Source organism: Phacochoerus africanus, chromosome 16 (genome assembly GCF_016906955.1).
Source record: "Phacochoerus africanus isolate WHEZ1 chromosome 16, ROS_Pafr_v1, whole genome shotgun sequence".
Lineage (NCBI taxonomy): Eukaryota > Metazoa > Chordata > Mammalia > Artiodactyla > Suidae > Phacochoerus > Phacochoerus africanus.
Window position 1 is genome coordinate 4,657,460 of NC_062559.1, and position 144,179 is coordinate 4,801,638.

A 144,179-nucleotide genomic window follows, 5' to 3' on the forward strand; every position below is an offset into this window, starting at 1 on the left:
TCGCAGGAGAGCATTTTGGCCAAAACCAGAGCAACATGGGGTCACCAAGATGTCCTTGGAGAGAAAAGACATTACGTTACTTTCAGCGGGGTGGGGGCGGGGGGCACCCTGGCCGCTTCTTACAAACGCAGTTCTACGCAAATCACCCTGAAATATGGCTTGAAACCCAAACACCATCTGCATCTCTACACTGGAGGGTTTGGACAGGATTTAATTTGGAAAAACAGTTTAGATTACACTGGCAGATGGCTTCCAAGATGAAAAAAGAAAATCTGCAAACAGTTTCCTAAAGCCACCCCTCCGCCTTCCGCCTCCCCCCCAGCAGCCGCAGCCGCCGCTCTCCCTCCCGCAGGGGAAGTCGCCTGGGGGATCACCTGGGGGCTGCTTGGCCCTTGCCCAGTCCTTGCCCGGTCCTTGCCGGGCCAGCGGGGCACGCGGCCCCACGCGGACCCCCTGGAGAAAAGGGTGGGAAGTGCATCCATGCGGCCCGGCCCATGTCAGAAGCTCAGCCCTTGGACGTATTTGACTTTTTGCCCTCAGAAAGGACGTCATTGACTCCAGGCTTGAAAGAGAAGGTTCCTTTTGTTCAGGAAGGGACACGAAAGAGCAGCCTGAGTCGTGCTTAAGGGCTGGAGCGGGGTTGTAGAGTCCGGGGCCTTCAGCTCCCGATAGAAGTTAAAGGTCCAGGGGCCAGAGCATCCTTACGAGGGAGGCGCGTGTGTGCCAGGGGACAGAGACCCACTGCGTGCCCGCACCCGCCTCCCGTGTTCACAGGTCATGACCCTGACCTGTTACAGGAAGGAATTTCCACGCGCCACTCGCACGGTCTCGAGAAGCACCCTGCCACTGTTGCAAATTATTTGGATTTAGACAGAAGCGTAAATATAGACCAAGACACCCCCACACACGGGGAGAAGGATTAAGAGTGACTTCACCCACCCCCGCCAGTGGCTGGGGATGGAACTCTGGCCTCCCCAAAACGCATGTGCCGGAGCCCTGACCCCCAGGACCGAGATCTGATCTTATTTGGAAATAGGGTGGTGGCAGAGCCAATCGAGTTAAAATCAGGTCGCTAGGGGAGCCTGAATCCAATAGGGCTGGTGCCCTTTGCAAAGGGAGAAGACTGCACACAGAGACAGACGTGCAGACGAGACACCAGAGAGACGTCAGTGTGACGACGAAGACACACAAGCCTACAGGGGAGGAGACAGGCCCCCAAAGGCCCCAACCTGGCCCACACCTCGATCTGCAACTTCCAGCCTCCAGAGGCAGGAGCAGAGAAATCTGTCTTGTCGAAGCTGCCCCGGCCACGGCGGCCTTTTAATGGCAGGCCTAGGACATGGGGACGCCAGCATCTAAGTCGACACAATCTGCAAACAAGATAAACCGTATCATTGTGGCTACCGGGGACCCCCTCCCCGCCAGCACACACACAAGGGACAGAAGCCCTCAGGTGCTAGGTAATCCTTTTCGCTTCCCCTGGGAGCAGGCGGGGCCCGCAGAGCTGACCGCAGGGCCCACCACACTGCTCCTGGACGCTGGGCCTCATTCCCACCGGAAATGGGGGGGGGGGGTGCCTGGTCCTTGCCCGGTCCTTGCCAGGCCAGAGAGGGGCCCAGCCCCACGGGGACCCCCTGGAGGAAGGGCTGGAGGTGCACCCACGCGGCCAGTGTCAGCAGCTCAGCCCTTGAATGTATTTGACTTTTTTTTTTTGTCTTTTGTCTTTTGTTGTTGTTGTTGCTATTTCTTGGGCTGCTCCCGCGGCATATGGAGGTTCCCAGGCTACGGGTCGAATCGGAGCTGTAGCCACCGGCCTACGCCAGAGCCACAGCAACGCGGGATCCGAGCCGCGTCTGCAACCTACACCACAGCTCACGGCAACGCCGGATCGTTCACCCACTGAGCGAGGGCAGGGACCGAACCCGCAACCTCATGGTTCCTAGTCGGATTCGTTAACCACTGCGCCACGACGGGAACTCCTTTTTTTTTTTTTTTTTGTCTTTTGTCTTTTGTTGTGTATTTGACTTTTTGCCACTTGCTTATCTTCTGATTACGGGCCCTGAGGTGGGAAAGCCTGCTTGCTGGCTCTTGCCGATACGCAGAGACCGGAGAGAAGAAAGCGGTCACCGGACTTCTCCAAGGAGGACCAGCTCTGCGCAGAGAAAAGCCATAGATTAGGGAGGAAGGCCCCATGCGCAGTCTGAACAAGGCAGAGGGACGTGTGCTCTGTTCATCTCAAGTCTCGAATGCTGAAAACACGTCGGGAATGGAGAGAACCCCTATGGGGTGTTGCTGGAAGGGGCCGGGCTTCTGTCCTCCTGTCCCATGAGGAAGCCCGGTGTGCCTCTGTGCACCCCTGGGGTACAGTGCTGCTCCGACACCTCCACGTGCCCTCCTGGTTGCAGGGCCCAGGAGGGAAACAAGCCAGAAACCGAGCCCCGCCCTCGCCAGAGCACAGAGGGCCTTCGGCCACAGGAGCTGGTTCTTTATCTTGTCCTTTTCATTTAACTCTTCAACAAGAGTTGAGAGGCAAGAAATGTTCAGACAATGGGCTTTTTTTCTTTTAAAGAATCTTTATTTTTGGCCATGCCTGCAGCATGTGCAAGTTCCTGGGCTAGGGGTCCAACCTGTGCCACAGCAGAGACCCGGGCCACTGCAGTGACAATACTGGATCCTTAACTTGCTGAGCCACAGGGGAACTCCCAGGTTCTATATCTTGGTATCTTGACATTTTTTCCCCATTGTTATTAAAAGAAGTCAAAGGATGATCTGGTCCAGAGAAAGGAGGTAGCCCCAAATATGGCACATCCTGTGACCACTGGCAAACCCTATAATCACTGGCATGCTGTATGACTGCCAGCATGCCCTGTGACCACTGGCATATCCTATAATTCTTGGCATGCCCTATGACCACTAGCATGCCCTATGGCCATTGGCACTCCCTATTGCCATTGCCTTGGCAGACCCTATGACCACTGGCAAACCCTACAACCGTTGGCACTCCCTATTGCCATTGCCTTGGCAGACCCTATGACCATTGGCAGACCGCTTACCCCAGTCTCTCCAACAGACAATGAAGCCGCTCCAGCACCCCACCCAGGCTCCCCTCCAAAACTTTTTCACCTGACACTCCCAGCCCAGCCACACACCAAAATTTCACTCTGGTTTCTCCTCAGCAATCCTGCAGCACTTGTAGACAGACCAGAGTCCTAGCCTTGATTACATGCTAACACATAGACTTTCCCTAATAAGATACAAAAGCTTAAGGGTCAAGAACAGGCCCTAATATTTCCTCCCATGTCCCACGGGGCCCGCTTGATGCTGGGCGGGCTGGTTGGCGGAGACGCAGCTCCAGCCGGTCAGTGCGGAGCCAGGCGCCTGTGAGCAAGCGGGTGGCTAGGACCACGAGCGCGGCTAACACCCCACAGGACAAAGCAGATGTCCCAGACGCAGGATGGGACAGAGAAGCGAGGGGAGAGGGAGGCATTGTGGGCAGTGGAGGGGGCAGAAGGACCCCCCTGGGCCGCAGCATGGGAGTGGATGGTCCCCCCACCCTCTGCTCCCCCAGCACCCACAGCCCACCACCCAGGCATCCCCCCCGCCCTGAGCCTCCTGTGCTGGGGCGTCAGCAGCGCCCTGGGGAAGCCATCCCGGGGCGCAGCCCAGGGGAGAGAAACGAGAAGCCCAGCCAAGAGGGCTCACATCCAGGAAGAACCACGGTTCCCCTCCCACCAGCCAAGGCCACATCCTTGCATAGGCTGCCTCTGCCATTTGGATCCGTGCCCACGTGTCCCACACACCAGGACAGCCTGTCCCCAAGCATCACAGCAAATGGCAGAGCTGCCCGGGGGGGTTCCCAGGTGCTCTTCAGCCCCCAGGCCTCTGCCCCCTCACCTGAGGAGTCCCAGCGACAAAGACCTCCATCACCTGAAAGGGGGCGGGGCGCCGCCCTCACCCCAGCCTCACCATCTGCCCACTCTCCCTGCCCACCAGGCACACGCACCCTTACCAATAACCGGATGCGCTGGGGAAATGCTTCAACCACTACCAGCCGTTAAATGTGCAAAGTACGAGAACCTCGTCTTTACATATAGACAGCATCTCAGAGATGGCACCTTACATAAAATTTCCATGGACTGTCCGTCATGGCTTAGTGGAAATGAACCCAACGAGGGTCCAGGATGCAGGTTCGATCCCTGGCCCCGCTCAGTGGGTTAAGGATCTGGCACTGCCATGAGCTGTGGTGCAGGTCGAAGACGCGGCTCGGATCTGGCGTTGCTGTGGCTGTGGTGTTGGCCAGGAGCTGTAGCTCCAATTCGACCCCTAACCTGGGAACTTCCATGTGCCACAGGAGCAGCCTTACAAAGCAAAAAACAAACAAACAAAAAATAATCCAAATGACTCAATTAGCTCTACTTATTCATTACCAAGTCCTTACTGTAACCATTTTAAGCTAAAATACAACTTCATGCCCCTTAAATGGTGAGAAGCAACCACATTGCTTCCTCCTTCAGAAGCATCCACGGGTGCACACTAACCGTTGGGCTGAGCTGACCTCTTTCTCGGCTCCGGGGTCGTTCCTACAGTGCGGGTGCAGCCCCTTCCTCCCCTCTGATTGGACTGTCCGAGGGGCGTGTGTATGAGTGACAGACAGACCGACACTGCAGCTCTGAGAGAGGAGGGCTCCCAGCACGGGGTCTGGCGAGGGTCACACGAGCCGTCCTGGGTCCCGGCGTCCGACCCACTTCCCTGGCAAACCCCGCACAGAGAGGCTGCTGGGTGTACAATCAGCAGAGGTGGAGGCCCTTGGACTTGCCCTTGGCTCTGAATTCTTATTTCCAAAGGGCTGGGAGGGCTTTACCAGCATGTTCTCTCTGAAGGTAAAGTCGCAAAATAGTTTGCTCTCTGTCACCCAAATAATCCCTTCTTGTTCATTATCACTCTGCGCTGTGATAAGGGTTTTGAGTAACCTGGAAGGGTTAATGCGTGTAATTTGTCCTCGGTTCCTTCAGATCTCAACTCAGAAGCGCCCTCTGAGGGTCGGTAGTGATCTCAGCGCTTTGTAACCGGAGCGGTCGGCGGTGCCGGGGCGCCCTCTGCCGTCCGCCTCTGGGACCGGCAGCCCGGGAACCTGCTTCCAAGGGTCAGAAGGAACTGACCGCAGGGCCTGGGGAATCAAGCACCTTGCGGGCGGGGGAACACGCTCCCATCCCTGGAAACCTAAGGAGTCGCACAGCGAAGTCAAGGAAGAGAGCGGAGGACTGGGTCCCCAGAGAACGGCCGTCTAGCACCCTTCATCCCTATCAGCGTCCCAACAACCCCGACAGCTCCAGCTACATCCTCCGAGTGGGGACCACAAAACTGAGGGTCAGAGGATAAGAAACACACTGAGGTTCACATAACTCATAAGTGAGGACCCAGGGTTAAAGTCCTGGCTCCACATTTTCAGCTCAGGGCTTTTAAACGCCAGTATGTACTAATTAATGGAAGACACAAGTTGAACCCAGTGAAAGCTTCCTGTGGTTTGGAGAAGCAGAAGGTGGGGGGAAAGGCCCTTGGCCTTCCTGGGTGCTCACTAACAGAGGAAAGTCGGGCCTCATAAGCACCGTGAAAGGCCGCATGATGTGGCAGGACAGGATTCTGTACCATGGGTTAGTTACCATCCAGGGTCTTGTCTTCACTAACGAAAGAGGTGATTTTGTTAAATTACACACCAACGACTGACCTGCCTGGAGTTGCCGTTCTGGCTCAGCAGTTTACAGACCGGACTAGTATCCATGAGGATGCGAGTTCGATCCCTGGCCTCGCTCAGTGGATTAAGGATCCGGCATTGCCATGAGCTGTGGTGTAGGTTGCAGATGCAGCTCGGATCTGGCGATGCTGTGGCTGTGGCGTAGGCCAGCAGCTGCAGCTCCAATTTGACCCCTAGCCTAGGAACTTTCATATGCTGCAGGTGCGGCTATAAAATAACTTACAGATAGATAGATAAATGATAGATAATTTTTTAGCCTAAATATGTCCCATGCAATATTTGGGGCATATTCCAAATATTGCATGGGACATATTTAGGCTAAATAATTATTTGTTGTTCATCAGGAATGTCCGTTTAACTGAGTGTCCTGTCTTATCTGACAACCCTATTTGAAAACTGGCTGCGACCATCTTCAGGGCCACAAAAACAGCTTTAGGAAGTCAAGTATGAGAGGAATAGAGATGGGCGGGGGGGGGAGGCAGAATGGGAGGGGTGTACAGAAAGGGGTAAGAGGGAGCATGGACAGAGACACAGCAGGGCCGGCCCAGGTCATCCCGAAACAGCCAGGCAGAGAGATGAGGTTATGCCAGGAAAATCAGGTGCCTCTTCAGAGCAAGTCTTCAATATTCAACCAGTGTATATTTAGCAAAGATGGAAAGAAACGCCTTTTTTTATTATTTTGCTTTTTTAGGGCTGCACCTGCAGCATATGGAAACTCCCTATGGAGTCGAATTGGAGCTACAGCTGCCGGCCTACACCACAGCCACGGCAATGTGGGATCCAAGCTGTGTCTGCGACCCACACCACAACTCAGGGTAATGCCGGATGCTTAACCCACTGAGCGAGGCCAGGGATCAAACTCACATCCTCATGGATCCTAGTCGGGTTCATTAACTGCTGAGCCACAATGGGAACTCCCAAAATGTCTTTTTTTAAATGGGAGAAAAGCATACAAATTTTATTTGATGATAATATTTCTATGTGCTCAGTGGGGCTTTCTGGAAAAGAAGTGAAACCCCCCAAAGAAATGAGCAGATATGGAGTTCCCGTCGTGGCGCAGTGGTTCACGAATCCGACTAGGAACCATGAGGTTGCGGGTTCGGGCCCTGCCCTTGCTCAGTGGGTTAAGGATCCGGCGTTGCCGTGAGCTGTGGTGTGGGTTGCAGACACAGCTCGGATCCTGTGTTGCTGTGGCTGTGGTGTAGGCCGGTGGCTACAGCTCCGATTGGACCCCTAGCCTGGGAACCTCCATATGCCAAGGGAGCGGCCCAAGAAATAGCAACAACAACAACAAAAAAAAAAAAAGAAATGAGCAGACGTGGGGCTTATATACCATTTTAACAAAGGGAAAAAAACTGGCAAAATGATGAAGCAAAAAAGAAAAAGGGGAATTGGCATTGTAGGGGCGGTAGGTTTCGGGGAAATGACTGGAGACACACGGGGAAGGGACGGGAGATCAGGGTCATCTCAGCGAGGCTTGTTGTGCAGACTCGTCTCGGCAGAAACGACTTTCCCGTCGGCGAATACTTTCTCTCTCTCTGTGCAAAATAAAACACTCATTAAATGCCTTGAGTGTAATATAACATTTCACCCTCGTTGGAATTGAGGGCAGTGAATTTTTTTTATGAATCTAATTTGGCATGAATGGGGCTAATCATTTACATTTGTTCATTATGTCATGATACAGGCAAACAGGTACTGTGTTCCTGGGTTATTTAAATTTTTTCTCAATACATATTCTAGATCAGCTTTCTGGCAAACCCATCCCTTCATCCAAGTATGAGCAATATTTCATGACGGAGGGCACCGCTGTTATTTCTGCTGGGGCAAGATATTGAAGAATATAAATACGGCAGATTATTCAAGCTGGCCTGCCAAGTTCCTAACTGAGTCATTCCATCCGGCGTCCTTTCTATCACCATATCAAATTTAAAAATAAGTAAGAGTTTTCAGCTTCCATGCATGGACAAATGTGAGCATGTAACCCCCCTCTGCCCACAAAATCATCAAAGTTTCAATCAGATGCTAGTCCTCCACAAATATTGGAAATGAAAGCCAGAACTGTTTTTGCCACACCTGAGGCATGCAGGTGTTCCCAGCCCAGGGACCAAACCCACACCACAGCAGTGACAACAACAAATCCTGAACCGCTAGGCTGCCAGGAAATTCCCAGAATTATTTTATTTGGATTGTGAAAAGAAAAACAAAAAACAAAATGCTGGGAGTTCCTGCTGTGTTGCAGCAGGTTAAGGATTGGGGGTTGTCTCTAACTGCTCAAGTCGTATCTCTGGGCTCAGATTCAGTCCCTGGCCTGGGAACTTCCATATGTTTCAGGTGTGTCCAAAAAAAAAAAAAAAAAAAAAGCTAATCCTTAGGGATTCTGCTAAAGATAAAATCAGCATTGTTTATTAAGGATATGCTAGTCAGTACTATTCACAAGAGCCAAAACATGGAAACAAGCTAAATGTCCTTCAACAGAGAAATGGACAGGAAGATGTGGTGTGTATGGAATATTACTCGGCCATAAAAAAGGATGAAAGAATGTCATTTGCAGCAACAGGGATGGACCTAGAGCTTATCTCATATGAAGTGAAATAAGTCAGAGAAAGACAAATATTTTATCACTTGTATGTGGAATCTAAAATAGGACTCAAATGAACTCATCTACAAAACTGAAACAGACTCACAGACACAGAGAACAGACTTGTGGTTGCCAAGGGGGAGGGAAGGCTGGACTGGGCGTTTGGGGTTAGCAGATGCCAACGTGTTATATGTGGGAGGGATAAACAAGGCCCTACCGCAGAGCACAGGGAACTAAGCAGGTTCAATATCCTGTGACTCGGGGGGAGTGCCCCGTGTGGGTCAGCGGTAACGAACCCGACTAGTATCCATGAGCATGTGGATTCCATCCCTGGCATCCCTTAGTGGGTTAAGCATCCGGCATTACCATGAGCTATGGTGTAGGTCGCAGATGCGGCTCGATTTGGCGTTGCTGTGGCTGTGTGGTGTAGGCCGGAGCTGTAGCTCCGATTCGACCCCTAGCCTGGGAACCTCCATATGCCGCAGGTGTGGTCCTAGAAGAGGCAATAGGACAAAAAAAAAAAGCGAGCAAGCCGATTCCCTTGGTGCCTGGAGACGCCTGTGTCTGCGCCCGCGGATGTGCACCCCCACAGCCCTTACCTGCCTCTGGCGATGAGCTGCTCGTGCAAGGTCTTCATTATTTCCTCATCATTGGAACTTATTTGCTTCATTTTTCTTGTTAGAAAACATTAAAAAAATTAATCTCTGATCTTGGGCTGCTGTTCATGCAAAAGCTTCTCCTCGCGTATTAACGGCATCATTGGTTATTTCAACCACACCCCACACGCCAGAGCCTCGCCCATCACTGCTACTGCATCTGCCTTGGTTCGCCTTCCTTTCTGCTTAAAAACTCGACTCTGGAGTTCCCACTGTGGTGCAAGAGGATCAGCGGTGTCTCTGCAGCACCAAGGACGCAGGTTGGATCTCCGGGTTGGCACAGTGGGTTGAAGGATCCAGCCCTGCCCCAGTTAGGGTGTAGCTCACAACTGCAGGTCTGATCATGTAACAGCCAGTTGACTTGAAGAGGCTGGGGGTGAACAGTAGTGTTAAAAACCCAGGATGGGGTGAGCACTGCTTTTACTCCATGAGCCCAGGCTGCTCTGGCTTCAAGCTCCCAGGGGCCCGTGTGCTCCGCTCCCTCTGGCCCATCAGCTCAGGCTGCCCTGCCTCCCTCCCGTCTCTGCGGCTTATCAAGAGTAGCAGGTGGTGCAGGTCACGGGAACTCGCGATGCCCTTCCTGCCTCTACCACTTCCTTGCCTCTGCCCCCAGCCAGCTCCCAGGCAGGTGGGTGAAAAGAAGCGCTGGGCTCAGATCGTTTCCTTCCCTGTGCCTTATCCATCTCTGACCCCCGGAATGTTAAACCCAGGACTTGGGCATCAGAGCCCACGCACATTAGCTGAAAAATGAATTCCACGCTCCTTCCTATGAGAACAGTTGTTTCGATGAGCCAACGTCCACAAAGGCTGTCCCCTGGCATCGGAACAGCAAACAGGTTCCCTCTCCAGCACTGACTTGTAACGACCAGAGTCTCGGCCTCCTCCAGGTGCATCGGAGGCCAGGCCGCATCCGGCTCGGGAGGAAAGAGCATCGCCAGCAAGTACCCAGGAGGCCCTGCGCCTGAGGCGTGATGTGTCAGTCAGGGCTCCCAGAGAAGCAGGCCCAACAGGAGAGGTACAGGTGCCTGAGGACGTGAGGAGATGGAACCCGTACCCCGCAGAGACCACGCGGGACCCTGAAACGGCAGCCACAGCGCAGCTCCCAGGGAGGGATTCATTTAAAGGAATCCACTCGTGTGGTTGGTGTTTCTTGGCACATCTGAAGCTCGCAGGGTTACTGAACCTGCTAGCAAGTCAGGTAAGAGCTGGTGCTGCTGTCTTGGGTCTGAAATCGGCAGCACAGCCGAGCAAGCTGGAAGCTCAGGCAGTTCTTCTATGTTTCAGTCTAAAGGCAGAGTTCCTTCTTCCCCAGAAAACTCGGGTTGTGGCTCTTGAAGCCTTCAACTGATGAGGCCCGCCCACATTATGGAAGGTCTCCTTCCCGTCAATGGAGCCAAGCTGTCAATCACAGCTACAAAACCCCTCATGGCAACATCTAGACTAGTGTTTGACCACACCCCTTGGCACCAGAGCCCAGCCAAGGGGACACAAAACAGAACCTCACAGGCACCATGAACTGCCTTCCCTGTTTTAGAAAGTGCCGTTCATCTGATCTGCCAATGCCTTCGGGGCCTCTTACAGCAGGGCTATTGCCATTGAGTTCTCGGTGGGATCAGTTCTTTTGGGTCAGAGGTCTTTGCTTATTTATTTTTTTTCTTGAAATATAGTTGATTTACAGAGTTGCATTAGTTTCCGGTGCACAGCAAGCAAGTTGACCCAGTTATACATACATATACATTCTTTTTTATATTCTTTTCCATTCTCATTTATCGCAGGATATTGAATATAGTCCCCTGTGCTGTACAGGAGGGCTCTGTTGTTTATCCGTCCTGTCTGTTATAGCTTGCACATGCGAATCCCGAACTCCCCATCCATCTCTCCCCCACATCCCTCCCCCTTCCCACCACAAGTCTGTCCTCTATGTCTGTGGGTCTGTTTCTGTTTCGTGGAAAAGTTCATTTGAGTCCTATTTTAGATTCCACCTCTAAGTGATATCATATGGGATTTGTCTTTCTCTGTCTGACTTGCTTCACTTAGTATGACCATCTCTAGGTCCACCCATATAGCTGCAAATGGCATGATTTCATTCTTTTTTATGGCTGAGTGATATTCCTCAATGTACTACTTCTTAACAGGCTAATAAAGAATTAATAAAGCTGATGCTAGATCATAGAAATTAGAAGCCTCAAAGAATTTAATAATTCAATCAGAAAGTTCTTGCAGGAGTTCCCAGTGTGGCACAATGGGTTAAGGATCTGGTGTTGTCTCTGTGGCATTGCCGGTTCCATCCCCCTGGCCTGTCACATTGGGTTAAGGATCCAATGTCACCATAACTGTGGCATAGGTCACAGATGTGGCTCAAACTTGGATTCCGTCTCTGGCCCAGGAACATCCATATGCCATAGGTGCAGCCAAAAAAAATGTAAGTTAATTAATTAATTAAAATATTTTGAAGTTCCTGCTGTGGTTCATCAGGTTAAGGACCCGATGTTGTCTCTGTGAGGATACAGGTTCGATCCCTGGCTTCCCTCAGTGAGGTAAGGATCCTGCATTGCTGTAAGCTGTGGTGTAACTCACAGAGGCAGCTCAGATCCCATGTTGCTGTGGCTGTGGTGTCGGCCAGCAGCTGCAGCTCCAATGCAATCCCTCACCTGGGAACTTCCATGTGCTGCAGATGTGGCCCTACAAAGAAAAAAAAAGAAAGTTCTTGGAAGGTCCAAGAAATGTCTAGCGAGCATCTGGTTTATTCCTCTGCCTCCTAGAGGACCTGCATTCACCATTTTTAAAGCCACAAGAGACTCCTCAAAAAGGGGAAGTAGGAGAGGGTTTGAAAGAAAAATAGAGGTTAATATCCAACATGCACTAATAGCTTAATAAGAGTCAATAAACTGATTTTGCATTAAAAGCCCAAAGGCAAAAAACTAAATAGGCCTTCTGCTTATTGCCAGTATACGTGGTGATGTGTAGACGCAATAACACTTCATTGGTTTGCAGAGACAGCACAGAAGAGAAAAATCGCAGACTCCACAGCTCCCCCTCATTAGAATTTCAGAGAAACAGATCACCCATTCGCTCCATTGAATTCTGATCTTCTCGATCAAGTCTGTGCGCCCAGCCTTCCTCCGATACCCCTGCCACCAATCAGGTCGCCCTGGAAGACAGCCAGAGATGCTCAGCCGCCGCCTGGTCCTTGGGAGCCCATCCTGATGCCTCCGTTTGCTTAGCTTTGTCTCACAGAAGCTGCCTTGAGTCTCAGTTACTCCATAGAGGCCTCCCCAACCATCGGCGCCCCCATGACCTCATGCTGTGTTGACCCTTGGAGCCCTGACGCACAGCATCCCCTGGCGTGCCCTCGCCGCCCTGTAGTCGTTAGGATGGCCTGCAGATAGACGCCCTGCCTCTGCATCAGCACATGCTGAGAACAGCAGCCGTGTCTCACAGCCCGATGCGCTGGTCAACAGGTGCTCCAAGAACGAGGCTCCTTCACACAGACACCTGCTAGGTTCTTGCACTTGCGGCACATGGAAGCTCCCAGGCTAGGGGGTGAATCGGAGCTACAGCTGGGCCTACCCCACAGCCACAGCAATGCAGGATCTGAGCCCTATCTGTGACCTACACAGCAGCGCACGGCAAAGCTGGATCCTTAATGCACTGAGCGAGGCCAGGGATCGAACCTCATGGATACTAGTCAGGTGCGTTACTGCTCAGCCCCAACAGAAACTCCCATCTGCCAGGTTCTAAACACCATCCGAGCAACAGTGACTGTGCAGATGCCAGCAGAGGCAGTTCCAGGGGGTCTGAGTCTCCCAACAGCACGAAACGTAAGTGATCTGATTTCTCGCCTTGTCAGCAGGAAACTGGGTCTCGTGCCTTCAGTTACATAGACTGTGAATGTCCACATGGGGCTTGTCCTTCTGGATCCAGCCTCTGCTCTTTCACACAAAGCAGTGAGGGCACAACTCCCTTGGAGCTCCACCAGGGGGTGGCAGGGGGGGGCAGTCAACATGCAAACCCCTAAGTGGCAGCTTCCATCCTATTTCATAGAACCGGATGGAGCCAGATGTTGGCCAAGACCTGTCCCCCAATCCCGCTCTCCTCATCCTTCTTTTTTCTGTCTTTTTGCCATTTCTTGGGCAGCTCCCGCGGCATATGGTGGTTCCCAGGCTAGGGGTCGAATAGGAGCTATAGCTGCCAGCCTACACCAGAGCCACAGCAACGCGGGATCTGAGCCACATGTGCAACCTACACCACAGCTCATGGCAACGCCGGATCCTTAACCCACTGAGCAAGGGCAGGGATCAAACCCAAAATCTCATGGTTCCTCATTGGATTCGTTAACCACTGCGCCACGACGGGAACTCCCTCTCCTCGTCCTTCCGGGGAAAAGACAGCTGTCATTTGTGACTCCAGTATTTCAAGAAGCTAACTGCCTCAACAGGACATGTGCATTTTAAGGAAGTTATTTCTAGTTGTAAACTTTAAAACTTTGATCTATCAAACATTCATTCAAAAGTAGGTAGTGTGGGAGTTCCCTCTGTGGTGCAGCAGAAACGAATCTAACTGGTATCCATGAGGATGCGGGTTCAATCCCTGGCCTCGATCAGTGGGTTGGGGATCCAGCATTGTCGTGAGCTGTGGTATAGGTCGAAGTCGGCGCTCAGATCCCGCATGGCTGTGGCTGTGGCAGTGGTGTAGGACGGCAGCTGTAGCTCTGATTCGACCCCTAGTATGGGAACTTCCATATGCCCAGGGTGTGGCCCTAAAAAGACACAAATAAATAAAGTAGGTATGGTTGTATACCTTAAGCTCACACAACGTTGTGTGTCAACTATATCTCAATAAAGCTGGGCAAAAAGCAACAAAAAAGTAGCAAATGTGGGGGTGTCAACAGTGCCCCTCTGGGCTTCTCCTTGACTCGCTGGCCCTCTCCCAGTGCACCCCATCTGTAGGTCCCCCCTCACTGGGACGCAAGGGGCCACCCACAACTGCATCTGCACGTCTTGGCACAGCCACACCTGGGTCAGGCCAGCGGGAGCAAGTGCCCTGCCACTCATGCCCTGCTGGGGGTCCGCCTTCTTCCAGGCGATTCTCAGCCATTAAACCCACAGCCTTCCGGATTTAATCCAGGCTCGGACTCCACTGGAACCATCAGATCATGTTAGCATTGACCCCTCGGAACCGTGGCACTCGCCCTTCCAGGCCAGAGTTCCTCAAATTTGGATGTGCACACGATCAGCCTGGAGCCTGTTAAAATGCGGAGTCGGATTCAGTAGGTGGGGCCGGGCCGGAGCCTTGAGCAGGCCGTGTGCGGTTTGGGGATGACCTATGTCCCCCCAAAGACGTTCAAGTCCCAACTCTGGATACCTGAAAAGGTGAAATTTGGAAATAGGGTCTTTGCAGCTGAAATTAAAATGTAAGTTAATAGAATTCCCTGGCGTGACAGCAGGTTAGGGATCTGGCATTGTCACTGCTGTGGCGTGGGTTTGATCCCTGGCCTGGAAATTTCTGCATGCCACGGGCACAGTCAAAAGGAGAAAAAAAAAATGTCAGTTAAGATGAGGTCAGTAAAAATCATTTTAAAAAAGTAGAAAGTGACAGAACACTGTAAGTCAACTATAATAGAAAAGATAAAAATCATTTAAAAAAAAAAAAAAGCTTAGGTCATACTGGAGTAGAGCAGCCCTTGCGCCCATATGACAGATGTTCCTACAAGAAGAGATAGATGGGAGAAAGGCACCCAAAGACAGATGCCAGGGGGCAGGCGGCCATGGGGGTCGGAGGCAGAGGCTGGACCCAAGGAAGGCCAAGGAGAAGTTCCTGCTGGGGTCAGCAGGTTAAGAACCTGACTAGCACCCATGAGGATGAGGGCTCGATCCCTGGCCTCACTCAATGGGTTAAGGATTCAGCATTGCCACAGCTGTGGCATAGATCACAGCTCCAGCTTGGATGTGATCCCTGGCCCGGGGAACTTCCATATGCCATGGGGGCAGCCGCAAAAGAAAAAAGAAAAGACACCCTGAAACCCAATGGTGCACCTTTGAGCTACAGGACCGACTCCTGGAAAAAGGAGCCTAATGTCAGCACGTGTGAAACTGCAGAGCAGGGACTCTGAAGCACTCGGGCCAGGAAAGGGGGCCCTACTGTCCCCTAAGGTCATCAACCAACCCCTTTAAAAAGAAATCTATAAAAACGGATCCTTCAGCTCATCACTGCCCGACACCCCCTCTCCTGTTCTTTAATAATGAGATACTGGGTCTTAGCTAAGCCCGTTGCCTCCCCAGCCAAATGACTACAGGCACTGCCACCCCTGGTAGCTGGCTGTTGCCATGCGACCAAATCCTAGAAAATACTGGATGGGGCTTCTGACAAGGGAGGAGGCACTGCCTTCTTTGTCACATTCTTCTTTTTTTTTTTAAAGGGTTGCACCTGAGGCACATGGACGTTCCCAGACTAAGGGTCACACTGGAGCTATAGCTGCCGGCCTACACCACCGCCACAGCAACGCCAGATCCAAGCCACATCTTTGACCTACACCACCGCTCACAGCAATGTTGGATCCTTTAACCCACTGAGCAAGTCCTCGTGGATGCTAGTCAGCTTTGTTATCGCTGAGCCACGGCAGGAACTCTTTTTGTCACGTTCTTCACCGCTGGGTGGAAAGCAGATGTGTAGGCTGGAGCTCCAGGCACTACTTTGGGCTATGAGGCTAGCGCCACAATCTAGGGAGCATAGGAAGGAACACTGGAAGGAGCATGTCCCGAGGCCTTCATGGAACTGGCGATGCCAGCCGCGGACAGCAGATCCACTACAGGAAAACAATAAAACCTTATGTATCGAAATTACCGTCGATACCGGTTTTTTGTCACAAGCATTCAACATAAGTAGATCCTTTTATTTACAGATAAAAATCCACCCAGGAGGACACATCCACCCAGGAGGGCCATGGGTCTGCCTGGCAGAAGTCAGCCGTGGGAAGGAGCAGCCCCATGCTGAGAAGTATCTTGCAGCACAGGATGCAGCCTTGGGTTTCTTTAGGCGGGAGCCGTAACAGGGGGGTTGGCCAGCGGTTCTGCATTGCTGGCTGGATTCCAGGCACTTGGTGCTTGTGCTCTGGCCCCCCCTGGGTATCCTTATTTTCTTAAAACCTAAACTCAGTACAGCCATCATTTTCTAATAATTTTAAATGGAGTATAATCTATAAAAATACTGAATCACTATGCTGTACACCTAAAACTAAGGCAATATTGCAAGTCGACTTACTTCAATAAAGCACTAATTAAAATAATAAAATGAATTAAAACTACCTGGTGCTCTGTGGTCTGGAACTAAAACTCTGATACACGGTAAGATGGAACATGAATGAGGAGACGGTATTTTGTTGGCAAACCCCTGCCCCACTTCAGGAATCCTATACTAAACCTATATATACACATACACACTGAACTGCATACGCAAACCCTTCAAGCTCTCTGCTGCTGGAGCCTACTTAAATTTGAAAATATCAAGGGGGAAGCAAGCCTTGATGCAGGTATTTCTTAAAATGCCCTGCCAACCTAACTTTGTGGCAATCACATCGAGTTTTCAGAGTGTTCTGTCCATGGATAACCAGCATGCTTTGCAAACAGAAGATGAGAATGGTCTGTTCCGATGGACAACCTCAACTGAGCCAAACGCTTAACACTTTTCTCTTGTCTTTTTAGGGCCACACCCATGGCACATGGAGGTTCCCAGGCTAGGGGTCCAATTGGAGCTGTAGCCACCGGCCTACACCACAGCCACAGCAACACGGGATCCGAGCCGCATCTGCAACCTACACCACAGCTCACAGCAATGCTGGATCGTTAACCCACAGAGCAAGGCCAGGGATCGAACCCGCAACCTCATGGTTCCTAGTCGGATACGTTAACCACTGAGCCAGGATGGGAACTCCAAACTCCTAACATTTATTAATAGTAGACTCTTTGGGGAAAATAAAGATAATCTTGAGAAAGTAAAGGGTAGAAAAATGTTATTTGAATTGATTAGTAGTTTATTTTTTTAAATTCCTGCTTGAAATCGGTGAACACGGCTATTCTTGAAACGCTGTCCTTCTCTATTTCACGGGGCTCAATCTCCAGTAGGAGAGGTGGGTGGGGAGCTCCCCGAGACCACCCGTACTCCTACCGCAGGGTAGGAGGGGTCAACTCAGGCCTGAGAATTCAATGAGGGACTCACAGAACTCATGACAATGCCTACATTCATGGCTACAGTTTACCACAGCGAAAGATACAGAGGAAATTGGGGCTGGGGGTGCAAGAGGCGCAGGGGGCAGGGTCCAGGAGCATCCATACGTGGGGGGCTTCCAGGGGTCCATAGACAGCGCTCCCTCTGCCCAGCGCGGCCGTGTGGCCTCCGCAGGAGCTCTGCCCAAGGCTGGTTCCCCAGGCTTTGTGGGGCTCAGGCAAGCAGGCCTGGCTGCCGCCCAGAACCTTCGGTCCCTGGCCACTCGGGCGGTCAGGCTGATCCCAGGTGACCCAAGGCCCCCACCTGAAATCCCACTGCCGGCAGAGGCCTGGGGGGTAGGACCCAAGGCCCAGACGGACAGACACCCCGTCAGGGGGGACACCCCAGGGGCTCAGCGAGCACTGGGCAGGCACCCCAGGCAGAGGCCAGACCTCTCTATGGGCAAGATCAACCCTCGATTGTACCCCAAGTAAACAAATAATTACGAGACAACGTGCGAAATGCCGCATTCAAGGGGGTGCGGCTGCATTTCTAATACCTATTCACAGTAGGACCCTTCTGTTCCAGAGACCGTGTTGAGCCCTTCCCACCAGAGAGAGAGGCCTCACTACCCGCCCTTACAGGTGAGACCCGGGGCCCAGGGACACCTGTCAGCTCCCAGGAATCCGAGGCCTGTGTGGTTGATGCAAAGGTGTGTTCAGGGGTCTGGTTATGTGCTGCGTCATAATGCGAACGCCCCGTTTTAATTTCTTATGGATCCATTAAACACTTAGACTGGATAGTAAATGAGGGCAGAGCGGGGCTGCCTGGAAGAGTGTCCTAGCGGGTGTCCGAAAGATCAGGGGTCTGCTGTCTCCCCTCAAACCCACATGTCCCATCCTATTACGGCTCAGCAGGTTCAGGACCCAACGCTGTCTCCCTGAGGATGTGGTTTGATTCCTCGCCCCACTCCGTGGGTTAAGGATCCGTGTTTTTCCACATGTTCGTTTTCCCCTCCAACTCACAAGTGAACTTTGGCTTAAGACCAAGCAATTGCTTCTGGATGCGCTTGTTACAGCAGAGACAGGAAAAACAAGCTCCAGGCTCAAATATATTTAGGAAAACTTGTGTTAAAGAAATTGCCACAGAAGTGACACCACCAGATCCTTGGCCTGCTGAGCCACCAGGGAAATCTGAAAATATATTTCTTTACTCACTCTGCTTGCCCTAATTTGGTTCTTTATCTCCACACATCTTTTTTTTTTTTTTTTTAATGGCCATACCTGTAGCATATGGAATTTCCCATGCCAGGGGTCAAATTTGAGCTGCAGCTGAGGCCTATGCCACAGCCATAGCCACACTGGATCACAGCCTCATCTGCAAACTACACTGCAGCATGAGGCAACGCAGGATCCTGAACCCACTGAGCGAGGCCAGAGTTCAAACCCGAGTCCGCGTGGATACTAGTCAGGTTCGTTACCACTGAGCCACAACGGGAACTTCCAAAATGCAATTTCTTTAACACAAGGATTCCTAAACATATTTGAAGCTGGTACTTGTTTTCCTGTCTCTGCTGTAACAAGCACATCCAGAAGCAATTGTTTGGCCTTAAGCCGAAGTTCACTTGTAAGCGGAACTGAGTAATATCTGCTGGTCTCCACAGGGTCACTGGTTTGAGTCCTGTGTAATCCAGCAAGCTTGACACTGTGCCCCGGACACAGGCTGGAGTTCTGACCACTATCAGTCACTTCTCAACCCATGTCATCAAGAGGACCCGGTCAAGGGGAGGGCGAGGAGAGGTGAACTGCTGTGTCTAAAGGTCTGTAACCTTGTCATCCCCACAAACCCACCTCTAACATTGGGTTTGCAAGGACCACCAAGTCCATTTCCCCTCTATTCCCACTGGGTAAGGGACTGAACAGCCGGAACTCCAGCATTTACAGCCCAGGCTTTCAGAGCGACCCACTGGAATGGTAGTTTAAGAGTCAAGAAAAAGGAGTTTCCCTCGTGGCTCAGTGACTAGTGTCCGTGAGGACGCAGGTTTGATCTCTGGCCTTGTTCAGTTAAGGATCCGGCATTGCTATGGCTGTGGCGTAGGCCGGCGGCTACAGCTCCAATTCGACCCCTAGCCTGAGAACGTCCATATGCTGCAGGTGTGGCCCTAAAAAGCCAAAAAAAAAAAAAAGCCAGGGCACAGTATGATGCGATTTTAAAAATTTTTTTTTAAATAAAAGGATTTAATGGGGAAAAAAATATATATCCACTTGAGTGAATTTATCAGCGATTTCTTTTTTAAGAAAATGGGGGTGGGGTGGGGGAGGGTTGAATTGGGAGTTTGGGATTAGCAGATGCAAACCAGTCTATCCAGGGTAGATAAAGCAGGTCCCACCATATAGCACAGGGGGCTGGATTCAACATCCTGTTGGAAAAGAATCTGAATCCCTCTGCTATATGCCGGCAACTCACACCACACTGTAAACCAAAGAAAGAAAAAACAAAAAACCTAAAAAACAGTGCTGGGGGTGGCTATTAAACCCTATTGACATCGTCATTCCATTGCCATGTGGCTCATTTCCTAATGTGTCCTTATCACACCAGGCACCGACTTCCCTATGTCATGAATAAACGACTGCTCAGGACGCCGGCAGGACAGACTCAGCACACGCCTTGTCACGAGTGGTGGAGTGATTACGGCCAAATCACAGAGGAAGCTCCCTCCCGAGTTCATAAAGGCTCAGCACAAGGGTTGTCAGCTCTTGAAACGTTTCTCAGCTGCCCATCAACTCGGACGTGAATGGCACGTTCCCGCAAAGGCCGTAATGCTTTTCACCTTTGCCACGAGGGGGCGTTTAAGTTCCATATACTGATGCCACGAGTCTTCGAGGCCAACTCAGAGCTGTCACATCGCTCAATGATGCTTTGATTACCTCTAAAGTTTATCACAGCCATACGATCGAATGAATAAATGTGAAAACATACTAATGTAGCTCAAGGAAATGACTGCATAATCAGAAAAGCAAGTTCAGTCAACTACCCTAATTAAGATGAGGCATGGCAGTGAAAGCACCCGTCATTTGTAACTCTACAGCTCACCCGCTTGTTTCTCTTGATCGCTTATTTCTAATTACCATTTAGAAGACTTTCTCTGGCGTGTGTTGTACCATAACTTTTTTTTTTTTTAATTTTATCGGAGTATAGTTGACTTATGGGGTGGTGTTAGTTTCGGGTCTACAGCAAAGGGAACCGGTTACACGTCTACACACAGCCATTCTTTTTCAGATTCTCCTCCCACAGTGGTTAGTACAAATGATAGAGGAGAGTTCCCTGTGCTCTACAGTAGGTCCTTGGGACTCACCTGTGTTGCACGGAGTGACGTGAATATGTTAACTCCAACCTCCTAATTTATCCCCCCCCCCATTTCCCCTTCAGTAAGCATTTAAATTTGGTTTGGGAAATCTTTAAGTCTGCTTCTGCTGTTTTGAATAAGGTCTTTTGCATCATTTTGATTAGATTCCACATAGTAGTGGTTACATGTGATATTTAAGCTATTGTTCAACAGCTCTCAAATTCTACTGGCGATGGACAACTCATAGGAGCTTTTTCTATAAAACAAAGAAAGAACGGTGCTAAGAAGAGTGAAAAACGCCTACCGCTCCTCAATTCAGTAGGAGAAAGTGTCTTTCAGTTTGAAACAAACCTAACTGCACCCCCGGCCATACAGTCTACCACACCAAGCCCCCCAAACTCGACTTTCCACCTTCAACTAAAGAGCGTCTGGCCTCTGATTTTTTTGCCCGCTATTCTGCAGGGCGAGGCGCTCCCCTGGCAACTTCTGCAGACTGCCTGGTCCCACGGGGCAGCTTTCCCCAGAGAAAGCTCTGGGGCAGCCCTGGGGTCCAGCGGCTTCCCTCCTCCTCTTCCACGCCTGCTCAGACCCCGGAGGAAAGCTGCAGTTCTTGACCGAAACTTCCAGGCACGGCTGCGCAAACCGCCTCATCCACTTGCACTGAAAACCTTTTTAACCTGCCCGAGGGCTCGGTTCTCAAGAGAGAGACCGAAGCTCTGCCCCCTCCCCATCTCAGACGTCCTTACTCCAGGCTCCCCTCCACAGCCGGCACGCGTGTTAGAGAAGCACGCACTTGCCGTGTTAACCCCTTCTGGGCTGCTCCCCTACACCCTCCACCTGCCTGCTGTCCACGTGCTCCTGAGGTCTCAGCTGACGGTCACTTACAGGGGAAGCCTCAGCCCCTTGCCCCCTCCTCATCCACATGCCCATCCAGGGCCCCTGTTGTGTGTCTCAGCTGCAACCCGCGCTTCCTTCTCTCGTGGCCCTCCCCCAATCCCCATCTGCAATTACCTGTGATAATGTGCTTTAATTCCCAGCTCGCCCACTGGAAAGGAAACTCCACCTCCCGCAGGCAGCTCACGGCTCAGAGGCGCTCAGCAAATGTGGGCTGACGGAATGAGGACTCAGCACAGCACCCAGGACCCAGCAAGCACTCCACAAACGAGGGCTTTTCCCAGCTAAAAAAAACACCGCCCTCCAATCACAGGCAAACCCAGGGCGTGTGGTTCTATAGACCGCAGTCTGGCAGGTGCAGTGAGAGCAGGACACAGCCTGCTGTGTGTCCTGCACGACACCCCCAACTCCTGACTCATCCTTCTAGAAACACTAACCATCGGAGTCACCCAGACACGTGGGCTCCACGGCCACTGACTCTATCACCACCTCAGCAAGTGGGGAGGAGGGAGAAATGAGCTGACGGCACCAAGGACCAGCCACAGACCACCAGCAATGCCAGGGTCTGGAGGCAGGATTTCAGACACCCCATCTCGGTCACCCCCAGACTCAGCCACAAAGGGACACAAAGCGCCCCCCTCAGAACCCAGTCTCCTTGGGTCACCACGGCCAAGCAAGCCAGAAGCTCGAGGAACGTTTACTCAAGGCCAACGTGTGTCTGATGGGAAACCATTAAAAGTTTATCCGCAGTAAGTTCTACAGCCAAGAGTGAATTAAATGGAGCTTTGAGCAATTACTAGAGCTGATGTGACCCCTTAATATTGAAAATACAGCCAATGCCATATCATTTAAGTTTTATTGGTCATCATAAATACTTAGGTTTGTAATTAGTTTTTTTTTAATAATGTATAGCTAGATTCCATTTTATCAATTAAAATGTTTTAAAATTCTTAGCATTTTACAACTTTAAATGGAATTTAATCTATAAAATATTGAATCACTATGCTGTACTCCTAAAACTAACATAATATTGTAAGCCAACTAAACTTCAATAAAAAATAAATTCCTAAAAAAAAATTCTTAGCAAATACTACCTATATATACGTATATAATATATACACATACATATGATTATATACAGAGAGACATAACCAAAAATAATCTGTAGCATCCCAGGCTAAAAACAAAAGGGTAAAACCTGAGATGTCAACCTAGAGAGAATAAACAGTTACTTAGCTAGGACACAGGTTCAATCCCCAGCCCAGCACAGTGGGTTAAGGATCGGGTGTTGCCACAGCTGCGCTGTCGGTCACAACTGCAGCACAGATATGAAACCTGGCCAGGAAGTCCATATGCTGTCGGACAGCCAAAAAAAGAAAGAAAGAAAAGAAGAGAAAAGAAAAGAACCAAGCTGCTTACTTTTGAGAAATACAGGGTAGAAAGAACTAATATTTTAATATTAGAAAGATCCCTCCATGATGCCAATATCAAACTACAGGTTTCCTCTCCCTTTCTTTTGTCTGTTTTTGCCTTTTTTGCCATTTTTTGGGGCCGCTCCCGCGGCATATGGAAGTTCCCAGGCTAGGGGTCGAATCGGAGCTGTAGCCGCCGGCCTCTGCCACAGCCACAACAACCCTGGGTCTGAGCCATGTCTGCAACTCAGACCACAGCTCACGGCAATGCCGGATCCTTAACCCACTGAGCAAGGCCAGGGATCAAACCCAAGACCTCATGGTTCCTAGTCAGATTCGTTAACCACTGCGCCACGACGGGAACTCCTCCTCTCCCTTTCTAACAAGGTTTATTTCCATCCAACCAAGTGAAATTGAGGTAATTGCCAATTAGATCCCACACCATTATTTTGCCCATCAATTTATAGTTCTCTTTCATAAGCCTGACAGTGACTTTTAAAAGAAACATTATGAAATATTCTTCAATTAAGTAAAGAATTATTTAACAGATAAATATTCTGAATGGGGCTCTCGCGGTTTTAAATAAGCTGAACACTTGATTAACCTCGCCAGCTTGTTTGGCACCATCGTACTTCTTACAAATGAGATAAATTGGAGGAGCCGCAAAGAGGAATTCATCCCCAGCTACGGGCACTTTAGTCACACACAGCTCTCGTGATTCACATCAGTTAAGCCGGGCAATGAACTGGCCGTTGCTGCCATAAAACACTTAGGCCTTCAAGACTTCTGCGGGGGAACTGCTGCGGACGGTGACGCAAGTGGGCCAGAGCGCCACACACCCACCTCTCCGCCACACGGAACACCTACTGGGGTCACAACTGAAGGAACCCCCCCCCCTTTTTTACAGAAACCCACTAAGTTTTTTTTGTTTGTTTTTTGAGGTTTTTTGTTTTGTTTTGTTGCTTTTTTAGGGCCACACCTGTGGCATATGGAGGTTCCCAGGCTAGAGGCTGAATCGGAGCTACAGCTGCCAGCCTACGCCACAGTCACAGCATCATCAGATCTGAGCCGTGTCTGCGACCTACACCACAGCTCATGGCAACGCCAGATCCTTAACCCACTGAGCAAGGCCAGGGATCGAACCCGCAACTTCACGGTTCCTAGTCAGATTCATTTTCGCTGCGCCACGACCGGAACGCCTGGAAACCAACTAAGTTTTTCACAGCTTTTATTGAGATACACTTCACCCATTTAGTGTATGTAATTCAATGGCCTTCAATGTATTCAGAGTTGTGCGAGCCTCACCACAACCCATTCTGGACACTTCAGTCACCCGGAAAGACACCCTGTGCCCACTGGTAGTTACCCCTCACCCTCTCCCATCCTCCCCTGGCCCCCAAACCTCTCCCAGGCAATCACTGACCTACTTAATATAACAGCTAGGTTTTATATCATTAAAGCCTTAAAGGGAATTCCCAGGTGGCCTAGTGGGTTAAGGCTCTGGCGTTGTCACTGCAGCAGCTCGGGTTACTGATGTGGCACAGGTTTGATCCCTGGCCCAGAAACTTCAGTATGCCATGGGCTCGGCCAAAGGAGAAAGTCTTAAGGAAATGGACAGCTACCATCCCAGACACCCCAAGCCCAGCTTTCATTTAAGGTTAATCCAAAACCACGATGCTTCTCAGTACACACAGCCGGGAAAAACCAGAGATGGAGTCTTCATGAGAATAGAAATTTAATTCAGTATTTATGGGCACCCACCATGTGCCAGGCTGTGCAAAGGTCCTTGGGGCACAAATGCCAGTCCTTGATTTCAAGAACCTCAGTCTGGTGAGAGACAGGGCCTAACAGTGCCTGGGTTAGGAGAGGCCGGCTCAGTGTGGAAAGACAAAGACAGCTTCACCCACAGAAGATGCTGGAGACAAGGGTGAACGCCTCCCAAAATGCAAGAACAAGCAGGAAAAGAAACCCTTCTGGGGCCCTGACCTCTTCAGGATGCTGTGCGCCAGCCTGCTGCCAAAATAACACTATGATATGCAAGAGTAACTTTCAAACCCATGCCTTTAACTAAAGCACGTCTATGCAACGTGCATGACCGAAACTGCAGCTGGCCTCATAAAGGGTCACAAGCGGGACCTGCCAGCCCAGAGCCAGGTGGGGAGACAGCTGCTGCGCAGCAACAGCGTGGCTTTTTATTACAGGGATGATGAAAGTGATCCAATTATATCAGCAACGTAATCATAAGAGAGCGCCTAGTCATTTTAGATGCTGCAACTTAAATACCAATATCATTTAAACAAATATTTCTTGGCGTTCCCATTGTGGCTCAGCAGGTTAAGAACCTGGCCAGTACCCATGAGGATGCAGGTGCAATCCCTGGTCTCGCTCAGTGGGTTAAGGATCCAGCATTACGGTGAGCTGTGGTGTAGGTCGCAGACGCAGCTCGATTTGGCATTGCTGTGGCTGTGGCGTAGGCCAGCAGCTGTAGCTCTGATTCAACCCTTGGCCTGGGAACCTCCATATGTGGCGGGTGCAGCAAAGTGATTCAGTGACACATATGTAATTTTCCATCTTCTTTTCCATTATATGTTAATATAAGACAGTAAACACAGTGCCATACAGAGCGACCTTGCTGTTTATACATAGCAGCGTGTATCTGCTAATCCCAAACTCCTAACTGATCCCTCCCCTTCCCTGCCTTCCCCTTTGGAAAACTTTCTATGCCTGTGAGCCTGTTTTGTAACTATGTTCATTTGCGTCATATTTTATTTTCTAATTTTTTGGTTTCTTTGTCTTTTTAGGGCCGCACCTGTGGCATATGGAAGCTCCCAGGCTAGGGGTCCAAACGGAGCTGTAGCCACCAGCCCACGCCATAGCCACAGCCACGTGGGATCTGAGCTGCATCTGTGACCTGCACCACAGCTCACGGCATGCTGGATCCTTAACCCGCTAATCGAAGCCAGGGATCGAACCTGCCTCTTCATGGATGCCAGTCAGGTTCGTTAACTGCTGAGGCACAACGGGAACTCCCCACCTGAATCATATTTCAGATTCCACGTGCAAGTGACATCACGTGGTATTTGTCTTCCTCTGTCTTCACTTAGTGTGGTCATCTCCACGTCCACCCGTGTTACTGCAGATGACAGTATTTCAAGGAATGCACAATTTAGAGCAAATAACGATTTCTCTGCCTCCTAGCGGCGTGGTCCTGAGCGTGCGATTACATTTCTTTGAGCCATAGCTTCCCATCTGGAAAATGGGGGGCTAACAGCAAGGCCGCCTTCCCAGCCGGCTGAGCTTACATCAGGTCACGTGGTGAGCACCCGGCCAAGTTCCCACACACTCAGCTCAGCTTGCGGCCACTCCCACACGGACGCGGGACTCTGACAACTGGGTCACAGTCTTGATCTCATCGCCAAGGCCCTGTGCCCACCCGGCCGATGCCAGCACCTCCCAGACAATCTAACACCCGCATCTCAAAATTCCCCAAACTCTCCCCTATCCAATGAATTCAGCCTCCACGCAGCGACGTCACTGACCTCATTCCCACAGAGAAGGGTCGCACCTGTGACACATCTCCCTGTCACCACAATCTCCCGACCTTGAAGCTCAGGCCCTCCGGTCCTCCCTTCACTCCGACCCTGCCCAGACTTCATTCAAGGACAGAAGACCCCCAGCACACCTGCCCTGCCACCATACTTGCCCAGCAAAGCCCCAACCCCAAGAGGTCAACTTGCTGCCTTCTTCCCTCTTCCATTCGGTTACAGGGAAGCCCCGTGGAGGGCGCCCAGCCACATGGGTTTGTTCCACTAGAAGCACCTGGGGCTTCCTGGGCTCCTCCTCCAGCTCGACTCTGGACCTGTCATCCCCCACCTCTGAGAGGACCTGGATCAAAGAGCTACCCACTCCTCCCCCAGGGATTTTCTTTCTTTTCTTTCCTTTCTTTCTTTCTTTCTCAGGCCACACCCGTGGCATATGGAAATTTCCAGGCTAGAGGTTGAATTGGAGCTACAGTTGCTGGCCTACACCACAGCCACGGCAACAGAGGATCTGAGCCTTGTCTGCGACCTACACCACAGCTCATGGCAACGCCAGATCCTTAACCCACTGAGTGGGGCCAGGGATCGAACTTGCATCCTCATGGATACTAGTGGGGTTCTTAAGCCACTGAGCCACAGCAAGAACTCCATCTCCCAGGATTTTCAACCTCCCTCTCTGGTGTTTTTTCCCTACCCTGTCACATGCGCAGGAAAACAATCCTAAGCCTCATGTTCTTTAATCCAGACTTGGCTAGAAAATTAATAAACACAGAAATGGAAGCCCTTAGGAGCTGGTATGTTGTAATGAACAAGCCAGGGACAGCATAACTTCTCGTTAGAAAAATAACTGGCAAATATTCACATATTCACCAGTTACTAGATTTTCTTTAAGTAAAGCATTCCTATAATATTCTTATCATCACAAAGCTGAGCTCATGTCTGTATCCATTAAATAGGGTGAAGCAACTTCCTACACTAGTTAAAAGTTTAATAGTTGTAAAAACTCTTGACTTAAGATTTTAGAATATGCTTCATTAAAGTGTGCATTTGTTGAAATGTTTTACAGAAAACTGTCCACTGAGAGTTAGAAGGCATTGTCATCACAGGTTGATTGTACCCATAAGCCCCAGTGACACTTAACTCCCCACTACATCATGATCTAGTGCTAATTCAATCTGAAGAAAAAGTACATGCAGATTTTCTTAAAATTACTAACTTTAAGCATTTTTCCTCCTTACAGAATGACCAATGCTCACTGCATAATCATATCCCATTTCTACATGCAATATCTGGCAGGCTTATGGAAAAAACAAAAAATTATAACAACTCTGCAATAGGGCCACTGCAATTCTCAGATAAGGAGACAGGATCAAAAGTCATTTGCTTAAGGAACAGCCAGAATTCAGACTCAGATCCTTCAGATTCAAAAGCCCTCGCTTCTGCTCACCAGGATTTTGGGCTCTGTCTACAGACTGGCATCACCTGTGGGGCTTCAAAACAGAAAGCATAACACAAATGTCTTCCCTGTTCCCGCCCACCCTGACACTCTAATTCAGCGGAGACCCCTGAATCACACCAGTCGAGATCTAATGTAGCATCCCGGCCCCTTCAATTTTCTGTTAAAAGAAAACGCTCTGATGAACGCCTGTAAGATGAGAAACAGAAGTACAGAACAGAAAGAGACTCACAGACACGGACAGCAGACTTGTGGCTGCCAAGGGGCGAGAGGTGGGGGAAGGAGTTCAGGGTTAATAGATGCAAACTATTCCATTTAGAATGCATAGACAATGAGGTCCTGCTGCACAGCACAGGGAACTAGGTCCATTCACTTGGGATGGAAGATGACTGGAAGACAATATGAGAAAGAGAGTGTGTATAGATGTATGACTGGGTCACTTTGCTGCACAGCAGTAATTGACACAACAATGTAAATCATAATAATAAAAATTTTTTTAATACAAAAAAAAAAAAAAACCAGAAGTACAGCCTCAAAGATAATCCTGTCCCCAACAAGGACAAGAGAAGCTTTAGGAATTCTGCGCCTGAAGAACAGGTGACATTAGTTCTAGTTTAGCCTATGCTGGCAGTACTAGACTCCTGACACAGCGTCATCTGAGGAGCCACCCCAAAAAGAAAGCGTGTGTGACTGCTCTGACGCCCAGGACCGGTGCCGACACACAGGAGCGCATCACCTAGGAGTCTGGGGGAGGGAGATGCACCTGCCCACAAAGCACCTGGCCAAGCAAAAACAGGTAGGAACGCAGGTGGAGAGGTAGAAACGGCACTTCACTGTAAGAAGCGCAGGGACAGTGAGGCTGATGAGGCCAAGGCCCGAGTGGGAAGACACCCACCACCCTTGGAGACGGGAGGGACCCTGCAGGTGCCATGGTTCCTGAACAGAAGGCGGTGTTAGAGGAAGCGATCCTGCTGACATGTGTAGTGCACGGGGCGCTCGCAGGAGACAGATGGACCCCAGCTCCTTGCAATAAAGCGGCTGGAAGACTCAGAGAAGGCAGAACGGTCCTGGAGCCCTGCGCAGGGCACACCCCAGGGGAAAGGCGGAGAAGCAGCCTGTTGGACAAGGGAAGAACCGAGGGGTCTGAGACCCTCCACCAAGAAGCCCGAGGGCCCAGGGTTGCTGAGCATCAGGAGCGAGCAGCAGGGACCGTCTACAGCGCGGGAGATCCAGAGGTTACCATCCTGAACCTAAAGATTATGGCAGTGCTCCCCAACTTCTTCTTAACCTTACAGAATAAAACCCAATGTCTCTTTACAAAGGCAAATTTTCAGAGAACACAACATCTTTCATGACCTAGAAGAAATAGCATAGTTAACAGTTTAAAAAAGTAATTTAAGTATTATGACGAATGAATAAAATGAAATCTCTTAATTGAGCAAATTACCTTTCAAACCAGCAGTCTGCTCAGCCAATGTCAGAGTACTTACTGGAAGCTCAAAGCCATGAATCACGAATTCCCAGGAAGGACGGTGGGCGTCACCAGGAGGGTCGCCGCTTCCCCCCCCCCAGGACTCTCCAGGCTCACCCACATCACTCCAATGACCAGGTGAAGGGCAGGCAGTTCACCGCATTTTAGGAAACTCCCCCCAAAACTTGGGTGGCAGTCATCAGATCCGTCACTGATGTCAAAGAAATTCAAGTCTTTAGACGAAGTAGACGCAGAAAGGGAGAAAGTAAAAGACCACCACAGCGCAGGAGGAAATCTTTATAAAGAGCCTAACTGCTTTTATTACAACGGTGCAAGGTAGTCGTTCATCCAGAGCTCACCAACAGCAAACCAGCATCTTCTGTAAAACAGCTCCTCTCCGGAAAGTTCAAACAAAAAAAAACAAGATAACGTTGTCCGTAATAATTCTCATACAATACTGCTTAGTGTTTAAACCTCCTATCACTCCAATAAAGTGTCATCATTTTCTAGCAAACATGTGGCAAAAAAGTTTGCCCTGTGTCCTTTTGTTTGCCTGCAAACATATCGGAACATGCCTCACAATTAGAAACGTGTCGCTACAACACTGCAGGACGCCAGGATCGATTCGTGCTCAGGATCAGCCAGTGGTACCAAATACCATAAAATACAAAATGATAGGAAATATAAACATCAATTTGTATTTCAAGTTTACAACATTTTATTTACAAAAATAGTCTGGAAGGGAAGGGGTGTGCGCCCCTCACTGTCCTGCGGGAACTGTTCTGTGCCGTATTCTAGGGTTTTCCCTACGGTTGTCGAGCCGCGGCTGAATCCCTTCAGCATCGCACCAGTGGACTAGAAGCTCGGGTGGGCGGGCGGCGGGCGGCGGGGCGGCGAGCGAGGGAGGAGGGAGGCGGGCGCCGGTGCTCCGCGGAGCTGCCGGGAGGCGCCCCATGCACTGGGCAGCGAGCAGGCCTCCCCGGGCCGCCGCCGCCGCCGCAGCAGCGCTGCCTGCGGGAGAGGTGTGCACGTGACACTAAGACATGACGCCGAAGACTGGGTTGTGGCGGCAGATGCTGGGGCCGTACTCCTCGTAGTCCTTCTTGGTGTGACAGACCTGGAAGAACTCCGGCTGCGAGGCAAGGTCGGAGGAACACAAAAAATGGTCCAGAAGGAAATACAATTACAGTCGCTAGTAAGCAAATGAGAAAAGCCTCCCCGCAACCTCCACTCCTCCCCCACCGGCACAGGTTCTGACCGCATTTTTAAAACAGCAATTCGTTAGCTAATCACATATTTGAGGAGGAAAAGCCATCGCTGCTTGGAAAAGTCACTGGAAGAAATGACTGATGCCAGATGTCTCGAGTACTTTTCAGATGCCTCCACACTGAGGGTCTGGCCCGGATGCTCGAGAATTAGCCGCGCAATTTAAACGGCAGTCAAAACATTCTTTCTAGCCCACAGAATTAAATGTACAGCCGTTTAGAGCTACACAATAAGAACACACACAATTTAACCTCCGTAAGACAGTATTTATTCAAACTCTGCAGAGGACACAGAAATGAACACATGGAACACTCTCGAAAAGGACTTACAGTTGAGGCGAGCATAGAACCCCCGAACCACACCGCGTAGCGCTGCATATGGTGCGTTATCACCTGAACCTCCACGGGCTTGGGCTGGAAAGCCAAGGGAGGTGTTTACTCCCCTGTTTACCCCGCCCCCGCCCGGCAGGCAGACGCGTGCACCCCACCGCCTTCCCGGAGACAGGACCTCCTCCCATCCTGCAGCCGCAGCTGGGGCCACACCCACCTGGCACACACCGGACCCCACCCCACCCCTCCCCCGGCCCAGCCGGAGAATCCCCAGAGCACACAGGTCAAGGGCACTACCTTTACCCAAAGCCACTCTAAAAAGTGAAACATGCAAGCAAATAACCCAATCGCTTTTTTCCTAACTAAACAAATGAGATGTTTTAGCACGTAGAGAGAATTCCAAATAAAGATAAGTGTCGCAGAAATACCGTAAGAAATTACATTTTGCCAGCAGTGCAATCCCACTAGGGATCCCAGTTTGCTCCCATGTACTCCACACGGAAGCCCAACCTCGCCAGATGGTGGAGTAAACTCCCCAGCTAGCTGAGAGTTATTAGCTTGGAGAAAAACACCTAACTCCCCGCTCACAGTAGTAACTTTGATTTAATGAGAATGTTTCCACCCTGTAAGCCGACAGCATCTCAGGACACTGCGACGCCACCTGCCTGACCGCTCAGGGTACAAAAGAAACGGCTGGCGGAGCGGGGACGCTGCGGTCTACATCACCCCAACTGCGCGCAAGGAGGGAGTTCAGGAAACAAACCTCTACAGATAATTTGTTTGCCTGAGAGAGCAATTCAAGCTTGTCTCACTCTGGGCTGCAGAGACGCAGAGGCCCCCAGCTCTCGGGCGGGGGTGGACCAGCCCCGCCCCCCGAGGCCCCGCCCCCGAGGCCCCGCCCCGCTCGGGCCGCTACCTTTATTCTGCCGCCGCTGAGCTCTTCGCTGAGTTTCAACCTGGCGTCCACCACCCTTTTTAAGTCTCTCTGCAGTCGACGTCCAAAATCCCTGAACATTGTCGAGCCTCCTGAAAGAACGACATTCTAAAAGACACAAAGCAGAGGTTTCCTTCCATGAGGACACCCACTCACGCTCTTCTCCACCGGTCACGGCGAAATCCCCCGTACCAAACTGATGGTCTGAATAGCACACACTTCAACCTACATGAAAAGATAACAGCTGAAGCAAAGGTAATGTGATCAAAAAAGTACCAATCGTATTTTTTTTCTGTGTCACAAATTCTGTTTGTCTGGTTTGGGTTTTTGTTTTTCTTTTTTGGGGCCGCGCCTCTACAGCATGTGGAAGTTCCCAGGCTAGGGGCTGAATCCATGCTACAGGCCTACACCACAGCCACAGCCACACAGGATCCAAGCCACATGTGCAACCTAAGCAGCTGGTGGCAACACTGGATCCTTAACCCACTGAGCAAAGTCTGGAGTGGAACCCGCATCCTCAAGGAGACTACGTCAGGTTCTTAACCAGCTGAGCCACAATGGGAACCCCAGAAATTCTTTCTCTCTGTGCTTTTTCTCCAATTATAACCAAGAGAAAACATAAAGCAATTCTCCCACGGGCTCCCTGTGGACACTACAAAGCTCTGCAAGGTCCAGGAGGCCAAAACAAGCTAAATCAACAGACAACTTGTCATAATAAACATCTAAAGCCAAAGTGACATTTGATCTTTAGCTACTTTGCCTTAACGATCATGGGGGGGGGGGCGTCCAATTAACACCTGAGCCCTTCCAGAAGGGTGCCGTGGGGGCCTTGCCGCTCCCTCCCCTCCATCACTCTAGGGCCCCTGAGCGGCTGCGACAGGAGCCTGCGTGCGTGGAAGAGGGACAGAAGGGAACCGCACTAAATCTCTTATCAACGGATAGAAAAGTCGGATCCTTTCAGGCTGCAGGATATTACCCAGGGTGATGAAAGTGGAATTAAGTGCATCCTGACCTTTCTTAGGGAAAGTAACCATTTGAGAAAACTGGAGAAGGAAAACCAAGCACCGCCTCACAGAGCCAGAAAGCCCGACTCCCAGACCTTGAGGTGGCCCTGAACCCGTCAGCAGAAGGCACAGGCGCCAGCGTGCGGGACACGCCTTCCCGTCTGGGGACCCGGGTGACAGGTCAGAGGAGATCAGATTCACCCATTCCTGCCTCCTGTTGCCCTCGGGCGAGGCAGCCAGCACTCCTTTCTTGTTAACCTCCACCCCCATTCAGCCTCCAGATCAGCAGGTGAAACCAGAAGAGCGGCCAGTGAGGCTGTGGTCCCCCTGGGAGTCTACGCCGACCCCCCCCCCACCCCCACCCCCACCCTGAGGGTCTGCAGGGAGAAGTTCCACCTTCAGGACCAACTGACTGCTGATCAGCTGGAACAAGCTACCCAGCTGCTGGAAGTCACAGCAGCCTCAGGACTCGTGGTGGCCACAGCCACAGCTGCTGCATTTAAATACAGTAGACAGCGTGTCACATGATGTTCTTCAGCCACACGTGGCCAGTGGCGACTCTACTAAACGCCACAGGAACTGAATACTCCCCCCCCCGCCCCGGTCACGCGGGACAGCACCGGCTGGCAGTGTCCCCGAGAGCCCGCAGGTCATACACTGCCCTCAGGGTCGGTCCCAGTGCCACACAAGGCCAGGCCCTCCAAGGGTGCTCGCTGCACATTTGTTCAAGGCAGTGACAACCGTGGGGTCAGCACCGAGCCCATCCTCGCTCTCGTTACGACAGGCCTCTCCTCCAGGCAGGGCGTGTGCGGCTGTGAGCATGGCTCCTCCCTCCTGGGGACACCGGGGTTGTGCCACTTCTGGACACCTGCGCAGGACGCATCGGCTAAGGATGATGGGGGTGCATGTGGAGCCGGGGCTGGACCTGCTCTGTCCACCACCACCCCAAACTGCCTTCCCACCTGCTCACTGATCAGACCGCATTCAGGATCTCACCTGACTAAAAGGCCTGTTTTGAGAAGGACTGGAAAAAACCAGTATCTTACAGTAAATATTTTTCTTTCAAGTATTAAAGACATTTTTACTCATTCAACATTATGAATAAAAAATTATATACATATATGTAGGGAGTTCCCGTTGTGGCGCAGTGGAAACGAATCTGACTAGGATCCATGAGGTTGCGGGTTCGATCCCTGGCCTCACTCAGTGGGTTAAGGATCCAGCGTTGCTGTGAGCTGTGGTGTAGGTGCAGATATGGCTTGGATCTGGCATTGACATGGCTGTGGTGTAGGCTGGTGGCTACAGCTCCAATTCAACCCCTAGCCTGGCAACCTCCATATGCTGCAGGTGTGGCTTTAAAAAGCTAAAATATATATATATATTTATATAAATATATATATACACACACACAACTGTACAATATGCTTCTCTGATTTAAAGGGTATTAACATCACTATAATATATAAACCCTATTTAAGCAATCTGCTGTGAAAATATCATTCCTTAAACTGTATCAAGATGCATTCACATCTGCTTGACAAACATAATGAAAAAGAATTTCTGTCAACTCCCAAGCCACTGATAAAGCAGGTTTAAAAATATTGTAGGAGGAGTTCCCGTCGTGGAGCAGTGGTTAACAAATCCAACTAGGAACCATGAGGTTGCGGGTTCCATCCCTGGCCTTGCTCAGTGGGTTAAGGATCCGGCGTTGCCGTGAGCTGTGGTGTAGGTCGCAGACACGGCTGGAATCCAGTGTTGCTGTGGTGTAGGCTGGTGGCTATAGCTGTGAATAGACGCCTAGCCTGGGAGCCTCCATATGCCGCAGGAGCGGCCCAAGAAATGGCAAAAAGACAAAAAAATAAATAAATTTTAAAAATATATATATTGTCTTGCCGGCCCCTCCCACTGCCCCGAGATTCCTCCCCACCACCTTCAACACCACTTCGGGCTCCGCTCAAGGCAGATTTCTGCAACCCTGCCCTGGCCCCACCTCCACCTCCGCCAAGTGCCCTCCACCTGGCCTGCCTCCTCCTCTCGGCTCTGCAGGCCACGCCCCAGACTCACCTCCACACCACCTTCTCCAAGCCTTTCTTGAACCCTTCTAATGATATGCAATCTGCCCTTCTCGCCATGCCCATAATTTCCATGAGTCACCTTAATGACGTGTAGCTTGGTGGTTCCCAGGAGAATTATTTCAGGGTTTTTTGGCTGTGCGTGTGGCACACAGAAGTTCCAGACAGGGAGAGAACCAATGCCACAGCAGTGACAACACCAGGTCCTTAACCAACTAGGCCACCAGGGAACTCCTGGGAATTATTTCAGTATTATATTTAGCTTTTTTATAAGCCCTTGAAGACAAGAACCCTCTCTCATACATACGCGAATCTTCTAATTTAACAAGAATAGTGTCTCGTATTTAGTGGAAACTCAGACATCTGATAAACAGAATTCAGGAAGAGAAGACACTCAGTTACATTACAAAGCCCTCAAACAAAGCATCCAAGGTACTAAACACTGGCTAACCCAGTGAGCTAATTGCTAAGAGTGGTTCTCCATCTGGCTACGCAGTAAAATCATGTGGGATGCTTTCAAAAGCCAGATGCCTGGCCCAGTTATATGAGACTCTGGGTGGGACCAGACACCTGTATATGCTGATGCTCCTCGGGTGGTGTCCAGGGACAGCCAGGCCGGAAAACTTCTTGTTTCAAGCAGCACCCGCTGCCTTCAACGGCCTGGCCCCTCGGAGGACTCACGGGTATCCAAGACTCACCTCTGACACACGGGTCCCCTGCAGACCCATCTCCCTCGAACAGAAACAGGCGGCGTGTGAATGCCCTTCTTACAGGCCAGACTGAAAGAAGCATTAGATTATGACTCCTTTTGTCTTAAAAAAAACTGTTTTGCTTTTTTAAAATAATCTAAATTATCAGGGAGTTCCCCGTGTGGCTCAGCAAGTTAGGAACCTGACTAGTATGCATGAGGATGTGAGTTCAATCCCCGGCCTCGCTCAGTGGGTTGTGGATCTAGTGTTGCCATGAGCTGTGGTGTAGGTCACAGACAGGACTCAGATCCCACATGGCTGTGGCTGTGGTGTAGGCCGGCAGCTGCAGCTCCAATTTGATCCCTAGCCTGGGAACCTCCATATGCCGCAGGTGTAGCTCTAAAAAGAAAAAAAGAATCTAAATTTTCAAGGCCGTATTTTTTTCTCCACCATCCTCTTCCTGTCTCTTAGCCTGAGTAAGTGCTAACTCAAAGGCCAAGCTCTCAGGTGGTCTCAGGAGGGCCTCTTCTTGCTTCACCTGAGAATCTCCACCCGCAGTTCCCGACTGAGCCTGGGAAACGGAAGGAGGCCTGGCCCGACCGTCCCCTGGGCGTCTTTGGGAGCAGCTCGGCCAAGGGGAGCGGCAGGCCTCGGGCACCAAGGAGCTGTCGGAGCTCTGCTTCGCTTCAGCCACCACAGCTGCCCTGAGGCCAGGGGGCTGGAGGCACAGTGCACGGGGCAGAGGTCAGGAAGCCGGCCTCCCAGAGGGCATCCTGCCCATCCAGGTAAACCGACAGAGCTCGGCAGGGGCTGCTTCCCCCTTCGGTGGTGGACGTCTTCGGGTACCAGCGGCAGCTTCCTGCTTCTTCAGTGGCTTCAGTGCTGAGAACTGTGTAAGCCCCGCGGCAGGACAAGCGTGGGCCCAGCAGGTAAGGGGGCAGCGATGGGGTAAGGGCAAGGCTGGAGACGCAGAATACTCGGCTCGCAGAGCAGCTGTGCAGAAGCACTCGTACCTACTACGCCTTCCAACTCCGAGAGGGTCTTGGAAGTACTTTCAAAATCCCACAGACAAACATCCGTGCATTTCATGAACATAGATGTCGTGGTGGAAGGTTCTTTCCACAGCAAGCGCACGTCCACACTCAGGAGGAGGGGTGGGGAAGGCAGGACTAAACACACAGAGTGAATCCCAACAAGGCCGCCCGCCCGTCGAGATGCCTGCCCGGAGCCCTCACCCCGGGCAGTGGCTTCAGGAGACGAGTGGGCAGAGCCGCTACAATGGAGCCACGGGGCCCTGCAGGGGGAGGAGCAGACGGCCACTCTCTCCGAAGTCCTCCCCAACAGCAGCAGCAGATGTGCTAAGTGACCGCGGCCTGACTGGCCTGTGAGGCCCAATCTGGAAAGTTCAACCACGTCCCCAACACCTGTTCTCCTGCATGAGCTCCTAGGAGCAAGCCCCTCCCGGTCACAAGGCTGCCTGGGCAGAAGAGAGCAGATGCGGTGTAGACCCGATGGCCCACAAAGCCAGAAATAGTCACCGTCCGGCCCTGTGCAGAACAAGCTGGCCAAGCCCTGGTCCGAGATCGCCAGGGGAAGAGAGCACGACCGAAGCCGGGACCCGGCCGGTTAAGGGACAGCAAAGCACATGCTTCGGCCTCGGTGTGAAACTTCCATTCGCTCATCAAGCCCTCTGTGTTGGGAACAGTCCCCTTGGCGGTGGCCGTGGCAGAGGTGGGGGTGCCAGCAGACAGTCCTCACCCTCCCTGAAGCCCCGTGACAGTGACAGGTGGGCGAGAGCGAGGTGGCCTGCCAGCTGGCTCCCTTGCAGGGTGACCACAGGGCTGCGGCCCCACCGGACAGCCTTGGGAGCAGGCGAAGAGGTGCTGGGGCTCACCCACCCATGCAGGGCCCCAGCCCGCGGGCAGCAGAGTGGGGTGGGCCCATGCGTGTCCCTCCACCCCCACAGGGAACAGAGCCCGACAGGAGAGAAACACGGTCAGCTCCCAGTCAGCTCCCTCCAGCCCCTCACAAGGCTGCAGTCACTCTGCCAAGGCCCTGAAAGCAGCACACAGCTGAGGGAGCACAGCCAGCAAACGGGGCGGGCGGAGACCCTGCTGCCACCACCCCCGGGAGGCAAGGCCGGTCCTGGTGGGGAAAGGGCCGGGAGCGGGTGTCCCTCTTTGGGGAATCACCTTCCTCCCACATTTTCCATGATCCTCAGGGTCACGTGGTGGGAAAAGCATGGGTTTTCAAAGATGTGGGAAATGGACTCGAAATCCAAAGGCTCTTGGAGTTCCCGTCGTGGCTCAGCAGTAACAAACTCGACTGGCATCCATGAGGACGCAGGTTCCATCCCTGACATAGAGAGTGGCAATGTTTTTCTGGACCTGTCTAAATCAGAGGAAATAAAGCAAAAAGAAACAAATGGGACCCAATTAAACTTAAAGCTTTTGAACAACAAAGGAAACTACGGACAAGATGAAAATAGTAGGTGATGAAAGGTAGAAAATATTTGCAAATGACATGGTCAATACGGGGTTATTAATACCCAAATATATAAACAGCCCGTACAACTCAACACAAAAAAACAGGGGTTATTAATACCCAAATATATAAACAGCCCACACAACTCAACATAAAAAACAGGGGTTATTAACACCCAAATATATAAACAGCCCGCACAACTCAACATAAAAAAAAACAATCAAGGAGTTCCCGTCGTGGCACAGTGGTTAACGAATCCGACTAGGAACCATGAGGTTGCGGGTTCAATCCCTGGCCTTGCTCAGCGGGTTAAGGATCCAGCATTGCCATGAGCTGTGGTGTAGGTTGCAGACTCGGCTTGGATCCCGAGTTGCTGTGGCTCTGGTGTAGGCCGGTGGCTACAGCTCCAATTCAACCCTGGAAATCTCCATATGCCGCAGGAGCGGCCCAAGAAATGGCAAAAAGACCAAAAAAAAAAAATCAAAAAATCAAAAAATGGGCAGACTATCTGAGCAGACATTTTTCCAAAGAAGACACAGAGATGGCCAACAGGCACATGAAAAGATGCTCGACATCATTAATCATTAGAGAAATGCAAATTAAAATCAAAATGAGACATCGCCTCACACCTGTCAGATGAACTATCATCCACAAGACCACACACACACACACAAATATCGGCCGGGATGTGGAGAAAACGGAACCCTTGTGCACTGCTGGAAGGAACGTAAATGGGTGCAGCCGCCATGGAAAACAGTATGGAGATTGCTCAGGAAACTAAAAATAGAACTACCATATGATCCAACAATCCCTCTGCTGGGTATTTATCCAAAGAAAGTGGAAACACTAACTCAAAAAGATGTGTATGTACCCCTAGTGTTCCTAGCAACAAACTCTATTTACAAAATCCAAGATACAGAAGCAACGCACATGTCCATCAACAGGGGAGCGGACAAAGACGTGGTACAGATACCCAAGGGAATATGACTCAGTCTTTAAAGAAAGAATGCAATGCTGCCATTTGCAACAACATGGATAGACTTGGAGAGTATTATACGAAGTGAAATAAGTCAGAGGAAGACAAATACTGGATGATGTGACATGCATGTGGAATCTAACAGAGAAAACAAACTACAAACATAACAAATAGGAAATACACTCACAAATAGAGAACAAACTCGTGGTTATTAATGGGGAGACAGCAAGATAAAGGGAGGGAATTAAGATATACAAACTACTTATGTCTAAAATAAATAAGCTATTGGGATATACTATAGAGCACAGAGAATACAGCCAACATTTTATAATGCTAGAGAAACGGAGCATAAATTTAAACATCGCGACTCACTAGGAAATTTATATACTACTGTACATTGACTACATCTCAAGTTTCTTTTTTAAGTGTCTCAGACCAATTGGCTCCATGTGAGCAGGGTCCATCTCAGGGGTCAAGGTCAATACCCACTAAGCAGGGAGCCCCGTCTACAAAGCCATCTCTGCCTTACGAACCCGTACATCCACTGAACGGGAGTGAAACTGTCTAATGAGAAATAGTCACCTTCTCATGAACCATCTGAACCACTGGCAGACATTTCACTTCCCCCACGACGAAATGAGGACTCAGCCGTTCCTTGTTTTCACGGACAAGACGACCCAGCTAAGGGTAAGGGAGATGTAGGAAGCAGGGAGACAAGGCACGGATTCTACCAAACTTGAACACCCCCATCTGTCTCTACTTTCCCTTTCTTGCACATTTTATTGAGAGAGAGAGAGGTGTTTAAGAGTATAGAATTATAATTTGTTTTCACCCATAAAAAATTGTCTCTATATAGAGGAAAATATTTTCCACTGCTAAAAGTAATGTTTATTAACTATACAACTTCAAACAATTTTAAGACAAAAAGTAGAAGTGATCCATCTCCCATCCCCAAAGACATTCTCAGAGTTCAGCATGTGTCATCCAAAGCCTTTTCTTATACATATACGCCAACTATATTTTTAAATAAAATGAAATACTACCAGGTGTAAATGTTGCAGCTTGTTTTTTCACTTAGCAATATGTATCATAGACATCTTTTCATCTGAATTTACATTGATTTACCTCATTCTTTTTTGGGGGGGGGGGGGCTGCACCCATGGCATGTGAAGGTTCCTAGGCCAAGGGCTGAACCCACACTACAGCAGTGACAACGCTGGATTCTTAACCTGCTGTGCCACACAGGAACTGCGATTTACCTCACTCTTTTCAAAGGCTGCACAGTACCCCACTGTGTAGAGGAAACAAAATTTATTACACCCTCACTACTGAGTCTGAACTCTCCCCTTTAAAATTCCGCTCCCCGAGCCTGAGGACGTAGGAGGAAGTTAGAAGCTGAGGGCAGAGGGAGGCTCCCAAGCAGAGGTAACTGCAGATGAGGGATTACCATCCCTCTCGATATCCAGCAAACTTCTCTTTTATCCTGTAATTACACAGCCTAGCTTTTCCTCACTGCAAGGTCAAAACTCCCTGTACTCAAAGAATTTTGGAAAAAAATATTACATAAGTATATTTTCTCCTAGATTGTTCCACTTCAGGCTTTGACTTCTTTCTGGAAACAGCATATCTGGCACAAACTTAAATGGACAGGAAGCAGGACCAGTAAGTTCACGCAAAGGGTGAGGGAAGGACCCATTTCTCTTTCCATCAAGACACAGGGCTGGAGTTCCCATGGTGGGGCAGTGGTTGACGAATCCGACTAGGAACCATGAGGTTGCGGGTTTGGTCCCTGCCCTTGCTCAGTGGGTTAACGATCCGGCGTTGCCATGAGCTGTGATGTAGGTTGCAGACGCAGCTTGGATCCCGCGTTGCTGTGGCTCTGGCGTAGGCTGGCGGCTACAGCTCCGATTCGACCCCTAGCCTGGGAACCTCCATGTGCCGCGAGAGCGGCCCAAGAAATGGCAAAAAGACCAAAAAAAAAGAAAAGAAAAAAAAAGACACAGGGTTAAAATTGTCCAATGTGAAATATAACTGGCCAGGTAAAAATAAAGATAAAAGAATATTTCAATTAAGTGCTTCCATTTAACTGAGTCTTATTTCCAAACATTTAAGTCATCTCTCTTCCAAGAAAAATATTTTACCAGTGCACTTGTCTTTGACAAATCCTATAAAACAGGAGTGGAACAGCAATGCTGCATATGATGGGAAGACCCTATTAGTCTGAGAACGCTGGGACTTGCTGAGAACTGCGGAATGAAACCCAAGCACCTTACCCAAGCAGCCTGTACCTTATACAGCGGACGGCGCACGTCGATGGGGCAGTTCTGAATCACTTCATCAACGACATCCGAGATGGATTCCATGAAGTCGGGGTTGGCAAACTAAGTTTTACATAAATAAATAAAAGAGACAGTACATATTTCTCTCAGTAACTTTTTTTAAGAAGGAACCTTAACAAATCCACGATTTCCTATAAAACCATCACACTGGAATGAGTATGAAGATGAATCCAAGCGACTATGTGTGTGCATGGAGGGACCGTGACAGGTCCCCTCCAGAGATGACACACGTGGGTGTAGTGACAGAAAGCCTCCAAAAGGACCAAGGATAGACCAGCCGTGTGTGAGAATCCACAGTACGAGACTGCGGCAAGCGCGCGCATCACGTGTGTGGTAGGTGATGAAAAACACGGGAGAATATAATGAGTTCATCAGTTATGAACACTGATATCATGAAAAACTTAGCTAAGGATACAGGAAGAAAAAGCAGACAATGAGGAGTTCCCGTCGTGGTGCAGTGGTTAACGAATCCGACTAGGAACCATGAGGTTACGGGTTCGATCCCTGCCCTTGCTCAGTGGGTTAAGGATCCACCGTGGCCAAGAGCTGTGGTGTAGGTTGCAGATGTGGCTCAGATCCCATGTGGCTGTGGCTGGGGTGTAGGCCGGTGGCTACAGCTCCAAACGGACCCCTAGCCTGGGAACCTCCATATGCCAAGGGAGCAGATCAAGAAAAAGGCAAAAAGACAAAAAAAAAAGGAAAAAGAAAAAGCAGTCAGTGAAAGACCACACTGCGAACCTGAGCTAGACGACTGGAGAGGCTCTAAGACGGTGGTTTTTCTTTTTTCTTTATTTTTTGTAAGTTTAAAGACGGTGTCTTTTAAATGAAATCGTCAATGTGACCAACCATGTTCCTGAGTAAACAGGCTTGGATTCAAGTCTGTTTAAATAAGTAAGCTAAAGTACAAGTAATCCAATAACAAAATTTTGCAACATGCTTTAAAACCCAAGGAAGGCGTTAATGTGCTCTGGGGAGGAAGGTAACACCCAGTCACGCACCAGCTGGACACTGTGGGTTTGACGTCTATTCTAAATCAACGCTATGAAAGGCATGAATGAATGAGCCTGACAGCGTGGGTTACAGCAAGGCATACATCGTGTGCCATACCCATCTAAAAACAAGGCAGCAGTTTGTAACCTACCCATCACATGGAAACTGAATGAGGTGGAAAAATACACCAAAAGACAAAATCCATTTAAGCCTTGAAATGCTGCCTCTTAATTACTGCTTCTGCTGCAAAAGTAATAATAATTCTTTGTGACTGCTAGTTAAAAGGATGCTATCCGTAATTCTTTTTTTTTTTTTTTTTGGTCTTTTTAGTTATTTCTTGGGCCGCTCCCGCAGCACATGCAGATTCCCAGGCTAGGGGTCGAACTGGAGCTGTAGCCACCGGCCTATGCCAGAGCCACAGCAACGCAGGATCTGAGCTGCGTTTGCAACCTACACCACAGCTCACGGCAACGCCGGACCGTCAACCCACTGAGCAAGGGCAGGAGCCAAACCCGCAACCTCATGGTTCCTAGTAGGATTCGTTAACCACTGCACCACGACGAGAACTCCGCTATCCGTAATTCTTAAACGCCATTTAACTAATGGAAAGGCTAGTCCTCAGAAGCCTTTGCTAAGGCAGGGAACACAGCAGGACCACCTGTTCTGGGTTAAAAACTCGAATTTGGATGGAGCAGCACCAAGGGAGAGGTGAGATGTCACCTCGTACAGAGGTAAATTTCATTCGGTCCCCGAGATTAACTGGTTTTCCTATGAGATGACTTTGGATTCCATTGTCTTCTATTGCTCTTAAAGCTTCTTCCTAACCACTCGGGGTTTAATGAACCATTATCTATTGAACAGACAATGGAGCTGAAGAGTCAACCAGTCAGGCAGGCACAGGGCCGGGGGGCGGTTCCCACTGCCGGGGCTCTGCCCGCACACCGGGGGGCAGCTGCGCTCAGAGCCCTCGGAGGGTGGACGCCTTACCTCCGGGTGAAAGAAAATCTCAGGGCCCAGGAACCGCTCGTAGCCGACGTCTACCACGAACTTCTTCTGGTTGATGGCGTTGATCCCCGTGTACTGCTTGATCCACCTGCGAGGATCCACGTCATACTTGGCAAACTCCTTGACTATATCCGGGCAGATGTAACAGTACTTCTCCTGCAGACACACCGAGAGGCCACCACGCGTTAACAGCTGCCCAGAGTCTGCCCTCAGACAAATGCCCAGTGACCCCGGAACACCCCTGAAGTGCGTCCTGCCCACAACCACACCTCCACGACGGACATGCTTTAAGCCTCTGAGACTTTTCACGACCACGCTCTGAACACGCCAATCTGTGCTCTCTGCAGCCTGGCTATCAATCTCAGCCTTACTCCAATTTTGCTGCAGACCATCTGAAATAATGTCTAACAGTGTCTGCTAAGGATCCCGTCTCCAACTTCTCCCTTCCTCATTCCTCTTGGGCCTCCATATGGCGCCCGCCTGGGCATCCACTGCCACCCAGCCTGGACCAGCGGCCCTGCGCTGCAGCCCAGGGCCCTGAAGGCAGAGGCTCCAGCCTGATGCCGGCCCGCAGGCTCTTCATCTGCTGTGCAGTCTGACGCCCGCGGTCAGCGCCTCCACGGCTAAGACGTGCCGAGGGCCCAGCACCTGGGACGCACAGGGAGTAAATGCCTGCCCGCTGGAGCCCACGCTCTGGCTGAGCGTCAGGGAGGAAGCAGCCGCGGTGAGAACACAGTCTAGGTACCAAGGACAAGAGAAAAGGCTGCTGGGGCAGGAGGAGCCCCGTGTGTCAGTGCACATGGCTTTCGCCCTACACCAGCCCCTCCTGAGATACGAAACGTGTCTCCTCAGCATCCAGGGATGCGCGACGGACCTTCGGGTTGACCATCTGTCCTTAGAGCTACCTCAGCAAAGCAGCAGGTGGCACTTGGGTACCAGATTCTGAAAGCAAGCGTCTTGTGGGCCAGATGGGCTTTGTTCAACACCAGGGCCACAGCTGGTGCTCACTACCCGTTTTAGAAGGACCTCGGAGAGCATTTTCACCATATTAAGTTTAAGGTTTCTTAGACTCCCTGGAACAGATCCTAATACCCTCTCGATGTGCTCTGCAGAATTATAAGCTACACCACCCTGTGTCCGTTGATAACGGAGAGCACGGGTCAGTCTGCAGAACCTTAAAGCTACAGACTGGAGACGGGAACGTGAAGCTGCCCTAAGAGGCCCAGCCAGTTTCTTAGGCCGTCTCAGCCGGCTTAGCAGACGGCATGAAATGCTGCGACAAAGGACGAGCGTGGCTGCGAGCGTGGCTGCGAGCGTGGCTGCGGTAGCCCTAAGCGCTGGGCTCTCGCTGCAGGGCGGGGTGTGCCAGCACCCACCCCGCTCGTGACCGGTGACCTCAGGAGGGGTAAGAGGCGGGGCAGCTCTGAGCCGCTCCCTCCAGGCCCTCCTCTGTCCCAGCAGGGCCAGTGCAGCTCACCTGGACAGAACACAAGGACTCTCTGATCCCAGCGCCCCCGTCACGGCCTGAGTGGGCCAGCCCCGGGTTCAAAGTCAGAACGGACCCCAAACAGCCAGCAATAAAGAAAATGCCACCGTGAGGACCAGGAGAGCAGCCTCACGGTCACACACACTCAGGGCTCGCTCGAGAGTTGAGAGTCGGGAGCAAGAGGTGTCAGTCACCTTTGTGACAGAGGTGGGTGGGGAGGGAACTGGGTCAAACGACCAGATTTCGTTTCTTGAAGAAAAGCAAGGGAAGGAGGGAAAATGTGTGAAGTATTCCGTCTAAAAAAGCCCACTGCTGCTTCCGTCAACTCCCCCCCACTGCCCCCGGGAAGGACCGACCTGCTCCTGCCCCACGCCAGCGCACTCTGTCCTCAAACTGCCTGTGTTCACCACGAGCACCGGCCAACGGTGGGGGTGGGGGGTTGCCCGGCTCCCTCCCCTTCAACCAGCCTTCAACTAAGCCTCTGGTGCTTCCTGGGAGGAAAGGGCCGGGGTGCAGGCGGAGGGCAGGCAGAGCTCCCCTGCAGCTCAGACAGAAACCGCGTGTTCTACGGGAAGGGAGGTGCTCCAGGCCACCTGTCACCCACATATAAATTCTTCTCCAAAAACAAAACTCTTGCTCTTCGACTATATAATAATAATAATCCCTGTAGTACTAAAAATCTCTTGCATTTTGACTTAAAAAAACCAATAATTTGTCCTAATTTTGCAACCTGAGAAGAAAATTCCTTAAAAAGGGTCTGTCAACAGAAAACAGACTCAGAGACTTTGAAAACAAACTTATGGTGACCAAAGGGGACAGGCTGGGGGAGGGATGGCCTGAGGCTGTGGGACCAGCACATGCACACTGAGGTCTATGGAATGACTGGCCAACACGGAGCCGCTGTACAGCACAGGCAACTCTACCCAATATCCTGTGACAGTCTACCTGGGAGAAGAATCTGAAAAAAATGGGTGTGTGTATGTGTGTAAGCGGATCACTGCGGCACAGCAAAAATGATCACAGCACTGAAAACCAACTCCACTTCATTGAAGCTTTGAAAAGGGGGGGGGGGTCTGTCAACTGCCACATACAGAGTAATACAGAGACCAAACTGATGGGTCAGGTCAGGCAGGCATTTTAAATAAGGACCAATCAGCCATCTTTCCTCTAATCTTCCTGATTTCATTTTAAAAATTCCTGTAACTTTCCCAGCATGTTAACGAGAGTCTAGGAAATACAGGTGGAGCCTGCCGAATGACTCCCTGGGCGCCGGGATACTCCAGGTGCTGCAAAGGCGCATGACTCCCTGCTCCCTATCCCAGAGATGAAGCACGCGGGGCGGGGGCGGGGGGTGGATGCAGACAGCTAACTGAAGGTCTGTCTAGTTAGGCTCCAATTAAAGGGCTGCTCACTCTGCACGGTGCTTCATACCACTTAACTAGCTGTTCTCATTCACCGCGGGAAGCTCCACAAGCACAAGTGGTAAACAGATCCAGGGGACGGGGGAGGTGGGAGCAGGGCGACGGCGCAGGGGAGGCACCCGACGCCAGCCCCCTTGAGACCGCCCATCCCCATGGTTTTACCTTGATGGCCTTTGCGGTCTCCAGGGACTGCTCGGGAGGGACGCCCACCTCCCTCTCCCTCAGCAGCTGCTGGATGAAATAGGTGATGTCTCGGCCCGCAATGGGAATGTGTTTGATGCAGCTTCCGATGACATACCCTTCTGCCTGGGGGGGAGGAGGAGGAAGGCCGGTGAGTGACCCTGGGGTGAGCGCCCTGCTCACCTGCCCCTCCGGGATCACAAGCATTTACTGACCCCCAGCCTGTGTGGAGCTCGGGCCTGGAGGCCTTCTCAAATGAGAGCACACGCAACTCCAGCTCCATCAGCAGAACCTGAGATGCCCCAAGAGCCACCCGAGTGATGCTTTCAAGAGGAATGTGAGGAGAAAACCACATGAAATAGTTCATTGCCAAAAAGTACTGCTGTCTGTCAGAACAAAGGGCCAATCATTTTCTTTGTTCCTCTAACAAAAAAGAAGTCGTGTCTATAAACTGTTGAGCCACCTATAAATCGTCCTGCATTGAAAAGTCAACCATTTGGCTTCAGGACTTGGATTCTAACCCCGGACTCAAACCCTGCCCCACATTTGGGGCTGAGTAGCCGTGGACACGTGTGTTAACATGTTTCAGCCTCAGCACCTTCATCCACAACGTGGGGCAGGGGGCGGCAACACAGTAATAAAATGCAGGGTCAAGTGCAGCCCTGCTGGACCTGCAGCCAGTGCTCAGTGAATGGTCCCTGGTCTGCAAGAGGAACGCCGGCAGGTTCGCCTACACCCTACGCCCTGTGACACCCGTGCGGCGGGAGCCAGGCTCCTCTGGTTTAGCCGCCCTCCGGGGCAGGGAAGCAGCAGCTGCTCAGCCCCAGGGCCCTCGCCAACCTCCCTGAGGGCTCAGCTTCCCACGGAAGCCTCAGGCTGGGAACTCCCACTGGCTCTACCGGGAGCTGATGGTCAGAGTGACAACCGCCACCCCAGCCTCACCAGGTAAAGAAGAGATGGCACCGCCTCTGTGCCACGTGCCCCTGAGACAGAGGAGGCGGAATGAACGAACCACTGGGAATGTACAGGTTTTCGTGACCACAAGCACAGACTCGGTCACCAGCTAAGCCGCAAGAACAAGTTGCAGGATTCCTCCCACGTTTTCTTCGGATTTACCCAACGTCCACAAGTGAGGAAAGGCAGGGCCTTTCCAGAACGTCCAAGCCATTTATAAAATATTTTAAGATCAAGATAAAATATAAGTAGAAATTATTAAAATAGCAAAGATCAACTTAAACTCATAATATTAGCTCTCTCACGGAAGCTATGCGTGATTTTTATATTCTATGCCTTATATAGAACATGTTCTAAAATTAATTCAACCAGCTGTAAATACGCGTCAGCTTCATCACAGCATTAACTATATCAAAACAACACACATATCCAAAAACAGGAGAGTACGTGCAGTACTTCATACCCACGCGATGGGCTATCATGCGGTGACGATTCTTGCACAGAATGCTTAACAACAGGAAAAAACATTAGGGATAAACCAACATGCAAAATACAGTTTCAGGATTATATTGTACAATTAGAATATAAAATCAGATACAGGATATTCCAATTTTGCTGAAAGTGTGTACACCTGTGTTTAAGAAAAAGTGCTTACACACACCAAAAAAAAAAGGAGTTCCCGTCGTGGCGCAGTGGTTAACGAATCCAACTAGGAACCATGAGGTTGCGGGTTCGATCCTTGGCCTTGCTCAGTGGGTTAACGATCCGGCATTGCCGTGAGCTGTGGTGTAGGTCGCAGACGCGGCTCGGATCCTGCGTTGCTGTGGCTCTGTGTAGGCCGGTGGCTACAGCTCCGATTCGACCCCTAGCCTGGGAACCTCCATATGCCGTGGGAATGGCCCAAGAAATAGCAAAAAGACCAAAAAAAAAAAAAAAAAAGCGCTTAGAAGGCCATACGACTGTATAACGCAGTTGTCCAGGTGGGTTTATGGGTCATTTTATTTCCTTCTTCACATTTCTCCATTTTATCCAAATTTTGTGCAACAAATGTAATTTTTAAAATCAGGAAAAAGACAGAACAAAGGAAGAGATAAAAACGTGAACAGCTTTCTCTGGGGGCCTGCTTGCTACGTGAACTTCTGCTCTCTTCTTCTGAGTCAGACGCACGAGGGAGGCAAAAGAGCAGGGCCCGGGAGACCCTCTGGCGACCTCGGCTGCACTGCCGTCTGAGGGCACAAGCTCAGAGAGACAGCCAGTCAGGTTCCCCCTCAGGGGCACTCACACTTCTCGTGACCCGAGGCAGCAAGTGTGCAGAGTGCGCCCCGCCCCCTCCCTCCTCGCCCCCACCGGCTGGGCCCCGGGGACAGGACGGGACAGGAGGGCAGGGGCCGGGCTTTCCTCCTCCTGACAGTGGACATGCCGACCTCCTTCAGTGATTTCTGGCTTCTGAGGAATTAAAGCCTTAGCACGTTAGTATTATCATTCCTCCAGCTTCCTGAAATAAAACAGTGGCCATTTCTTCAATTGAAGTCCATGAATTGTTTTTTAAAAAGCCCAAGGAGCATTTTTAAAAGGAGCTACACACACACACACACACACACACACACACACACAAAACATAACCTGGCTGTCTTTTGCAGTGGTGAGCTGTACCCATGGCTCGTGAAAGTTCCTGGGCCAGGTATCAAACCTGTGCCACAGCAGCAACCCCAGCTGCTGCAGTGATGATGCCAGATCCTGAACCTGCCATGCCACCAGGGAACTCCAACATAGTTGTAATATATATAAATAACAAGTAACTAGAAATAAGGTTCCCTCTAAGCAGGGAACCTGGAGGAGGAAGGCCAGGAATGAGGGGTCTATCCACTGTACACCCCCTTCAGGCAGCTTCAATTAATTTTCAAAAAACAAACTTCAAATAATTCACCTAAACAGTCCACTGGACTGAAAGAAAAATATAGGTACTGTCTCTTAAAGCCAGAATTAGGAACCACTTCTCTAATATTTTAAAAATTAAAACCAAAAAACACTGCAGAGCATTCTGTGAGTCAAATAAACAATCTCCCCTTCCTGGCTCTTAAATTTTAAAAAACAGGAGTTCCTGTCGTGGCTCAGTGGAAATGAACCTGACTAGTATTGAGGATGCAGGTTCGATCCCTGGCCTCATTCAGTGGGTAAAGGATCTGGTGTTGCTATGGCTGCGGTGTAGGCCAGCAGCTGTAGCTCTGATTCGACCCCTAGCCTGGGAACCTCCATATGCTGAGGATGCAGCCCTAAAAAAAGACAATAAATAAATAAATAAATTTTAAAAAACAAGCCCTTCCCTAAAGCATGAGCTGACTGAAGCCATCCCCGTCTTGTCAGAGCACAGGGCCCGTCCTTCAGCGGCTGCGCACCACACCTGCTGACGTCCAAGGTGACAGCTCAGAATGTAAGCCAGGACGAGCCTCCTAGTGACGCCCCCCCACCCCCCCGACCCCCGCTCAAGCAGAGCCCAGAGTCCCACCACCATGGATTGCTAAGCACCGGCAGCACAGATGCTGGGCGGCGTCTTCTCTCTCCAGTGCCTGGGTTCAGAACCTCTTGTTCCTTTGCCCAGCAGTGACAAGGGAGTCACTCCTTCCTTCGGGGAGGCCGCCGGAGACCGAGGCCCTGAGAGTCTGCTTACCACCGGGATAGCGTGGGTGACCCCGTCCCCGCTGTCAATGACGATCCCCGTCAACGTGCGTTCGCCAACTTGTCTCGACGTCCAAGACGCGGCCAAGGCCAGCACTGCCTGCACGAGACACGGGACCGTGAGCAGAAAGGCAACGCCTGCCAGGGAGTGCAAACGGTGCCTGACGGTTCTCAGGGTCAAGCAACACGCCCTTTCTTACTCCGTCAGTCTGAGGAGCTCTTTCCCTTCCTCAGCCTCCCTCTTCCCCCTAAAATTCAAATTCCAAATTGGACAACACGCACATTTTGCACACAATCGGATGGAGTCACGTTTTCGATAAAATAAATCAAAGTTTGGCAAAGGGAAGCCAGTGTGAATCAGCAGGTCATGGCATGTGGCACCTGCACATCAATTTCCTATGCAACTCCTCCTCCTCCTCAGAGGGACCAGGATGTGCAGAAGAGACTGTGGGAGACACCTCCTTAAACTGATTCCCCAAAACTTCAGTCAGTTCCCATCTACAGGGGGGCAGAGAGTGAACAACAAGCAAAACCAACAAAATCCCCACACTCCGGGCAAGTGGCTTCAGAGGAAGTTCTACCAGCTCATGGAACCCGCATCCCTAGGGGGACCCTCTAAAGGCATCTGTTTGGTCTTTAGCAGATGGCATTGTGCTTTGATGATCAGAAGTGAAAGAAGACACAAAAGAACCGTACTTACATCCCTACTGTGTCACTCAGAGATGAAAACAGTAGCATTTCGTGCATATACAAAGACAAACGCTGGACAAGTGCTGCACCAGCAGTGAAAACATAAGAACCTAAATCACAGGAGCTGTTCTGTACCGTGTGTACGTTCACACCTGAATGGTGGGTATGAGTGGGTGCTGAGGGTGACAACGGAGCCCGTGGGATCGCCGTTTCTTCCCGGTCAGCCAGCCGGGGTCGCGGGGGTCGTGGGGGTCGTGGACACGGCTGCTTTTACCTGGACTGCAATGTAGAGTCCCGGGACGTTAAATGATTCGAACAGGATTTCCGCCAGGTACTCTCTGTTTTCTGGGGTGTTCAGCGGAGGTTCTGTCTGCAAGACAACAGCCACTGTAGCTGGTGTTCACCCGGTTTCATGTAATTGCATCAGCACCACAAAACAGTGAACCTGAAAGCACGTTCGTTAGGATGCTGTACCACCTGCTAGACGTACAGACTGCGTCCGCCCAGAGGCTACGCTAAAGACATCTGCACCTCGAGAAAGGGACAGCGACTTGGCTGTGGGGCTTCCAAGCCTGGAGACCGCGGAGTAAAGACCTCTCTAAACCCGTCTGCTCTGCGTAACCGCCCCCCAACAAGAGCCAGTTACAGAAAAGGAAACCCTACCTGCACGAACGTCACACCCAAGCACCCTGAAACGCAAGAGCCCAGCAGGGAGCTGCCAAGAGCAGGAAGAACCCAGTCGAGACGGGTGAGGACCCGGCACACCAGATCCAGGTAAGCCATACAGCTTCAAAGAGGAGCAAACACAGGAGCCCTTGCCCGGAACAAGAGCAGTCTGAGCCGAAGAGCAGAGGCCTCCCTCCCGAAGCCCAGCAGCCATCAGAGCACAGGCGGCAAAGGTCAGAGGAAGCATCTTTGCCTTCGAGTGTGAGCGGGAAGACCAGGGGCCGAAGCAGCCACACCCGGCCGCTGGCCCCTGCCCAGCCTGGACTCACACACAGCGGGTCAGAAAGAAGCCCCTCACTCAAAGATGAGGAAAGGACACGAAGAAACCAGCCAAAGAGCATCTCAAAGTACTATGAGAAGAGAAGGAGAGAGAGAAAAAAGTAATAGGAAAAGCAAAGGCAGACAAAAAACACGTACCCAGAAAAATACAAAAATAAAGCAGATGAAAATCATGACAAAGATATTAAAAAATTCAAGTATCTATTTTAAAACAATAACCACTATGAATCAGGAGGAAATTAATGGGATTACAGAAAGATAAAAAGAATAAATAAACCTGCTTTTTGTCATTCAGCAATAGGTTGGGAACATTTTTCCATGTCAATAATATGGATACACATCACATATTTAAGCTGCAAAAAAGAAAAAGAAAGAAAAAAAAGAAAGAATAAATAAAAATTCTCTGGGCCTTTGGCCAAAATTTCCACATTACCGACTGTTACAGACTGAGCTGTGACTCCCCAAGTTCCTACAGTGAGGGCCCAGCCCCCAAGTGCCTAAATCTGGAGGTGACACATCAAGAAAGATAATTAAGGTTGAAGGAGCTCGTGAGAGGGGAGCCTAATTGGACAGAAATAACGTCACTTACAAAGAAGGAAGGGACACCAGAGAGCCCTCTGGGCACAGACAGAGGAAAGTCTGGAGAGGACACAGTGGGGAGGCGGCCGTCTGCCAGCCAGGAAGAGAGCCCACCAGAAACCCACCCTGCCAGCACCTTCGCCTCGGACCTCCGGCCCCAGGACCATGAGCCGCTCAGCCGGTGGAATGTGGCTGTGCCCAGTCTGAGCGGACTCAGAGCAGGAAGGCCCAGCCAGCCTCGGTCAATGGCACAGCCACGTGGGGCCAGGTCTCAGAGCAGGAGCGCGTGGCCTGAGATTCGACATCTGACCACACAGCCAATCAAGTACTTTACAAAAACAAACTATCTTCAAACATGTGAGAACTTGGGAGAATCTGGTTCCTACAAACCCTTCAGTAATCAACTATCAGAAGATAAGCTTTAGCCAAACAACAGGAAGGCAAAAAAGTACAGCCAGACTTAGAATGAACAATTAATCCGTTTAAGATGTGGGAATAAAGATTTTTCTTTTCTGAGCATTACAGCTATGGAACAGACGGGAAACATAAATTAAAACAGCAGGAAAAGTATCAAGAGGTACAGATGAACAGGAGGAAAGAACAGAGATACTGATATCCTATCACAGACTCAAAAGACATTGTTCTATGGATAGAATATCAGAAACATTAGTATACACAAAGTTAGAAATATAAATATTAGAAGTTTAGTGACACAGTAAGAAGCAGATGACAGAGGAGGTAAGAAAATGTGGAAATGTACCAACGTGGTCATTCAGCACAGGAGGAAGTAATCATCCCTAAACACACAAAGGTGTTTTTTGTATTTTATTTAATGATTTTTATTTTTTTTCCATTTTAGCTGGCTTACAGTGTTCTGTCAATTTTCTACTGTTCAGCAAGGTGATCCAGTCACACATACATACATACATTCTTTTTCTCACATTATGCTCCCGTATGTTCCATCACAAGTAATTAGATATAGTTCCCTGTGCCATACAGCAGGACCTCACTGCTTATCCAATTCAAAGGCAATAGTTTGCGTCTATTAACCCCAAACTCCCAGTGCCTCCCATTCCCTCCCCCTCGGCAACCACAAGTCTGTTCTCCATGTCCATGATTTTCTTTTTCTACAGAAACATTCCTTTGTGCTGTATATTAGATTCCAGATATAAGTGATACCATATGGTATTTGTTCTTTCTCTTTCTGACGTACTTCACTTAGTATGAGAGTCTCTAGTTCCAACCATGTTGCTGCAAATGGCATTATTTTGTTCTTGTTAATGGCTGAGTAGTATTCCACTGTATATATATATATATATATATACCTTCTTAATCCAGATAAAGATATTATACAAAATTTTGTTTCTTTTTCTTTTTACTGCCACACCCACAGCATATGGCAGTTCTCGGGCAAGAGACTGAATCCGAGTTGCAGCTGGGACCTATGCTGGCTCCTTTAACCCACTGCTCCAGGCCAGGGATCGAATCTGCACCTCCTTAGCGGCACAGTCAGATTCTTAACCCACTGTGCCACAGCAGGAACTTTCAATATTTTTTTCAAGTACCAAATTATCAGAAATAACACATATCTAACAGACATCAAACAAGGAAGCTCCCATGTGATGCTCTGAGTTAAGGATCCAGTGCTGCCACAGCGGCAATGCAACCTGGGTTCGATCTCTGGCCCAGGAACTTCCACGTGCCGTGGGCACAACCAAAAAATAATAAAAACAATCTCTCAAAAAAATGTTTTTAAAGAAATCAAAGAGAATACTAAGATTGGGTTTTAAAATATTAATACACAAATAAAACACATTAAACACAGAAGACATAGCTTACAGCTAAAACAGGTGAACTAAGGCCATATCCAGCAGCAGGCCACACCAGCATGGTTAACTGACAGCTCTGCGGTCCAATCGGCTGGGTCATCCCGCCTCTGATTTTGCTAGGCTTTAGAGTGATTTCCTCTGTCTGCCCTTAGGACTTCACAGGAGCCTAAGTAGGTGCACGTGGCAGCACCTGGCAGGGGGACAGGCTCCAGAAGGTGCATCATGATTGCTAAGATCACCAGCGAGTACCAAGGAGAAGTCTACCTACTAAGGAGGTCTCTTGGCTAAGATCACAGAACAACATCAAATCACATCCTCTAGGCAAGAGACCATCCACAACAAGGAGCCCTGAGGCTCCAAAGTCAACACTGCTCCTGAGATCAGAAACAAGCTAAGCGTCCATCACAGGGAACTGATGAAACAAATTCATCCAAAGTATTCATAAAATAATACTTCGCAGCACATAAAAAGGATGAGCTCTGTGTGTGCTGATACAATCTCTATGATAAACTGCTACACGAAAAGAGGCCTTTCCACACTGCATTCGTTCTTAAACACTTTGTAGCAACAACTCTCTTTAAACAAACAAGGTGCAAGGGAGAGAGGAACCAGGAGCTGTTCAATGGCAGATTTTGGTTTCCCAAGACAGGAAAGTTCTAGAGACCTGTCACACAACAATGTGAATATACGTTAACTACTGAACCGTACCTTAAAATGGTAAATACCATATAATGCTTTTAATCAGTTTTAAAAATTATTACATTTTTTAAAAATTTTTTTAAAAGGTATACAACAGTATGTCTGTTTCATACCCATTGCACAAAATAAGGTTACATATATAACCCTGCGCCTGCACACGGCTGTCTGGTTAAGAGCTGGTAAAGACGCTTTCCTCTAGGAAAGGGGCTCCGGCGGCAGCACGGAGGGAGGGAGGCAGACACACGTGCACCCGAAACCCTTCTAGGCCTTTTGAATTCTGTGCTGCAGCTGTTCTCAAACACTCGAGCACATCTGGCTATCAACACGCTGGGGGCTTTCGTTTAGACTCTGGTGTAGCAACTGATGCAAAGCTCCAACACTGTAATGAGAATCAACACAGTCCCTGGATGGGAGAGAGAAAGCCATCCTAAGACACATGCGAGAAGTGACCCTCATCAAAGGCAGACTGCAAACGCGGGATCTAAAAGTCACTCAACCACACATAACTTCGTAGACTGTGCCGACCTCAAGGGGTTGAGATGAAATGTGTTACTGCCTTGAAGTACCCAGCACAGAGTTATTAGCACTGTGTCAGCAAGTTCTACCTGAGATTTCTTTCACTTAAAGCACATGAATAATGGCTGCAGATTCCAACAATACTGGTTACAACTTACCTCCTTAAACTTCCTCCTGTCAATCCGAAAAACAGGCCTAATAACCTCCTACCTCAGGGTTGTTGGTGGGATTAAATAACTGAGTGACCGTGGATCTACCCGTGGGGGAGGGCCAGGCACATATAACAAGTGTGGAAGAAAACCAGCTGAACACTCAGTGGTGTCTCTCATACCAGAAGAAATCACATATACTAACTTCGGAAATCTATAAGCTCTTTTCGCACCTTGAAGAGGAAGCCAAGCACCTTAACAAGTCAATTTTTTTTTTCTTACATTTTTTGGCAAAACCCATGGCAAAGCGTAGTATGTGGACCAGGGACTGAATCCGAGCCACAGCAGCTGCAACGCCAGATCCTTTAACCCACTGCACTGGACCAGGGGTCGAGCTAGTGCCTCCACAGCCACCTGAGCCACCGCAGTCAGATTCTTAACCCACTGCACCACAGCGGGAACTCCAGTAAGTTAACTTGATAAACGAAGCATTTAAACTGAGTTGAGGGGGAAAAGGAACCAAGAGAGGAAGGCTAAGAAGGCAGCCGAGTGCAAACAGTGTTTCCTGCCTGCCAGCTGAGAGCTACCTATTTGGTTTGAAGCAAAACGTGAGCCTAGAGAAGACATTCCCAGCAAGAAGCAGATTAACCCTGCCTCCTGGATTCTTCCTGGCTTTAAGATCAGTGTCAAATGATGTATCAAATAAATCCCAAATAGATTTGTATAAATATCGAAGGAAAAAAGGTTTCCTACATAAAAATTTACAGTTATAGGAGTTCGTCGTGGCGCAGTGGAAACGAATCCAACTAGGAACCATGAACCAGCTGTGGGTTCGATCCCTGGCCTCGCTCAGGGGATTACGGATCTGGCATTGCTGTGGCTGTGGTGTAGGCCGGCAACTGTAGCTTCGACTGGACTCCTAGCCTGTGAACTCCATATGCTACAGGCGCAGCCCTAAAAAGCAAACAATAATAATAATAATAATAATTTAGTTATAGATGTTCCAAAAAAACCTACAAAGACAAAAAAAAAAAAATCAACCAAGAAAAAGTATCTGCTCCTGACAAAAGCTTCTTATTTATTACATGAAAGAGATCACAGTATAAACAAAATGTGGGACATACATACCACAGAATATTATTCAGCCTAAAAAAGGAAGGAAATTCTGACCCCTGTTACAATATGGCTGCACTGTGAAGACATCATACTAAGTGCAATAAGCCAGTCAGAAAAGACAAATACTGTGTGATGCCACTTACATGAGGACCTAGAATAGCTAGTCACAGAGAAAGAAAGCAGGATGTGGGTGCCAGGGACTGGGGAAAGGGGGAGGGGGGTTATTCTCTAAACAGGTCAGAGTTTCGGTTTGGAAGATGGGTGGCTGTAATGGATACAGAGCATGTGAAAGGGCTCAATTCACCAAACTGCCCACTCAAAAATGGCTAAAATGATGAGGTTTTTTTTTTTTTTTGTCTTTTTGCTATTTCTTGGGCTGCTCCCGCGGCATATGGAGGTTCCCAGGCTAGGGGTCGAATCGGAGCTGTAGCCACCGGCCTACGCCAGAGCCACAGCAACGCAGGATCCGAGCCGCGTCTGCAACCTACACCACAGCTCACGGCAACGCCGGACCGTCAACCCACTGAGCAAGGGCAGGGGCCAAACCCGCAACCTCATGGTTCCTAGTTGGATTCGTTAACCACTGCGCCACCATGGGAACTCCTAAAATGATGAGTTTTATGGTAGGTACATTTCATGCAAAAGAAAAATTGAGGGTAAAGAAAGTTCATAGAAATCATAGCAATAAGAAAAGCAAAAAAACACGGGTATGTACAACACACAGAACATGCACAGGCAACTTACAAAAGAGAAAACACAGCGAATAAACAGGTCCAAAAACGTATAAGGTCAAAGATATTAAAATGTAAATTTAGGAGTTCCCGTCGTGGCGCAGTGGTTCACGAATCTGACTAGGAACCATGAGGTTGTGGGTTCGATCCCTGCCCTTGCTCAGTGGGTTAACGATCCGGCGGTGCCATGAGCTGTGGCGTAGGTTGCAGACGCGGCTCGGATCCCGCGTTGCTGTGGCTCTGTGTAGGCCGGTGGCTACAGCTCCAATTCGACCCCTAGCCTGGGAACCTCCATATGCCAGGGGAGCGGCCCAAGAAATAGCAACAACAACAACAACAACAAAAAAGACAAAAGACAAAAAAAAAGTAAACTTAAAAAAATCAATCAAAAATGACATTCATTAATGCTGACAAGAGTTCAAATAATGTGGCCTCTTGTACAGTGAAGATTTCCGTGTGGAAGGGCATGTTGAAGATTCAAAATTATTAACACTTCTGGACCTTCAAGTTATATATAATACACATAATTTTATTAATATAAAAAATGCTCTAAATATAGGAAAACATGTGCAAAGATTAGTTCTTATCATTCATATTAGTTCTTATAAAACCAGGAAACTGGAAACAGGAACAAACACCTAGAAAGAGGGGCACTGCGACACAGGGAATGTCCCCTGGACAGATGACGACCTAGCCGTTAACACGAAGGTGACGAAAGCCATGTAAGAAAATGGGGAGAGAGGGGCGGAGGCCACAATGCTGGATGCAAACTCATCTAACACCTGGTGAAAAGACTAAGGGAAGATTTATACTAAATGTTAATATTTCTGTTAACAGGGTAGGAGCGCAAAAAGGCCCACAGATGTTCTAAATCACACTTATAGTTCTACATAATAAGAAAAAAATCTTTTCAAGAGCTGTGAAGCCCTGGGTTACTCCCGTGTGCAAAGACCACAGAAACCCCAGTACCACTTCCTGAGGAGACTGCCAGAGGCGAGGAGGTGGCACAGAGCAGGGGAGCAGCCGTGCATCACCCTGGCCGGTGGCTCTGTGACACAGATGACACTCCCATGTCCAGCCAGCCCTGCATGGACACCTGCATGAATTCTTAAATGCCACTGTCCTCATACCTGTGGTCACATCATCGTGGCAGGCACTGCAAGTGACCTACCCACCAGCTACTCTCCCTTCTGCCTAAATGCCAGAACCCTAAACAATCACAGGCCCAGAGGAAAAGCACTTCCCAGACTCCTTCGTGAACAGGGAAGGCTAAGAGAGAATGTTCTGGCCAATGAGAAGTAAATGCTGCTGGATGCGGCTTCTAGGAAATGGCTTTAACAAGGCTGAAGGTAGACTCAGCAGTAGATTCCCTTCTGCTCTTAATACCCTCTTTCCTGGAATGCAGAGGTGATGCCTGGAGCTGCAGTAGCCAACGTGTGATCATAAGGCAACCTTTGAATGGAAGCCATGCTAAAGATACTAGAGCCCAAAGATCCCTGATGACACCAGGTAGCTGCCATACCAGCCCTGGCCTCCGTGCTACACATGCACCTAAGAAAATAAAACCCTTAACTTGCCTAAACAACTGTCTACATTTAATTACCTGCTGCCAAACAATCCACCATCTGTGAAGAATTTTACACTAAAATCTACATTTTTCCATTTAAGAGAATGTTTATGATATAATTAGGTTTTCCTGGTTCCTGAATCAAATTCAGCATTATTAAAGGCATATTCTTATGGGTCCTGAGAACCATAATCATAAATCCATTTTTTCCTCAATCCTCCATTTCTTTCATGTTTATCACCAGTAATTATTCCTGTAGGAGACCAATTTAAAAACAACTTTCCAAACCATTATTTATGACAAGATCTAAACTGGAGTTATCAAGTTTTTCTTACTTTTTATTACTGAAATATATAATTAAAACTTCACAGGAATGCAAGTCACACAAACATTTTTATTCATAACAGTGGTAAAGTATCATCTGGTATTAATTCAAAAATGAATAATTAATCAGTGCCATAAAAACCAATCCCTATTTCTGCATAAAGACAGCAAATGAACACATGTAACCTAATACTGCCTCACCCCCAAACCTCTCTATATAATTTTAAAAAGTAAAGAAAGCTTTTTAAAAATATAAATCCCCAAGGGGCAGGGAGGACAGGAGAGGCGAAGATGATACAGCGGAGGTTGGCAGTACCGGACGAGCCACAGCCAGGGAGGTCGGCCTCTGCCCTGGCTGGTGGCCGCCAGGCTGGACGGAGCAGGTCCAAGTCATTCTCAAGGGCCAGGAAGGGAACCACCCCAGGAGTCGGGACGTACCTCGTGTCATGGTTCATTTTATGGGTCAGCTCATCTGGGCTAAGGGACACCTGGAGAGCTGGCAGGACACTATTCTGGGTGTGTCTGGAAGGGATAAGCGTTCCGCAGGCTGAGTAAAGATAGGAGACTCCCCACTGTGGGTGCCACCACCCGAGCTGCTGGGGACACGAAGGGGACAAAGGACGAAGGCAGGGCGAGGCTCGCTCACTCCTGCTCGCTCCCGGTTCTCGAGCGTTCTTGAGCAGCACCTGAGGCCCGCTCTTGCCTCCCGGGTTTCTATTTTAAACGTCTGCAAATCTCTTTTAAAGCCGAACTTTCGTTCCACCCAAGGGCAATCATAAAGTACATGAATCTGTTTGGAACACTGGGCAACTCAGTACTGGAGAAAAGTGTAGGCTTCCCGTCTGCTATGTGCTCAATGCACAGGACAACAGGAGCTGAGTTTCTGAAACGTCTTGAAAAATACGAGCCACAAGGAGCGCATTCTCACACTGTGTGTTCAGATGACCAGTCCCAGCAGCCAAAGAACAATTCTGCGGGCTTCTGAGGGACCTTTTACTTAAATCCTTTAGACTCTCTTGCATCACGAAGCCCTTACCTCATCCTAACACAGCATTTCAGTAACTGTCTTCAATTACCTTTTTTTTTTTAACTTCCTTAGACAAGTGGCCACACAGTAGGATGTGGACGTTCCCAAGGTAGGGACGGAGCCACGGCCACGCAGAAGCAACGCCGTGCAGCTCTGCTGTGAGCCACCAGGGGAGTCCCGTCTTCAATTAACTTTAAGACTTGGCCACAAACGTGCATCCCCGCTTCACTCCCCTCTAACTATTCCATCAGCTAAGGACGGTGCGCACAGACCCGAAAGAAACTGACCGTCTCAGCACTTCCACAGTCACACAGGCAATGCGCTCACCTGCAAAATTCAGAGCACGGTACATGGAACACAGTATTTTCTTACAGTGTCTAATAAACTTGGTGATTTCTGAACATTCACTGCGAGTACTCGTTTTGGCAAATGGACTCAAGCCTTTCCATTTTCACACCAAACACTTCCAACTCCTTCCCGGAAAGTGGTTTTATCTTACTAGACTATACATACACCAGCTAAAGCAAGAAAAACTTTCTTGCAGGGAAAATGTCCTCTGGGCCGGGTCCTGGTGATGTGCATTTGTGCCACAGACCTGAGACTAGCCGACCCCGCAGGGGGGCCGGGGGGGGGGGGTGTACTCCTGGACGGGAAGCTGAGGCAGACGGAAGGAAGCAGCCGGGAACAGCGCCAGGGCCCGGATCCCACCCAACAGGTAGTCACGAGACAGGCGAGAGAAGGGAAAGTGCCAAGCGGGACAGGTGGGATCTGAGATTTGTTTTGGCTATAAAGACAAAGCCGCTCAGACACACTGTCACTTTCCTGGCTCCATTTCTTTCTCATATACCACTGAAGCTGCACAGGAAAGAAAATACACAGTGGCCTGTAAAAACATGTACTCAAACTTGGCAATTCCTAGTTGTGAAGATACAGCCAGAGGAAAAGATCAGAGCACTTTCAAGGACTTGCTGTAATAGATACTCAATATATAGATTCCACTAACTACCATAAAAGCCTTGTAGTTAACATATTTTAAGCCAGGTAATTCTAAAGAACACTCCATATTTAACATCAGGAAGAATTACATATTGGATCAGGGACCATTTGACAATGTACTTGCATGGAAACGATCCAAACCTAAATTATGTAGGTTTTAATGTGCAGCTTATGCTACGTGCAATTGCGCTCTATAAAGCAAGTTATTTTCTACATGTAATCAATTTAAACTTAAAAAGAACATTTCATGGGAGGAAACACGTGATGCTGAGTGGAACAATTAGAACAGATTCTATAACCAAGAGATACTTCTTTTCATTTCTCTGTAATGTTTTATTTTGGCTGAATAAGATCAATTAAGTACCATAATATCAGGGCCCGTAACTCAGCTCAGTTTTTTTTTTTTTTAGAGTAAGATTTAAACCTTGGCAAAAAAACACTCAGTCTTCTCTGCAGTAGGAAGCAAAAGTTAGAGGCGTCCAGTTACATCACAAGCACATCTAAGTACACAGCAGGCTCCTGCCCAAATCCCTTCCTGCCCCGTCTTCCCCGTTGCTGAAGGCCTGCCAGGTACTCGCCCTGTGAGGCCAGGTGCTCAGACACGGTCCCCTCACCGGCCCTGGGGAGAGAGAGATCTAGGTCAACCTCCACCTGTCAAAGGAACTCCAGCCCCCCTGCAAGGGACCAGGTTAGGTACAGACAGATGGGGCAACTCTGCTGGGAAACTTCTGGGAAAGGGAGTCTTAATTCTTAAAAAGTGCTTCTACCTCTGAAAGCAAATACACCAAGAGCGGGTAAGGGAACTTGGGCAACCACCCCAGGGCTGCAGGAACCAACACAAGAGGCCGAACCAGTGACTCAGGCTGGATCCTCGCCTCTGCCTCTGAGCTGGTGAAACCACCAGCCCTGCTCCGCCTGGCTCCCACCTGCCTGCTTCACAAAAAAATAAGCATTTTTGTTGAGCGTCTGCTATTGGCCGAAAGGCCACCCCAATTCCCACAGGCAAAAATGCCCCAGGGAAGAATATCGTGGGTTTAAAACCTCAACAACTTAAAATGTACGACGAGACACTCCTCTTCGTTCCAGTTACTCACCATTAAAAAATAATGATCCTCAGGTTCAGCTCGAAGATATTTAAAAATCACTTGTTCCATGAACCTTTCCATTAGATCCCAGTCTTCAATTATTCCATGTCTTATCGGCCACTAAAGCAGGACAAACCAAACCTCGTCAAGCTTCAGTTCCAGCTGTAAGAGCAATAGTTTAACCACAGCCCCGGCCCGGAAGAGACGGAGTTATTAGAGAACACAGGTCCTTTGCTTGGAGTGAATGTTAATTTATGTAAAGAAACAACAGGCCCTTTACCAGGAAGATTCAGCCACGCTGTTGTTTATGCTCCAGTCCCCCTACTCCTGAGGGCAAAGAACCGTCTCAACAGCGCGGGAACAGACGGGGCAGCGCAGCTCCAGCGCCGCACCATTCAATCTGGAGTTTGGGGTTTTTCCACCACAAATGTCTAGTTAAATACTTGCAGTGCTTCTTTTACATTAATCAACCCGCCCCTTTCCCCATCGGACAGGTCAACTCGTCAACCCCCAATTTCCCGCAGGAGCAGACCTTGCTCACCGCGGCACGCAGCGTCCCCCGATCCATTCTGCCTGCTGGGCCGTGCAATAAATTCACCAGCGGCCCACGTCAAAGACAACGGCGACAAGACCTCTTTCCACCCCACGCCCACGTGCACTCCCTACACAAGCTGCTACCGCCCCGCATGATTCGCGCTGCTGCTGGGTTCTTGCCTGTCCCCCCAGGGACACGACTCCCGGCCAGGAGCTGACCTTTGTGGCGTACGTGGGTTTGTCTATGGCTTCGTCCCCGATGAAGAAGTCCAGGTCGTCGACCCCTCTGAGCACCCTCCTCTGGGCTTGGTCGACCACCTTTGCCGACTCTCTGATGGCGATGCCTGGGGGGAAAGGCACAGGTTTCCGTCACCGCCCACACTCATTTCAGCGACGGAGAAAGGGCAGTGTCCCCCCTGCGCAGGTACAAGCACACTGTCAATGCGAGGGTTCCATCTGGGGTGGAGGGTGCTCGCAGAAAAGACCCTGTCTATGAGCACATCAAGTTACCCAGAAGCAAGCTCTGATGCTCCAGTGTTATTTTCTGCGTGGCCCAAAGGAATCGAGTTGGTCTGCCTTTACTGCTGACAAGCCACATACTGAATTTCTCAGTTCCCTCTGAAAAAAATCCCTCACGATAGTAAGTGAAATGCCCACAGAGTGTATATGTATCAATAGATTCCAAATTTGAAAATGGAATACAGGCAACAAAAGTAATACAGAAAAAGAGAGTAAACTGATTGTTACCAAGAAATAAAAAATAAAACACTGCCACCCCATTAAAAGAAAAACTTAAGACTAACGTCGACAGAAGAAAATACTCGAACAACTGTTACGTAAGAATATTGCTTTTTTTTAATAATACATTATTTTAATAACCACATAGCCTTGATACTTAGGAATGAAGAATCAGTCCTAAAGTTCCATCTAACGTGGAGATGGGGAAAGCTTCACAAAATTCCTAAGCCTTGTATGTACACTTCCAATTCCATAAACTCACCTTCATCGAGTTTCTTCCAAAACAAATTAGTAAACATATACAATTACTTTTAAAAGAAGATTATGTGAAATCCCTTATTTATTACAAATGAAAAATAGCAACAAAGCTGTGGGGGTGATTTTAAATCCTTTTTTCGGGAAGGCGTGTGGAAGTAACAACCTGAAGAGGTGAAGGAACAAGAGGCACAGGACAGAAATCACTCTGCCCCCCTCCTTGGCCCACTCCAACTCGCTGCCATATTTAGTCTGGAAGCTTTCAAGTCACAAAAGGTGGCACAAACCTGAAGAACAGAGCTTCAGCAGGACTAAAGAAGCAGATGGGATGTGGAACACGGGGGCTGAGTCCAGGCAAAGTGTCCAGGTCAGAAGCAGGGAGCATGTCGGGGTCATGAGGCTGAGAAGGGGGCCAGACAAGTCTTCGGGGCCAAAACTTACGAAGGCAATCTGTAGAAATGACCACAACCCCCTGAACCCTGACCACACCACTCAACAGCACCCTGACAGGCCCCACACTGAAACACCTGATGCACCTGTTAGCATCTCAAAGGGCCCCTGGCCAGATGGCTTGCAGCAGACCTCAAAAACCCTGTGCAAACTGGCAGGTTCCACCCTCTGGGCAAGGGCACACTTAACTATGCATGAACTTAGAATTAAACTGCCAGGTCAATACAAAAGACTCTAAAGAGACAAAGGCAAAAAGATTCTTCAACTCATGACATCATTCACACTTACCAAGAATTTGAGGGCACTCTATCTAAGCAGAAGAAAATCACCACCTTAGAGAAAAAAACGCCCAACTTAGAATGAAACTATCACACTCAAAAATTTAAATGACAACAGAGTAAATCTTATCCCACCCAAAAGTACTCTGACCCCGAATCACAGCAGATCTGTTTCTAGTGGCCCTTAGAAAACAGCAACAGCAACAACAAAAAACCAAAGTGTTCTTTTTTAACTATTACACAGAAGCGACTGGATCCACGAAAGCGAGTGGAAGTATACAGCGCTTATACTCAAACTCGTTCCTTTATGCCCACAGAAAGCAAAACATGGTCCACACAGTCCCTGCGACTATGATGGAGAAACGAGTCTAGAGGCGTCGCTATCGGTGGGCGTCCGAGTATCCATGGAGCACACACGCCTCCTAGAACAGACTTCTAAGCCTCCTCCAGCAGCCCTCAGCTCACTACTGGACCCCGACTGGGTGTAAACACAGGAAACAAGAAATGGGCGGAGGACACTACGCTGGAAAGGGCAATAAATATGTACCAGGTAAGAGGATCAACGTCTCAGCACTCCGCCTGGTGACATACACGTGGCATCGCCAGGCAAGGCGAAGAGGCCATGGAGAAGAAGGAAGCTGTTCTTCACGTCCTCATCCAGAGGGTTCACTAAACCGGAGGTTAGGAGAAAAAAGCCAGGTGCAAGGTGCTGTGTGTGGCACATGCCACCACTTGCGTAAAAACCTGTCTGTGTGTATCTGCTGGAATGCGCAGAGTTACCTCTGAAAGGAACCACAGGAGACCAGAAACGGTGATGGCCATCTAAGAGGGGACGTGGGTGGGAGAAAGTTAACTTCCACTGCACATCTGTTTGTACCATTTAATTCGTATGCCACATGAATGTATTATTACTCAAACTGATTAAACTTGGGAAGACGGAGTAAGCACACTTTGCCCTACTTCTCTGAGCACAGCTAGAATCCCTGGACTTTGCATTTGAAAGAAACAGGAAGGTGCTGAGAGGTGAGGAGAAGGCAGCAGACTGGGAGAAGGCAGCAGTCCTGGGCAGTGGTGACTTCCTGGGTTTCTTGTCCCAGGTACCCCACACTGGCTGCCAGGGAAGCCAACAACCCAGAGATACCAGTGGGAACAAACAAAGAAGGTCTCCCTGAAAGCCTATCTCCAGCCAAAGGAGAGGAAAGGGTGGGAGAAAACAGAAAATTGTTAAACAATAACTACCTGACTCCAGTCAAACGACAGAAAAACAAGCCCCTACCAGCAGTGTAGACACACACAGGGAGCCAGGACTTCCATCCCACCCCTCTGCCTCCACACTGAGCTCTGTCAGAGGGCCCAGCAGGAAGTCAACAGGTCCACTGATGACAGCAGGGCACCCCTCGCCCTCCCAGTGGACGGCACCTGCGGAAGCCTAGTGGGGAGCCTGAACTCCTGCCCACACTCAGCAGTAACATGGAGCCTCGCCCCAATGGGGCATCAGCAAAGGCCGCAAGGAAAACCTGAACTTCAAGGCCAAGCTGGCACTAACAGGGGGTAGTCCCTGCCGCCCTAGCAGGTACAATATCAGAAAAGACTTGCTAAACATAAGATTTAAATAAGATCTAGAATCTCATGATATACTACCCAAACTGCTTAGGTGTCAATAGGAAAAAAATCTCTCACCACAGCAAGAATCAGGAACATCTCAACTGAAATGGGAAAAGATGAACAACAGATGCAAACAGTGAGATGACACAAATAACAGAATTATCAAACAAGGTTTTAGGAGCCATCATAAAATGCTTCAATGAGCAAAGACAAACACACTTGAAACAAATGAATAAAAGAAAGTCGGCAAAGAAACACAAAGTCACAGCAAAGACAAAACATAAAAGACAAAACCACGTGGAAATTTTAGAACCAAAAAACCCACAATATCTGAAATAAAAATCTCAGTGGATGGGCCCGGTGGCAGAAAAGGACAAGGGAAAGAATCACTGACTTGAAGACAGAATGACAGAAATTACCCAATCTGAACAACCAAGAGAAAACAAGCCTGAAAAGTAAGTAAACGGGGCCCCAGGGACACACAGGTTGTATGACAGCAGATTTAACATTCATGCATCTCGAATTTCAGACGAGAGAAAAAAGGAGGTAGGGCTGGAAAGGCATCCAAAGAAACTATGACTAAAACTTTGACAAATTTGATAAAAGGATGCGAGGAAGGAAGGGAGGGAGGGAGGGCCTACAGATTCAAGACTGAACAAACTCCAAACAGGACAAACTCAGAGAAATCCACAACAAGACACATTATAGTCAAACTTCTAAAAACTAAAGACCAAAGAAAAAATTCTGAATGCCTCTAGCAAATTTCTCATCAGAAATCAGAGAGCCCAAAAAGAAGTTGCATGCTGACAGAACTGCCCACTCTGAATTCTATATTCAGCAAAATTTCCTTCAAAACTGCAGAGCAAATCAAAACTTTCTCAAATAAACAAAACAGAACTTGTCACCAATATACCTACTCTAAAAGAATGGCTAAACAAAGTTCCCTAAACAGAAAAGAGATGATAAAAGAAGGGAGCCTGGAACATCCAAAAGGAAAGACGAACAATGAAAAGAGCACAAATAGGAGCAATTACAACTACTTTCCCTCTCCTCTTACGTTTGCTACATTATCTTTGGCAGTCGAAGCAAAAATTATAATCCCGATGTGCTTCTCATGGTACACAGAGGAAATATTTAGGACAATTATAACAGAAAGTAGGGGGGAAGGGACATCAAGGGAGGTGAGTTACTAAACCACTAAATGCTGACACCACTAAGAAACATCACGTACATATAAGGTAACAGCTAGAAGAACCGATTTAAAAGCTACACGGAGAGAAGCACTCAAAAACACGGCAGCTAGGGAGCTCCTGTCATGGCTCGTCAGAAACAAATCTGACTAGTATCCATGAGGTTGCAGGTTCGATCCCTGGCCTCGATCAGCGGGTCAAGGATCTGGCATTGCCCTGAACTGCGGTATAGGTCACAGATGTGGCTCGGATCCCGAGTTGCTGTGGCTGTGCTGTAGGCCAGCGGCTGCGGTTTCAACCCCTAGCCTGGGATCCTCCAAATGCCGTGGGTATGGCCCTAAAAAAAAAAAAAAAGAGAGAGAGAGAGAGAGAGAGAAAGCACTAATCAATAATTACAATAAATGTAAGTGGTCTAAACACACCAGTTAAGAGACAGGTTATTAGCAGAGTGGATTAAAAACACACGACTGAGGAGTTTCCTTGTGGCTCAGTGGGTTAAGGATCCAAGTTTTGTCACTACCGTGGCATGGGTTCAATCCCTGGCCCAAGAACTTCCACATGCTGCAAGTGCCGCCAAAAAGCAACAAAAAACACCATGACTGTGGGAGATCCCTGACAGCCTCGTGGTTAAAGATCCAGCATTGTCACTGCTCTGGTGTGGGGAGATCTCAGGAACTTCCACATGCTGTGGGCCAGCCAAAAACAAACAGACAGACAGACAAAACATGACTGAACTCTACACTGACCGCAGGAAACTCTCTTAGCACACCTTACTTTACTGTGCTTCGATTTACTGAGGTTTTTTTTTTTTAATTGAAGGTTTTTAGCAACCCTTAGGTTGAACAAATCTATCGGCACCACTTCCCCAACAGCATTTGCTCACTTCGAGTCATATCACATTTTGGTCATTCTCGCCGTATTTCAAACCTTTCATTATTATTATATTTGCCATGGGGACCTGTGATCAGTGATCACGGATGTTACTATGACTTGCTGAATTCTCAGATGATGGCGAGCAGTTTTTAACACTAGTTTTTAATTACGGTACACACATTTTTTGACACACACTAGGGCACACTTAGCAGACTACAGTCAGTGTAAACCTCACTGTCACATGGGCTGGAAAACCAACATTCCGTACGACTTGCTTTATGGTTATATTCGCTTTTACTGCAGCGGTCTGGAACCAAACCCACATCTCCAAGGGAGGCCTGTAGGTAGCTTAAAACTAGAAAGATTAAAAAAAAAAAAAAAAAATTCCAGGACACATTAACCAAATAAAGTATGAGAGGCCATACTGCTATCAGGAAAAGTAAACTTTACAGCAAAGAAAATTACCACTGATGGAGGGACATTAAACAATGATAAAAGGTCAATCCATAAAGAAAACATAGCAATCCTACATGTGTATGTACCAAAGAAGGGTGATGCAAAACATATGAGGCAAAAACTAAAAGGAGAAACAGACAAATCCACGACTGTAGACTCAGACTTCAACACCTCTCTCTCGACAATTGATGGAACAGGTAGAGAGAAAAGCAGCACGGATGCAGAAGAGAAACAACACGAGCAACCCTCAGGATCTAACCAACAGACACAGAAGACTCCACCCAGAGACAGCAGAGCACACACTGTTTTCAAGGGCACGTCGGCCCCCCAAAAGCCTTACGTGGGACCATAAAACAAATCCCAACACATTTAAAAGAATTAAAATCATACAGAGTGTGCTTTTGGACTACAATGGAATTAACCCAGAAATCAACAACAGAAAAATAACCAGAAAATCTCCCAAGCTCTTGGAAACTAAACAACATAGTTCTGAATAAGCCACACATCGAAGAAGAAGTCTCGGAGAAACTAAAAACTACACGAAGCAGCTGAAACTACAAAATATGAAAATGTGTGGGACATAGCTAGAGCAGTGCTAAGAGGAAAAATTTTAACAGTACATGCTCACGTTAGAAAAGAGAAAAAGTCTCAAATCAATAACCTAAGTTCCTGCCTTAAAAAGCTAGAAGAGCAAAATAAACCCAAAGCAAGAAAATGGAAGGAAATAAACATCAGAAATTAATGAAACTTGGAGTTCCCGCCCTGGCGCAGGGGTTAACGAATCCGACTAGGAACCATGAGGTTGCGGGTTCGATCCCTGGCCTTGCTCAGTGGGTTAAGGATTCAGCGTTGCCGTGAGCTGTGGTGTAGGTCACAGACGCGGCTCGGATCCCATGTTGCTGTGGCTCTGGCATAGGCTGGCAGCTACAGCTCCTGTTCGACCCCTAGCCTGGGAACCTCCATATGCCAGGGGGGCAGCCCAAGAAATGGCAAGAAGACCAAAAAAAAAAAAAAAAATTAATGAAACTTAAAAGACTGTTGGATCCAAAGACAACTTTTAACTCAGCAGCATTCCCACTATGCTGGCAATAAGTAATGAGAAATTTTAATTTAAAAAAAAATTCACAACAGCATCAAAAACATTAAAGGTACCTAAAAATAAATGTAGCAAAAGGTATGTATGAGCTTTTTGAAGAATACTGCAAAACATTACTAAAAACCATACAAAACATGAATAAATAATAAAACATATGTACCATATTCATGTGGGAAAATTCAATTCATAAAGATAAATGTTTTCCCCAAATTAATCTACAAATTTACTGTGTCTCTACTCAAAATCCCATTACAATTTTTCATGGACCGTAAAATGATTCTGAAATTGATGATAAAGAGTAAGGACCTACAAATAGCCAAAAGTATTCTAAGAAAAAAAAAAGGAAGAGGAACCAGACCTACTGAATATAAAGACACATGTCAAGGTGACAGAACTTAAGATAGTGTGAATGTGGAACAGAGATAAACAGATGCATGAATCAAACAAAATAAAAACACCAGAAATATTCTGAACCATATATGGTACCTCAATATGACTGAATAAATGGTGTTGAGAAAACTGGCCCTCCATTTGGAAAACAAATAAAACTATTTCTCTCATACCACATTAAAAAACAAACTTGGGAGTTCCCATTGTGGCTCAGTGGTAATGCACCCAACTAATATCCATGAGGATGCAGGTTTGATCCCAGGCGTCACTCAGCAGGTTCAGGATCCGGCGTTGCCATGAGCTGTGGTGTAGGTTGCAGATGTGGCTCAGATCCTGCGTTGCTGTGGCTGTGGTGCAGGCTGGCAGCTACGGCTCTGATTAGACCCCTGGCCTGGGAACCTCCATATGCCACAGGCACATCCCTAGAAAAGACAAATAAATAAATAAATAATAAACTTAAAATTTTCTTAGAAGAAAGCATAGAAAGTCTTTATATTATAAATGCATTTTTAATAAAAACAAATTATAAAAACATAAACCAAAAGACTGGACTATATGAAATTTTTAAACTTCTGTATTTAAAAAAGATATCATAGAATAGGGAAAGTATTTACAAGAAATTGGTATTCAAAGCATACAAGAGTTCCTGTAATTCCATAAAAAAGATAAAAAATGCAATAGAAAAATAGGCAAAGATAGAAACAGACAATTAAGCACATGTAGATAAGAAGACAGTCACCATTTAAAAGAAAACTGGAAAATGCCCAAATATTGCAGATTCACATATTAGAATTCTGATCCAGATCTGTATATATCAACACTAATACATCATAAAAACTAGTACTGAAGATTTTTTAAAATGCAGGAAGTGGAGCTCTCTTGTGGAGCAGCAGGGTAAGGATCTGGTATTGTTAGTACAATGGCTCGGGTCACTGCTGTGGCATGGGTTTGACCCCGGCCCAGGAACTTCCACATGCTGTGGGCACAGCCTCACACCCCGCCCCCTGCAAAAACAGAAAAAAAGTGCAGAAAATGATTTTTCCCTATTACTGTATGATATCATTTTGGAAATGTTTAAATTCACAAAACAATAGTACCTGCTGTCGTGGTACCTTGCGGCTGTCACACAAGGACGCACCATGGACTAGACTCAGCAAGCGTCCCAGAGGAAGGGGCGCGGGGAAGGACTGCAGGAGAACAGAGAGGGCCGGCTCTCCCTCGGATGCATGTCAGCACTTCTGTGTTTACAGGACCGTGGTAACATCTGCTCATTCTGGCTGGTGGGTACATGGGTTTTTATTACATTATCTTTGTCTTTTGCCCTTTTCTTTTCTTTTTTGACAGAAAAAGACTTTTCAAGACCCGTGAGCCTGTAGGCTCAATCTCTGTCTCCAGTCTAGACCTCTCCCCAGGCATCAGAGCGGCCACTGGTTGCCTAGGAGACGGAGACCTTTACACCTGAATTCCCCAAAAAGTCTCCTGACCCCTCCCTGCCCTGCACGTCCTCTTCTAGGGATGTGACCAACACACGTTCTCCTGTGCCTGAAACTTCCAACGACTCTCAACATTCCCCAACAACCTAAAGGGGGGAAAGAGGGTAAAGAAAACCTTTCTTAAAAACAAGCAAATTCTGCCCAGAAACTCAAACGAGATACAAGCAGGGCCGCCCTGGTGATGCAGGACCGGGTTCTGCTTCTCCCTAGTCTGGGACAAGGCCCCTGAGGGAGCCTCAGAAACAGCATGAAAATTCCTGGTATGCAAAATAAAATTAAAATTCCTTGGAATTCCTGTTGTGGCTCAACGGGTTAAGGACCCGACGTTGTCTCTGTGAGGTCACAGGTTCGATCCCTGGCCTTGCTCAGTGGGCTGAGGATCTGGTATTGCCATGGCTGTGGTGTTAAGTTGCAGATGAGGCTCTGGTTCAACCCCTGATATGCCGCAGGTATGGCTGCAAAAAGAAAAAAAATACCTTAAGACAACAGTTTAAAGTTCCCCAGCATCTGGCCCTTCTGCGGGGCCCAGCGCTCCCACCGCTCTCCGCAGGGGGTGTGCCTCCCCCTCCGCCTGGAGAGGCCTTGATCAACGCTCACCACACGCGTACACAAAACCCCTCTTTTCTCTTTGGAAGCCACTTTGCGTCTTTTTTTTTTTTCTTTTTTTAAATGGCTGCATCCATGGCATGTGCAAGTTCCCGGGCCAGGGATGGAATCTGAGCCACAGCTGCGACAAGGCTGGATCCTTTAACCCACTGTGCCGGGCCGGGGATTGAACACACACACACGACCTGAGCGGCTGCAGTCGGAGTCTCAACCCACCACACCACAGCAGGAACTCTGCCACTTGCATCTTGAACTTCACCTTGTGAAAGGAGCGTCTATAACCAGAAAATTGGTTCCGTTCCTGGACTGAAACGAGCAGCAGGCCAACTGGCCAAGGTACCCGAGGCCCTCTCTCTCCCTCTCCCAACAGACACTTCTGCCCGGACACCCAGACACCCGGCCTTGTCCCTGGGGCTCTTCTGTTTCCTGCAACAGGTTCCGCCAGCAACATAGCTCCTCCTCCCGCCGCCCTGACATCTCCTCCTAGCTTCTGCCCCTGCTAAGGTTCTGACAGCACCACGCCAAGAGCTGCTGTGCCTTCCGTCAGTGAAGGAAATTGTGCTATCAACTGCCCCCATTAATGACGACAGGTTAAATGGGGCCGCTAACTGAATGCTGCTGACAATTTTATTAAAGCAAAAGGGACAAGGTCAGCCTTTTAGAGCTGTCGCACTTAACAAGGCTAAAATCTAATCTGCTGTGAAAAAGCAGCAAGTCCGACTTATCAATTCAGCATGGAACGATCGAGTTATGTGGCGTTCACGATAAGGAAACTCACAAGACACGGCCCTACCCTGCACAATGCCAACTGCCACGGACTGAACTGCGTGCCCCCAACGTTCATGTGTTGGAGCCCTGTCCCCGTGTGACTGTATCCGGAGATGGGCCCTCTCGGGGAGTAACAAAGGTCCAATGAGGTCAGACAGGCAGGGCCTCCATCCCACAGGACCCATAGCCCTGGCATCCTTATGAGAAGGGGAGACGGCAGAGGTCTCTCAGCCACACACACAACAAGGGCCTTGTGAGGACACAAGGCACCACCTGCGAGCCAAGGCCTGGTGAGGCCTCAGAGAAACCAGTCCTGCGGGCACCTTGCCCTTGCAGCCTGTACCTGTGACGAAACTAACTTGTGCGGTTTACGATGTCCAGCCCGCGGTACTGTTAGACCAGCGCGAGCAACTCATGCACCAAATCATGAGCTCTCCCAGGGCGGAAACCAGGTCTGTAGACCCAGAAGTCAAATTCCCGAGCAGTTATCCAGCCAGCACGGAAATGGGACGGGGTGAAGTGTTCTCAAGGAATCCGGAGCCCACTCTCCAGGGAGCTGAGCGCCCGTACCCGCCTTGAATAAATACTACGAACTAAGCTCCTTCCCTCCAGCTCTGCGCAGCTGTCCCCGGCCCACACTGGTCACAGAGCCTGTTACTCAAACGCCCCTGACCCGTAACAGGCTACAGTTTCTACGGTCATAACTTGTCCTGCAAGGGCTGCACTTATCAGGCAGAATTTCACTTCACTCTTGATTGATACACTTACTCTTCAGTGAACTGTCTCCAAATAGTAACCCAGAATTTAAAAAGAGTTTCAGAGAAGGCTGTCTCCCTAAAGACAAGCAACCTGACCTTGAGGTCCTGTGAATAAAGAATGGGCAGGATGCACTCCTATCAGATCTGAGGATGTTCCTTCCTCCATCATGCTCTACCAACTAAAAGTTAAACAAAAACAGAACACTTCTGAGCACAGTAAAACAGTCACCAGGCCCCTCTCATTTAAAAAAAAAAAAAAAAAGCTCTTTCAATGGAGTCAGTAGTGCAATACAATAAATATCGAGTCCACCCCAGTCCCAAGCTGATACAACTGCACTTCCTGAAGATGGCAAATCAGCCTTAAGGAACCAGATATACTTGGTGTAAGCAGCTCAGATATTTATGACTGAATGAAGGCCCTGCCAGCCACCCAAGCTCAAACTCCCGAAACTGTGATGCAGGACTGTATCAGAAGAGAAGCAAAGGACTGGACAGGTGGTGGGTCTCAGGTGACAGCTGCAGCCAACAGCAATACTTGGCAACCAGATGTCAAATAAATAACTCCCCAGTAACCAGAACAATCTTCTAAAAGAAGAAGGTAAGTCAATTAGCACACCTTGAAAAACAGAATTAGAATGCTTAGGACAATTGAGAGAAACACAATCCTTTACAAACCAAGGGTGGAGCTTTACTTACATGAAGGAATAATGAACTGTGGCTCAGTGTTGCCTGCGTAGCCAAGCTTGGTGTACCTAAAAGCACAAAGTCATCAACACATGTTTAGACAGTAATACTCTCCTCGGTATCCCATTAATGTCTTTTATTATAAGCTCTCCAAGTCCTAAAATATCAAGACTCAAAATATTCCCTTGAAATTAAAGAAAAAAAAATGGTGATGATTAAGAAGCAAACACCAACTTCAGATAAGCAAGAACTTACAAAAACGTAAACTATTATGCTTGTTTCGACTGGAAAAATTCTTGCAAACATATATTAACAAATATATTACATTTGCGTATCACTATTAGTATTTAATTTTTAATCTTTATAAAAAGCCTACAAGGTAAATATTATCCCTGTTTTGCAGATGAGAAAATGGAGGCAATGCGTAGTTAATTAAGCTGCCCAAAGCCAAACAACTAGTGAACAGGAAAAGCACCCACATCTAAATATGCAGCCTCTGATTCCAGAGCTGGCTCTCAACAAAGTATAATTCCTTCCCAAACTTCATGAACCTTGGGGGGGGGTAGGGAATTATTATATAATTTTCTTAAAATGTCATGGCATATGTCTTGAAAAGCTACTGCCACCGCCTGAGAATATCTGACAGCAGCATCTCTTTATCATCTCATTTTAGAACGAGCCCATTTTCTGTCAAGATCTTCTGCATGATAGATTCCAACAGTCTGAACTAAAATGAATGCCAAAATTCTACTATCTGTTCCAAAAGCATTTGCTAATCTCCTAAATACATTAAAAAAAAAAAATGGGGGTGGGGAGCCCACCCCTCAGAACCATCTGCTGAAATGCAAACCTGGAGAGACTCCAGTGCGCCCCTAGCTCAGCAGGCCCTCTGCAGGGAGCAGGCAGATCTGGACAAGGCGCCAGGGTTCTGCAGCAGTGCGGACAAGGACTAAAAACACCCCCAAGCAGTGCTGAGAGTCATGTTATTAATTCATTCAGTCTTAAAATTTATTTCAAGATGGCTGGTATTAAATTTTCTGATGTGACTAATACACTCCAAATTCTCATAAATTAATTTTCTGATGTGTAAATGTATTTTACCATATGCTAATTTTCCTATTTTTGAACACAGTAAATAAAATTTAAGGAGCCAAAAAAAAAAGTCAGCTCAGCTGAAGTCATGTTTACTGCTCAGTCTCCAGGGACCTAAGATCTTAGCATCACAAGAGCCCCGGCAAGGTCAGGCCCTGAGATCCACGAGGCCCTACGAGGAGCTTCTGAAAGGCAAGCCCCACCCAAGGGCACGCCCACGTTCTACCAAAGTACAGAAACCAGAGGGACACACACATCCTCCACTGCAGGCTCCCCAGACCCTCAAAGAAGGTTCCAAGCCAACCCAGAGCCCAGGGGCTGGCCAGGAGAAAGACAATATACACTAAACTTTCAAAATTCCAGATCATCCCTAAGAGAACGACTTTTCTGGAGGTACATTCCAAATGACAAATACAAGCAAACTGAATTACTGACCAAGGCTATTAGAGAAGCTGGCAAGCTGGTGGGAAATCACCAAAATTGGGACCCCTAAGTCTACGCTTTTTTTTTTTTTTTTTGGTCTTTTAGGGCCACATTCGTGGCATATGGAAGTTCCCAGGCTAGGGTCAAATCCGAGCCGCAGCTGCTGGCCTACACCACAGCCAGAGCAATGCTGGAACCTTAACCCACTGAGCAGGCCAGGGATCAAACCCATGTCCTCATGGGTACTAGTCAGGTTCATTACTGCTGAGCCACAATGAGAACTCCCCTAAGTCTATGCTTTTAACAGGCCACACTGCCCACCAGCCCACCTCCAGCCCCCCCAAACTATAAACAGATCCATCTTCCCACATGGTCAAGTTATGAGTTGCAGGATGACCATAACAGGGCCCTTTTTCCTGACTGCATTTCCAGGCCTGGCACAGTCCTGGCATTTGGCAAACACTCCATAAAGATCTGCTGAATGAGTTTTTACCAAGTATAAGAAAAGGCATCACTGCCAAACTGCTGGGGAAGGAACCAGAGTTTAAGGGGGGGTGGGGGGACATCAACACTCAGAAAAACAATTTGAAGGAAACAGAAAAGACCAAAGTTGCTAACAATCTTTCACTTACACTTGTTTTTGTGTAATAGGGTTGTTTAAAAAAAAAAAAAAGTGACAAATACAACTCACCCTCCTGAACACAGGTGTGAACTGTGTAGGTCCACTGACATGTAGATTTTCTTCAATAAACACACAGAAATATGTGGGTACACAATCAGGTGCAAGACTTGTATTGAAGTGAAGAGCCTATTCTTACACAGGCATAAGCTGATACTTAATAGAGAGTTCATAATGTGTTAGTTCTCTGACTGTGCTTTCAGAGTCACGTAACTGTACACGCCCCCTCCCCCACCCCCGTAACTGGAGAAACTGCAGATGAGCCTATCATCCAAAGTAACTGGTGGTGTTTCCTGAGTTCCCTTTGTAGCTCAGTGGTAACGAACCCAACTAGCATCCACGAGGATGTGGGTTGGATCCCTGGCCTCACTCAGTGGGTTAAGGATCCAGTGTGGCCTTGAGCTGGGGCATAGTTCACAGATGTGGTTTGGATCCCGAGTTGCTGTGGTGTAGGTCGGCAGCTGCAGCTCTGATTCAGCCCCTAGCCTGGGAACGTCCACCTGCAGCAGGTGTGGCCTTACAAAGAAAAAGAAAAAGCGACAGTGTTTCCAATACTGTATTAGGAATGAGACTGTAATTTTTTGCATGCCATAAAAATTTTACAATGATTCATTCATTAGTGTACAGGCCAGGCTACCAAGAGGCAATCACACTGTTACACCAGGATGCCATCATGCTGCTGCTTTGTTATCAATGCCTGAATTACACTGTAAATAGATATAAATTTCTTTTTCACATTCATTTCTGATGTTTGTGTTAGTAACACACATAAGGTCTACGAGGTCTTGTATAATGAAATATTGACGTAGGTCCTGACAGGTGATTCATCCTGTAAACAGATGATATAAACTTATGGTATCATAAGAACAGTATAGGACTATAAACGTATTTTCTCTTTCTTATGATTTTCTTAATAAATGGCCTTTTCTCTAGCTTACTTTAAGAATACAGTATATAACATATATTCAAAATATGTATCATGAATTGACGGTTTATGTTACGCTAAGGCTTCCAATGAGCCGCGGACTATCAGCAGTTAAGTTTTAGCAGAGGCAAAAGGTATACATGAATTTTCAACTGTGCAGGTGTCAGTGTCCCTAACCCATTGTTGTTCAGGGTCAACTGTATGGTGAAATGTTAGCATTTATTAAGTTAAGTGCTAAGCAGCATTCGGGTCTGTGATGTCACTATTTGCATTTCTGAAAGGCAACAGAATCCACCGTACGTGTTCAGACCATGCACTTGGCACCAGACTACCTGAGTTCAAATCCCAGCTCTGTTATCTGCCGAATGTGTGACTTGGGGCAAGTTGCTTTACTTGCTGTATCTCAGCTTCTCCATCTATTAAAAAAGGATCCAACACAACCTACTTCCGGGGCTGAGAGAGTTACCACATTAAATGTATAAACAGAGACAAGAAAGGGCACTATGAGAGTGCCGTCTACACGTTTTTGTTATTTTTTAATATTATTTCTGTATGTTTGAAGTATTTCCTAATTTCACTTCCTGAAAAATTTTTAAACATATGTTCTGTGTCCCAAACCATACCGTTCCGTCCTTCTGCTGTGCCCACTCTAAACCTCAGAGACACATTAACTTGTGAAGTGGTGGAGATAAAATGCACCTGTGGTGAAAATAAAGCTACCGGGTATTCTGCAGCAACTGGGGCTCAACTTCTTCCCAAAGTTGTGTGCCCCGAAATCATCAACAAGGGTCCAGAGCAGCAACAGGCCAGCATGCAGAAATGGACTGGAGTACCTTTCAGGTCCACACTTCGGAAATTCAACTAGGTACCCAGGATGCCACTATCACATGCCACTCAGCAACAGTTGCTAGGGTGTCCAGACCCTGAAGTATCACGTTCTAAGACAGCACAGCCTTCCCTGGAGGCCTTCTATCACTGAGTCACACAGGTACCTCGCAGCAATAACATTAAGCAAACAATGGTTTTCATGACTGAGGCAAACTATCATTAAGATATTCATATTTGTATATATTAATAGCTCTTCCTTTCCCTTCTAGCAAAATCCAACCATTAAAAACACTAGCAGGAGTTCCCGTTGTGGCGCAGTAGTTAACGAATCCGACTAGGAACCATGAGGTTGTAGGTTCGATCCCTGGCCTTGCTCAGTGGGTTAAGGATTCAGCATTGCCGTGAACTGTGGTGTAGGTGGTAGACGTGGCTCGGATCCCGTGTTGCTGTGGCTCTGGCGTAGGCCGGTGGCTGCAGCTCCAATTCAACCCCTAGCCTGGGAACTTCCATATGCCTCGGGAGCGGCCCTAGAAAAGGCAAAAAGACAAAACAAAAAACAAAAAAACAAAAAAAACACTAGCAAAAGCACAAGCTACTCAGTCTCTTTACAGTAACTTAATGTCTTCAAATTTTTCTGTGCTTTTTTTTTTTTAATAGCATCAAATACACCTGGGGTTTTCTTAGTCTGAATAATTACAATGTAATGACCATCTAACAAACTTTTTTTTTTTTTCCTTTTACGGCCATGCCTGCAGCATATGGAAGTTCCCAGGTTAGGGGTCTAATCAGAGCTGCAGCCGCCGGCCTATGCCAGAGACACAGCAATGTGGGATCCGAGCCACGTCTGCGACCCACACCACAGCTCACGGCAACACTGGATCCTTAACCCACTGAGCCAGGCCAGGGATCGAACCGGCAACCTCATGGTTCCTAGTCGGATTTCGTTAACCACTGAGCCACGATGGAACTCCTAAACCTAAAATTTTAACAAAATCTTCATCAATACAGGTTCATAAGGCACCTCAATGAAAACCTATTAAATAGAACACTGTAAATGTCATTAACAAGCGCTTCTCTTAAAGTCCCTCTCTGGAGGAGAACCCAGTGCTAGACCAGCCCCAGTAGAGAGGATCTTACAACAGTTCAAGCACACAAAGAACAGAACTAAAAAAACCAGCAGGTAAAATGCAACTCTTAAATACGCAAAGTGTTCAAGACACCACTTAGGCAAAGACACATTCCAACCAATTAACTAGCTAGAATCTATGTAGGCAGGCACACAGGAGGAAGGTGGGGGGGGGACGACATAGCGCTAGCCCTCAAAGTGTTCACCTATTACAAACCTGATTTCAGGCTGATTTTTCCTTGTAGGATGACCTACCTTACCTGGCAGGCGAGTTTAAGATCACCTGGGTTGGCAACTACAAAGAATGTACCAAGCCTGGCTGATAAGATCACCTGGGCAGCTTCTGAACACGTAGATTCCCAGGGCCTGTCCCAGAATCCCAGAGAAGGAGCCTGGGTTTCTGCAGTTTAAACATCCTCTGCCCCTCCCCACCCACGGTTATGATAATCAGCCAGCCTAGAATCAATGATCAGACTACACCGCATGCAAATCATCTTTCCATGTTTATATAATGCAAGCTCCCAATCTTAGGCTCACGTTCTAACAAAACCATCTATCACCTACCACATTATCAAACGACATGGACCTGCAAGGCTGAAGTTGAATACTGGTTGGAGGCCCTGAAGAAAGGACTCAAATGTATGTATTCTGTCTTATTTAGAACACTATGTGTTTAAGGATTCTATGGGGAAAAAAAAAAAAAAAAGATGTAGGACATGCTTCACAATTCAAACTATGTAATTAAGACGTAATGGGGAAAAAAACACTTAATTCTGAGGAAGAGATAACATCTGGGGAGGGGGGGAATCCCTCAAACCAGAAGGTAATGAAAACCTAGAAGCTTATTGCTAGCGAAGGCTGAACTAAGCCAAGGAGATCCACCATCATTACTCTCACTTAATAGTGTTTTGGAAGAACTAGGTAATGCAAATCACAAAGAACTAAATAAAAGACTAGTGCTAGCAAAGAGGAGACAAAATGTATTTGTACATCATAATTATAAACCTGGAATAGCGAAGGTCATTAAGTGAAAAACTAAAAACCAGTTCCTCAGTGAAGAGACAAAACCCAACAACTTTCCTACCCAACGGTAACAAGGGAGACTCGGCCCTGGATGAAAAGATCCCTTTCCCAACAGCAACACCACAGAGTCTTACCCTGAGAATAAACCATGTGAGGCGAAGCACCCTCCATATACAAGGAGACATAAACTGAGACACACCTCACGTATACAGGAAGGGCCCCTACTTTTAAAAAGAAACATCACATATCCCTAAATTCGTCTATAAATTTAATGCAAAACCATCCAAACTCTGGGCCAGTACTGGAGGTGGTGGTAGATCACACACGGGTGGTACTCGGAGGCTAAAGCCTCATCCTCATTATGAAGGGGAAGCTCCAGACTCTCTCTCGAAAGGCCTTGTTATCCAAATAATTTTAAATGCATACACCCTACTGTCCGAACAGCACACTTTGAGGAATTCACCCCACAGAAGCACTTCTACATGTATAAAGATAGGCACAAAAAATGTTCTCTATAGCATGATAATAGGAAAAAAAAAAAAACTGGAAAAACTCAAATGCCATAGAGGATAAATTAATTCTAATCATTTAATAAAATGCTATACAACCATCAAAAATGAAGCTGACTTGTGTTACTGGTTATATATGTACATACATATATATTTATATGTATTTCAAAAATAGCTGCAAAACAGTATAACTCATCATGTGAGGGAGTTAATGGGGCCCACAAGGCTGTGCTCAAAACACAGCCCTAGTTCTGTGGCTTTAGGCAAGTAAACGAATCCTTCCCACTTCAGTTTCTTCATTGGTACAAGGGGAGGAATAATCATTCCCACGCTCATTGTCAAATATTACCATTTCTGGAAACAATATCCTAACTCAAAAGTAAAAGGATCTCCTTAGTCAACAATTACACTTCACTGCCAAGTGTCATCTGATGTATGGACATGAACCGCATTTCTTCCACGAATCGCCCTTCGTTTTCCTACTAGTTTTAGCATCTTCCCAACTGCTGTAAACTCTTACACGTATGGAGACTATTAAGGCTTGTTCACACATATCGCGAATTTTTCCCAGTTTGTTCTCTACCTTCACGTATACATTTTCTGAAATTATTTAAATATAATTTAGGTGATCAAATCCACCAATTACTTTCCTGAGTAATTTCCTTTGTAGTTTCTGCTGTGAAAATCCCTCCCTGTGCTAAGGTTTTGTATCATTTCTCTGCCAATTTTATGTATATCTGATACATCTGATACCTGAAGAGCTACATGGATCAAATTTTCCCAAACATATGTACATGAAGAATTAAGATCAGCAGCTTTTACATCAAAAGGCTTTGGGTTTTCGTTTATTTGAACTTTATCTTTCCAAAAGAGAGCCAGCATGGTGGAGGCAGGTCATCATTCTCAAAAATACACACACAGTACTTACAGCTCACCAGCCAGTCTCAAACCCCAAGGCACCTTCCCTGCGTCCCCTGACCTGAGAGCTTTCCTCATTCAGAAATCAGGACAGGAGTTCCTGTCTTGGCACAGTGGAAACGAATCCAACTAGGAACCATGAGGTTGTGGGTTCAATCCCTGGCCTCGCTCAGTGGGTTAAGGATCCAGCATTGCTGTGAGCTGTGGTGTAAGTTGCAGACGCAGCCTGGATCCTACGTTGCTGTGGCTGTGGTGTAGACTACAGCTCCGATTGGACCCCTAGCCTAGGAACCTCCATATGCCGTGGGTGTGGCCCTAAAAAGACCAAAAAAAAAAAAAAAAAATCAGGACAGACTTCCAAGACAGAAGACATGGAAATAGAACAGCAGCTTCATAAAGCATATCAAGAGTTACAACTCTGCCTTTTCACTAGGTTCTCACAGCTCAAACATGAACGTGCTACGGAAGGGTGTCTCTAAGAGGCCTCCACCTGCTTCGGCACCATCTACCCCATTTCCTTTTCTTTTGCTTTTTAAGGCCGAACCCAAGGCACATGGAAGTTTCCAGGTGAGGGACCAAATCAGAGCTACAGCCGCCGGCCTACGCCAGAGCTGCGTCTGCGACCCACACCACAGCTCACAGCAATGCTGGATCCTTAACCCACTGCGCAAGGCCAGGGATCGAAATTGCGTCCTCGTGCATCCTAGTCGGGCCCGTTAACCACTGAGCCACAAAGGGAACTCCTCATGTCTGCCTTCTGCCCGGTCTCAGGTACCCTTCCACGCCTCTTTCTGTAAATACAGTATATCCTCATTTGCCCCAAACGTCTGAAAAGGTCCTTGGGCAGAGCTCCTCTCCCTCGCCGCATAAAGGCCACTCTCTCCACAGCAGGAACTGCCTGCAGGGAGGAGGCTTCATCTGCCCACTGTCAACTTGACATACTTATATATAGTTGAAATTCCTCCTACAACCATGTGTCTGGAGCAGAAGGTGACAATGTAAGCGCAATTAATTTATGTTTGAAAGTGGAAATGTCACATCTTAAAACAGTGTTTTTCAAACTGTATCCTGTAGGAAAGTTGTTTTGATTGAGACCCCTTACAGGGTCCAGTCTCAAGAGCCAAACAGAACAGGTCGACTTCCTCCTAAGATTATCTCAGCTAAAAAAAGTGACTACACTGCCTTAGAATATGATTTTGATAAAACTAAAACTGTTTCCAGATCCTCATGATATACACTCCCTACACTGTACATGGACTGAGTGCTTCAAATACTCCCCAAATTGTCGTGCAGAAAAGGGCAGATCTCTGTTTATAGAACCCAGTTAAATACCTAGGTTCAAATTTATAATTATTTTAGCTAAATCCAAAATCCTTTTTCTTCTCCTTTTTCTCTATTTCATCTGTAAATTTTACATCACCCAATACACTTGCCCATGTCTGCATTTTTCGCTCTCTATCTGGTAAACCTAAGATCATGATGTGGCTTCTCTCTGGGTTTTGGGCATGTCAAGTGAACTCTGACAACCAGGTTAAAAAGGTGGACTGAACATATGATCTGTCCTGAAGCCCCACCACACCAAAGCAAAATGATATTTTTAAGATACATAAACCACAGCAACAGGGAGAAAAGAAGAGAAGGCAACAGCAAAAATTTGGCCCTGGATAGCAGTGGATCTGTGGGAGAATCTGGGAACCAGCCAGGCCCTGGACCAGTAGCTGCACAGGCACCTGCACAGGGCCAGGTAAGCCCATCCTCCCCAGCCCCCAAGTGCTCTTCCCTGACCCTAGCACCTTCCACAGGCAGACCCTGCAGAATGGAAAGCAAAGAGCCTCTGGACTCCGACTCACTTGCCTGGGGCGAGTCCATGAGCCACTCTAAAAAGAAAGGGGTTACTTGACTGAATACAGGAGAAAGCTGATGGCTGAGACACCCTCTCCACGCCTGCCCGCCCCCAACTCAGCTCTCAGAACCCTAGCATCCAGACTGCCCTCCGAGAAGACCCCCACTGGGGAAACTGACCAGCTCAAGAGGAAAAACGGAAGACCAGGAGGTTCCCCAACCGGTATAACTCCTGGGGAAGCACGAAGTCAATAAGCCAAACCTGCACATGCAGAGTCCATCTGCACAGGCCGAGTCCACCAGGCCCTGGAAGTCTCTGAGTTTTACTCATGAGCAGGGAGGCAGAAGTTACCAAGGTCTGAGGAAAGCCTCTACCATGAGATGGAGAGATGAGAACAGACAAATCAAAAAATCAGCTTGGAGGAAACAAAAACTATGTGGGGAGAAACCCCCAATAGCACCTCCAAGAAAACCAAACCCCACTGTCACCAGCATCCTATGAGAAGACCGCACATCCGGGAGACAAAAACGAGATGCTATAAATTAAAAAAAAAAAAAAAAAAAAAAAAAAATATATATATATATATATATATTCAAAAACAAAAAAGAGCTCTTGGAAATGAAAAATACAAAGCAAAAATTTTGAGCACTACTTGACTTCTGACACTAGAACATGATTATTTTGATAAAATCAAATTTTTTAACAAACCAAAAATTAATAATAAAATGAACCCCTTGCTTCATTGAAAGCCTTTTGCACTGCATTCAAATCATACGCCTGCTTTCTTTTAGTTTGCATTTGTCGGGCCTATTTTCACTTTTTGACAAGATAGAATTCAGACTGAAAACAAACAAACAAAAAACCCACTTCATAATGCTAAAGCAACAACTCCAGTGAAGATACAAGTTATTCATATGTGAGCACTCAATAAGGCAGCAGCAGCTTTCACAAAGAAGAAATAAATGAGAAAGGCGCTCCTGACAGGAGCACTAACACAGTTTTCAGCCAACGTCGGCCTAAGTGGTCAAAAAAACAGAAGAGCAAAATAGCATCATTAATAAGAGGACTCGTACAGATACACGCTGAACTTACAACACGTGGAGAACATGCCTCTCTGGAAGGACAGGAACCATCCCTGGTATCCGAGCGGGTGGGATTCAGAGCTCTCTCTCAAGCACATACAGAACGTTCACAAAACTGACCAAATATTGGACTCAGTGAAGCCAAAAGAATGGAATACAAACAGCCCTCTGACCATAATACAACTAGAAATCAAACACAAAATCAAAAAACAAAAAGGCCCTTCAACCTGAAAACTTCCAAGCATACCAGTACAGAAATACTGAGTTAAGAGGGAAGAAAAACACAGAAATTTTCTAGAAAACGATGAGAAACTATACACCCAAATCCCAGTATGTAAGGGATACATATAATAGCTAAAGGCATATCAACCAATACCGTGCAGTACCTTTTCAATATAAAGGAAAAAATTTAAACAAATTTAACATCCAACTCAAAAATAAAAAAGGAAGGAAGAATAAAGAGAAAAGCAGAAATAAATGAGTCAAAAGACAGAAAAAGAACAGAATAAGTAAACTCCAAGATAAACTCCAAGATAAACTCCAAAGATAAAAAGATCCACAAAATAGACAAGTCATTAGGTAAGCCATGAATAAAAAGGTGTGAAAACAAAATAGATAAATTTGGAGTTCCCGTCGTGGCCAGCGGAAACGAATCCGACTAGGAACCATGAGGTTGCGGGTTCGATCCCTGGCCTTGCTCAGTGGGTTAAGGATCTGGTGTTGCCATGAGCTGTGGTGTAGGTCACAGACGTGGCTCGGATCTGATGTTGCTGTGGCTGTGGTGTAGGCCAGCAGCTACAGCTCCGATTGGACCCCTAGCCTGGGAACCTCCATAAGCTGCTAGTGCAGCCCTAAAAAGCAAAATCCAAAAAAAAATTAAAAATGAGGTGGGCAGGGGAGCCCAGCCCCATCAATATTAAGTCATTCTAAAGCCTCAGTGATTAAAACCTGACAGTGCTGCCATAAGGACAGAATAACGCACACAAAACAAAATCCAGAAATAAACAACTGCATGGACAAATTTAGTACCCAATAAAGGCCGTATCTTCAAGCATTGGGGGTTTCTCATAAATGCTGTTGAGATAAATGAGATAGCCAAAAGCAAAAGAGAACTGGCTCCAACTGGGTCCATTCCTCATACCATATCCCAGGATAAGTTCCAAGTGGATTAGAGATTTAAATGAAAAAATTAATCTAAATGAAACAATTAGAGATATATAAAATCTGGGAATGGGGGAAAAAGCTGTCTTAATTATGATTCAAATTCCAAAAACAGTAAGGAAAAGATAAATTTGATTGCTTAAAAAAATTTTTTTGCATGGCAAAAGACAAATGAACATAGGGAAAATGTATTTGCAACTTACATCCCAAGGCTTAATACTTCCACATGCAGAAAAGAGCGAGCAGGCCTGAGATGATCTCCTCTGGCCTTTGGCATCTGGGAACTTGGATTTCGGGAGGGTTCCCACCATTCCCCAGATGATAAGAGTGGTGTGCTGTGTTTAAACGCTGCAGATACAGTTTATGCCAAACACGTGCTTTCCTTCTGAGACTTGCAATGCTGGTTTGTGCCTGGCAGAAGGTGCCATGACCAGCTCCCAAAAAACTTTGGGTGCTGAATCTCTAACCAGCTTCCCCAGTAAACAACGTTTCACACGTGCTGTCATAACTGGACAGTGACTGAGCTGGTCTGTGCAATGCCACTGAGAAAGGATTCTGGACACTTGCCCCTGGTTTCCCCCAGACTCTGCCCACAGGCCTCTGTCCTTGGCTGTTTTTGCAGTGTACCTTCTCCCCACAGCCCTGTGATTGTTTCTAGCAAATAGGTGAACCTGAGGGTGGGCTGTGGAAGCCTCAACACACCCTAATATGTAAAGAGCTTCTAAAAATAAAGAAGCAGAAGACCAAAAACCCACAGAAAAACAGGCTAGAGGAATGAAGACACAGAAAACAGAAATGCAAATGCCTCTTAACCATATGAAAAGATGTTCATCTTCCCACATAATAATAGAAGAAATTCAAATTAAAACTACAGTAAGATATCATTTCCTATCTTCTAGATTGGCTAAAAATTCTACAATTTGGCAATACATTCTGTTGGTGAGTCTGTGAGAAGATGTAGGCCCTCTTACACGTGGCTGGTGAAGACACACATGACCTAGTAGCATTAGATACTTTCTAGTAAAATCACACATAAACTTATCCTGTGATCCAGAAACCCCACTTCTAGAAACCTATCTCAGAGACAGTCCAGCAAAAACCACAAAAAGATGTATGCCTTGCACACGGCTACGCTGCAGCCTTTGACAATAACAAAATGCTCAAAAAAAGATGAGGACATGTCTTAAAAAAAACACCAGAAACAGATTGAATGGGCTTCTCTTGGCCAAATGGATAATTTAAGCATCAAAACAGACAACGGCAATAAGAAAGAATAATCTATATAGTAGGAATGACATAAACCAACTATTGGAATAAAACAATAACCCACACAGACAATAAATAAAGGAGAGCTGTTGGCAAGTGCACCCTTATACTAAAATGCTAATTGATAAATGTAGATAATACTAGAGTTTTAGGAAAAAATCATGATTTTGCAGCCATCACTGTAATAATTGATTAGAATGAAAACTACCAATGGATACTAAGCTAACGAGTCAAAGTTGAAGGAAGAACAGGGTATTTATATAACCTCCGACTACCTCTCCACAGATAACACTGATTACAAAGGGGAAAACAGTACAGGGACAGTGGGGAAATCCGGTGGACACCCCCGTAACCAAATAATTCAAGCGAACTGCATCAGCTATCTTAAGTCTTCTGATAAGATGTAATGGACAGGAGTTCCCATTGAGGCTCAGCAGCAAGGAATCTGACTAGCATCCATGAGGACGCAGGTTCGATCCCTGGCCTCGCTCAGTGGATTACGGATCCAGCGTTGCCGTGAGCTGTGGTGTATGTCACAGATGCAGCTTGGATCTGGCACAGCTGTGGCTGTGGCGGTGGTGGAGGCCAGCGGCTACAGTTCTGATTCCACCACTAACCTGGGAACGTCGATGTGCCACAGGCGTGGCCCTAAAAAGCCAAAAAAAAAAAACAAAAAAAAACAAAAAAAGATGTAATGGACAGCACAGTGATTACAGTTAATAATACTGTAATATCGAGTATCACCCCTCGGTAATACTCGAAAGTAACAGGACAGGTGGATCCTAAATGTTCTCACAGCAAAAAACAAAGGGTGGTTGGTGAGGGATGGAGATATGAGTAACGCATGTGATAATTATCCTGCGACACACGAATGTACCCAGTCAACACGCTGCAACCTTAAACGTACGCATATGTGTCAACTGCACCTCAATACAGCTGGGAGAAAAGCCTTCTAACATGAGGCACTGAGAAGCGTGGACATCACTTCTGCGGGACTCCTGACAAAAAGGCTACCCTCTGTCTATCATAAGCAAACACCAGACGAGGCCAAACTGAGGAACATTATCCATAACAACCGGCTGCCAGAAATGTCAACGTCTTGAAAGGCAGAAAAAGACCAAGGAACTGGTCCAGCGAAACGAGCCTGAAAAGACATGATGACAAGCAAACATAGGTGCCGGATGAGGGAGGAGGGCCGAGCGTCCCCGAGACATGATGTGACCCTTCCTGGGATCCAGGCTGCTTGTTAGAGAACATGAAATTTCCTGGTTTTGATCATCGGTCTGTGATTTTACGTCCTTGTTCTCATCAAGTCCCCAGTGCAGTATCCTGGTATAAAACAGCACGATGTCTGCAACTTACCAGCAGTTCAGAGACCGCATCATGTGTACAGTTTACAGAGAACAATAAAGTGTTAATTGTTGGTAAGCTGAATGGAGAAGACAGCAGGGGTTTTTCTGGTACTCTTGCAGCTTTTCAGTAGATTTGAAATCTTTTCGAAATGAGTTTAACAAATACAAAAGCCTTTAAAAAATACAAAAAGTTCAGTTATGAGAAGTGAGACTCATATTTGTGGGATCCTCTGAACGCTAGGCAGTCCAGTACTTCATTTAGAGAAACGAAGCTTTATCTTTGGCTCAGGCAGAGCTTTGATCCATGCTACACCTGTGCTCACTGAGCTGGTCTCAGGGTTTATTAGAGGATGCCAGGCTACCAGGATGAAACTGATTGGCTATTAAAAAACACTAGAAAAAATACTATAAATAGTACACTGTCTTCCTGATTATTAATGTCTACCGTGTATAATTCCATGTGAATTTTTCTTTCAAATTCCGTTCTAGAAAAAGACCTTTCGCCTGAGAAATAGGTATTCTCTTCCTTCCTGATGCCAGGAATTACATAACGGACGATGACTCTCCTAGAATTCTGTCACACAGAAAGACTATGTGAGGCTGGACAGCTGCACCACCCGCCTATAGTTCAGGGTGACTCCCCAGGCCCATTCTTTTCCTTGCTCCTAGTTATTTTTATCTGCTCTGTACCCCTTTCATCCTATTTTGAGGTGAAAGTCGATCCCAAAACCACTTTACCTCTGTGAGAAATAACAAGAACTACAGGTATGGTTAAATGTAGGCTCCTCCAGGCTGCTCCTTCTTGCCACATAAGGGACACTGGGAATTCACGATTAACCACCGTTGTTTCCATAACAGAATATTCCACGTGAAACCCACTGGGACTATTCTAAGTCCTGACATCAAAAGCTACAACATCCCAAAGATGATGCCTTTGGCCATAAAACAATGATATCCTGAAGCTTTATCTCCAAGTGGGACGCCACCTACCTCAAAAGGTCAAAACTGAGCACCACATTTTTTATATTTATAGCAAGAATGATGAGTAAGGTTCTCAGCTTGCTAATTTTAAAGGTATGACAAACTCTGTAGGCATATTTTATTGCTTCTACCAAGAAATGCTTTGTATTCCAATAGCTTCTACAAGACTAAAACCACAAAAACAAAAATCTCACATGCAAATCTGTGGAAATGAAAAATCCTTTTCCTTGTTGCCTTCACTCTTGACACAACCAGACCCGTGTGGGTGAACTTGAAATTGTGGGAGGAGAGGATCCTAAGGGAGGCTAAAGCTGGGGGCGGGGGTGTTAATATCAATACTGGTTTGGCCTTCAGTTCCGGGTAGCAAAACAACTTCTAAAATAAAGAGCCACAAAACTTCTGGTCCAATGTGTATTTCAAAAAGGAAAATGAGAACAGGCAAAGAGGCAGTTTTTTCCAGCCTGTAACCACTACCGGTGGCTTCAGCAGCAAAAGAAAAGAACATCAGTAGGAGATGGGCTGTAGCAAACTAAAGAAGACACCCCCACAAGGTTGTCAAGGAAACGAAACGAAGTGCCTTTCTCCACAGAAAAGAATCAAAGCTAAGGTGAACAGGCCATGGAATATTCGGTGTCACACATGACTACAAGCCTATCTTGAAAAACCTTTAAATAAGAGGCTAAATTTACTTTCAGGCTATTTTATTAAGTACTTCACCTAGAACGCAAGCAGGCAAGCTCGAATTTCTACACAACCAGCTAGATAAATTCGGTGAGCACCTTCCTCAAATCAGCTAAGCTTCTGCCACTGAAAGCACAGGAAATTTCCTAAGGTCTCTTTTGCACATCTTAACAACATCAAGAGAAGCAATCAATAGCACAAGGAACTATATTCAATATCCTGGGATAAACCACAATGGAGAAGAATATGAAAAAAAGAATATCTATATATACATGTATAACTGAATCACTTTGCTACACTGCAGAAATTAACACAACATTGTCAACCATACCTCAATTTTTTTTTAAAAAAAAGCAGCAATCACACCCAAAAAGTAAAGGGGGGGGGAACTACACCACAAAAAGGCTTTCCCAAATTTAGACTGTTTTTCAAAATGGAGTCTTTTTAACGTTTTTAAGTGAAAAACAACTCTGCTCAAATTAAAGCAAGCGCTTAGCCTGAGCGAGCCGTTCAATACACGAAGAGAGCAGAGTGGGCTGCAAAATGAAAAAAGGTGCCAACTTGGTAGGTGAACGCAAAAACCTCCACAAGTGATAAAGAATCCCAGCAAGGAGAAATGACAGCGCTTAGGAAGCCAAAACGAGGGCCAAGTTCAAGAAGGTGAGAAGGTAGGGGCACTGTTAGGTAGGCAGAAGGCAAGGAAGGGCGGCAGGGTCTGCAGCCACCTGCCTGAAAGCGGTCATCCCAGGGAGGCTGGAAATCCTGGGAGGCCCTGGCCGAAGCTGAGAGAAGGGATGCGAGGGGAGGTGAGCCCGGCCGGCTTCTCCCCTCGGTTCTCTCCCCATCAAGGTGAGCGAGCTTGGCAAGCCGCCCTCGCTGCGGGTGGAGCTGGGGGCCAGGGAAGGACGGGGCGGGACAGAGCGGGGCGCCGGGCCACGGTCTGCACCTGCACAGGTGTCGGCCGCGACCCGGGCCCGGGGCGGGGCGCCTCCAGGTGAGAGAGGGGGCGGACCGCGGACAGGTGCGGGGCCGCGCGGGGGCGGGGAGGGCGTCCGCGGGTCTTACCCGGTGCCGCAGTCCACCACGCAGGGAGGCAGGGAGCCCGCCATGCTAGGCACGCGTGCCGCTCGGCCCACGCGGGCGGCCCGGGAGGCCCGGCCGCCGTCCGCTCGCAGCACTGGCCCCACGCCGCCGGCTCCCGGGAGCCTCCGCAGCGCCGCTGCTGGGAGCCCGGATGCTCGCGGCCGCCCACGTGACGCATCTCCCGGCCGACCAATCACTGCGCAGGCATTCCCCCTGTCTCCGCCCCTTCCGCCATCTTTAGTGCTGGCAGCGGGCCTCATTGCCCTTACGTCCAACCTTGTTGCTGGAGAGGATTTCGGGCTATTTTTAACTGACTTAAGGTGAACGTGACCCCATTTCAGAAGCCTGACTCCTTCTCATCCTTTAGGTCTCCGCTCAAATGTCACCTTCTTTTTTTTGTCTTTTTTTTGTCTTTTCTAGGGCCGCACCTGTGGCACATGGAGGTTCCCCCGCTAGGGGTCTAATCAGAGCTGTAGCCACCAGTCTACACCACAGCCACAGCAACGCAGGATACGAGCAGCGTCTACGACCTACACCACGGCTCAGGGCAACTCGGAATCCCCAACCTACTGAGTGAGGCCAGGGATCGAACCCACATCCTCATGGTTCCTAGTCCGATTCGTTAACCACTGAGCCACACTGGGAACTCCAGATGTCACCTTAGGGCAGTTGTCTCTGGTCACCCACTGGTGCCCTCCCTGCACCTTACTCTCTAGCTCAACAATCTACTGCTTTCATTCACACCATTTGGAGCAAATTTATAAGGTATATATGTATTTGTAGTCTGTTGCCCCGTTGGGCTAGAGGCTCCACTAGGATAGAGCACCTGGATATCTTTCCATTGATGACCCGACGCTGAGCACAGTATTTGGTGCATTCTTGGGAAGCACTGTAACCAAGCTGGGCCCTGTGGGTTCCTGAGCACAAACGTCTCTCTCTGTCCCCCATCTCTTGCTTTTAGAAAATGGGCCTCATTCAGCTTCCATGGCCTTCCTTGAGTCCCAAGGGGCAGGTTCAGACAGTTGCTAATCAGGGAAGGGAGGGAGTGCAGAGGCCAGGGAGAACAGTCAAGAAACAGCAGCACAGCCTTGGGGCAGGATCCTGGTTGCCTCTGAAGGGATGCACATAATGACATAGGCATCTTACACACCTAAGGGAAAAGTTGCATTCCTTATGCTTCTTTTAGAAAGGAATACTTTAAAACTGAACCGCATAGAGTCCTTCTTTGTCCTTCTCCCTGACTTAATTGCACCCTAAACAGGATCACCTGATAGCTAAAGATTATGCTCGCTGAGCACAATTGCCTGTGCGTTAGGATTATTATTAGCACATGATGATTTTCAGGAACTTTCCGAGTTTGTCCCAATCTCTGATCAACACGCCCTTTTCCCAAGTTCTGTTATTCTAAACAGTAACCTAGAAGACCACCCCCATGATCAGGCTGAGATCTCTTGACTCCAGCTTTTTTTTTTTTTTTTTTGTCTTTGTTGTTGTTGCTATTTCTTGGGCCGCTGCTGGCTGCTGCCAAGGCATATGGAGGTTCCCAGGCTAGGGGTGGAATCGGAGCTGTAGCCACCGGCCTACGCCAGAGCCACAGCAACGCGGGATCCGAGCCGTGTCTGCAACCTACACCACAGCTCACGGCAACGCCGGATCGTTAACCCACTGAGCAAGGGCAGGGACCGAACCCGCAACCCCATGGTTCCTAGTCGGATTCGTTAACCACTGCGCCACGACAGGAACTCCTTGACTCCAGCTTTGATGACGAAGATTCCCCCAAAGAAGAACGCATGTCCGCCCCAATCCTGATTCCTATCTGAAAACCTGCTCTTCTCCCTTTTACTATAAAACTCCCCACAATTCTTCCCACTGGAGAGCGCCGTTTTTAAGGCGTTAGTCTGCTGTGGCCCCCTTTGTCTGGCAAAGCAATTAAAATCTTTTTCTCCTTCATCCAAAACTCTGTGTTTCTATTTGGCACCGGTGGACAGAGGCTGAGTTTTGGCAACAGCACCAAATGTTCTTTGAATGAATAAAGAAGAAATTACTGTTAGAATTCTTATACCTCCTAGAACACTGCATGACTTCCATAAAAAAAAAAAACCTATAAAACAAATGCATCATCAATCTTAAGAAATGAATGACTTTAGATTGGGTTAATGCCACAGCAAGATCATTATGGAAAATGTTTTCAAGTATCAAAGATGAAATAATGTCCAAAAGTTCTTACTGGGACCCAGGACCAAAGTAGGCAACCACTTAGCTATTATGAAGGTATTGAAATCCCACTTAATTTCTCCACCATTCCTATCATAAAATCTTGATATTATTTTTTAGGAGCTTTCTGGAGACATAGTTCCATGTAGTTTAACTGGTATCAAAAGCACTTTTAGGAGTTCCCACTGTGGTGCAGCAGGTTAAGGATCCAGTGTTGTCACTACTGTGGCTCAGGTTCAGATCCCTGGCCCAGGAACTACTATACACCATGGTGTGGCCTAAAGAAAAGCACTTTTACACTGTTTTGTTTTGTTTTGTTTTTCCCTAAAAGAAGTAGTAAGTTAGTTGGTCATGCTTGGTAACCCATGATCATTCTTTTATTTTTTTTAACCTATTCAGGTCAAATAAGGCCCAGGCCTAGAAATTTTTCAAGGCTACTGGAAAGAAAAGTAGTATCCTAGCATAGGCCCCCAAAGCTGGGAGGCAAAGGCTCACTTGCCTCCTTTGTGTTTTGCCAAAGCCCTGCCCCCTTCCCCTTTTTTCCTCATCAGAACGTTGTAGATAGGGAGTTCCCAGTGTGGCTCAGTGGGTTAAGAATCCGACTGGTATCCATGAGGATGCAGATTCGATCCCTGGCCTCACTTAGTGGGTTGAGGATCCAGTGTTGCCACAAGCTGTGGCAAAGGTCGCAGACGTGACTTGGGTCTGGCATTGCTGTGGCTGTGGCATAGGCTGGTGGCTACAGCTCTGGTTCAACCCTCAACCTAGGAACGTCCATATGCCACTGGTGAGGCTATAAAAAGAAAAAGAAGAATGTTGTAGATAAACTCTAGATTGCAGACGGGTCGGCACTGCCATGTCTTTTATTTTCGTTTGCTTAATACGTCTTTATCAAGTGCCTCCTGTGAGACAGGCCTTGTATTAGACTGGGCAGGAAATAGTAGACGGGGCATTCAGAGTCTCTGTCCCCGAGACTCCGGCATCTAGTGCGAGGTAGTGGCAATACAGGGAGAAATCCAGATGGGGGTGACTCCAGGGTGCCCAGAAGGCCATTCACAGGGCGCCTCGCCCATCTTAAGAGGCAGTAAGTCTTCTCAGACCAATGGTGTCTAGGCTGAAACCCCGAGGTGGGTGGAGTGAGGAGGGGACAGTGTTTCTGGTGTGGGAAACACATACAAAGACCAGGAGGCCCTGAAGACTCATGTACAGCCCTGTCTTCTTCACTGGGGAAGAAGCCTTATGGAATCTGGAACTCGCTGTTAATAAAGGCTATGCTTTCCCAGGGAGTGTCCCTTCAGCATAGGACTTACTGAAAGTGGTGACCATGGCCAGCCACTGGCAGAAAACAAAAGACTCCCTGACTTCAATTATTTCCTCTAGACACCCCTCGCCCTTGGCGATCAGTTAAGGCGCTTTCATGTGCAGGAAACAGAAAGCTTAAGGTGGCACAGGAATAAGCAAAAGTTAGTATTTCATATGATCGAAAAATCCAGAAATTCCAGGATAGTTCAACCATCCAATGACGTCCTTACAGGCTGCACACTGTTCTACCAGGCTTGGCGTATTGGCCTTTGCGCTCGGACTCACCCCGTTGCCAAGGTGTGATGATTTCAGCCACTCCATACAACGAAGGGCAGAGGAAGGAAGGCCCCATCCCAGTTCCTTTCCTTTTGGGGGGGCCACGCCTACAGCATGCAGAAGCTCCTGGGCCAGGGATCAAACCTACGCCACAGCTGTAACCAGAACCACAGCAGTGACCACGCCAGAGCCTGAAGCCACTGAGCCACAGGGGAACTCCTCGTTTCCCCTCTAGGGGGGAGGAGGGGAACACGTTCCCAAAAGCTGCTAGCTGCCCCTCCTACTCTCCAGCACTATGAGTTTTCCAGGGCTGCTGGGACAATGTGCTGCAAATCGAGCAGCTTAAATCAACAGCCATTTGTTATTTTGCAGAAGGGCAGAAAGCCAGAATCAAGATGTCAGCAGGACCTGCCCTCTCTGAAGGCTCTAGAAGGATATCTGGTGTTGCCAGAAACCCTTGATGTTCCTTCCAGTGGAGGCGGGTGGTGGGGAGAGGCTGGGCGGGGTGGGGGGAGGCTGGGGGGGGGTGCCAGGACCGAGGGGTTCCACCCGGTCTGGGCCTGGACGGATGGGCACTGGCCTCCCCCAGCCCACCCAGACCCCAAAACTTCTGGGAAACGAGCCAGCCCCTCCATCAGCCCCCAGGGCGCCCCCCTTCTCCAGGGGTGTCTGTAAAGGGCTGCAGCCCCCCAGTGCCCAGCCCTCCTTCCCAAGCCCCAGGCAGGGAGAAAGTAAATGTTTGTATGGTTTTAGAAGAGAAAAAAAGAAAGAAAAAAGGAGGGGAGGGAGGGAGAAGAAACAGTTTTTACCTTGGTCATAATTTTCCTAATTAAACCATATGTCCTCACTCATTCTAAGCCTTTTCACTGTCTAACCTCTGTGTGGATTTGTCACCTACGTAACTCATCCTTGCTGAACTGCCCCCTCTCTTACGCCTTCCCTCAGCTTCCAGAAAGAGTAACTCATTCTCCTCCGGGCTCCCAGACAGCCTCCTACCTCTTTCCACATTTTCCCTCATGCGAGGGCATCCTAGCGGTTCTACTTCCACAGGCCCCGGGGCACCAGAAGCTCCCCGAGAGTAAAATTGTCTAACGTCATTTTCTTGCTCCTGTTCGTCAGACACTGCTGGCCTTTTGCAGCCACTCAATGAATGGTTATTGAGTAAATGAAAGTCATCAGGCAATTTTCAAATCTCTCAATTGCACATAACATTTGCTTTTATTTGACTTCTTTGTTTTCATCCAAAGCAAAGAAAAGCAAATGTCCCGTATGATATCTCTGTTCCTGTTTTTACTGCTTTTTCTACATATGACCACCTATTCTTCTGTGATATTTTTAGATTATAAACTCCTATAGGTCAGAGACTGACTACATTTTTTTTTGTCTTTTGTCTTTTTAAGGCCACCCCTGCAGCACATGGAGGTTCCCAGGCTAGGGGTCAAATCAGAGCTGCAGCTGCCAGCCTACACCACAGCCACAGCAATGCAGGATCTGAGTTGTGTCTTCGACCTACACCACAGCTCACAGCAACACCTGATCCTTAACCCACTGTTTGAAGCCAGGGATCAAACCTGTATCCTCATGGATACTAGTCAGATTTGTTTCTGCTGCGCCATGATGGGAACTCCTGACTGTATCTCTTGTGACAAAGAGCAAAACACAGAGAAATAAGCCTCTCACTCTGTAGGAAGCACTTCAAGCACAACATCTATTCATCGTCCTGCTAAGGATGGCTCCCTCCAACATACTTTGCACAATTCCACGTCTCCTTGTAATGAGAGGAATGTTCTAGGAATTCCGTGGTGGCTCGGTGGGTTAAGAACCTGACTAGTATCCACGAGGATGCGGGTTGGATCCTTGGCCTCGCTCAGTGAGTTAAGGATCCAACATGGCCCTGAGCTGTGGTGTAGGTGGCAGACGCAGCTCGGATCCGGTGTTGCTGTGGCTGTGGTGTAGGCCAGCACCTCTGGCTCCAATTCGACCCCTGACCTAGGAACATCCATATGCTGCAGGTGTGGCCCTAAAAAGCAAAGAAATGGCTTAGTTGGCTTTCTGTGGCAGGAAGAGGCATCTCTCTCTCCAACAATGGCCTCCTACCCCCACCCCCAATAGGCATAAACACGGGAATCAGAGGGCTTCCAGTGCAGAATTCAGCCTCTCTTGGTGGCAAATGATGTGATTGTTTCTTTTTTTTTTTTTAACCTTTTGTTATTTTTTTTCTGACTGTACAGCGTGATGACCCAGGTACACATACTCGTACACATTCTTTTTTCTCACCTTACGTATTCCATCATAAATGACTTAGACAGAGTTCCCAGTGCTACCCAGCAGGATCCCATTGCTCATCCATCCCGAAGGCAAATGTGACTGCTTCATAACCACTCTCCTGAGTGTTGCATGACCCAGCACCACTCGCAAAGGAACTTTTCATAAACCCCTTTCGATGCTGGTCACAATGCATTTTTATGCATATGTCGACGACTTAAACACGAAATGATCCGGGCTTATAGAGATTGCCAATCTAATGAAATTTGGTCAGGGCAGACTAGGTGGTCTTTTTTTTTTTAATTGAAGTATAGTGGATTTATAATGTTGTGTTAGTTCCTGCTGTACAGCAAAGTGATTCAGTTATACATACATATTATATATATACATATATATATTCTTTGTCAGAAATAAAAATAAAAAATATATTCTTCTTCAGCTTCTTTTCCATTAGGGTTTATCACAGAATATCGATGTACAATGGGTCCTTCTTGTTTTGGACAATGCCATCTTAATTTCCTGCCTTTAACTACTTGTGCTGGGCCAAGAAGGAAGCAGAGTACAAAAACTAAAACAGACTGGAAAAACTGCCCACCCAGCAGCTCTGTGAATCTTAAGCTGCCGAGCTGCAGGCAGGAGCGAGCTGTGTGTTCTCTGTTGGCAGGAGGATGCAGATAGGAAAAGGAGGACCCCAAAAGTCGGGCCCGCTCCTTTGAAAGTAGCTGGCATTCTTCTTGGAGAGGAAGGGCCTGTCACTGCACTCAATGGGCCTCCCGGAGGTCCTGGCAATGGGAGGAGAGCATGGTCCAAGCTGGGGTTGATTGGCCGACTGGAGTGGGCCGAGGTGATAACAGACTCGCGGTGAGGACACTGCCCGGGGCTCTGACCTCATTCAGCCCAACTCCACTGTTGCTGCCTCCACCCGTGGCAGTCCCTCCACCCCCACGTCTCCCTCTCCTCCCGTCCTGCGCATTCAATCCCTCCACTTCCTTTGCACCTGTAGCCCTGCCCTTCATCCTGCAGGCACACCTGCCGAACCACTGCACCGCTTCCTGCCAGCCAGCCTACCTCCAAGTCTTGCCCATCCCCGACATCTTTGCGGTGAATTGTCCTGCCAGGAGAGGCCACGTGGCAAAACACAGAGCTTGTCCCACATCAGCTTCCTTTCCCCACAACCTTCGGTGGCTCCCTATTGCTATGGAATTTTATCCAAACCCTCCCTGTGGCAGTCAAGGCCCTCCGTGACCTGATCCTGACTCACCTTTCTGATCCCATCTCGCATGACGCCCTTGACACATCTGGGCACAGCAGACCACGGGCCAAATCCTCTGTATCGTCCGGGCTTTGGCAGCCTCCTCCATCTAGAACGTTCTTCTTTACCTACCCCATCCTCTTCATGCTCGAGATTTCATTCCAAGTGCGCTCATCCTTCCAATTTCATTTCAAATCCACCTCACCTCTTCTTTCAGTAGAACAGATGAGTACTTCCTGATGCCTCTAACCAGAATCAATCACCAATTCTGTGTCAGAGTCTACAGATGAACTCCAGACATGTGCATTTTAATAAGGTCTTTTGGAGTTCAGTGGGTTAAGAGCCTAGCATAGTGTCCGTGAGGATATGGGTTCCATGCCTGGCCTCGCTCAGTGGGTTAAGGATCTAGCATTGCCACAAACTGGTAGGTTGCAGACGCAGCTCCGATCTGACCCCTAGCCTGGGAACTTCCATATGCCTCAGGTGTGGCTGTGAAAAGAGAAAAAATAAGAATAAGGTCTTTTTGCTCTACCAAACAATATTACGGTTTTATTTGTAACTACTTCCTATCCAATTCTTACAGAGAACTGAAGTACAATAATATCTTAGTTCACAAAGCATTTTTACTCCATCACACATTTAATTGTCATAGCAATCGCATAAAGTAGATATTATAAGAACCTCTCTTTAGAGTTCCTGCTGTGGCGCAACAGGTTAAGGATCCTGCATTTTCTCTGCATCAGCATGGGTTCAATCCCTGACCTGGGAATTTCCAAATGCCAAGGGTGCAGTGAAAGAAAGAAAGAAAGGAAGGAAGGAAGGAAGGAAAGAACGAACGAAAGAAAGAAAGAAAGAAAGAAAGAAAGAAAGAAAGAAAGAAAGAAAGAAAGAAAAAGAAAGAAGGAAAAGAAAGAAACCAGGAGTTCCTGTTGTGGCTCAATGGTAGTAAACTTGACTAGTATCCGTAAGGATTAGGGTTTGATCCCTGGCCTCGATCAGTGGGTTAAGTATCCAGCATTGCCGTCAGCTGTGGTGTAGTTTACAAACGCAGCTTGGATGCTGCACTGCTGTGGCTGTGGCATAGGCCAGCAGCTGCCATTCTGATTCAGCCCCTAGCCTGGGAACTTCCATATGCCATGAGTGCAGCCCTAAAAAGCAAAAAACAAAACAAAACAAAAAACCCAAAAAAGTCTTTGTGTATGTGTGTGTGTGTGCTTTAAAATTTTATTTTGGGCATCATCTGTTTTTTTTACATTATGAGATATATCAAACATATAGAAAATAATTAACTGACCCCTATATATTTTTTATTTTTATTTTTATTTGTCTTTTTGCTATTTCTTTGGGCCGCTCCCGCGGCATATGGAGGTTCCCAGGCTAGGGGTCGAATCGGAGCTGTAGCCACCGGCCTACGCCAGGGCCACAGCAACACGGGATCCGAGCCGTGTCTGCAACCTACACCACAGCTCACGGCAACGCCGGATCCTTAACCCACTGAGCAGGGGCAGGGACCGAACCCGCAACCTCATGGTTCCTAGTCAGATTCGTTAACCACTGCGCCACTACGGGAACTCCTGACCACTATATATTACATTTACTGGGTAGCTTTTACCATATTTGCCTGCTTTTTTGTTTGTTTTGTTTTGTTTTGGCTGTACCCACAGCACATGAAGTTCCAAGGCCAGGGTTGGACTCCAAGCCACAGCTGTGACCTATACCACCGCTGTGGCAACACTGGGTCCTTTTAACCTAATACAAGGGCCAGGGATTAAACCCTTACTGCTGCAAAGACAACACTGGATCCTTAACCTACTGTGCCACAGCAGGAGCTCCTTGTTTTCATTTTTTTTTTTAAACACGCAAAGGTTCAAGGTAAGTTAAAACCCTACCCTTCATCTTATTCCCACTGTCCTTTTTTTCTCATAATAATCACTATCTTCAAGGTAGTGTCTTTTTCCCTAATTCTACTTTTATATGTATGTATTCATTAATGATGTTGTATTTTTATATTTTTAAGTTTTATACCACTGGCACAATATATGTCTTTTTGACATTTACTCTTTAACACAACATTATATATCAAAACCTCCCTTAATCAAATAAGAAAACTGAGGCTTGTACTCAAATCAGGATGAATTTTGTTCTGGGCACCTGCTTTAAGCCCTCTTGAGAAAACAGGAAAATGCTAAAGTGGTCGAAGTCTGCCTCTGGTAAGTCTAGATGGTGTTATGTGAAAGCCGGAAGGAATCTCAGCAGCGGGTCCTTCGGCTAACCCAGTCTTTTGATCATTTCAAGTACACTTTGAAAATTTTGAGCTCTTCACCTTGAATGTTTTCCATTTCCAGTAACAAATGCCCGTGAACTCCCATTAGGCAATCACTATATGTTCTAGAGGCTGAGTGGTAGCCAATAAATATCTAATTCTTCTGCCAGTGGGAATGAAACTGCTGCGTAGTGTAATTGGGTGCTGGACAGAGTGTACTGCCAAGAGCTAAGTCCAAACGTTTCCTGCCATTGTGCAATCTCACAAGCAACAGGTTTTGGAGGAGTTACCTTCCCAAGGGCCTCGCCTGTGCTTATTTTTTTATTTTACTGGCCATGGCGTGCTTCTGCTTGATGTAGGACCCCAGGTCCCAGAGCAGGGATTGAACTCGAGCCACGGCAGTGAACGCACCGAATCCTAACCACTAGACCACCAGGGGACTCCCTCTCCTTTCCTTATGGCTGTTGAATAGAGAACACTTTTTAGAAGTGTCACAGCAGGAACACTTATATAATTATAAATAAGGAAGCGAGAAAGTGCTACTTCAATATATCTTCATTGGCTGTTGACTTGGCCCCTTTGGAGACCAGGAGAAGATATGTAGGGAAATGTAAAGAGTTTCTACCTGAACAGTGAGAACGTGGTGCCTGCAGAGTTTGAGTCTTTTCATCCTGCTGAAACTCTGGTTGCAACAATGTAGATCTGAAGACTGGACACACTGTCCCCATGTTTCCACCTCTTATCTTACTTTTCTCTTGTTTCTTACTTATCAAGGTGCAAGATGAATTCTAAGCAGGAGTCATTTGCAGAAAAACATTTGGTCCCTGGATTCCCAGTAATCATAACCCATAAAAACCAGCTGTCACAGGGGAACTCTGCTCCATATTCTGTGATAACCCATATGGGGAAAGAATCTGAAGAAGAATGGATGTGTGTATATGTATAACAATCACTTTTGTGGACAGCAAAAAATGATCACAGTAAATCAACTGTACTTCAATAAAACATTTATAAATGAAAAAAAGTGATGATCTTAGTTCCTTTGAAACATAATAGAAAATAAAAATGAAAATAACAACAAAAGCCAAATAGCTCTCTATTAAGACAAAAAAAATACTGTATTTTTTTTTTCTTTTTGGCCACACTTGCGACACATGGAAGTTCCAGGGCCAGGGATCAAACTAGTGCCACAGCAGTGACAATGCTGGATACCTAACCAGTTGAGGCACAAGGGAACCCAAAGCCACTGTATTATTCTTTTTTTTTTTTGTCTTTTGTCTTTTTTGTGGTTGTTGTTGTTGCTATTTCTTGGGCTGCTCCCGTGGCATATGGAGGTTCCCAGGCTAGGGGTCCAATTGGAGCTGTAGCCACCGGCCTACGCCAGAGCCACAGCAACGTGGGATCCGAGCCGCGTCTGCAACCTACACCACAGCTCACGGCAACGCCGGATCGTTAACCTACTGAGCAAGGGCAGGGACCGAACCCTCAACCTCATGGTTCCTAGTCGGATTCGTTAACCACTGCGCCACGACGGGAACTCCTATTCTTAATCCAGATGTTTTTAGTTGTATTAGTTGTATTTTATACCATAAAAAAGTATGAAATTAATTGTGCTTGTTTGAGTATTGTTAGGAGCCTAAATTTTGAAGTTTTTCAGAACTGTGCCCAGATATCAATTCAGAAACTTAAATGTGTTTCTGCATGAGTAATTTCATGTCTCTAAGCTTTGGTTTCCCTATCTGCAAGGAAGGATGGAGTTTTAAAGTTAGCTTAGGGAGTTCCCGTCGTGGCTCAGTGGTTGACGAATCTGCGGGTGCGGTCCTAGGAAAGGCAAAAAGAAAAATAAATAAATAAATAAAGTTAGCTTGGGAGTTTTCTTACGGTGCTATGGGTTAAGGATCCCTGCTGTGGCACCAGTTCAGTCCCTGTCCTGGGAACTGCCACACACGCCTCGGATGTGGCCAAAAAGAAAAAGGAAAAGAAAACAGTATAACTTTTATCTTAACTGCTAACCATGTGGGGTTTGTTTGTTATTTTTTAGAGTTTTATTACAGCGGGGGGCAACTGAAAAAAATAATAGTAAAGTGAGTGTTCAGTAGCGTTACTGTGCTGATTCTCAGTGGCTGCTTTTCCTCTGATTAGTAATTCTCTTCAGCTTAGATTTGTCTGGCCACAATCACACAGCTGTGTCCTGGCTATTTGGACCATAACTAAGGGATTGTTTACGAAAGGTTGAAATTGGAGTTCCCTGGTGTCTCAGTGGATTAAGGATCTGGCATTGTCACTCCTGTGGCTTGGGTCGCTGCTGTGGCATGAGTTCGATCCCTGGCCCAGGAACTTCCACATGTCTCAGGCAAGGCCAAAACAAAACAAAAAATGATAAGAAAATGTGGTGTATATACAGTGGAATATTGCTCACCCATAAAAAAAGAATGAAATAATGCCATTTGCATCAACATGGATGGACCTAGAAATTCATACTGAGTGAAGTAAGTCAGACAAAGACAAATATCATATGACATCATTTATGTGTAGAATCTAAAAAAAAAAAGAATAAAACGGTTGAAATAGATCTCTCCTCACTAATACTTAAGATTTGAGACACATTTCCATTAGTGGAGATGAGCTGTGTAGAATCCTTCATGTCCTCTAACCAGCTCTCCCTTGTGACCAAAGACACTTCCTTGACATGGTGCTAAAAATTCCGTGATTTGGAGCTAAATAATCTATCTTGGTAAAAGTTACAGGCTTTGAAGCCAAACTCCCCCAGTTTGGATTTCAGCTCTGACTTTGCACATTTCTTGGTACGTTCCTTTTAGACACTGGCAGTGGGCTAAGTGATTGGGGTCTAAAGAAGAACCTCTGTGAGGGCGGGCAGAGGAGGAAGCGTAGGTATACCAGGCTCTAAACCTGCTGGGGCAGAGGTTCCGTAGGAAGGGGAGGGCCATTCACTCTGATCGGGAGAACCAGAAAGAGCTCCAGAGAAGGAGAAACATTTAAAAGTAAAGCAACGAAAAGAAGGAAAACAAGAACGGCATTTGCAAAGGCACTGAGGCTTATTTCAGGAGACTAGCCCAGGGTGAGCCGATGCAGGATGTGTTGGTTGAGATGATGTTAGAAAGAAGAATTTGAGGGAGTTCCCGTCGTGGCGCAGTGGTTAACGAATCCGACTAGGAACCATGAGGTTGCGGGTTCGGTCCCTGCCCTTGCTCAGTGGGTTAACGATCCGGCGTTGCCGTGAGCTGTGGTGTAGGTTGCAGACGCGGCTCGGATCTGGCGTTGCTGTGGCTCTGGCGTAGGCCGGTGGCTACAGCTCCGATTCGACCCCTAGCCTGGGAACCTCCATATGCCGAGGGAGCGGCCCAAGAAATAGCAAAAAAAGACAAAAAAAAAAGAAAGAAAGAAGAATTTGAAATCAGATGCCGGAAACCCTCCGCATTGTAGTTGCTTCTAGACAATAAATGTGCCAAGATTTTTCATGAAGAAAGTGGGGGGGGCGGGCACTGTCTGGCTGGAGAGAGCAGGGAGGGTGAGATTGAATGCAAGGTCATTAACTAGGGAACCAGTTAGATAGATCAATAGAGGGTCAGGATGGCAATAGGAATAGAAAAGAGATTGCAGGGGTAGAAATACAGAAATAAAAGTTCTCAGGGACCAGCTGGATTTTTTTAAGTGAGGAAGAAGATTAAATAATTACTATGTCTAGCTTAGGTGGCTCTGTGCATGGTGAAGCCACAAACTGAGCTCAAAGAAAGACTGAGGCACTTTCTGGACCTCCAGGGAAAGATGCTTGAGAAGCAGCTCAATGATCCAACAATCTCACTCCTAGGCAAATATCTAGAGAAAATCATAAGTCAAAAATTAGGAGTTCCCATCATGGCGCAGTGGTTAACGAATCCGACTAGGAACCATGAGGTTGCGGGTTCAGTCCCTGCCCTTGATCAGTGGGTTAAGGATCCCGCGTTGCCGTGAGCTGTGGTGTAGGTTGCAGACGTGGCTCGGATCCCGTGTTGCTGTGGCTCTGGCATAGGCCTGTGGCTACAGCTCCGATTCAACCCCTAGCCTGGGAACCTCCATGTGCCGCGGGAGCGGCCCAAGAAACAGCAAAAAGACAAAAAAAAAAAAAATTACACACGGAGTTCCCACCATGGCTCAGCAGAAGTGGATCTGACTAACATCCTTGAGGATGGAGGTTTAACCCCTGGCTTCAGTGGGTTAAGGATCCAACATTGCCACCAGCTGTGGTGTAGGTCGCAGATGCAGCTCAGACCTGGTGTTGCTGTGGCTGTGGTGTAGGCCTACAGCTGCAGCTCCGATTTGACCCCTAGCCTGGGAAACTCCATATGCCATGGGTGCAGCCCTAAAAAGACAAAAAAAAAAAAAGTTACACACACCTCAACATTCATGGCAGCACTATTTACAAAAGCCAAGACATGAAGACAAGGAATCAATCTAAATGTCCACTGATGGATGAATGGATAAAGATGATATGGTACATATACACAATGGAATATTACTCAGCCATTAAAAAGGAATGAAATAATGCCATTTGAGCTACATGGATGGACCTACAGATTATCATACTATGTAAGGCAGACAGAGAAAGACAAATATCATTTGATATTACTTACATGTGGAATCTAAGAAAAAGATACAAACGAACTTATTTATAAAAAAGAAGCAGACTCATAGACTTTGAAAACAAACTTATGGTGACCTAAGGGGAAAGGTAGGGGGGAGGGATGGATTGGGAGTTTGGAACTGGCATAGGCACACTATTATATATGGAGTGGATGGTCAACAGAGTCCTGCACAGGGAACCCAACTCAATATTCTATGATAACATATGTGGGAATGGATATATATATATATATTGCTATAAAGTAGAAATTAACACAACACTGTAAATCAACTATATATCAATATAATTTGGAAAAAAAAAAGAAGAAGAAGCAGTTGGAAATGGGGCAGACGCTCTTCGCTTTTCCGGTATCATAAGAAGGACGTCACTAATTCTGTCACCTTTGGAAGGGGCACAGTGGGTCGCTGGGTTCTTCATCTTTGTCTGTGATACAGGGATACAGAAATGTCAAACCTCTGCCCAGTGCCCCACGTCTCCTCTCTCCAGATTTCTGTCCAGCCCATTCGGCTGTCACATCTTTGCACGCCTCCTGGTTTCAATTATTTGGTTCCAATGTCTCCGTAAATTTATTTGCACTTGTCAGAGTATGTGTCCTAATTTTTGGCCTCAACAATACAAGTACCTTAGTCTCTAGTTACCCATAATTCACACATGCCGTCACTGATTTGCATGGACTTCCTGTGTCCCACAAGCACAAGGACGATCCCCGACTTCGTTACTGAACACACCCCATCAGAGGTGCCAGTTTTTAACCAGCATCCTCTATCTTATAACCTTTTTTTTTTTTAATCCAGGGGCTCTTAGATAAATGGGTTTGAGGAGTGGGGGAAGGAAAGAGGTGAGGAAGAAAACAAAGTCAGCTTGAGATGATGATCCCAGATCGAATTTCCAGGTAAAGCTGGTCTGCCTCAAAATACTTTCAGACCTAAAGGTGTTTTGGACGAAAAGGAACAGGGGAGCAAGTAGCCCTGTCTGAGGGGCACCTCCTTCTCAAAGCAAGATTGTAAAAGGGCATCATTCATACCCCAGTGCTACAGATGCTGGAATTTCTCTACCTGTCACTGCCTGAAACTCTAGATTCCATTTCTTCAAAAATGTAAACACCTCTAGGAAGGTTCAGGGGTTTCGGGCTTTCACATCTCATCATAAATTAGCAGTTGCTTTCCTGAACCAGCTACTGAGGAAACTGGATATTGGATGCAGGGCACAGAGGGCAAGGGGGGTGGGGAGAGGAGGGCTGTTTACTGTTTTAAGATGTGGACGACTGCCAGAGGCACTGAGTATTTAATTCCTACTGCAGGAAGAGAACACGACTGAAGCAGAAAATTTCCTGCACAACAGGAGCTAAGGCAGCGTGAAGGCTCGTGGACTTGACCCCCTCCCCAAGGTTAAGAAGCCTCGGACAGAGTAGATTGCGTCCCGCCCCTCCTCATCCTGCAGAGCCCGGGCATCTGGGATGCAAAGCTAAGTCCACACATGGCCAATGACACAATCAGAGTATTTATGGACCATCAAACAGAATGTCTCACAGGCTCTGTATGGGCAGATATGTTCTGAATGTCAAGTGAACTTTTGGAACTCCATCCGTGTTTAAGTTGGGAGCTGCCTAATAATAAAAAGAGCTGACATGTTTTTGAAAATGGATTTTATTGAAGTACCGATGATTTACAATGTATTCGTTTCCACTGTACAGCAAAGGGATTCAGTTACACGTGGAAATACATTCTTTTTTGTTATTATCTCACATGCTGGTTTATTACAGGATATTGACTACCGTTCCCTGTGAAAAGTAGCTAACATTTAAATACACTTTTTTCCGCTGTGGCACAACGAGATCGGCGGCATGCTGGGCCGCGGGTTTGATCCCTAGCCCAGTGCAGTGAGTAAAGGATCCTGAGTTGCCGCAGCTGTGGCGTAGGTAACAGCTGCGCCTTGGATCTGGACCCTGGCCCCAGAACTCCAGATGACACAGGGTGGCTAAATAAATAAATAAGTAAACAAACAAATAAATAAAAGTAAAAACACTTACTAATCACTCTGACAAATGCTTTACATGGGTAATTTTATTTAATCCCTGCAAGAGCACTGGGAGATTGCTGCTATTGTTGTTATGCTCATTTATTTTTTTCCAAGTTTTTTTAAATTTTTTTGTTATACTTGGTTTACGATGTTCTGTCAATTTCTGTTGTACAGCATGTGACCCAGTCATGTGTGTGTGTGTGTGTGTGTGTGTGTGTGTACACATTCTTTTTCTCACATTATCTTCCATCATGTTCTTTCCCAAGAGACTGGATAAAGTTCCCTGTGCTATGCAATAGGACTTTAGGATAAAGTCACACTTGAGGATAAAGCACAGTAGGTTGTTTCTCCACTCTAAATTTAATAGTTTGCATCTACGAACCCCAAACTCCCTGTTTATCCTGCTCCGTCCTCCTGTTATGCTCATTTTCGAGATGAGGAAGCAGGTTGAGAAACTAAGCGGTGGATCCAAGGGTCCAAAGGCAGCAATCGGACTCCAAAACAATGCAATCCTTGGGCAAGACACTTGGCCTCAGTGAGAGTCCCTTGTTTCCATTCTGGAAAGGAGAAACCCTTGTCAATCAATGTGACAATTCTGGGTGCTCCCGTCACAGAGGTCGATGTGAGTAGTGGTTGAAGATGGAGACCTGTTCCCTGGTGACTCAGTGGGTTGAGGACCCAGAATTGCCACTGTCAAGATGGAGATCGTGGGCCAAGTGGACCTGGGTTCAAGTTCTCACTCTGCCACATAGAACCTCCTGGACAAGTGTCAAGATGGAGATCGTGGGCCAAGTGGACCTGGGTTCAAGTTCTCACTCTGTCACATAGAACCTCCTGGACAAGTGTCTCCATCTTTCTGAGACAATACATTCACCTGTAAAACAGGGGGAAACAAGGCCGGCACCACAGAAATGGTGGGAGGATTCAATAAGCTGACAGAGGATGGCTGGAACTTAAGCCCTCACTAATTGGCAACAACTTCTCTGTCTGCCACCTTTGCTCTGGTGGCCGATGTGTAAGCTCTGAGATATCTGGAAACATGCACTCTCTAACAAGCAATTGCAAGATTTCCTCCAAATAGGAGAGCCAGCTGCTGCCTTCTCATTCTTCTCTGGATTCTTCCATATAATTCCCCCCACCCCAGTAATCAAGAAGCAGGCAGATGACCACAAATATTTTCACACAACCTATAGCAGTAACCATCCTCATGGTGACACAGGTATAATTCGAACACTAGGATTACCTACAGTTGACAGAAGGGGAAAATGATGTAAGTTCTCAAGCTCAATGGGTTGGGCCGGTGAGATCAATCACTAGGTTAAAAAAAAAAAAAAAAAAGCCATGTCTTGTATTTGGCCTCGCTTTTTTGTCTTTGGGATAGAAGGTATTGGAATATAAGAGGAAAAGTACAAAGAGTTACAGGATGTTCCAGAAACTTTTCCACGGATTTCTACAGTTACCTGTGCTAGACTCCCTCTCTCGTTTTTTGGCCGCAGCTGCAGCACACAGAAGTTCTCGGGCCAAGGGTCAAATCAGAGCAGCAGCTGGGGCCTACACCAGAGCCACACCAGATCTGGGCCACATCTGTAACCTATGCCACAGCTTTCAGCCACACAGGATCCTTAATCCTCCGAGCGAGGCCAGGGATCGAACCCATATCCTCACAGAGACAATATTGGGTCCTTCACCCACTGAGCCACAATAGGAATTCCTCTCTGCTAGTCTTAAATCACTCGGTTTCAAGACTTACTCTGCCACCTTAGACAAGCTACTTAACCCCTAGTTTATTGCCTCATCTATAATTTTGGGATATGCAACTGCTCTAACTGCCGTGCCCCAGGTGAGGGTCCCAGGTCCCAGGTCCCAGGTCCCAGGTCCCAGGCGAGATGGTAACTAAACTGAGGCTTTGCCCCGCCTACCGGAGATGAAAGAAATCCTAACCATGTTTTTTCTTTTGTTTTCTCATTAACTCATTAACTCAGGACGAAACTAAAGGCTACAGATGTTCAGGTCTGCGGTTCGATGGAGTCGTTTATGGGCAATGACTTGCAATGAGTCCCTGAGAAACCCGTTTTCAACATCTCGTATCGGTTTTGAAATACAGGCCCTTAAGCAAAGCCCAGAGCTGCCCTAGATCTTAGCTCCCTCGTTTGTGAGATGAAGGGGTTAGACCAGGTGGTCCTTCTCAAAGAATCTTCTAAATCTATGAAATAAAAAGAAGGCCAAGGAGAACGACTTCTGGAAGTTTGTGTCACTCATAAATTTTCTTTGCACCTTCTTAATCATTTGTTTTGAAAAGCTGAAAGAAAATATTTAATCCTTTTATCTAATCCTTTATCCAGGCCCTTTAGTTCCAGCTACATTTCGGTTTTCAGAGTCTGGGGGCTCCAGGGACGAAACGGTGCAGGGGTAGACCATGGGGTGAGCAACATCAGTCGGGACCCGAGCAGCCCGATGAAATCAGTCACATTCAAGTGGGGTTCCCATCGTGGCGCAGCAGAAACAAATCCGACTAGGAACCATGAGGTTGCGGGTTTGATCCCTGGCCTCCCTCAGTGGGTGAAGGATCCAGGGTTGCCTTGAGCGGTGCAGTAGTTCACAGATTCGGCTCGGATCTGGCGTTGCTGTGGCTGTGGCTGTGGCCGGCAGCTGTAGCTCTGATTGGACCCCTAGCCTGGGAACCTCCATATGCTGCAGGTGTGGCCCTAAAAAGCAAAAAAAAAAAAAAAAAATCACATTCATGTTTCTGCAGCAAAACAGAAGTTCTCACAGGAAGTAGGATAAAGACTAAAAATAGTCTCATGATGCTTCGGATCAAGTTTTACAGCCAAAAAGTTTGCCACAGACTTAAAACAACCCTTCTATCTTCGGAGCTCTTTTTGCCTTTTCTAGGGCCGCACCGTGGCATATGGGGGTTCCCAGGCTAGGGGGTTTAATCAGAGCTGTAGCCGCCGGCCTACACCAGAGCCACAGCAACTCGGGATCCGAGCCGCGTCTGCGACCTACACCACAGCTCACAGCAACGCCGGATCCCCAACCCACTGAGCAAGGCCAGGGATGGAACCCGCAACCTCATGGTTCCTAGTCGGATTCATTAACCACTGAGCCACAATGGGAACTCCAGAGCTCTTTCGAACTTCAGAATTGCTGCAAGGTTTTTTTTTTTTTTTAAGGTATTTCTCATTTATTCTTTTTTTTTTTTTTTTTTTTTGTCTTTTTGCCTTTCTAGGGCTGCTCCCACGGCATATGGAGGTTCCCAGGCTAGGGGTCTAATCAGAGCTGCAGCCACCGGCTTGTACTAGAGCCATAGCAATGCAGAATCCAAGCCATGTCTGTGACCTACAGCACAGCTCACGGCAATGCTGGAGCATTAACCCACTGAGCAAGGCCAGGGATCAAACCCACAACCTCATGGTTCCTAGTCATGTTCATTAACCACTGCGCCATAACAGGAACTCCAGAATTGCTGCAAGGTTTTACAGACCCACGTATGTGCTCACTCATGCCAGCCCCAAAGTGATCCTTTTTCGTGTGTGGTGAAAATCAACCTAATATTAATAAGTTCCAAATATTTCACAACCTACCAGTACTTGTATCATTCAGAATTTCAAGGCAAAAATTCGCTAATATGGAAATGTCTCCCATTAATCCTTGTTATGGAAGAAAATTAGAATTGGTCTGTTAGTGTGTGTTCTGTACAAAACCAACTTTTGAGCTTTTTGCAATTGGCTCTCTGCACATTTTCAAGTTAAAATTAAGTGGATTGGACTGTAATCTCTAATTATAACCTTTCTCCTCATTTTCTAAATGCGGGTCCTTTAGCATCTTATGTTCTACAAGTTCTTGGCATGAGGTTAATGCCGAGCTGCCTCCAGAAATTCAACACGTCAACAGCATCTCACTGAGATGGTGCGAAAACAACCCAGAGAAAATGTGGACAAAGATATAAGACGTCTCTTACCCTCTTTTTGAAAAAAATTGTATTGAAATATGGTTGATTTACAGTGTTGTATTAGTTTCAGGTATACGGCAAAGCTTTATACATGTATACATTTTTCAGATTTTCTTCCTTATAGGATTTTATAAGACATTGAGTAGCGTTCCCTGTGCTCCCCAGTAGGTCCTTGTTTATGTATTTTATGTACAGTCGGGTATATCTGTTAACCCCAAACTCCAAATTTATTGCACCCCCACTTTCCCCTTTGATAACCATAAATTTATTTTCTTTGTCATGAGTCTTTTTCTGTTTGGTAAATATGTTCATTTTTATCATTTTTTTAGATTCCACATATAATATCATATGATATTTGTCTTTCTCTGCCTGGCTTAGTTCACTTAGTCTGATAATCTGTAGGTCCCTCCATGTTGCTGCAAATGGCATTATTTCATTTCTTTTTCTGGCTGAGTAATATCCCATTCTGTGTGTGTGTGTGTGTGTGTGTGTGTGTGTGTGTATACACCACACCTTTTTGTGTGCGTTTTTTGTTTGGTTTGGTTTTTTAGGGCCACATCTGCAGCACATGGAAGTTCCTGGGCTAGGGGCTGAATCGGAGCTGCAGCTGCAGGCCTATGCCATAGCCACAGCATTGCCAGGTCTTTAACCCAATGAGCAAGGCCAAGGATCAAACCCAGCCCCATGTCTTGTATTTCTTTGCTCTGTGTTTCCTGTAAGTTATCCATCTTTGCCTCCTGTTTATTTCCAATGTCTTGCATCATCTTCAGTATCAACAGTCTAAAGTCTTTTTCCTGGAGGCTAAGAATCTCATCCTCACTTAGCTGATTTTCTGGGGTTTTTCCTTTCTCCCTCATCTGAGTTATAGTTCTCTGTCTTTTCATTTTTATAGATTTTGGGTGTGGTGATCTTTTTTACAGATAATAGAGTTGTAGCCTCTCTTCCTTCTGGTGTCTGCCCCCCTTGTGGCTGAAGTCAGTATGGGGGGCTTGCTGAAGGCTTCCTGATGAGAGGGACTGATACCTGCCCCCTGGTAGGTGGAGCTGATTCTAATCCCTCTGGTGGGTGGGGCTTAGTCTCTGGATGGGATTAGAGGCGGCTGTGTGCCTGAGGGGTCTTTAGGCAGCCTGTTTACTGAAGGGTGGGGCTGTGATCCCACCTGGGTTGTTGTTTGCCCTGGGGCTTCTCAGCAGCTGACTGATGGGTGGGGCTGGATTTTCCCAAAATGGGCACCTCCAGAGAAAGGCAGCTGCTGGATATTCCAGAGAGCTTTCTCTTCAGTTTCCCTCCCTCACAACAAGCCACAGTCACCCCTGTTCTCCCAGGAGGTCCTCCAAGAACTGTAGTCAGATTTGACTCAGATTCCTACGGAGACTTTGCTTTGCCCTGGGACCCCCTGCACGTGAAAGTCCGTGTGCACCTTTTAAGAATGGGGTCTCCGTTTGCCCCAGTCCCTCCTGCGCACAAGCCCCGCTGGCCTTCAATGCCAGATGCTCCAGGGGCTCTTTCTCCCCGTGCCAGATCCCCACTCGTGAGCGTTTGATGTGGGGCTCAGACCTCTCACTCCTGTGGGTGAGTCTCTGTGAGCCAGTTAGTTTCCAGTCTGTGGAGCTTCCCACCCGGGAGGTATGGGGTTGTTTATATCAAGACATCGCCCTCCTACCTCTTGATGTGGCCTCCTCTTTGTCTTCTGGAGTAAGGTTTCCGGTCCATTTGGGTGAAGATTGCTCAGCCTTTAGCTGTGCATTTTGTTCTTTTTAGGAGAGACGTTGAGCTCCGGTCCTTCTATTCCACCATCTCAATCCCGTCCCCCTCACCCCGTCCCCATGGATACCAGTCAGGTTTGCTGCCACTGAGCCACGACGGGAACTCCTGCAGGTACCGTACCATCTTTATCCATCCTCTGCTGATGGACCCTTAGGTAGCTTGTGTATTGTGGCTACTGTAAATAGTGCTGCTATGAACATAGGAGTGCGTGTATCTTTTCGAATTACGGTTTTCTCCACCTTATCCTCTTCTTCTGGAAGAAAGCTTTCCATAATTTCTGGTTTCATTACTACCTGTAAAGAGTGAACAAGGAATAGGCAAATGTCCTTGGCTCAAATGTCCCTCTACCAGGATTGCCCTAGACAGGTACGACCTTCCAGCTCATTTTCCATTATCAACACGGGATGGGAGAGACATGTTTATCTTAACTGACCACTTATTAAACCATCTGTTCTCAGAAATATTAAAAAGCAATAAGATGAACGAGGTGAGTTTTCCATTATTTTCACTGTATTTCCTCAGCTCCCCTTCACATGGATTTCCTGATGATTTTAAACTCTCTCACCATTGGCTCTTCAGAGGAAGAGAAATGAGAAGCCTGGGTCAAGATGGGTACGTATCAAGGGACAATTCACCCTCCTTATGTTATGATGCCGTGACATCTAGAACAAAGGTGTGTGCTCAGAGGCCTCACATATGTATATAATGCATATTTTATATTTGTAGCTGCTGATGACTGTGTTACTCAAAATATACAATTTAAACACTCCACAAAGATCAAAATATGACATGTCTCTTTCTTCCCTGTATCTGGCAATCAAAACAGTCACTCCATTGCAGAGGAAATTTAAAAGGGACTGACAAGGCTTCTTCTCCTAAGTGTGCTTTATAAGTGATTGACTGCTGTCAGCCATTGCCATCGCTCTCCTGTCGGTCAATGCCTCAGGTGGATAAATGGAAAATGAGAAGATTTGATTAGTTAATGTGAATACTTACAAAAATATAAGTAAAATTCAACTGAAATAGTACAATGTTTCCCTAATTGAGGGTGCACCATCAGCTTCTGCCTTAAGTGTTTAGGGAGTTCCATGGTGGCCTAGTGGGTCAGGGATCTGGTGTTGCCACTGCTGTGATTTGGGCTGATGCAGTGGCGAGGATTTGATCCCTGGCCTGGGAACATCATGCCGAAGCATGGCCCAAAACTTAATTAATTAAATGTTTAGAAAATATAATGAGTGAAAAAATGTTACCCTGTAGTTTTTAAAATTTAAGTGCATATTTCTACAAAGTGTGAAACTTTATTTAGTGCCTCATCCTCGACTGTAATCGAGAGTGAAAAGTGAGGTAAAGTGCATCCTTATGGACAAACCCTTGATGAGCTCTCACTGTTTCGTGGCTTTAAAAGAATGTGCTATCCACCTTTTGACCCTATTTCCAAGTTTTGGTAGCTTTTTAGTAGTCTCCCTTCCTCGTGAATACAAGTAACATCCAAAGGTTTTGTTTGTCTGTTTGTTTGGGTTTTGGTCACCCCATGGCATGTGGAGTTCTCAGGCCAGGGATCAGATCCAAGCCGAAGTTGTGACCTAAGCTGCAGCTGGGGCAGTACCGGATCCTTAACCCACTGTGCTGGGCTGGGGATCAAACCTGCATTCCTGTGCTCCAGAGATACCTCAGGTCCCATTGTGCCACAGCGGGAACTCCACAAGATTATTTTTGATGACAAGCAAAGGCTGGCCTCCTTATGTTTGGTCTGATAGCTGCACAGTTGCAGCAAGAGTGTTAAATTAATTTGCCAAGTGCAGCTCTCAAAATATCTGCGGATGGAAAGTAATTATTCTGCTGTTTACTTGGATTGTAAAATTACTTGGAAGACGCTCCATCTCTGTGTATGAAGCTTAAGGAGCACTCCATTTTTCTGATAAAAAAATATATTAGCAATCAGCAGTAGTTTAGCGAGCGAGCGAGCGAGAGAGAGAGAGAGAGAGAGAGAGAGAGAGAGAGAGATAGGGAGAGAGAGGGAGTGTGTGTATCCTGTACATTCAGTACCTTGCAGAGACCACAGGGTGACTTTGCTCAACAGGTTCAGTTGCTTCTTTAGGTCTCCCTGCATTTCCAGAATTGCTATAGCCTCATGCCCTAAGCTCTTTCCTATCTCTGGGAAAGAAGTTCAGTAGCTGTTTACGTCTGGATATCCCAAGGGCACCTCAAGGTCAGTTACAGGCAAAGAGATGTTATTCTCTTTGCCAACAAACTGGATCTTCTCTCTCAGTCTCCACATTGTCACCAACGCCAGATGGCCAAAGTCACTCTACATTCTACTGGAGTATAATTTTCAAAATTTTCAAAATGAGAAAATCACGATTCTTGTGTAAATGTAAAGTGAACTTTTGTCAAATGTGTTACCCAACTCCCTAATTAACCCAGGAAATAGTAGGATGCTAAGATTGGCGCCTTGTTCTCCTCCAAATGAGGAGGGAGGTATGTATCCGCAAGTTCATGGAGAAATACTAGGCTAAGACTGAGGAATTGGATTAAAAACTGGCTAATACACTAGAGGGCAATCAAATATAACCTTTGAGGTTTTCTTTTCCACTGGACAGAAACTATATGCATCTCTAACCAGACAAAAATCTAAAAGGTAACACGGAACTTCTCTATGTCCGAGAACTTCAGTCACTAGTAAACAAAGCATTGAACAAAATACCTCCTGGGATCTTCCCTGGGTGGGTTTTCCACCTTGCACATCATTGACAAGCTGTGTAGCCCATCTTTTTGCCTTTTTCCCGAGTCAGGGGTGGTTTTTCTCAGCATCTCCTGACTCCTCCCCAGCTGCTCTTTTCCGTTCTTGTTAGTTTCCCTCCCTGCCTCCTTGTGAATATCCCCTCCAGTTCATAGTGCTACAGCTTTCATTTTTACATTCTCATTCTCCTACTTTGGATTTTGCCCTTGTTCTTCCTAAATCACCTCCAAAATTCCATGCCATGGTCAGGGGGAAACTCAAATCTGATCAAGCTCATCATGGATCAGCCACTTCAAAGGTTCCCTGTTCCCTACGAGATTGAATCCTGGGCCAGGATGACGGGCCAACATCACCAGCCTCTCCCCTTAACGAGCCACTGTCCTCTGCGCAATCCAACACCACGCCTTGTTCTCCTGGCTGCTTACCCTCTCGGAATCCTCTCCTTGCCGACATCACCCCCTTCCTGGCCCACCCAGATTCTCTGCCTTGTCTCAAAACTCAACTCAAAGAGTTTCCATTGTGGCTCAGGGGGCTATGATCCTGAAGTTGTCTCTGTGAGGATGTGTGTTCAACCCCTAGCCTGGCTCAGTGGGTTAAGGATCCAGCGTGGTCACAAGCTGTAGATTGCAGAAGTGGCTTGGATCTGGTGTTACTGTGGCTGTGGTATAGGCCGGCAGCTGCAGCTCTGAGATGAACCCCTGGCCCAGGAACTTCTCTGCTGCAGGTGTGGCCATGAAAAAAAGTTACCCCGGATAGGTAGAACTGACCACAGCCTCTTTGGTTTCACTTCATCCATCTTTGTACATTTACTGCACCACTGGACACTTTTCTTTCGTCAATTATTTATCCTTCTGACTCCTTTTCTGCCTTAGTTTGGGGTCCCCCAGATGCAGATCTGGAAACAAAGGATCAGAAGCCAGTCATTTATTTCAGAAGCACAGAAAACACCTGCAGGGGTACGAGGTGGGACAGGAAAGGGAAAGCCACCGAGATGCCTCATCCAGCAGGTGCCCTTAGTATGCAGCTGAATTTACACTCATGGGGAAATGCAAAGTTACCCCCTCAAGGCAATACAGCCTCTCACCAAGACACTAACTGATGACACTGGCAGTCATTGGCTGCACTCTGCTGTATTTTGCGCCCAAGTCTTAATTTATAAGGGGGACTAGAGGTGACATGAAGAGGACAATGCTATTGAAAGAACAGCTTAGTGTCATAATCCCGGAGAAATGAGAGCCAGGCCACACCACTCAGGGCCACACGGGGAAGCCCCAGGGCTCCACCAGGAGACAGAAAAGAGCCAGGGGAAGGCATTGATCACAGCCTTTTTGCTTTTTTTCTGCAGCATATGGAAGTTCCCAGGCCAAGGATCCAATCCGAGCTGCATCCGCCCGCCTATGCTGCAGCCACAGCAACACCAGATCTGAGCCACATCTGCAAGCAATGCTGCCGGCAGCACCAGACCCTTATCCCACTGAGTGAGGCCAGGGGTTGAACCCGCATCCTCACAGAGACTATGTTAGGTTGTTAACGTGCTGAGCCACAGTGGGAACTCCTGACCACAGTCTTTATTGGGGTTTCCACAGAAGGGGCAAGGCGGGGCTAGCACTGGCTGGTCTGAATGTCTTCAGTGGGTTTAGGAGGCTGAGTTGTCTGGTACCTGGCCCCTGAGGGATAATACCGTTTGGTGCTTGAGAGTCAGATAAAGGATGCGATTGGAGGTACGGACCAAGGTTGCTTCATTTGTTATAGAAGGACTGATTGCACATGAGTTTATCCCTAGCCCTGGGAGAAGCAGTGTCTTCTCAGCCAGCAATCTCCCAGTATGTCAAAACGTCATCACTTACAGAAAGGAGTTCCTGTAGTGGCTCAGCAGTTAGCCAACCCGACTAGCATTCATGAGGTTGCAGGTTCGATCCCTGGCCTTGCTCAGTGGGTTAAGGATCCGGCGTTGCCGTGCGCTGTGGTATAGGTCGCAGATGCGGCTTGGATCCCAGGTTGCTGTGTCTGTGGTGTGGGCTGGCAGCTGTAGTTCGCAGTGGACCCCTAGCCTGGGAACCTCCATATGCCACAGGTGCAGCCCTAAAGGGCAAAAAGACAAAAAATATAAACAAAATTTTTAAAAAGTACAGAAACATTTTAAATATGGTTAATAGAGCAGGGTGCTGTTAATGCTAGAAGGCCTGGACCTCCATGTTTTGGGAAGAACAGCCTCTAGGACTTGGCAAAGAACCCCCAGCAGTTAGTAGCCCCTCAGCTGTGCCAGAGAGGCTGGTCAGTGGGGAGAAACCAGGGTTCTTGGCCTTCTGAACTGGGGGTGAAGCTGCTCGAATGAATGGTCTAGGATGTCACCTGGGGCTTTTGGGAACCTGGGGGTCCTTATCCTGTGAGAGCAAAGGAGCTGCGGGCTCCTTGGGAAACTAAATTGGGGTGCAGTCCCTCCCTTTGGGGAAAAGTGGGAGCTTGGAGCACAGCCACCTCACTGTGAAACAACGCAGCTCTGAGAGTTCCTTAAAAGACTGGCCATTCTATTCATCGAATCACATCTACTGATCTTTGTTTTTTTGGTGTTTGTTTGTTTATTTGTTTGTTTGCTTTTTAGGACCGCACTCGAGGCATATGGAGGTTCCCAGGTTAAGGATGGAGTCGGAGCTGTAATGCTGGCCACAGCCACAGCCACAGCAATGCAGGGTCCGAGCCACGTCTGTGACCTACACCACAGCTCATGGCAACACCGGATCCCTAACCCACTGAGCAAGGCCAGGGATCGAACCCGAGTCCTCATGGGTGCTAGTCAGATTCGTTAACTGCTGAGCCATGACAGGAACTCCATACTGATTTTTGTATTTATTTCCTGTGGCTGCTGCAACAAATCCCTACAAACTTGGTGCCTTCAAACAGAGGCATTCCCGCTGTGGTGCAGGGGCTTAAGGACCCACTGCAGCAGCTTGGGTAATGCAGAGGCGCAGGTTCAATCCTTGGCCCAGGGCAGAGGGTTAAGGATCCAGTGTCCCTGGTCTGGGCAACTACCATATGCCATGGGCATGGCCATAAAATGTAAACATTTTAAAAATAAAAACGCAGCAGAAATTCATTCGTGGAGTTCCCATTATGGCTCAGCGGTACCAAATCCAACTAGTATCCATGAGGATGCGGGTTCCATCCCTGGTCTCGCTCAGTCTCATTACCATTTCCTATTTACCCTGCAAATTTGTCTACAAAATGAGTTAAAATCCTGTTCTGGTTTTATCGAATCCTTCACTCTGAAGCAAGCATCTGCATTCTCCTCCCCACCCCCTTCTGTATAAAGATCCCATGATGAACAAACCAAGCAAAACCAAAAAAAACAAAGACAAAAACAAAACCCAGGCAGTGGAAGTCAGTAGAAATGGTCATACGATGGTGATTCACTGGCAAATGGAGGCTCTAGCCAAACCCCTTATCTTGGTGCCTCTTTCATCCCGGCCAGAAGGGTAGGATAATCCTACATTGCCTGTCTCGGAGATTATGAGATTAAGTGGAAAACAATTATGAACATGCTTTTTATTTTTTTTAATGGCCACACCCACGGCCTATGGAAGTTCCCAGGTCAGGGATCAAATCCAAGCCACAGCTGTAACGACCTGGATCCTTTAACCCAAGGATTGAACCCAGGCCTCCCCAGAGACCTGAGATGCTGCAGTCGGGTCCTTAATCCACTGCACCACAGCCGGAACTCCAAGGTTTTGGGTTTTTTTTCCCTTTTTTTTTAATGGCCGCCCCTGCAGCATATGGAGGTTCCCAGGCTAGGGGTCAAATTGGAGCTACAGCTGCCACCCTACACCACAGCCACAGCAACACCAGATCTGAGCCACATCTGTGACTTACAACAGAGCTCAGGGCAATTGGGGATCCTTAGCCCACTGAGCAAGGCCAGGGATGGAACCTGCATCCTCGTGGATATTAGTGGGGTTCTTAAACCCATGAGCCACAATAGGAACTCCCGAGATAGTCGTTTCTCATATTCGTGTTTTCATCTCTGATTCAGTTCTTAACTTTTTTTTTTTTTTTGTCTTTTTGCTATTTCTTGGGCCGCTCCCGCGGCATATGGAGGTTCCCAGGCTAGGGGTCAAATCAGAGCTGTAGCCACCGGCCTACGCCAGAGCCACAGCAACGCGGGATCCGAGCCGTGTCTGCAACCTACACCACAGCTCACGGCACCGCCGGATCCTTAACCCACTGAACAAGGGCAGGGATCGAACCCGCAACCTCATGGTTCCTAGTTGGATTCGTTAACCACTGCGCCACGATGGGAACTCCACAGTTCTTAACTTTTAAAGTGTCTCCACCAGTGGATGTGTGTACATTGATAACTGAACTACTTTGTTGTACAACAGAAATTATCACAACCTTGTAAATCAACTGTACTTCAATAAAACTTTTTTAAATGGGGGAAAAAAGGCATAGAAAAAAATAAAATATCTCCACCATTTAAGTTCTGGCTCTTCTCTATGGTAGTATTTAAATCTCAAGGTTTTCTGTAAAACGAAGAGGAGGCAAATTTGAAACTGCTTGAGATCTGATGTCCATTTACAGAAAGTATTCTCCCTCTTCCTTTCTCTCCTTTCCCTTTGGCCCTCATTCCTGTTTTGTCTTTTTGCCCTTTTAGGGCCGCACCCTTGGCATATGGAGGTTCCCAGGCTGGGGTCTAATCGGAGCTGTAGCTGCCGGCCTACGCCAGAGCCACAGCAACATGGGATCCGAGCCGCGTCTGCGACCTACACCACAGCTCATGACAACACTGGATCCTTAACCCACTAAGTGAGGTCAGGGATCGAACCTGTGTCCTCATGGGTGCCAGTCAGGTTCGTTAACCCCTGAGCCACAACAACGGGAACTCCCATACCGACCTCTTGAGTAGACACAAGACTGGAGTTTTCCTTGTGCGGCTGACTTGACCTTGGGCGACATAATTGACCTTGATCAGCTTATCCTTGCTGTCAACAGGGGGGCTCACAAGCTGCCCCATCTACCTGAAGGGATTACTGGAGGGTCAAATGAGATAACACACGTGAAAGTGCTTCGATGAAATGAGAAGAGGCACATACAAATGTCAGGTGTTATTATTAATAATTCATGAACTGAAACATGGACTAATATTCTCTAACCGGAATAAATTGGTTCTTGGATTTCGATTTTTTTATTCTGCTCTGTCGGATTAGAAAATGGCTTTTGCTAAAAGCTGCAGATGGAAGAGCGGCTCTTTCTCAACAAGTCATTTGCATGCAAGACACTAAAAATTAAAGACTTAATGTGTCAACAGAGACCGTTAACTCAAGGCTAAAGTGTATTGTACAACATCTAAAAAAAAAAAGAACAAAAAAAAAAGAACAAAAGGCTTTTAGCAATCTTCTCTGTTGAAGCTTTTGGGAAGGTGGTGATTGCCACGGGGAAGCCGCAGCATTTAGCAGGATTCGATGACATCAGCATGAGTCATGCTAGTGTGTAAAACTGGTGTGAGGTCATTTTAAGCGAATCAAATGGATGCCTGGAGAAAGGTGCCATTCACTGTTTATCACCTCAACTGGCAACAAAAGGACTGGATTTAGTTAATGGAAACCAGGGGCTTAATGAATCAGACTCAAAGAAGAGGGTGTTGGTAATTGTGTCATTACGGACCTAATAATGGGAATCTGTCTACCTCTTAGATTGGCCCCAAGGCAACTTTTCCAAAGGTGATTCTCTGGTCATTGAAAAAGCTTTCTGCTTTCAACTGCAGAGCTTTCCTTAGTGCCGTCTCTGAAAAGGTGGTGTCGGGGCTACTGGGAGTTCATTCTGGGTCATTGCGAATGTTCGTTAGCGGGGTCTACAAAAATGTTAGCGGTGCCCGTCAAATTCTCTTCCAATGGATGTGACTACATTAAAAAAAAAAAAAAAAAGCTGATTATATTGAACGGCTTCTGGAAACCACTCTCACATTCTTACTTTGTCATCATATCAGACAAGCACACAAATTATTACACCTCAAGGGAGGTGCCAGAAAAGACACACAAAGGGCTGTGGGGGAGGGGGAGATCAAGGCATGGAAATTTTTTATGTCTGGTTGGTGGGCTCAGGAACTGCTCTTTAAATGGTTCTCGCAGACAAGGGTGAGACAGACTGAAATAGAGCCAATCTGTTGAAGGGGAAGAGTTAAAAGGCTAGAAGTAATAAGAATCTGAGAAAACTGGAATTAGGGCTAGAAAAGCAAGGATAAAAAGGATTTTTTTTTTTTGGTCTTTTTGCCTTTTCTAGGGCTGTACCCGTGGCATATGGAGGTTCCCAGGCTAGGGGTCCAATCGGAGCTGTAGCCGCCCGCCTACGCCAGAGCCACAGAAACGTGGGATCCAAGCCATGTCTGCAACCTACACCACAGCTCACGGCAACGCCGGATCCTCAACCCACTGAGCGAGGACAGGGACCGAACCCGCAACCTCATGGTTCCTAGTCGGATTCTTTAACCACTGAGCCATGACGGGAACTCCTAAAAGGGATTTTTTAATGTTTTTTTAAAATTTTTATTGCAGTACAGTTGATTTAAAATGTTATGCTAATTTCTGCTCTACAGAAGTGATTCAGCCATACACAGACACGTGTGCATTCCCATAGAGATGATCACAGAGTATTGAGTAGAGGGTTTGATGCTGATGATGAGGGCTGGGGATGTGCTACCCGAAAAGGCCCAGATGCCCAGGTAGAGAGAAGACAAAAAGGCAGGGGGACTCAGGAGTTCCCGTTGTAGCTCAGCAGGTTAAGCACCCGACTAGTATCCATGAGGACGTGGGTTCGATCCCCGGCCTTGCTCGTTGGATTAAGGATGTGGTGTTGCCACAAGCTGCAGCATACGTCTCGGAGGCGGCTTGGATCTGGCGTTGCTGTTTCTTGGTGGAGGCCAATGGCTACAGCTCCAATTTGACCCCTAGCCTGGGAACTTCATATGCCACAGGTACAGACCTAAAAAGGCAAAAAAAAAAAAAAAAAAAGGCAGGGACCTAGACCCAGGATGCAATCTGCCCTCCTCAATAAATATGTTCTGGAGTTCCCGTCATGGCTCAGTGGTTAACGAATCCGACTAGGAACCATGAGGTTGCGGGTTCGAATCCCTGGCCTCACTCAGTGGGTTGAGGACATGGCGTTGCCACGAGCTGTGGTGTAGGTCGCAGGCGTGGCTCGGATCCCGCATTGCTGTGGCTCTGGTGAAGGCCGGTGGCTACAGCTCTGATTAGACCCTTAGCCTGGGAACCTCCATATGCTGCGGGTGTGGCCCTAGAAGAGACAAAAATAAAACAAAAAAAATGTTCTGATGGAGCATGATTCAGCTGAGGAATCATCGGAGGGTCCAGACTCTTGTCGGCCAATCCCAGGATGCAGAGAAAAAGCCGATGGAAATGGGGTAAAACTTGGTATGAGCAGAGGTTCTCACACTTGAGCATCCATCAGAATCCACACAGATTGCTGGGTCTGCCCCTGGAGCTTCAGATTCACTAGGTGGTGGGGCCCAGGATTTGTGTTTCTAATCAGTTCCCAAGGCTTAGTCTGGGGACCACATTTTGAAAACCACGGAGTTCCCATAGTGGCACAGTGGAAACAAACCCGACTAGGAACCATGAGGTTGTGGGTTCAATCCCTGGCCTTGCTCAGCAGGTCTGGGATCTGGCATTGCCGTGAGCTGTGGTATAGGTCACAGACGTGGTTCGGATTGCACGTTGCTGTAGCTGTGATGTAGGCTGGCAGCTATAGCTCTGATTCGACCCCTAGCCTGGGAACCTACATATGCCATGGGTGTGCCCCTAAAAATCAAAAAAAAGAAAAAAAAAGAGAAGAAAAAAGAAAACCACAAATGTAGAGGAAGCAGTATATAGACTTTGGGTTCAGAGGAATCTGAGATCAGTTTCCAACTCCATCAAGTCACGTAACTTAACTTCTCTGGAAGCTTTAGATTTCTCAAGCGGGAAACGAGGAAATGAACTAGTGACCTTGAAGATTAAAGTGCATGTATAGTATGTATAACCTATTAATGGTGTCCAGCACATAGGTGGTGTCCAGTGTGTGATCTTATAGGCAGGTAGGGAAGTAGAGAGAGGGTGATTGGCAGGAAGGTAGGTAAGTAGAGAGAGAGAAGGGAAAGCAGAGACCTGCCAGACACGGGCAGGGAGAGAGGATGTGGCAAGGGCAAGGAAAAGTCATGATCAACAAGAGATATGTCGATAGAGAACAGACTTGCACTTGTCATGGGGGGGGGGGAGAGGGATGAACTGGGAGTTTGGGATTAGCAGATGCAAACTGCTATATATGGGATAGAAAAACAACAAAGCCTTACTGTGTAGCACAGGGAATTATATTCAATATCCTGGGATAAACCATAACAGAAAAGAATATGAAAAGGAACATGTATGGATACACAAATAAAACTAAGTCACTTAGCTGAGAGCAGAAATTAACACGCCATTGTAAATCAACTGTACTTCAATAGAATAATTAAAAAGAAAAAAAAAGGAGATGTGTCAGAATAGAAGCCTGAGCCAAAGAGCATCCAGCCCCAGGTGTTTCTTTACCTGATAGCTGGGTTTGCCGGCTGGGTTACCAATTGTTTAACCATACACCTGGGGAGCAAGATTAAACATGGTAGCTCAGTTCCCTGGTAGCCCGGCAGTTAAGGACCTGGTGTTGTCATTGCTGGGGCGCAGGTTTGATCCCTAGCCTGGGAGGTTCCGTATACCGCAGGCACAGCCAAAGAAAAAATACACGGTAGCTCGACAGGATCCAATAAGAGAGAATACACCAAGCGGTGATGATGCTGGGCTTCACAGTCCGGGCTGTGGAGTGACCAGGGCAGGTGCACTTCAAAAGAAGACACACACTCCTAGGCTCAGATGCTGGGCTTGGGAAGCAAAAGATGGGTCCAGGCTATGTCACCGAGACTCTTCCCTTTGTCCAGCCAAGGTTTCAGGTGCAGCAGAGTGCCGGGAACAGAGAGTATGAGCATGAAGGGGGGAGTAAAGAGACAAAGTGGTAAATTCCATCAAAGTGGGACCGTTGTACAGGGAAAGGTCCCAGTGCAAAGTGAAGATGTGGGGGCCGTGGCGGGGGGAGCATGAAGAATTTCAAGATCGTGTCCGTTCTTTGAGCCAAGCCCGCGGCCATCCTAGGTGGAACCATGTTTGTATACCCTGGTTCCAAGACCGCAGGATCCCAACCGTGCCATGTCTGGGGTACCCGTGCTCTGGGAAAACAAGGAGCCCTGTATTCACAAACTCTAGAGCCCAGTTCCCTGGCTCTGAGAACCTCTTAGAATGAAAAAGACACTCCAGAAGAAGGAAAACCTCTTTTTTCCTGCAGAGAAACCTTTAAGGGCAAAGGTGACTTAGCAACTGATGAGCTCCTCTGTCAAGTTTGGAGGCTCCTGTGACACTTTACACTTTGAGGAAAGTGAGCCGTGATAAGGGGCACAGCTTTCCCACAGCTCCGGCTACCTGCCAGGCTCAGGAAGGGATACGAGTTTGAAGACCTAGTTTGAAGGTTGCTCATGTGGAGTTCCCGTCGTGGCACAGTGGTTAACGAATCCGACTAGGAACCATGAGGTTGTGGGTTCCATCCCTGGCCTTGCTCAGTGGGTTAAGAATCTGGCATTGCCGTGACCTGTGGTGTAGGTTGCAGATGCGGCTCGGATCCGAAGTTGCTGTGGCTTGGCATCCCTAGTAGGCCGGCAGCTACAGCTCCGATTAAAACCCTAGCTTGAACCTCCATGTGCCGTGGGAAGCGGCCCTAGGAAAGGCAAAAAGACTAAATAAAAAATTAAAAAGTGAATCTTGGTCGTGAAAAGTCTGAAGCTTCTTGTTTGGGATCTTATCTTGTGATTAAGCTCTTCAGTCTTCAGGCTTCTGCTGGCCAGTAAATACACACTCAATACCCCTCCAAATCCTCTCTCTCCAGCCCGCCTTTCTTCCTGTCTGCGAAGGTGAGGCACTACCTGTATTAGACGCTAGGAGGCAATGTTGCCTAGTTATCTGCGTGAGGCTACAGTTCAAGGTTTGGGTTTTTTTTTTGTTTTGTTTTTTTTTTTATCTCGATCCCACTTACCAGCGGACTTCGAACCCTTGTTGTAAAGAGATGAGGAGGCCACTTAATTGTCTACTTCACAGCAATTTAATTATGATAACTTTATGAGCGGCACTGCAAAACACAAAAACGCAAAGGTGCTTTTAAAAGAGGCGCCATTATTAACTCGATTACATAAACCATTCGACCTAAAAGCACAGGGTCAACTCCTGGTTTCCAGGCCGGCTGCGGTTCTAGTGAACGACCATATGGAACTGAAGCAGAGCTAGGGTTTTCTCCCTTCCCCCGCCCCAGGTACCCTGGGAATGCGATATAGCTCAAGGACTGGCTTTGTGATTCTTATGGCCTGAGGCTTAACAGATTTCCTTTGTTGGCAAAATAAAGTGGAAATGATACTGAGAGTAGCTTCTAATAGTATAACTTTCAAAGCTATTCTTCCACCCCCATCGGGGCCGCTAATCCCTCCCACGGCACTTCCTGATGAAGCCAGCTACGGGAGACGCACCAAGTTCTCAGGATGCGCACGGAAACAGACACACACATGGTCTTCCACCTTCTCGAAGCCTCTCCAGCCAGAAAATTCATGGAGTTCCCACTGTGGCTCAGCGAGTTAAGAACCCGACGAGGCCCTTGAGAAAGGCCTTTTGATCGGAGGAAACAGAACCAAAGAAAGAGCAGGGGGCAATGAAGGGAAGTCCTCTGGGGACAGTCTACAGAGATGAATTGGAGCATGTTGTATGTAAAAGACATCAAATGTGGCATTTAGCATGTGCAAATCAAGAACCAGTTAAGTTTTTTTTTTTTTTTGTCTTTTTGGGGGCAGGGCAGGCGGGCAGCATATGGTGATTCCCAGGCTAGGGGTGGAATCGGAGGTACAGCTGCTGGTCTACACCACAGCCACAGCAATGCTAGAACCTTAACCCACTGAGCGAGGCCAGGGATTGAACCCGAAACCTCATGATTCCTAGTCAGATTTGTTTCCGCTCCACCACAACGGGAACTCCAAAAGCCAGTTAAGATTTTTAGAAAAGAACTGTTCAATACCTGTCTTTTTTTTTTTTTCATTTTTTTATTACTCAATGAATGTAGCACATTTATAGTTGTACAATGATCATCACGGCATTTCCATCCCAAACCCCCAGCGCATCCCCCACCCCCCAAACTGTCTCCTTTGGAAACCATAAGTTTTTCAAAGTCTGTGAGTCAGTATCTGTTTTGCAAAGTTCATTCTGTTCTTTTTAAGATTCCACATGTAAGTGATAGCATTTGACGTTGGTGTCTCACCCTCTGATTGACTTCACTTAGCATGATAATTTCTAGGTCCATCCATGTGGCTACAAATGCTGGTATTTTGTTCCATTTAATGGCTGAGTAATATTCCATTGTGTATATGCGCCACATCTTCTGGATCCACTCCTCTGTCGATGGACATTTAGGTTGTTTCCATGTCTTGGCTGTTGCAAACAGTGCTGCAGTGAACATCGGAGTACATATGTCTCTGCGAGTCATGGTTTTCTCTGGATAGATGCCCAGGAGTGGGATTGCTGGATCCAATGGTAGCTCTTATGTTTAGTTTTATGAGGCATCTCCATACTGTTTTCCACAGTGGCTGCACCAATTTACAATCCCACCAACAGTGTGCTAGGGTTCCTTTTTCTCCACACCCTCTCCAGCACTTATTGTTTGGAGACTTTTGGATGCTGGCCATTCTGGCTGGTGTCAGGTGGTACCTCATCATGGTTTTGATGTGCATTTCTCTACTCATGAGTGATGCTGAACATCTTTTCATGTGTCTTTTAGCCATCTGTATGTCTTCCTTGGAGAACTGTCTGTTGAGATCTTCTGCCCATTTTTTGATGAGGTTGTTTGTTTTTTTGGTATTGAGCTGCAGAAAGTGTTTATAAATTTTGGAGATGAATCCCTTGTCAGTCGATTCATTTGCAAAGATTTTCTCCCATTCTGTGGGTTGTCTTTTCGTTTTGTTTAGGGTTTCCATTGCTGTGCAGGAGGTTTTAAGTTTAATTAAGTCCCATTTGTTTATGTTTGTTTTTACTGTTATCACTCTAAGAGGTGGATCTGAGAAGACGTTGCTATCATTTATGTCAGAGAGTGGCCTATGCTTTCCTCTAAGCATTTTATAGTGTCTGGTTTCTATCTAGGTCTTTAATCCATTTGGAGTTGATTTTCGTGTATGGTGTTAGGGAGTGTTCTCATTTCATTCTTTTCCATGTGGCTGTCCAGTTTTCCCAGCACCACTTATTGAACAAGCTGTCCTTTCTGCATTGTATATCCTTGCCTCCTTTGTCATAGATGAGTTGGCTGTAGGTGTGTGGGTTTCATTCTGGGCTTTCTATCCTGTTCCACTGATCTCTATTTCTGCCTTTGTGCCAGTACCATATGGTTTTGATGACTGTTGCTTTGTCGTATAGTCTGAAGTCCAAAAGCCTGATTCCTCCAGCTCCATTTCAATACGTGTCTTGTAGGGGGATTTGCAGACTAGAATGAAGGAAATACAAGCAAGGAGCCATTAAGAGTTCCCTGGTGGCCTAGTGGGTTAAGGATCCATCAAGTGTTGTCATGGCTGTAGTTCGGGTCACTGCTATAGCACAAGTTCGATCCCTGGCTGAGGAACTTCTGTATGACTTAGGCCCAGCCAAAAAAAAAAGGGAAGCACTTAAAAGAATTATCCCCCAAATACACCTGCACTGGGGGAGGGGAGGCTCAGACTGACAGTCTGTAAATTCTTACTCCCTCCCTTTGGGCTGTGTGAACTTGCGCAAGCTAGTTAACCCCTCTGAGCCTATTGCTCATCTATAACACGAATTAATAAAAGTATAATCCTCACGTAGATTGCATGATTCTTCTGTGTAAGGCACCTACTGCTGTGGCTGGCTTATAGTAAATGCTCACTAAATGCTTGTTATGTTAATGTGCTGAAGAAGAAGGCAGTATGAGGAAAATGCAGCTCAAATAGATCAAAAACTAATAAAAGGTAAATCTGGGACACAAACCCAAGTCTTCCGACTGAGATCCAGTATTTTTCTTCCTTGCACATACATTTTAAGAATTTGGGAAAGTCCTAAAATATCTCCTGCAATCTTGTGTTTTGATCTTTATGTCAAAGCACAAATTATTTCATAAATATAGATCCTGTTGAAGCTCCATGTTCATAACGCTGAGAAAGAGAGCTGAATTAATTCTTACACTTAAATGATTTCTAGTTCATAGAGATTTTCTATAGCTGGGATTTCAATTGTCTTTCAATTGAATTCATGTATTTTCATTGCAATAAGTAAATTTGAGTGTATCTATAAATATGCTATACAACAAAATATATTTAAATTTTTTTTCCAGTTTGGGAGATGCACTCTGTACTGTTATTTTTTTTATTTAAATGATTTTTTCCCATTATAGTTGGTTTAAGTACTGTTATTTTTAAATGATCTTGATTTTTCATGTTTATTTTTGCAGCCGCAAAAGAAAAATCACAAGTATTTATGCAAGTAAAACTCAGATAACTGAGGAGTTCCTGTTGCGGCTCAATGGAAAGGAATCCGACTAGCATCCATGAGGACATGGGTTCGATCCTTGGCCTCGCTCAGTGGGTAAAGGATCCGGCATTGCCCTGAACTGTGGTGTAGTTTTCAGATGTGGCTTGGATCTGACATTGCTGTGGCTGTGGTGTAGGCCGGCAGCAACAGCTCCAATTAGATCCCTAGCCTGGGAACCTCCATATGCCACCCTAAAACAAACAAACAAACAAACAAACAAAAAGACTCGGATAGCTGAGATACACAAACTCTTCAGAAGGTAACCTATAACCTAATACTATGACAGCATAATACATGCTATGTAATGGCATAATAAAGTTATAACGGCAAAAACAAACCGTTCACAAAAGTGATTAACTATTTTATTTAACTCCAAGGAAGCTTACTACTCTGAATATTTTTCTTTGGCAAGAAATATGTATAGTTATTTTATTTTATTTTGTCTTTTTGTCTTTTTCAGGGCCGCACCCGTAGCATATGGAGGTTCCCAGTCTAAGGGTCTAGTCGGAGCTGCAGCTGCCAGCCTACACCACAGCCACAGCAAGGCATTGGGATCCGAGCCGCATCTGCGACCTACACCACAGCTCATGGCAACACCGGATCCTTAACCCACTGAGCAAGGCCAGGGATCGAATCTGTGTGCTCACGGATGGTAGTCGGGTTCGTTAACTGCTGAGCCGCGATGAGAACTCCATGTATAATTATTTTAATAATACAGAGCCCCATGAGGAATGAAGAAACTCAAAATATTTTGGCTGGGGAGTTCCCTGGAGGCTCAGTGGGTTAGGGATCTGACGTTGTCACTGAGGTGTCTTGAGTCACTGCTGTGGTTTTATCTCTGGCTTGGAAACTTCCACATGTGGTGGGCACGGCCAAAAAAAAAGGGGGGGGGGGGCTGGAAATTAATCATGTAGTACAGAGGTGGGTGATGGGGAGGACAGAAGGTGGAGAGATACATTAGAGAAGATCCTTGTCTTGAAATTCTTGCAGAACCATCATTACATGGAAGAGTTCAACTCATTCTGGCAAGTTCTAGAAGCCCAAACAAGGGCCTGACCTTTTGCTATCTACAGATATTCCAGTTCCATTTTAGGCATAACACTGTTAATGAGAGTGTTCAAAATGGAACTTAACATAGAATTATGTTGTCCTTTGTATAAAAACAAGAACGCGTGTAATGCAGGTTGAAGACAGGATGCCACACACATGCGAGCCCATGTACAACGTCTGCCTGCAACAATCCAACAGTGGTTGCCACAGGGCGGGAACTCAGACAGAACAGCCAAGTACCCTGTTCAGAATACACTTTTCTTCTCCATGTGTTGTAATACAGAGTCAAATGAAAATAAAAGGAATCCCCTAGCCATTTTTTCTGACACCGATGATGCTTAAGTAGAGTCTTGTCGACCCGTTGATAAGAATGCTTTTTTAAATTAATTAGTTATTTTATTTATTTATTATTTGTTTATTCTATTTAGGGCTGTATCCATGACATATGGAGTTTCCTAGACAAGGGGTCAAATCAGAGCCACGGCTGTTGGCCTCTGCCACAGCCAGGGCGATGCCACATCCAAGCTGCATCTGCAACCTACACCACAGCTCCTGGCAACACCAGATCCATAACCCACTGAGCGGGGCCCAGAATCAAACCACATCCTTATGGATACTAGTTGGATTCTTAACCCACGGACCCTCAACAGGAACTCCAAGAATGCTTTTTTAAAATTTTATTTTATTTAATTTCATTAGAATACAGTTGATGGACAGTGTTGCGTCAGTTTTTGCTGTGCAGCGTAGTGACCCACTCATACATACATACACATTCTCTTTCTCATACATCTTGATAAGAATGCTTTGAAAGGAATTCCTGCTTTGAGTAAGGCCCGGTTCATGACATTGATTTTTAATTCAGAGAGGCAGTGAATAAGCTACCAGGTGGAGGTAGATGGGCCAGGAGCCAGGGAAAGCCGGGAGGCCTCTGCCTCTGCATTTCCTTCCAGATTCCAGGAGAGAAGGGGCATGAGCTTCTCAGGGGTCCAACAACCCAGACTCGGCGTGGTTATCAAGGCAGACAGAAGCCTGCAACCCTGTCTTGATTTTTTTCCTCCTGCTTTTCTGCTTGAACACTGAATCCCTCTTTTAGTTTCAAATCAGCACAGTGGCAGATATTATCAACAACCATTACCCCATCCTGGGGTAGTTGTCAACCTGGGGAGAGAAATAGGATCAACTCTGGGGAAATACCGCCTGGGCTTTGCTCCTGGAGGCTGTAATTGCCTCTGTCAGGAGAGGTATAAAATTCCACTTCCCTCTCTGCCCACAGAAACCAGTGTGAGATTCTTCCCCCTTGCACTCCTCTGGGCTGGCCCCATTGAGAACAAGGCTGGCGCTGGATAAGAAAGAAACCAAAGCAGATTACCCCAGTTACAGGGCCCACCAGGTCTTTCCAGCTGCCGTGGCCCCATCCAGGTCTGCCCGGCTCCTCGGGCACTTGGGCCGGGAGTGCCAAGGCCATCTCACATCCTTAGCGCGTGTCTCCTCGGACAGACTTGCCCTGGCCCAAGTTTGACAGATGTGTTCAGCCCCGATCCCTGACTTGGCCGTAATCTGGCTGATGAGGTCACCTGCCTCTCTTGTACCTTCAAGCTGATGCTGCCTACCCGCCTGGGATGACATATGGTGTGACAACCCCAGGTCATCGAGGCCACAAAAAACAAGTTCTGTCCCTCTTGATGAAATACCTGATTACCTTAAGCTTTGCATAGAGAGACCTCTGCTTCAGGGAAGAGAGCATATATAAATGCTGGAAATGGGATTGTTTTTTAAAAAGGAGTGTCTGTTCAGCCTAATTTGGGGAAAATTCCTTTCATCCACATTGCTCAGGCTAACTACACAGTCTGTGAATTAACCAAATCTTTTCCTTTATCTTGTTTGGCCATCTGCCACGCTTCTCTGTTATTCAGAAAATGCTTTAATAGTCTCTGCACCAATGAATAAAGAAACAGAAAATGACATTTAAAAAAGAAAAAAAAAAAGGCCTTGGAGTTCCCATTGTGGCGCATTAGAAATGAATCCGACTAGTAACCATGAGATTGCGGGTTCAATCCCTGGCCTTGCTCTGTAAGCTAAGGATCCAGCATTGCCATGAGCTGTGGTGTAGGTCACAGATGCACCTCAGATCCTGCATTGCTGTGGCTGTGGTGTAGGTTGGCAGCTGTAGCCTGGGAACTTCCCTATGCTGCGGGTGTGACCCTAAAAAGCAAAAAAAAAAAAAAAAGAAAAAAAAGTCTCGTTTGTTTGTTTACCGTCAGTTTATCTAGGAAGAATACATTTTTTAATAAGGATTGAATTGGATAGCTTCTGAAAATGGCAGATTAAGTCATGGGGAACAACTCTTTCGCTGAGAACATTTAGATAAGCTGCCCAAAATATAAGAAGACATGGGAGTTCCCCGGTGGTTCAGCAAGTTAAGGATCCAGTGTTGTCACTGCCATGGCTCAGGTCATTGCTGTGGCATGGGTACAGTCCCTGATCTGGGAACTTCCATATGCCACAGGCATAGCCTCCCCACCCCCAGCCCCCCAAAAGAAAAGAAAAGAATACTTGGTTAAAGGCATCAAGGGAACTACCTGCACGGTACAGACCTTGGGGGCCACGGCCACCTGCAGAGACCCGCAGGACCCAGTGGAGTTGTGTCCTCAACAAGGACACCCGAAACAAAGGCCAGGGCGAGGTCCCTCCAAAGAAAGCCCAGCAGAAGGACACAACCCGAGCCGGAAGGCTCCCAGAAATTCCCTGGGGAGTGAGTGGAGGGGGTGGGGGGGGAGGGGAGAGGAAATAAAAGTGCTGAGTCATCTCATGAGCAAGTGGGCACCCAGGTGCCTCGTGTTTATGGTGACACCACACCTGGGGGGCCCAGGGACCTTTAACACCAGACACGTTGTTTTTAGACAGAGACTACCCTTTCATAAATATCTAAAAGTTCCAGTTTTAAATACGATCCTTTTTTAACTGGGTTTTTAGTTTTTTCGCTATTGAGTTGTAGGAGTTCCTAACATATTTTGGGAAGATACCTTTTATCTGATACATGGTTTCAAATATTTTCTCCATTTTTTTTTTGGTCTTTTTAGGGCCACATCTGCAGCACATGGAAGTTCCCAGGCTAGGGATCAAATCAGAGCTGTAGTTGTTGGCCTAAGCCACAGCCACAGCAACCCCAGATCCGAGCATCGTCTGTGACCTACAATACAGCTCACAGCAATGCCGGATCCTTAACCCACTGAGCAAGGCCAGGGATCAAAGCCGAATCCTCACGGATACTAGTCGGATTCGTTTCCGCTGCACCACACAAGAACTCCCTTTTCGCCCATCCTTAAGTTGACTCATGATTTTATTGACTGTTTATTTTGCTGTGAAGAAGCTTGTTGGTCCTCTGTGATCCCTTCTGTCTATTTTTGCTTTGTTGCCTGTGTTTTTGGTGTCATCGACAAGAAATCATTGCAAACCAATGTTGCGAAGCTTTTAAAAAATGAGCTAGGAGTTCCCGTTGTGGCACAAGGGAAATGAATCCAACTAGTATCCATGAGGATGCGGGTTCTACTCCTGGCCTTGCTCAGCAGGTCTGGGATCTGGCGCTGCTGTGAGCTGTGGTGTAGGTTGCAGACACGACTCAGATCCCGCATTGCTGTGGCTGTGGTGTAGGCTGGCAGTGGTAGCTCTTATTCGACCCTTAGCCTGGGAATTTCCATATGCTGCGGGCGCAGCCCTAAAAAAAAGAAAGAAAAGAAAAAATGAGCTAAATCCTTTTTTTTTGTCTTTTTGCTGTTTCTTTGGGCGGCTCCCGCGGCATATGGAGGTTCCCAGGCTAGGGGTCCAATCGGAGCTGTAGCCACCGGTCTACACCAGAGCCACAGCAACTCGGGATCCGAGCCGCGTCTGCGACCTACACCACAGCTCACGGCAACGGCCAGATCCTTAACCCACTGAGCAAGGGCAGGGACCGAACCCGCAACCTCATGGTTCCTAGTCGGATTCATTAACCACTGTGCCACGATGGGAACTCCAAGCTAAATACTTGAGTAGACATTTTTCCAAAGATCTACAAAGGGCAACAAGTATGTAACGAGATGCTCAAAGGAAAAAAATCTGGAAAAAAAAAATATGTGTGTTTGTGTGTACACATGTATATAACTGAATCACTTTGCTGTATACCTGAACCTAATACATTGTGAAATCAACTACACTTTAATAAAAATTTTTTAAAACGATGCTCAACGTCACTAATTATCAGGCAAATGCAAATCAAAACCGAGGTGAGCTATTACCTCACACCTGTTAGGATGGTCATTATCAAGGAACAAAAAGGTAAGTGTTGATTAGGGAAAGAAGCTTTGTGTGCTATTGCCAAACAGTGTAGTCGCTGTGGGAAAACAGTGCGGAGACTCCACAAAAAAAATAAAATCCAGCAATTCTGCTTCTGGGTATTTATCCAAAAGAACTGAAATCAGGATCTTGAAGAGATATCAGTCCTCTAATAACTGATGAGCACAGGAATTCTGGGGATTCAGAAGTGCAGCATTGCAGGAGTTCCCGTCGTGGCGCAGTGGTTAACGAATCCGACTAGGAACCATGAGGTTGCGGGTTCCATCCCTGGCCTTGCTCAGTGGGTTAAGGATTCGGTGTTGCCGTGAGCTGTGGTGTAGGTCGCAGATGCGGCTCGGATCCCGCGTTGCTGTGGCTCTGGTGTAGACCGGTGGCTACAGCTCCGATTGGACCCCTAGCCTGGGAACCACCATATGCCGTGGGAGAGGCCCTAGAAAAGGTAAAAAGACAAAAAAAAAAAAAAAAGAATTGCAGCAGCCCTCTTCACAATAGCCAAGATATGGAAACATTCGAAATATCTATGACAGATGAATGGATAAGGGAGATGCAGAAGATTAATGTACTGGAATGTTTTTCACTCTTTAAAAAGAAGGACATTCTGCATATGCGAAAACATGGATGAACCTTGAGGACATCATGCTAAGTGACATAAGCCAGTCAGTCACAGAAGGGCAAATACTCCCTTACATTATCTAAAATGGTCAAACTCATGAGTTCCCTGGTGGCTCAGTGGGTTAAGCGTCCAGTGTTGTCACTGCTGTGGCTCAGGTCACTGTCAGGATGTGTGTTTGATCCCTGGCCCTCCCAGGGATGAGTAAATTTTAGAGGTCTGCCGTACAACACCGCACTGAACACTGAAACGTTAGCAGATTAGATCTCAGTGTTAACTATTACCACAATAAAATTTTTAAAAATGTTAAATCATGTTTTTCTTCAATTTGTTTTGAAGTTTCTGCTTCAACTAGATTTTGATGAAATTAGAAGGGAAGCTTCTACCCTCAAAGAGGCCATAGTCTTGCCAGAGAGACATTTGAGGTTTTTTTTTTTTTAAATAGCAAGGTACACTGACTGTTTAACTAGCAGTGAAACTGACAACTGCTGTATCTCTGATTGCATTTCACATTTCATAATTCTAAACCATAATGTCACCTCACTTCCCAATTCCAATTGACATCTTTTTGATGTACATTTTGGGTTGATGCCTAAGGACATTTAAAAACAATTTAGTGCTGAGCATAAGCTGAATATATTCCCAGAATTACTCTGCTAATCAATTATTTATCTATCATGAATGCTAAGACCAGAAATGAAAAAAGTTTATATATTTCAGCTTTTGATGGGAAGTTTTAGGAGACTGGCCCAAACAGCATACTTTTGAGTTTTAAGTTGGTAAAAATGAGCTTCCCAATTCAGTTATACTTTATCTAAACAAGGCAAAGAATATTCCTTTGCCACCAGTAGCTAAAAATAAATGTATGAATTATGAGGAACTTATTTCTATGGAGTGTCTTAGTTTTTGACCTTGAGAGTTATCGGGATTTTCTAACATAACTAGTAGACATATTGTGATTTGTTTTTGTTTTAATTCAAAAGGTGATAAAAATGCCAGAGTGCCACTTCAAATAGCATCTTTTTATCCATGACCTTTTCATCTTTGTACATACATTTTTAATAGTCTTTTTTAAAGTAATTTAACATTTACAGGAAAATTGAGAAAAACAGTGCAAAGAGTCCCCATGTACCTGGCACCCATTTTCACCAGTTATTAACAGCTTACCTTGGTGTGGCATATTTTACACAAATTAATATTAATATAAATTAATATTTAATAAATCAATATTAATACATTATTCTTACCAACTAAAATCTATCCTTTATTTGTATCCCCTTGGTTTTTCTCTGTCCTGCTTCTGGTCCAGGATCCACCCATGCCAAATTTAGTTATCCTCTCTCCTTAGGCTCCTGCTGGCTCGTCCATCCTGGATATTTACCTTATTTCCACATCCTGGCTCTCATGACCAGTCCTACAAGCCTGTGATTCTGAAGTCCTAGAATTCCTGTGCTCCTCAAGGACTAGCCAAGAGGAAAGTGTACAGACTTTCCTTTTTGGGTCACCTGGACAGTTTTGAGGACGAACGGTCAGGTATTTTTAGGATGCTCCTCTTGAAATGCACCTGACATTGTTCTCAAGTTAGACTGAGGTTATGGGGCGGGGAGGAGGACCGCAGATGCGCCACTGTCGTCACACCCCAGCAAAGGTGTGCAGAACGTCAAGGTCATGGTTCACCCCTATTGATGTTGGCTCTGAGCTCCTGGTTGAGGCGTCCTCCTCAGGTTGGTTTCTCTACTGGAAAGTTACTTTTTTGTTCTCCCACTTTCTGTCTGTGCCGTCCTTTCTGGAATGGATTGTGCAAAACCCGTTGTTAACGAGTTGGGCATGCTGCTCCACCCTGAGAACAGGGTATCTATATAAATTGCTTGGGATCCTTCTGCAAAGGCGTTTGTCTCTTCTCCCCGATAATTAATTTATTCGATTATTTTTACACCACTATGGAATCATGAATATTTACTTTATACTTTGGGTTATAATCCACTCCTACTTACTTGTGGATTGCTCACATTTTTCCAGTTTGGGCCACTGGGAGCTCTTTCCATTGGCTCTCATGCCACTTCAACACATCCTTCTCAATGAGAGGATTTTTTTTTTTTGTCTTTTTGTTGTTGTTGTTGCTATTTCTTGGGCCGCTCCCTCGGCATTTGGAGGCTCCCAGGCTAGGGGTCGAATCGGAGCTGTAGCCACCGGCCTACGCCAGAGCCACAGCAACACGGGATCCGAGCCTCGTCTGCAACCTACACCACAGCTCTCGGCAACGCCGGATTGTTAACCCACTGAGCAAGGGCAGGGACCGAACCCGCAACCTCATGGTTCCTAGTCGGATTCGTTAACCACTGCGCCACCACGGGAACTCCTTTTTTTTTTTAAGTATTTTATTGAAGTACAGTTAATTTAGAGTGTTGTGTTAATTTTTGCCGTACAGCAAAGTGATTTAGTTATACATAGATATACATTCTTTTTTCATATTCTTTTCCATTCTGATTTATCACAGGATAGTGAACATAGTTCCCTATGCTCTACAGGAGGACTTGGTTGTTTATCCATTCGACATATAATAGGTTGTATCCGCTAATCCTAAACTCCCAATCCTTCCCTCCCCGACCCCCTCTCACCCTTGGCAACCACAAGTCTGTTCTCTATGTTTTTTTTTTTTTTTTTTTTGGTGGGACCTGCAGCTTGTGGAGGTTCTGGGGCCAGGGATTGAACCTGTGCCACGGCAGTGACCCAAGGCATAGCAGTGACATCACCAGATCCTCATCTGCTAGACCACCAGCAGGTAACGTGATTTTTTTTTTCTTTTTTAAGGGCCACACTCCATAGCATATGGAAGTTCCCAGGCTAGGGGTCTAATCTGAGCTGTAGCCGTAGCCACTCGCCTACACCACAGCCATAGCAACGCCAGATCCAAGCCGAGTCTGTGACCTACACCACAGCTCTCAGCAACGCAGGATCCTTAACCCACTGAGCGAGGCCAGGGATTGAACCTGTGTCCTCGTGGATACTAGTCAGACTCATTTCCACAGAGCCTCCACAGGAACTCTGTGGTGGCACTCTTTTCAGTCTTCCAGATATAAAGATTTGACAGGAGTGAACCTGTTTTATCAGTTAACTTTTTTTTTTGTCTTTTGTCTTTTTTTTTGTTGTTGTTGTTGTTGTTGCTATTTCTTGGGCCGCTCCCGCGGCATATGGAGGTTCCCAGGCTAGGGGTCTAATCGGAGCTGCAGCCACCAGCCTACGCCAGAGCCACAGCAACTCGGGATCCGAGCCGCGTCTGCAACCTACACCACAGCTCACGGCAACGCCGGATCGTTAACCCACTGAGCAAGGGCAGGGACCGAACCCGCAACCTCATGGTTCCTAGTCGGATTCATGAACCACTGCGCCACGACGGGAACTCCTCAGTTAGCTTTTATTTCTCTGTTTTATTCACAAACTACTAAATACTTGGTTTGATCAAAATACATTGCATTTATGACAAATCCATAACATAGGAGACTTAGGCATGTTTTGAAAATGTCTTCTTCGGTCTTATTCTCTTCAAAATTGTCTACTCACAGGGTCATAGCGGGTTTTTTTCTCCTCGAAAACTCTACTATTCTTAGCTTTGGGACATATCTGACAGGATCCCAGCTTTCCTGTAAGACAACTGCCTTTCCATGCGGTCAGAACTAAGCTCCAAATCGCAGTTCCTCTCATTTAATATTTAAACTTGAACAGTTTAACTTCTTTCCTAAGACAATTTTATTTGGAGTTCCCCTATGGCTCAGCAGCTTAAGGATCCAGCGTTGTCCCTGCAGAGACTTGGGTCACTGCCATGGCTTGGGTTCAATCCCTGACCTGGAAATTTCCACATGCAGCAGATGCAGCCAAAAAATGTTTTTTATTGAAGTGTAGTTGATTTACAATGTTGTCTTAGTTTCAGGTCTGCAGCAAAGTGACTCAGTTTACATCTATACACACACACACACACACACACATATTCTGCTTTAGATTCTTTTCCCTTATAGCTTATTACAAAATATTGAGTATAGTTCCCTGCGCTGTACAGTAGGTCCTTACTGGTTATCTATTTTCTATATAGTAATGTGTATATGTTAATTCCAAACTCTTAATTTATCCCCTCAAAACAGTTTAGTTTCCAACCAAGAACCTTAAGGACACATCTGATGCTCTCCTTTCCTTTCAACAGAATAGACCGTCATCCGTGAGCAGACAATTCAGTCCTCTTCATGTTTCTTGGGCTGGTTTTGCATCTCATTTTGGGAAAACAGGGCTCATTTTCTCCCTGGGCTTTGGTGGGCTGAGGTCTCCTCTTCCAACAACAAACGTCCTGCCCCCCCGCCCCCCCCCCCCCCCCCGCCGCCCACCGCCCCCGCCCTTCCCCAGGTCTGCTTTCTCAGATACCTCCCAGCATTTCCCTACCCGAAGGCATAACTCCCCACAGTTTGGGCGGAAAGTGCCAGCTCACCCCTCTCTTTTAATATATGTGGTTTTTTGGGGAACAAAGTGTGCTCCCTTCTTTTGTTAGTCATATCATGAATTTTATATACCTCATTCTCCGTGATTTTATGAGATCATTTTTCACATCCTTGCATTCAAAGTTCACTTTCCTGAGTCCCCAGGATTGGATGTGGCCATAGCACAAGTTACAGCCACACAGATTCATAGAGACCCCGGGGTCCTGTCCTGAGAATTCCTGGGATGAGTGTCCCTGCTCTTCTCGCTCCTCTGTCACTGCCACCGGAACTGGCTGGGACGGAAACCTGCTCCTTTGCTCCTTTCCTGCCGGACTTTCCGTCTCTCCCACGAGGGCTGGAAGCCGTCAGTAACAGTTCCAGCGTCATTCTGGGCTCCGACCAGAAGTCGAACTCAAAGTGCAGTGGACACACGGCCTGCTCTGCCGGTGGAGGCGGCAGCAGCAAAGCCTTAGGTCATCGAGAGCGATGTTCTCTTTCTGCTGGTCCTTCCTCCTCTGTGATGAACTCTGTATTTTCACGGAGCAAAAGCAAATGTTTAGTTTTGAGGCATGAGCTTTATTGCTTAATCTTGGACATACAGCTGGGCATCTGTGCACATATTTGGAGGTGTGCTTATTAGAGAATGATTCTCTTCGAAAAGAAATGATGCCAAAGGAAGAGCTTTCAGGAATTTTAACCCCCCCACCCCCTCCCCCGACGCCCACAGTGTGACCTATGACCCCAGGGAGCCCGAAGACCTTTGCTTACCATCCTGGGGCTGTTGGCCTTCTCAATCAATGGAAATTGATAAGAGGTCAGACAGGAAAATTCAGGCAAGGCTTTACTGGGGCCCCTGCTGCAGTGAGGGGGGGGATCACAAACTTTGCCTGGGGAGGGTGACCTGGTTCCTTAGGCAGGGTGAGGATAGGGGCTGCTCCAGGGGTCTTAGGGGCGGCCTAGGTGGTCTGCCCACCCCTATGGTGGTGCTGTATGCAGCAGGGGGCACACGGACCCAGCCTTTGCTTCTTACACCCTGCTTTTGCTCTCGGCTCTTTAGAAGTGGGTGGCCGTTGAGTTTTTAGGTTTTTTTTGTGGGTTTTTTTTTTTTTTTTTGGTATCTTCTGCCTGTAATTTGCCCCGACTGCGCATGTACACAGCTATTTTTAGTCTTTTATCGTTTCTTTCTTCTTCCCCTTGTTATGGCCACACTTGCAGCATATGGACGCTCCTGGGCTAGGGGTCAAATCAGAGACGCCACAGCCATGGCAACACGGGATCTGAGCTGCTTCTGCAGCCTATGCTGCAGCTTGCAGCAAGGCTGGATCCTTAACCCACCGAGCGAGGTCAGGGATCACACCTGCATCTTCATGGACACTCTGTCAGGTCCTTAACCCATGAGCTTCAACGTGAACTCCAGTCCCTTATACTGTCTTTGTATTTTGTTGCTTGAGATATTTGTCCAAGAGTAAGCATTGCAGCCACGGCTGCAAAGAGTGTCAAGTTCCAAGTCCCAGGTCCCAGCCTGTTCCACTTTCAGGGATTCATGAGATCAAAATTATCTCATAAAAGGATGAAAATGCCATTTTTCTTTTCCCCAGTGTTGACATATGCCACTGCGCTTGCATCACAACGGATTGATTTCAGAAGCAGATATGAGATTCTATCATTCGATTTGTCAACCATTAGAGAGATTTGCAAAAATGGGAAACAGTGCTACCCCTCTCTCTAATTTTTCTTTCTTTTTTTTCAGTTAAAGTCTTCCTATTCTTTGGGGGGTTTTTTGTTTTTAATTTGTACTTCCTTTATTTTCTTCTTTTTTTAATTACCCAATAAATTTATTACATTTATAGGTATACAATGATCTAATTTTTCATTTTAGAAAAAAAAAATGGGGGGGGCATTCTCATGGCATGTGGAAGTTCCTAGGCCAGGGACTGAACCTGCACCACAGCAGTGACCTGAACCACAGCAGTGACAAAGCTGGATCCTTAACCTGCTGCATCAAAACTCCATCAAAGTCAACTTTTTTTTTTTGGCCTTTTTAGGGCTGAACTCGCAGTATATGGAAGTTCCCAGGCCAGGTGTTGAATCAGAGGTACAGCTGCCAGCCTACACCACAGCAATGCCAGATTCAAGCTGCATCCACGACCTACACTACATCTCACAGCAACTCCAGATCCTTAACCCACTAAGCAAGGCCAGGGATTGAACCCGTGTCCTCATGGATACTAGTCGGGTTTGTTACCACTGAGCCAGGACGGGAACTTCCATCATAGACATTTTGTAACAGCTTTCCTGAAATAGAACTCATATGTCATATAGGGAGTAACTAAATGGCTTTTCACACATTCAAAAATTGTGCATCCATCAGGTAATCAATTTCAGAACATTTTCATTACCCCAAAAGGAAATCCTGTGCCCATTACCCATCACCCCTGATGTCTCCCACACCTCCAGCCCTAGGCAACCAGTAACCTACATTTGGGCTCTATATTCACCTTTTCAGGATGTTTCATATAAGTGGAATCGCACAAGATGTGGTCCTTCCTGACTGGCTTCTTTCACTTAACATGTTTTCAAAGTTCAGAGAGGTATAACGTGAATCGGTATTTCACTTCTTTCTTTTCTTTTCTTTTCTTTTTTTTTTTTTTTTTTTGCCATTTCTAGGGATGCTCCCACGGCATTTGGAGGTTCCCAGGCTAGGGGTCGAATCAGAGCTGTAGCCGCCGGCCTACACCAGAGCCACAGCAACGCGGGATCCGAGCCGCATCTGCAACCTACACCACAGCTCACGGCAACGCTGGATCCTTAACCCACTGAGCAAGGCCAGGGATTGAACCCGCAACCCCATGGTTCCTAGTCGGATTCATTAACCACTGCGCCACAATGGGAACTCCAGTATTTCACTTCTTCCTATGGCCAGAGAATATTCTGCTGTATGACTCTCCCCCATTTTATGTGTTCATTCATCAGCGGATGGATATTTGGGTGGTTTCCACTTGGTTGCTGTCATGAGAAATGCTGCTGTGAACATGAGTACACGTGTCTGCGTGAAGCTGGGTTTTCATTTCTCATGGAGGTAGACCTAGCCGTGGAAATGCTGGGCCAGATGCTGACTCTAGGTTTGAGATTTTGAGAAACTGCCAGACTGTTTTCCACAGGGGCCGGACCATTTTACATTCTCATCAGCAATGTACAAAAATTCCAATTTCTCAAGACCCTCATCAATACTAATTACTTTCCTTAAAAAAAAAAATTCTAGGCATCTTGGCGGGTGTGACGAGACATCTCATGGGGGTTTTGATTTGTCACCATCTTTTTTTCTTCTTGTGTTTCTTTAAAATTTTTTTTAATTTAATTTTAATTTTTTTCTTTCTTTATTTTTTGTCTTTTGAGGGCCCCCCCCATGGCATATGGACATTCCCAGGCTAGGAGTCGAATCAGAGCTGTAGCCACTGACCTACACCATAGCTACAGCAATGCCAGACCCTTTAACCCACTGAGCGAGGCCAGGGATCGAACCCGAGCCCTCATGGATACTAGGCAGATTTGTTTCTGCTGAGCCACGATGGGAACTCCCGATTTAATTTTTATTTTGTATGGGCGTATCGTTGACGTACTGTGTTGTGTTAATTTCAGGTGTACAGCCAAGAGACTCGTTTATACATCCACACACATCCATTCTTTTACGGATTCTCTTCCCATGCAGGTTTTACAGAATACTGAGTAGACTTCCCTGTGCTCTCGAGGAGGTCCTTGTTGACTGTCTATTTTACTTATAGGTGTGTGTACCTGCTAATCTCAAACTTCCAATTTATCCCTCCACCCTCA

The 144,179-nt window shown here is 47.2% G+C and overlaps 1 protein-coding gene across 4 annotated transcripts; it reads right to left on the reverse strand.

Annotated features, from left to right (window-relative positions):
- Positions 1-29,603: 29,603 nt before the first annotated feature.
- On the reverse strand, positions 29,604-91,726 carry ACTR3B (actin related protein 3B). 4 transcript variants are annotated; one of them, XM_047763020.1, is made up of 12 exons: positions 91,556-91,726; positions 74,614-74,669; positions 63,181-63,305; positions 62,437-62,547; positions 51,079-51,174; positions 50,107-50,214; positions 46,467-46,610; positions 43,380-43,553; positions 41,352-41,444; positions 31,821-31,946; positions 30,905-30,988; positions 29,604-30,441 (listed from the first exon to the last, which is right to left on the reverse strand). In XM_047763020.1, exons 1-12 carry the CDS (start codon positions 91,597-91,599, stop codon positions 30,346-30,348), a joined length of 1,257 nt encoding a protein of 418 aa, XP_047618976.1. In that variant the 5' UTR covers positions 91,600-91,726; the 3' UTR covers positions 29,604-30,345. The 4 variants fall into 4 exon arrangements, with proteins under 4 accessions (XP_047618976.1, XP_047618974.1, XP_047618975.1 ...); XM_047763018.1 differs by having other exon boundaries at positions 29,604-30,988; XM_047763019.1 differs by lacking the exons at positions 74,614-74,669; positions 91,556-91,726 and adding an exon at positions 63,472-63,543 and having other exon boundaries at positions 29,604-30,988.
- Between the last annotated feature and the right edge of the window lie 52,453 nt (positions 91,727-144,179).

Bases quoted from the DNA above. Each gene is read 5' to 3' on its own strand.
- ACTR3B (XM_047763018.1), bottom strand. From the start codon at position 91,599: ATGGCGGGCTCCCTGCCTCCCTGCGTGGTGGACTGCGGCACCGG. The intron at 51,175-62,436 runs GTGAGTAACTGG...GTTGTCTTGCAG, and splicing joins AGGATCATTATTTTTTAATG to ACAGAACCTCCGCTGAACAC. The intron at 50,215-51,078 runs GTAAAAGCAGCC...TGTCTCGTGCAG, and splicing joins GACTCTACATTGCAGTCCAG to GCAGTGCTGGCCTTGGCCGC.